General features: G+C 45.0%; 4 protein-coding genes across 12 annotated transcripts in view; 1 reads left to right on the top strand and 3 right to left on the bottom strand.

Annotated features, from left to right (window-relative positions):
- Positions 1-32,079: 32,079 nt before the first annotated feature.
- Positions 32,080-39,469, bottom strand: LOC113577544 (carbonic anhydrase 4-like). The gene is made up of 8 exons (XM_027010256.2): positions 39,364-39,469; positions 37,775-37,822; positions 37,417-37,581; positions 35,331-35,476; positions 35,048-35,140; positions 34,586-34,652; positions 34,313-34,476; positions 32,080-34,146 (listed from the first exon to the last, which is right to left on the bottom strand). Exons 1-8 carry the CDS (start codon positions 39,422-39,424, stop codon positions 33,961-33,963), a joined length of 930 nt encoding a protein of 309 aa, XP_026866057.2. The 5' UTR covers positions 39,425-39,469; the 3' UTR covers positions 32,080-33,960.
- Positions 39,470-44,280: 4,811 nt separating this feature from the next.
- LOC113577573 (carbonic anhydrase 4-like) lies at positions 44,281-47,293 on the bottom strand. The gene is given in 5 exon segments (XM_027010299.2): positions 44,281-44,476; positions 45,275-45,342; positions 46,663-46,766; positions 46,769-46,807; positions 47,155-47,293. Coding segments are annotated over 5 exon segments (546 nt in total).
- A 3,582-nt stretch (positions 47,294-50,875) lies between these two features.
- Positions 50,876-103,655, bottom strand: mtmr4 (myotubularin related protein 4). 9 transcript variants are annotated; one of them, XM_035526855.1, is made up of 20 exons: positions 103,045-103,655; positions 90,561-90,664; positions 71,999-72,088; positions 66,569-66,724; positions 65,328-65,357; positions 64,655-64,737; positions 63,879-64,045; positions 63,601-63,697; positions 61,998-62,111; positions 61,641-61,831; positions 60,315-60,443; positions 59,962-60,073; positions 56,676-56,871; positions 56,380-56,565; positions 56,049-56,219; positions 55,440-55,594; positions 53,887-55,231; positions 53,685-53,795; positions 53,183-53,271; positions 50,876-53,010 (listed from the first exon to the last, which is right to left on the bottom strand). In XM_035526855.1, the coding sequence occupies exons 1-20, from the start codon at positions 103,268-103,270 to the stop codon at positions 52,833-52,835; spliced, it is 3,930 nt and encodes a 1,309-aa protein (XP_035382748.1). In that variant the 5' UTR covers positions 103,271-103,655; the 3' UTR covers positions 50,876-52,832. The 9 variants fall into 9 exon arrangements, with proteins under 9 accessions (XP_035382748.1, XP_035382749.1, XP_035382751.1 ...); XM_035526856.1 differs by having other exon boundaries at positions 66,608-66,724; positions 103,045-103,654; XM_035526858.1 differs by having other exon boundaries at positions 101,600-103,122.
- Positions 103,656-107,252: 3,597 nt separating this feature from the next.
- The window catches only part of hpda (4-hydroxyphenylpyruvate dioxygenase a), a 5,176-nt gene continuing 4,928 nt past the window's right edge, over positions 107,253-107,500 (top strand). The window contains exon 1 of the mRNA XM_027010306.2: positions 107,253-107,348. Within this exon, the coding sequence (XP_026866107.1) occupies positions 107,268-107,348 (81 nt within the window). The 5' untranslated portion in view covers positions 107,253-107,267. The remainder of the gene's footprint in view (positions 107,349-107,500) is intronic.

The raw sequence follows: 107,500 nt of genomic DNA, 5'->3' as shown, positions 1-107,500 counted from the left end.
GCCACAACAGAAGTCTGAGGTATTTGCTTCAGCTTTCACAGGATTGTGTCTTCTAATATCTAATTGCAATTGTTTCAGCCATATTTTCCCCAAATTCCTATATTCAGCTCACATGCACTCGCTTCTGGCACATTTTTTTGTTTAGTATTAATAAATATTTATTATTTATTGCGATTTGTTTTTGTAATTTCTGTACTGTATTTGTTGTGCTTTTAGCATTAGTCATATGTTCACCTGCCCAGGGACTGTATATGGATATTAGCTTATTAGCTATCTCTGGTGCATAGCATCTATTCTCTTAAGATTAATGCATTTTGTGCATAGTCCCTGACAACACAACAACAAAGCTGAGGGTTTACATTTTTAAACAGATCTATGAAACATTTTTGTGCTTTCTTGTGGGCCTAGTATTTCATGTCCAACAAGAATTTTAGGTGAAATGTCTGTAATAAAGGGAATACTTCAATGAGTTCTGATTTTGAGCAATAAAATTTAGGAGAAGACTTAATAAAGAGACTCCAGTTTCTTTTCATCACAGTACCAGAGATATTAAGGACATCTTTACTGGGTTTCCTTTCCTATGGATTTGCATGAGCACTTGATATTTTAATTGCATTAGCAATCTTTGCATAATATGTAAACCACCCAATCATTTTACTGTCTAATGCTTTACCTTGGCAACACATTCTTCCCATTATAATTCAAAATGTTGACCATTGTACAGATCCAGAAGAAAACTATGCCCAGGTTCTGATGTGACTCTTCTGAGATGGAAGATGCTGTTAGTGGCACACCGGGGCATTGCAAGCACAGTGTACTGAATACTGGATTCTGAGCTTCCTCCAGTTTCCAAAGAACAAGCACTTCATATTTGTGAATTAATCATTTATAAAAACAAAATGCTCACTTTATTGATCATCTGCTTTAACTTTTAAAGTTTACTTAGGATATTAAGCAACATTTCTGCCCTTCTGCTCATTGTGATTAAACTTGAATCTTAGGAAAAAAGATTTTGAAAAGTCTTGCTTTTTCGCTGAGAGCATTTGTCTTTTAATATGGACTTTAAAGTGCAAGCCTAAAAAAAGCTTACTCAATCAGGCAAATACAAAACATTGACAAAAATGTTTTACTGATGCAGAGAGATGATGCATTAAATTCTGTTAATCTTGTGGTTGAGCAAGAGAGTTCTGGGGGATGTCTGCATGCTTGCCAAGCTTTCATGTAACTTACCGTTGTAGCAGGGTTTCTTGTTTCATAAAACACTTTCTCAAGAGTTTCCTTCTTTGGTGGGTTGGGGAAGCTTATATGGTTCTCCTTAAGCATATGAGGTTGAGCTTCATGAAGGATATTCTGACTAAGTGGCTCCACTGATCTTGCAAGGACATTGGAGTTATGCCTCTTCGAGTCTCCTAGATGCCACAGCCCCAATCAGCTGCGCAAATACCCATCATTTCCATTCCCATGGTCCCTGTTCCTATGGCAGTACAGTCACCTCCCCACTGCAAACCCTGCTAGTCTGGAAGCTAGCTGCCGATACTACAAAACATGTCTAATCTGTGCATCTTTTAAGCCATTTATTTAATTTAGCTAAATGCTAGATGTCCCAAGAAGATATGAGATGGGCGCAGGTCCATGTAACTGCCATCCTCTTTTCCTTTCATCTTTGCCAGTTGTTTTTCTCGGTTATCGCAGTAAGTCTGACTGCCTCCTTCCCGTCCTTTTTATGCCATTAGTCATGTAGCAAGGCCCAGTCACAACACAAGTCGACAAGGCCTAGCCACCGCAGGTTGACAAGGTCCAGTCACAGCACGGGTCGACAAGGTCCAGTCACAGCACGGGTCAACAGGAGGTTTCGTGAAGCTTGGGAACTTCCTACAGACTTCCCCCTGGAGCCTGTGTGAGCGTTCCGTGCTCCTGCAAAGTTTCCGTGCACTCCTGCTCCTGCACTGCTTTAGTGATGATGGAATGTGATAGGCTGCCAACAGGAGTATGAAACAATGTGTATGAGGCTCCCAAATGACACTGAATGCTTCCACGTGCACAAAAATCAGATTTTGTTAATAACCCGATCAATCTGTTTACATGCACTTGAGTAAACGGATTTTGGGAAAACTCTGGGTCTAGTACACAGACACCCTGGCCAACAGAAGATATGTGTTTCCAGCCCTGTAGTGATACCATGGAGCTGCTCAACACTGTGCCCTCATTCATGGTATCCAAGTCACATCTGATGCCTTGCGAATTGCCACTGGCTATTATCATATCTGTCTCGCGTAGCTGAATTTCAGGCCTCACTGCAGACAAGCAACTACAATAGCAAGAGGCACGAAGCCTGCGGTGTAGGGTTCCAGCAGCACCAAAACATTAAGGCATCAGGCATGCGGGGTTAGATCTCGGCCGTCAATCACAATACGGGAGTTCTGGTCCATGGAAAACGGGCAAGCTGCAAGCGGAAATTGCGTACGTCGTCAGATGGCGCCGTCACTGAAGGTGTGTGCTAACACTTGTACTGCCACATTGCACGTACAACAATGTGATCCAGTGATGTTTGTGTCATCTGAGACCACTGGTGAACTTGACTGTGAATTAACCAGCACCTCTGAGCTTTGGAGCAGTGCCAGGAGCTGCTGGATGTCGTGAGTGGGCTAGGTGCAGCTCCTCACTCCGAAACCTTGGCCCTGGCTTCATGAACAGAACATCTGCTTGCGGAATTTTCTGGTGTTTGGAGCTGGCAAAGGAGCACAGATGTAGCCTAGGAAGAATTACTGTCTGGCTGATTTATTCTGTTTCCACTAAACTACTTGCCATGAAGTTGCATTTTTGCTCACTGATTCCCATTATTGAAACTTGCATGAGTGTGGGATCTCAGAGCCTCTGTGCACTAAGTTAGCAATAGACACAAAGTGGTTAACAGTGAAGACAACAATAAACATCTAGTTGCCTGTGAAGCCTGATTGTTCTCCCATTAATTACATAATTAGCTACACAGGTGGAACGATTTACATTAGGGTATCTTAGCTTAACTTTCGGCTTTGTTGGAGATAGTTTAGCTTGACATTGCTGGCTTGAAACATAGGACGTTCATGACAGTGTTAATGGGGATGAAGACAATTGTAATCATTATTAATTTCGCATGTTCCATTTTGCACAATGTGAAAAAAATACTTTTCCTGACTTCTGCTGCTAAGGCAAACACAAGCCATTATTAGCACGTCAACAGTATTTATTAGCTAGCTAGCATGAAAGATCTCATTTTAATGAGATCAGTCTCATTTTAATATATCAACAATATCTCAGACACTACAGTCAAATTATGAATATCTTATTTTTTCGAGGGTTTCATTAGCGTCTTTTATATGAGTAAGTGGCTAGCTTCCTATTGCTAAAATGTGCATAAACAAGAACACCATGGGATGACATTTGTAACCCTCATTCTTAACTGTGGCTATAACTGAAATGATGAAGTACAAAGTAGACTAATTTGTAGGCACTCTACCTGCAGCAGAGCAGGTCTCATAGGAGCCAAAGCATTCGTCTTATCAGTAAAACACAAATGCCTCCTTTCCAAGATTTCCAGAGTCGCACTATTGATGGCTGGCTGCTGACAGAAGAATGCTCAGCTGTGGCAGGTGGTCAGCTGCAACTAGGCTTGCCTAACCATTGTTTTCTTTCTTCTTTTTTTGGCAGACAGCCCAGCCTGCTATAAACCTACAGCTGTGGGGTTGAGAACAGTCCTGCTAACTGTTACTGTTGTTTTAAATCTTTTTTCTTTGCTAAACTCTTACCTGCACCTTTAACCTATTAACCATATAGTGAGTCTAAGCCTTGGTTTGACCTTATAATTAAAAAAAAAAGAGATTAAAGATGGGAAAGTGCAGTCAAATCACCTGGTTGTGAATCACATGCAGACAGTGCTGCTTTTGATGGGGTGCAGTTATTTACCATTTCAAAAGTACATTTGCGCACATTGCAGCATGGCTGTCTGTGGGTTTTAGTGTATATAATGTATACAAGACTGGCTTTCAGTGTCCAGGTCCTGATAATCAGAATCTTAACCTGTAATACGCGCATCAGGCAGTATGTGGAAGGAACCTTTCTGTGCACGTGACCATGATGGCATGCGTTTAAGAGGCAATGGTCAGAGTCCCTGTCCATGGTGCTGATTCATTCCATGCCACCCCAATACCCCAGTGTTGGAGTGTAGTTTATATATTATAATAATAATACTAACATATAATAATATGATGAGAAGGAGGATTGTTTGGGAAATTTGTCTCATATTTGTACATCAAAAGAATATTGTCAGTCTGTGCTGACACCCCGAGTCATTTTTACCAAATAAATTACTTTTTGTACATGTTGTTTACATTGCTCTCACAATAGCCACTTCACAACAATCGAAGGACAGACTCTGATGTTGGATATACCTTGTGTTTATAGACATGGACCTTACACAAAGACATGAAAGACCAAACCCCAGGCCAAGACCAAACACGTGTCATGTTCAGTTGGAGTTTTTGATGAATTATTACTGTATGAAGTTTTACCTTTTTCCCATACATGTGGGTTAGTGATATTGGAAAGCAAAGCCAAGCCTCTCCACAAACAATAGAGAGGAAGAGCGGTAGTGTGCACACAGGATATTGCAGTCCAACCCTCATTCAACAATATACGATCACAGAGCATGCTGTACACAAGACTTCACTCCACAGATAACATCTCACCTGCTTTGTAATGATTTCAATGGGCAGTTACATTACTGTATGAACTAGTTTCAGTGCTCTTTGTTCTACAGCAAGGGAGGAGCACAGCATGTGTTTAAAATATCTGGACTACCTGCACGTCAGAGTGAATCAGTAGGAGCAATAATACCCTTCAGGTATTTAAAACTGAAACTTGGCTTTGCGGGTCTGCATGTCTGTGGTTTACACCATAGCTTCTAATGACTACAAATGAATGGCAGTTTTCACTAACCACAGAATTTAATAGCCACTGCTTTTCATAGTTATAAAATCCAGTGAAATAATTTTCACACAAAATGCTTACAAATTACTCATCACTTTGACTTATGGGCTGAATCGCTGGAAGGCAGACTCGAAGTGTTTAATTGATCACTTCTTTTACACGCACAACGCACTCGATGTTGGCCTCCATCACCCTCAGATGGAGCCTACACGGCTCTGCTGTTCTTAGTCCTTGAAAAATGAACAAAGCCAAGGCCCCGACTCACCCTTGAATTTATGGCCAAGGCCCCGGTTCAGTTCAAGGCTGAGCAGCTTGCCCACAGCTGTGAGCTCCACGGGAAGCCGCCAACGTGTCTGAATGTGCGCATGATCTTGTAATTAACCCCGCCAATTTGGAGCCAAATGCTCGAATTGTTTTTGTTTTGATGGTCCCCTTTCTTCAGTCACTCCCCCAGACACGCACCCTCTCCAGTCATGTGGGCACCTTTCACGGCAACATTTCCACCAGGGTCTCTGTTAGCGGCCATTTCCCAAAGGACGATGAAGCACCCCGCAGCAAGACAACGGCTATTGTTGGGAATGGGGATTGAGCTTCTCCTTCCTGTCCCCCCCAGTGTTGGTACTTTAGTAGCGGTGCGTGAATATGCGTGTGTGAATGTGTGCTGGATAGCATGTGAATGTCTGGGTATGTGAATGCGTATGTGAATGTGAATGTCATGTTTCTAAATGGCTTATAAAAAAGGGAAAGTGGCCACAGCATAAAGGGCCCTCATAAAGTCCTCCTGCTGCCCTTTCTCTCTACATATGTAAACAGGTAGAGAGACAGCCTGGCAGGCAGAGAGACAGCCTGGCAGGCAGAGAGACAGCCTGGCAGGCAGAGAGATGGTCGGAGCACATCACCTTTTGAGGTCAACGTAAGCCTTTTATATCAGTTTGTAGAGTGTCACAAAAGCTCTCCATGATGATGATTCAGACATTTGTGGAAGGAAACTCACTCAAATCAATATCTGATTGAAATAACATTACAAAAGCCAGTAATTTTTTCAAAACAAAAGTTTACTTACATAAAAAAGATGAAATGAGCAAAGGTAGACAAGTCACTGCACATAAAATTGATTCCAATAAGCAATTATCAATTAACATTTTCCAAAATGGAATGGTTATTTTTTTATGGATCTGGGAGCAGCTCATTTTAATACACCTTTTAAGACCCCAGGGAGTGTACAAAGCACATACAATAAAATACAACATATACATATACAAATACACTTATACACGTACAGTGAAGGAGGAGAAAGTGTGAGAGGTTTAAATAAAATGAAAGCAAATTTGAGGAAAATATATACAAGATATACGTTAAGAGAAACTGACCACGTCGATCATGTCCTGATCATGGAGCTGCTTGGTGTCTGAGTAGCGAGCAGCAGCACATGAGCTGGTTACAACTACTTTAGTGTTACCGTCTTTTGTGTTGTGTGTACATGACCTGGAGTGAGTAACTGATGTTTGTCTAATTAATATATGCCAGTTAAACACTGTATATCACTAGTTAAACGTTTATTAGCCTATGATGCGTGATCTGGTATTAAAAGTTTGATACTAGTATCAGTGTTTCCAGTAGTATTTCTATGTATAATCTAGTTTAGTATTAATCTGCTCATAATTGAAACAATCCATAAATGTGAATTTATGTTTGCTGGTATTAGTTTTTAAGCTAAGTGATATGCTACTAATACTAAGCTAAGGTAATGATGTTCTTTCCTGTATTATTTCAGACCACAACACGATTCAGTTGTCACTAGCTTGTCTGAGAATCATATGGTGCTTCAAGCCTAGTAAATTTCCAAGTTTACTCTGAAACATCTGCATTAGTTAATGGGGCTGGTTTATTTATAAAATTATCGAATATGTTTTATTAACGCGATATCAGTATTTTATTTTTGTGAATATCGTGGTGACTGTCAGTACCACTATATTGCAACACATTCCAAAATATTAAGAAAGTGGCAACGTCAAGAAAGAAAGAAACTGCATCACAAACACCACCAAATAGAAGCTGTTTAGACAACACCACACTCCAAACACCACCACATAGAAGCTATCTAGACAACACCACACTCCAAACACCACCACATAGAAGCTATCTAGACAACACCACACTCCAAACACCACCACATAGAAGCTATCTAGACAACACCACACTCCAAACACCACCACATAGAAACTGTTTAGGCAACACCACACTCCAAACACCACCAAATAGAAGTTATCTAGACAACACCACACTCCAAACACCACCACATAGGAGCCCTAAGTAGAGCACCATCAACATACATCTAAACTCACTAACAGTATTAGGACACTAAATAAAGGGCTCTCCATTCTGCAGCAGTCATTTGTAGATTTTAAACAGCATTACACATTAACAAACAGCAAGCAACAACCAGCCAGCCGATGAACTCTTTACTATGTCAAAAATAGACGAGACTGAAGAACTCTATCAGACCATGAGAGAGTTTGAAAGGAACAACTGGTTAAGGGAGATAGTCCTTGACACTATCACCCTTGGATTGCTCACTGGAGGCTTGGGCTCGGACATTTGTGAAGCTGCTTTGTGACAACAACTGTTGCAAATCAATTTGACTTTGACTTTGACTCTTTGTGGATGTCATTTACATTTATCTTTAGTGGATGCTCTTATCCAAAGAGGCAAAAATGCTTTAGTTGTCTAATTAAAGAAGAGTTTTGATGCTTGTCTTCCATAAATCACAACGGCTTGTGGGTCAAGTCTGGCTGTAGTTGAAACTCAAAGGGATCAAGGCATAGATTGGGTTTTTGACCTTTGCCTTCAAGTAGGAGAGAGCAGGTCCATTTTTGGCATTGTAGGCCCATCAGAGTTTTAAATCTGATACGAGAAGCTACAGGAAGCCACCAAAGTGAACGCAAAAGTGTAGTGACATGGTCGCAGTATTCTTGATCAGTTATCTAACACCATGGGAAGACAAGGCAACAGTGAGTAGCAGTAATCAACCTGGGGCAGGAGTGGAGAAACCTCCTTGGTACCTGGCTGTGTTGCTATGCAGTATCTGGGATGAGTTGCAGCTGTGCATTTGTTTGTTTAGACTGAGTGAGTCCTTTAAGTCCTGTTATGATGTAAAACTGTATACTTAAGGTTTTTTGCTATTACCTTTGCTCTGGCATAGGTGGACGTTTGTCATACAGGTGTTTGTGGAAGATTTGTCCACTGACACAAAACTACCGTTTTTTTATGTGTGTTCTTTAACAAAAGACAACTGCCCCTTAGTACTTTATTTTTACAGGCAACTTTAGTTTGGGAGAGGCATTATAAAACTTGTTATTGATGCTTTATATGCACATGATTTAATATTTGCACTCTACTGTGTCCTACAGAACAAGGCATTCATTAAGATATGAATGTTACGGTTGGTTGCCCGGCTAGCAGGAGGGACACGCGCACCCCTGCTAGGGATCAAACCTCTTACCTGCCCAGCTCACAGTCTCCAGAATACTGATTAGGTTCACCTGTTCCCTACTTGCTTTCCCCTTTATTTGAACCCACAGATTCCAGGAGAAGGGGCTGCACATTAGTGGTCCTACGACTCTTCAGTTAAGAGGTCTCCGTGTTCCCATTAAAGGAAGATTGTTGTTTTTGTTAAGTGCATCCATCACTGAAAGTCCAATGGAGAATAAAGAGCATTACTTTGCAACCCTGCCTCTCGCTAACTCTGAGCTGCCAATGTCACAGTCGTTACAGAATGTGCAGCCGCCTGGACACGAGGCGAGTAGCCCGATTGGGCTCACCTGCTGGCTGCCCAGATGGCGGCTATGGAGCAGCAGAAGCAGGAGATAGGGGAAATACGTTCGCTGGTTATGAACCTCGGGCAGTATGTTAATCGCCTGACCACGAGGCCGGAGCAGCGAGCAACCCCACCCACTACCCCACCTGTACCAGAAGGAATAAAGTGCTTAATCGCTACTACTGAGACGTACGGAGGAGAACCAGAGGAGTGTGAGGGCTTCGTCGTTCAGTTTGACCTTTTTTTTGGATACCAACCCCAACTGCCTGATCATGCCAAAGTGTCTTTCGTGATCACCAGGCTGACTGGGAAAGCCCGTACCTGGGGAGCTGCACTCGTGACCAATGCCTCCCAGCTACTGGATGATTACGCAGGTTTTATTCAGGAGCTTAAGGCGGTATTTTACCATACACGTCAGGGAAGGCTATGCGGACAATTCTTGCTACGCCTAAGACAAGGACTCAGATCCGCGGCGGATTATGCCATGGAGTTCTGGACATTAGCTGTGGGAACCTGCTGGAATGAGCCTGCCTTAGTCGACGCATTTATTCATGGTCTGAGAGCGGATCTGCAGGCGGAATTAATGTGCAAACCAGAGGTTTGCTCGGTGAACGAGGTGGTACCCTTAGCTATCACATATGACTGCCTCTTGCAGGAGCGACACAGGCAGGGCTGCCACAGTGGGAGGAAGTACCCGCGATCGGGCAAGTGGAAGCCTTGGTGGAGCCAAAGCAGCTAGGTGTAGCAGGGATGCGAGGCAAACCAGGAAACCGAGGGAGGCGCCATAATTTGGTGACTCATTTCCCGACCCTTTCTATGTGTAGACTATCTGTTAAGGTTATACATCAGGGTCGTTGGCGCTAGTTGACTCAGGTGCAGCGGGTAACTTAATGGACTGGGGCTTCGCAAGGAGGTTAGGGATAAGAGCCATCCCCCTCCCCGCTCCGTGAAGTGTGTGGGCGCTCGACAGAGGACCCGTGGGGTCGGGGTTCGTAACTCCTGTTACTCCCTCTGTGTTCTTCTCAAGGCTGGAGGGGAGCGTGTGGAGCAGGTTGCCTTTTACCTCCCTTTCTCATTCAGTCACACTAGGACTCCCATGGCTAAGGGCACATAACCCCCATTTGCAATGGACAGAGAACTGTATCCTCGAATGGGCATCCACCTGCAGAGGACAGTGCTCACCTCCGGACGATGCCTCTTCAGTCCACGTCCATCAAAAGCCCAGAAGCAGGGGACGAACTCGCCGCGCCCCAAGAGTATAGCGACCTAGCGCAGGTTTTTAGCCCCACGAAAGTCGCACAGCTTCCTTCACATCGTGACTGGGATGTCATCACTCTTAACGAAGGTGCTGTTCCACCCAGGTGTAGGGTTTACCCTCTCTCCCAGGAGGAGGAATGCACGATGGGGCAGTACATCAAAGAGGCTCTACAACAAGGTTACATTCGACCCTCTACATATCCGGCGTCCGCAAGTGTCTTTTTCGTGAAGAAAAATGGATGGAGACTATAGGGGGCTCAATGAGTTGTTGGTGCAGTACCTATACCCACTCCCCCTAGCCCCAGCAGCGCTCGAGCAGCTAAGGGGAGCCCGGTTGTTCACTAAGTTAGACCTACGCAGCGCGAATAACCTCACAGGGATCAGGGAGGGCGATGAATGGAAAACTGCTTTTAACACATCCTCTGGACATTGAGTATCCAGTCCTGCCATATGGCCTAGCCACTGGCCCTTCCATCTTTCAGGCCTACGTCAATGACGTCCTGCGAGAGTTCTTGGGTAGATCGCTCGTCGCATATATCAATGACATCCTGATCTGTTCCTCCTCCCTGGACCAACATGTGCGTGACGTACGGGCTGTCCTCCGCACCCTCCTGCAGAACCACCTCTACTGCAAACTAGAGAAGTGTAAGTTTCATCGCAAAGAGGTGAGCTTCTTGGGATATGTCATCTGCGAAGGCAGTGTGCGTATGCAACCATGCAAGGTGGAGGCAGTGACAGGCTGGCCTAGACCACAAACTCGCATCAGACGTGGGCGTAGGTGCGGTGTTGTCCCAACACAAAGGAGAAGCGGGACAGCTAAAGCCCATTGCCTACTTCTCAAAAAAAACTAAGCCCAGCAGAGAAGAATTATGGCATGGGGGATTGCGAACTCCTCGGGAAGAAACTAGCATTTGAGGAGTGGAGGCACTGGTTGGAAGCAGCGCGATGCCCCTTTCTGGTCATTACAGACCATAAAAATTTGGAATATCTCCGAGCTGCAAAGAGGCTTAACTCCCGACAAGCTCATTGGTCGCTATTCTTTACAAGGTTTCATTTCCGTGTTACCTATAGACCAGGAGGGAAAAACAGGAGGGCGGACATGCTCTCCCGGCAACACCATGCAGAGGCCCGGTCAACCAGCCAGGAGCCAATTCTTCCACCTACCCATTTCCTGGCCACACTAAGATGGAACCTAGACCGGGAGATAGAGGCAGCGAACCCACACCTGCACTGCCCACCAATCCGTCCCTTTTGCCGATCTGCCACCGTCAAGCTCTTATCGCGTGGGCGCACACCTCCGTGGGGACAGGCCACCCCGGATCTACCCGCACGGCGCAGCTACTGAGTGCTCGCTATTGGTGGCCTGCCGTGAACAAGGAGGTCGTCAGGTACGTTGCGTCTTGCGCCGAGTGTGACCGCAGCAAAACTCCATGCACGCCCCCTGCAGGTAAGCGGCTTCCATTACCCACACCCTCCAATGTCACAGTCGTTACAATGAGCCTATGAACAGAATACTGTAACTGTACTTGGACCTTAGACATTAACAAACATGAATATTTACAATAATCAATCCAAAATTAGGATTTTTTTGAAAAAACACTACAGAAAAAATTCCACTTTTGTGAGGTTTGGGGTGGGGGCACACTACAACATACAGTAAAATGGAAATCAGTTCTCCAGGACTTCCTGAGGCCATACCGTTAAACACTGAACGTGTTTAGCCTGCAAATCAAACAATGTTTAACTCTGTAATAAAGCCCACCCTGTTAAAAGACAATGAGGTAGGAGGCCCAATAATTACTCAAGAAGACACGGCATGAGACACAAATCCCATAGAAAAATTTCACCTTGAATTTTAGAAGCTGAGATACTTGATGAATTCTGATCTGCAGACCAAGATCAACCCTTTTTTCCTATGAAGACCATATAAAGCAACAGCTCTATGTCACGGGACGCCCCCCCCCGAGTCACGTGGTAGGGCCTGCTGCATGCAGGGGGTTCACCCTCGTTTGACACACACCTGCATGGGGTTTAACGAGTGTTTGTCAGTGTGTGTTAGTGCACGCCTCATTGTTGGTCATTGTTGATGTTAGTGTCGATGTCGTGTGCTTACGTCTCTGTTAGTGTTAGCTGTGAATGCCACTGCCACTGTTAGCGTTTAAACTGTTTGTGTGTTCATGCTCACCGTTGTTACTGTGTGTGAGTGCCGCTGTTGTAGTTCATGTTTTATGTCATTAAATGTTTTACTACGCCAAGGGAGTCTGTGCGTCCTGCTCTGAGCCCCGCTGCGCTCGGCCGTTACACACTAGTAGTTTACTTGCACTGAACGCAAGCAGGTCATGAGTAGTAGCATCACAAAGAAACAAATCCACCCTCTGAAAGACGTAAAAGAACCATTTAACGTTGACAATACCACAAATTTCACCCTTATAAAACTAGTACTTAAGGTGTTTGACATCAGCATTATGTATAACAGACAGAACACACTAGCAAATATGAAAAGCAAAGAAAGACAAATGGTTTTTAACAGTTTATATGCCCATAACCCTGAGGCTGAGAAGGGCTGACATTAGAAACACCAGAGAAGAGAGAACATGTAGTTGCTGCAGGCTTTTATCTTGTTCTAAATAATAATACAGGCGAAATGTTTTTAATCCACTAAATATGTATCTCCCACTACCTGAAGAAATGTTTAGAAAATGAGGACAGGTAGTACATGTGTTGTGGAGAAATTACAAAGGATGTAAAGCCATCAGTATATAATTGCTGCACCCTATGGTACAGCATAAAAAAAACAACAAACAAAACAAAAGCACAAACCAATCCTGTAACAAATATGTGTGAGTGTATGCAAATGGTTGTTGTCTCCGTAATCGCATTACCGCTAATCATAGAGGTATCGTCTTCAGTGATTTGACAACAGCTGTGATCCACAATTCATGCCAAAAAAAGCTTAGCTTGGTAAATTATTTCCTCATATCTGCAATTGGGATTGCAGTGAGCTAGAAATGAAAATGATCATTCCTCCCTGAGCGAGCACTTTGATGTGCCTTCCTGTATGATGGCGCACGTAGACATGTTTTGTTTCCAGATGTGACTGCCGAAACTTTTGAAGTAGATCAAAAGACTTCCGGAGGGAAAGGTGGCCAATTTCAGCACAGAAGTGTTACGGATCGAAAGACTGCACACACAGCAGTCTCATGCACACCTACATCAGATAAGACGCTCCACTCCTTAAAAACATAAACTAAACCTGTAGGACTGACATAATGAGGGCAGGTTATTAACATCACTGTAGCAACAGGAGGTGGGGATTCTTGTTGAAGTTATATTTATAAAGTGCCTTTCAAGGAACCCCATTTCACTTTACAATTAACACACACTCAGCTTGTACATCCACTTACACACCAGTGAGAAGCAGCAGCCAACTGCACACAGCGTACTCTCAACTAGAAACCTCAGGTGCAGGGAGGACACAGGATGACACCCAGGACAGAGCACCATCCACCACTGGGCATGCCCATGCACAAGAGTAATATATTTGGGATAGTCAGTTCACCTAACCTCCTTGTTTTTTGACTGTGGGAGAAAACCTCAGAGGATACCCACACAGACACAGGGAAACTCCACCCAGATAGAGACATGAACCCAAGACCCTGGTGCTGAGGCAAAAACACGAACGACCAAGCCACTGTGCCATCCTCACAGTTCTTCCTGAGCTGACACCAGAATCTGTTAAACACGACACGCTTGATAAACCATTTCAACATTACACAGGAACGTTCTGTGTAAACAGTGCAGATCAGGCCATACTAGGTTAAGTGAGGCTCACCCTGCCTGCCTTCTCTGTAGGCTGGATCCAAACAACCTGGCCACTATAGAGTCTTATGTTGTGATTTGGAAGTCAAACAAAGCCCGGCAGTTCCCGGCAAGGGAATCTTGACCTGTTTGACTACTGGATGAGAGCATGTTGAAGAACCTGTTAATGTACTTGAGTACAATCAACAATTCAAGTACAATCAGACAAAATCTGTGGTTGGTGTGGCTGCACCAGTGATTGTTGGTGTGCTGGTGTGTTTTGCTCCTGACCTGAGACCAGTTTTCCAAGGTCATCTTAATGGTTAGGATCACGAGAAGCTATAGCTACACACCCCTAGTGGACAGAGTGGTTCAGATCCTGAAGACAGCAGTGACTCTGAGGTTAACACCACTGGCAGTTAGTGTGACGCTACCTGCTCCCTGCAAACTTAACTTAAAAGTTCAATTCAAACTTAATTTACTGTTTTACAGTTTTTTTTTTGCAGTGTCTCTCGAGCAAAGGCAAATTCACCTGCACAGGACACAGGGGATATGGCTGGTCGTGGGCCCCAGGTATAACACAACACAACACAACACAACCCAACACAACACAGTGCAATGCAATGCAACTCAACACTCAAGGTTACTCGAAATGTCACTCTTGATATGCATCTGAGAGACTCTTCCTTGATGGATAGCAGATCACAGTTTATTTTTAACTAATGAGAGTTAGTTACTCACGGTACTGATGTTTGACACAGGCTGAGTGGGGCACAGACATAGCACAGTGGCAAAACTGGGGGAAAGCAAATGAAGGTTCCTACACTCTGAGGAGATGATTTCCAGGAGCATTCATGCCATACACACAGACAAATTCTCTGAATCGTATGAAGCTTTGCCATAAACAATAATGTTGACAAAAAGCAGATGCAATCCAGGGGCCCCAACAGCCAGTCAGTGCATCAAACTGCTCCTGCCCTTGGGTGCCCGAGGTGCTTGCCTCTCAGCACCTCAGGTGAAAGAGGTTTGTCTGCATCTCCAGGATTGTTCTTTACATGCTGCCTTCAGATCACCTGCCCATCTTCCTCAGTGCCTTTTCTTGTCTTTGTAGTGCCTTTTTGCCTCTTTCTGGTTGAGCTTTGAAACTGGAAAATGGGATATGTAACTCACACACAGTACATATATGGTGGCATTTTTAATACCGGTTGAAATGGCTTAACTCTGACCTCAAAGGCTTGAGTGCTACATGAATTCCGAAAAAAAAAGACATGGCATTCAATGGCGTGACATTCAGTGACATGACATACAATGATGTTAAGTTTGAAAAATACAAACCAACAAAAAACTAAACCCTGACATTTCACAAGCAAGAGGAGTGGGATAGCAAAATAAAGGAGGTAAGCTGTATGAAAACTCCAGCGCAATTTGAACTTCAGCCAGTGAAACAAAAATAGCTCAACGGAAAGACCTAGAAACAATTAGCTATTTATATTTATGGGTGAGCAGCTGGGCAGCCTGCCCTCACCCCTGTATGTTAGGTACTGATCCAGGACCAGCCTCTCCCTCCCAGAGCCTAACTTCTAGCATTAAGGGCCGTCTTTGTCACACTGATTTGAGGGCAGTCTAAAATAGCAAATTTTACTGCTACTGCTACTTGTCTTTTGGAATGCAGTGGTGCGCCAGATCATTCATGCACACACACACACACACACACACACACACACACACACACACACACACACACACACACTCACGCACACATTCATGCACACACACACACACTCACGCACACATTCATGCACTCTCACACACACACACACACACACACACACACACACTCACACTCACGCACACATTCATGCACACACACACACACACACACACACACACACACTCACGCACACATTCATGCACACACACACACACACACACACACACTCACACTCACGCACACATTCATGCACACACACACACACACACACACACACACGGTCACACTCACGCACACATTTATGCACACACACACACACACACACACACACTCACGCACACATTCATGCACACACACACACACTCACGCACACATTCATGCACTCTCTCACACACACACACACACACACACCCACTCACACTCACGCACACATTCATGCACACACACACACACACACACACACACACACACACACACACACACACACACATTCATGCACACACACACACACACACACACACACACACACACACTCACGCACACATTCATGCACTCTCACACACACACACACACACACTCACACTCATGCACACACACACACACACACACACACACACACTCACGCACACATTCATGCACACACACACACACACACACACACACACACACGCACATGCTCCCACAGTGCTATACTGCAAGGCTAGAGGTGAACCTGATAAATATTGATGGACTGAATGATTTAAGGATTCAGACTGCGTGAAGATTTTATTTTATTGTCACTTCTCACTGCAATTGGAAGTGCCGAGTTTTTAGTGACTTACACGTTACATCATTAGATCTGTTAATTATTTAACTCTATTTATCTATGAACTCTGTTGTAATTCGGTTGCAGGGTGAAGACTTGGGATAATTGACACTAATTATCTGGGGTTAATTAGTTCATTATTGGGGTTATTTATGGACATTGGGGACAGGTCAAGGACATTTAGCTGTGATTCAGGAGGCTGCTTTGTACATAACACATTTATTTTGAAAAGTCCTTGCACCAAATGTCTTTATTTGGTGCAAGGGCATCAGCATAGATTAGACTTTCAGTTCAACAGGCAAAGTGGCCCCCTTTTAAAAGTTTCATAACCTCAGTGCAGCATGGTAGGGAGAATGGTACCATGGTACCATTCTTGTAGGTCACAATTACACCCAGTCTGCATCAGACAGATCAGCTGAGTGGAATTTGGAACAGTTGGAGAACCTGAAACTAATGCAACACCCCAGTGATGGCTAATGCTGTTGTTGTCTCAAGGAAAATCTTCAGGCAAATCTTGAACAAACTAATTAAATTAGTTTGGATGCCACATGTTTGAGCCCTTTGATTGGATTGAGGTCCACAAGAATTCCTGACTACTAATGTGAGGAATTTTGTTTTTTCCCCTCTGTTTCTGGCAATGCTGTAGGGCTGGGTTCAAATGTTTTCATAACTAAAGCTCTTATGTAAGTTTCTTCAGGATATAAACCTTTTTTTTCAGGCTTTTCTGGGCCGTAGCTTAAAACCCTTCCGGGCTTTGTGTGATCAGCACATGACCCAGGGCTAATGTGTAGGTTCTTTAGGCTGCTCATTATATATTGAGGCATGTGAAATCAAAGGAGTCCTGGAGAAAGACAGCCGATGCAGCGTGGAGATGAGGTGGGGAGTTTAGGCACTTGATGCTGGAACTCATTCTTCACACCCATCCTTCTGCACCACCCTCCCCCCACCCTTCTCACTCCCCCCGTTTGGGTATAGCACGACGCAACTGTTAACACACTCCTGTGTTGCCCTTCTCAGTAGGGTGATCAGTTATCCTAACGGCTCGTGCTGGGAAGGAGAGAGCCAAAGATGTAGGCCAGCCAGCAGACTTAAGCAACAAGTGTTTGTAGGCAGAGAACAAAAAAACACTGGAGACAGTGGAAAGAGCTACTGTTTGGGATCCGCCCAGTCTAGTCTTAACTAAACTTGCAAGGCTATCCATTCAATCTGGGTCAGTGTGAAGGACTCCTGTCTGGAAAACAGCGTCACTAGAGGTGGCGGATATGATAAGGTCCTGTATCAGTGCTGTTCCAGTCACTGGTCACTGTGGGGTCAGTACAAAAGGAAAATTAATCTTGCCCTGCTAGAAATATCTTAAAGAAGACTTTTAATAAATTGTGATGGGATCAAATTACCATGTGATGCCAATGTTCAAATAGCTGATTTATCTGTCTCCATGGGACACAGCAGTTTAGCCATTGCAACGATGCCAAAACGCATCTGTGATTGATTGTGTTTTGATTACAGTTCCTCTTAAGCATATTTATGTGTAAGTTATGTGTTTGGACATTGGTGCTTAGAGGTGTGTTTGAGTTCATGAGAGCATCTATTTTTGATTTGCCACTTCAGACGATTAGCCTCGTGTTCCCTTTGAAACTTGACAGCTGCTCTAATTCAGTGCTAAATTTATTTAGTTGGACTAGATACCAGATGTGCTTACAGGAGAGAAGGACCGCCTCGTCTCAACAACCACAGCGCAACACACACACACACACACACACACGGGTTCTGTCGCTTTATCCTACGTATGGAGCAGTCCTCAATGGATACTGCGTGTGTCATCTGATCTCTGCTGCTTGTTTAAAATCAAAAATTCTGTACAACTTATAATTACTGTATACATTTGTTGTGTTTGTAATCTTAGTTAAACTTTATTCAAAGGATTTATATGAACCTAGCAGAGGGTTATTGTTGTTTTCTAAGTATAAGTGTAAAGCCTGACATATTTTAGACTACCCCTGGTCTGGGAGCTATGGTAGGATATTTCAACACAATAAAACAAATGGAAATAACACCGTCACACATAGCTCAATCCAACCACCGTCAGCAGGATGAGACTCATTTCCGGATGGACAGAACAGTACAAGAATCATTTCTGTTGTCAATTCTTTATTATGGAAATAAGCACGGACAAACACTACAATAGTACAAATGACTATTTGTAGAAGATTTCCTACTTATGGCATTCTATACATGGCGTTTATATTATCTGCTGCTGTCTTTTTTTGCTTTCCTATCGCCGTACATGGCAAACACTTTCTGCTATGTTTTATCGCTGTTATTGTGCCCCCTTCTACCGTTCATTAAACCTCCTGACGTGCATTCTTGGTACCACCTGGGGTAAGCTATCATAGCTTCCCTGGGGAGGCCCGTGACTGATTGGTCATCACTGCAAAACAAACCAATGAGGTTAAAGTTTCCCTGTTACGCTTAATAGTCCCACAACTAGCCCCCAAACCACCAGCGCTAATTATAATGTTAATAAGAAGAACTGCAAAACTGATCTCAGTTCATCATAGATGTGCGATCTTTGCATCAAAGAAAATCGAGGTGAATGATCGTATAAGAGATGATCCACTTTGGCTTCCTTTTTCCTGTAATCAAAATGTTAACCTCTGTGTGCATGGACTCTCTCTAGAAGAATGTTTAGATACAATTATATTCTGCTAGATTTCAGGCGGGACCCAGTGCCGGTGAATGATATGTGCAATGTGCATGTTTAAATGCCACTTGCCACTGAGTTTTCTCTACATACTCTTTGTGTTCAGGTAAGAGGAAGTAAATCTGAAGGTAGTCTGATGCGCAGTCTGTAGTCTGATATACAGTCTGTAGTCTGATGCGCAGTCTGTAGTCTGATATACAGTCTGTAGTCTGATATACTGTTATGTCTTCATTTTGGTTTTTAGGTAATTTACTCCCGCTCCCCACCAAAGCTAAATATGAGTGAAAGATGTTTTCTGTGTTGTGAGCTGATGTGATGGAACAGAATGGTGAGCGGTCACTCAGGGGACTGTTGTGGATAAAGCGCTCTCTGTCAGTATGCGTTCAGGATCTGTCTCTCCGCGGTGTAAGGAACTTACACGGAACTGGATAAAGCATTTTAAAGTTTTTTTTTTTTTTCTCCACTGTGTATGTCATTAATAATATATATATATGTTTATGCCCAATACCAAATACAGAAGACAGAAACTCTCCAAAAGTCTTAAGACTGACAGAAGACTTTCCAAAGTCACTTATAAATTGTTAGTCATGCATAGAAAACAGCCACGTGATTTATGATTTCTCACTTTGTTATACTCAAATTGTAAAAGCAATTTGAACATACACCCTTCAAGTAGAAAAACGACCATGTTATTTGTGCTATTCAAGAAAAAAGAACAATAACAACCTGTCAAGGTTTATTGATGCATTCTTGACAATATGAACAATTCAGCTACATTTAACATCCCATGTCTGTTCATTTACTCCAAGTTATGTCCTTCCATTTATTCCTTACAGGCCTTTATTTCTTTATTCCTTTTTTGACACCTAATAGTTTGAGAAGCTTTTTTGGTAGCGTGAGTTACAGAGACAGTTGCTATGTTACAGTATCACATTGTGTGTTATAGCTACACTGCACTGAAATATCCGCTCACTCATACAATTAGACTCAATGTTTTTATCAGACCAGGAACAAGCTGATTTTTTCAGTACCTAATGACGGGGAAATACAATGTGTTTAACAATGATGTATAGATTTGCCTGGGAGACTGAAGGGCGGACGCAAATGCTGAGAAGAGCAGTCCAAGGTTGAAATGCCAGCAGAGTCAGTAAGGGAAACAACACAGGAGTATATTTTGCACATGTAATACCAAGAAACCACGAAAACTAAACACGGGAATCCAGAGTAAAACTAAACAGACAAGCAAGGCAGCGCATATAACACAGAGGCAAAACATGGCATGATACATTTAAAAATCAATGACCAGTAACGCAACATGGGAAACACAGGGTTTAAGTAATAAAACTAATGAGGTCGAACCAAGAAAAAGATGAAAGTGAAGATAGGCGGTGACTGGAGCCGAAAATAGCAAAACTGGAAGCAAAGAAAAACAAAGCCACGAGACAGGTAACCAAAGGGACCGCGAGGCTCTGCTCGAAATAGCCTGCAACATACTGTATACTGCATACTGCACTCAGTATATACTATACACTGGAAACTATATTCTATGGGTAAATGACAAAGCACTTTTGTAAGTCGCTCTGGATAAGAGCGTCTGCTAAATGCTGTAAATGTTCATTTTGGTCGCACACAGCATACTGATTTGGGGCCCATTCAGTATGCGAGTAGTATACAGCAGTCTATTTCGAACATGACCAGAGTGTGCGCTGCTGCCGTTTAGCCATGGCTTTTAGTAAGAGTTCATAAGTGAACTTTAAAAACTGCTCGGATCCTTCCTCAAGAGCATTGCCACTTGTTCCTTCAAAAGTCGCATGTTCAGGTTTCTTGGGAGAGACTGGATAGGAGAAATAAATATTACTAATATTACTGCTAAAAGATAAGAAACCATCACTATTCTTCCATATTGTTATGTTTCTGGACTGCGACAAGATGCTTCTGCTAACTTCCCCACTAAACATGTTGGGAAGAAAAAATGCCTACAATGGGGTGTGCTGTGGACTCACACCAGGAGGACGTGTATGTCCTGTGTGTGGATTGTCTGTGGCGTTTGTGGTGTTTTTTGGCATTTTTCATCCTTTCAGTAGTGCCTATGTATGGTTGCACACTTATTTTTGTATGCGCATACAAATGTGCATGTGTGTGTTTGTGTGTGTACAAGAGAAAGACGGCATACAGTATGCATCCAAATGCTTGCTTGTCTGAGATCTCTCTGGGTCATGGCCAGTCACACATAGTGGCAGCACAAAATCATTGTTATCTGCATGTCATCCTTTGGCCCAATAATTCACATGGTAAGATTAGCAAAGAATGAAGAATGAGTGCCCTTCTTCTTCCTTAACCGCTCTTGTGTCTAAAAACACAATCCCATACTGAGAGTGAGAGAGACTAGGAATGTGAGAATCTGGTCTGGGAATGTTAAGCCGCAGGTGGAGCATGTGTTAGATTGGCTCAGAAAGAAAAGAGCATGTGTTAGATTGGCTCAGCAAGACACCATTTCAGAATAGAAAACTTGTGTCCGCCAATGCACCTCTCTTGATAAATGTGTACATGGGATATGCTCCTTCCTGACCAAATGTTAATAGTATTGAGCCACTAATACACTTTAAACGTCTTGCATTTGACAATGAGTTGATAAGATTTGTGTAACCCTGTGCTTTTAACTACTAGAAGCACAGGGTAAATCTAGATCTAGTTTATGTAGATTGGTTCTTTAAGGATTTTGGCTTTAAAGATTCTATAATCTTAATTAATCTAATCCAATGTACTATAGCATAATACATACAATATATCAATACGTCATACATTTTTGTAAAATAGTAACAATATTAGTGATGTCTAACACACTATTATCACTATTAGGTTTTTCTTGTAAGACAGTTGAGTGGTTTGTGTTACCTTGTAAAAGCTTTCAACTAAATGCCATTAATACCCAGCAAGACCAAGAAAACACTAGAGCAGTTGCTTCAGTGGATGACTGTCTTGAAGGATGTTTCATCTCTTTGTCGTCAGTTGTCATTAGTCATTTCAGGTATAGACTCTTGGCCAGAGAGAGTGAATTCAGGTATCAAAGAGACATCTAACACAAGTGACTCAACATGAGCGGGAGGTTCTGACAGCTCAAGTCCACCTAAGAGAGGTAAGTGATGCAGCATATAGCAGCATCTTCCATTCAGCAAGCACCCTTTAAGATAATCAGCTCTCTTTCTCTCCCTCAAGAAATCGTCATCTTCCTGAGGAGGTTCTTGAGGCTATCACAGCCCATCTGTGCCTTCGTTGGCTTGTCCAGCTCTATACTTGTTGGGGAGCTGGTATGTTGACAGAGCTACTAGACAATGGTGTCCAGCTGCATCTAGCTTTGCAGAAGTCAGCACATATGTAATATAGCTAATTGTAATGCCAAACATACCTATTTGTGAGCAGGATAATTGCTCTCACTCTTAGATAATCCCATGCTGGCGTAGGATATTAATCTATTTCTGGCTTGCTCTTGGTAAGGTGCTGCACCTCGCCACTTTTGATGGACATCACGCCAAATGATACTGAGCTGATGTAATTTCTCAATGAGAGTTCTGAAAGCAGTCTCATACGTAGGGGTCCACTCCTTACAAAATAGCAAGATAGAGGTCATGGGGCCCTTTAGATATTAATTCTTATAGGTTTTCCCAGTAAGGTAGAACAGTGGTTTACTTATCTTTGAATAGCCTTCAACAAAATAGCAATAATACCCAACAAAGCCAAGAATACATGTGAGCTCCTTTTGTTTGGTGGGGCAAGGCCAATATATCTCCTATGCGTTAGTGTGGACTCCACTAGCATAAACAATATGCCCTATGTATTTAGCTGATGTTTTGAAGAAATGAAACTTATCTGATGGCAAATTCAACCTATATTCCTTTAGTCAATTCAGTCTCTGAATATCTCTCTAATGTCTCTGAAAAAATCAGAAGAAATCAAGAAATACAAGAACTTCATTTAAGTGCAACTCTCCAGTGCATTTCTCCATTAGGTGCCGGAATGTCCGTGTCTTGTGTTTGTCCTCATCATCTTCCTCTGCTTGATAACTCAAAGACCTCAGATCCATGACAGAACTATTTTGTGCCACTGAGACATAAGGATGTCTTTTGTTTGTTAAGACGCATATCCATCTTTGAAGGTATGTATATTCAGCATCCTATAACCAACACGCAGCCTAAATTTCCTCGGTCTTTCATTCTGTATTCTAATTTGAGGCTTCTCTGCAGTGGTCTGACCAAATGACTATTTACCAACTTCAGGTATGGAATTTAGATGACTAATGACAAGCCTTGTCCGCTCCTCAAGAATTACTGAATCAACAAGCTCAAAGGTACGATTCTTCTGTAGATCAGAGACAAAACCTGATGAGTACTGTCTGCCTAATGGCATGCCACAAAGAGCAAAAAACATCTCAGCAATCACTGAGAACAACTGGGATCTTACGTGAAGCTTTATGTAGAATATTTTTGAGAGCTGCTTCAAGAAAGTCTACCAGACAGTGGAAAAGATTCAGATGAATTGATAACGAAACATGTGGAAGGGCTAATCTTATTTGCTCTAATTTGACCAAAACACAGGTCATCTGCTGGGATGTGATCTGCATGGAATCAGACTTGCATGTAGTCTGACATGACAAGTCTGGTCATTGAACCCACGAGCGACATCCTGAAAGAGTAGCATGTACCCAATGCAGACATCGTCTATTAAGAACTTTGGTTCTCACATTCGACACCAGGCTGTTAGAATCTGTTTGAGATGTTTGTCCCTATTAAAAATGGAATTTGCCTGCTGAAGTGACAGAAATGTCTAGTGCTATTAATGCTGACTTTATGCTAGTGGCTAAGGAATCTAGGGATTTAAATGAGGATTTGGATGTATCCAAAGCAAGGAACATATCATTCCCCACCACCTTCTACTTCAAACAAAACATTTATATGTTGTATGGGGAGAGAAGACACAGTATTAGAGAAGCTATCTGCAATGTGTCCATCCTCACCACACTCGAAGCAGAACCATGGTCTGATGGACTGTGAAACAGATAGCATTCCAGATGTTATTACATTGACATCTTGGCAGCTGGTTTTCACACTAGCACCCTGAGGAGTTTCACTGGTCTTTCATCAGTGACAGAAAAGTGACTTATCTCTGCAGCCCAGTAACGTCTTTTATAAGATTTCATCAGTTTTCTTCTTTGATTCAGAGACTGTTGTGTTCACAAGTTTAAGTGGAGTGCCATATACCATGTGTACAGAAACAGAAGCACTGGAGCTTCCCAAGTGTTTTTCTATCCTGTCCATTTTAACAGATCGCCAATCCTCTTCTGGTCTAATTAACAACAAATGTTCAGCAAATTATGGTGGACCACTCTCATCTCCAACTGCAGGCCCATAAGTAATACCCGATGGCAGCAGAAATTGTCTCAAGGATTCTGTGCAAGGACTCTGCTGCTAGAAATGACTTTAGTAAGAGTTTGAGTCTCCGAAAACATACAGAAGTTTTTTGACATGCATTTTGGTTGGGGGTAAGAAATGTAGCAAAGAGTTCTTCCCCCAACTTCTGCCATGCCAAGTGCAGACTCGAGCTGGGCAAGGTAAGAAGTATGGCCTGGTAGACTGCTTACACTGGTGGGGTTTAGTCTTGAAATCAATCTCCCAGATTCGTAGTTTATCAGCACTCTACCTTGTGGCTGATATGGCTCACCAGGAACCCAGATTATTTTTGAAATATCTCCTTTAACCGAAAAGGTTTGCATGATGGACTTTAAAGTGGCGGCAGTGGTCCATTTTGAGTTCAGTTTATAAAGGGAAATATTAAAATGTACTGAAAAATATTAAACGCAGTAATTAATAACAGTGCTGTTATGAGTATTTCAGTAGTAAAAGCAGTAGTTTAGTAGTGCAACTCTGTATATAACAGTTTCAATAAGTCATACAATATGCTATTATTTTGTAATGAAAAAAAAAACTATTTGGGGTGAAGAAAATGGTTTATAGAAGCACAGGATAAATTGAAAACTTCTTTATCTAGTTAGGATATTTAAGGAGAGTGGCTGACACAAAAAATATCCCCTTCACCCTAAGGATGACTCAAGATCTTGAAAATTTGATAGCTGTGTATTTGTTGTGTGTGTGTGTTTATCTGTAATTAACTCTAAAATCTAAACTCTAATCTAATAATTTAATGTGATAATCAAATCTAATTTAATATTGCACAATACATATAGTATATCAATGTATCATAAATCTTTGTAGAATACTAACAATATTAGTGATGTGTAATAATAAGATCATATTATTGATCTGTACTAGCCATCTTATATTTATGAAAATAACAGTAGTAAGAACGTGACATTGTGTGAATTCAGGGGAGCGAGACACAAGTAGAGGAGGATTTGGCTTTATTTAAGCAAAACAAGCTGAAGGTAAATCAGGAATGAAAGGCTAAGTGAACAGAAACAAAATTACAGCTGAACACAGAATGAAGCATAGCAGGAATAGTGTAGAGTAACAGCATTGTAGGGAAGGACCTATGATTTAAAATAGGCAGAGGTCAATTAGAGACGGGTGCGTGAGGTTAGTGATAATATTCTTGTGAAGGGGAACGGTGACATGAAGGGAGTAAATGGGTGGTGTGTCATGACGTGGTGATTAGTGTTCGTAAGGGTGTGTGTGTGTGTGTGTGTTGACACTGCTTTGTGTTTGGGTGCCAGGTGGTATATGACAAAAATATCTAAAATCATTAATAATGCAATTGTTTTTGCTCCTGTTGTTAGTTAGACACAACAACAAAAAAACAATCAAACAAAAAATCAGCCAAATACAACTCTCAAAGTATAAATTATTATTGCTTATCAAAATTCTATCAAAATAAGCTTTAGTATTGTTGTTCTGCTTCACAAAGGCCAGTCGTACACACACACACACACACACACACACACACACACACACACACACACACACACACACACACACACACACACACACACACACACACACACACACACACACATACATGCACACACGCACGCAGACTGTTTGAGACTCAGGTAAGTATAGGTACTGCTGCACTGCTCTGCATGTTCAGTGGAAGGTCATTTGGGAGTACTTTTTGAGAATACATATTCAATATACTGCACTGTATGAAATGTACTGGCTCAGATAAATAATGGAATCACTCTGTGGTGTAATACTCCTTAATTAAGGAATCACTCTCATTGAAGTAAAAATCTTTAATTAAGGGAATCATTCTCTGTGGAGTAATACTCTTTAATTAAGGGAATCATTCTCTGTGGAGTAATACTCTTTAATTAAGGGAATCATTCTCTGTGGAGTAATACTCTTTAATTAAGGGAATCATTCTCTGTGGAGTAATACTCTTTAATTAAGGGAATCATTCTCTGTGGAGTAATACTCCTTAATTAAGGGAATCATTCTCTGTGAAGTAATACTCTTTAATTAAGGGAATCATTCTCTGTGGAGTAATACTCTATTTAAGGGACTCATTCTCTGTGGAGTAATATTCTTTAATTAAGGGAATCATTCTCTGTGGAGTAATACTCCTTAATTAAGGGTAATACTCTAGATGCAGTCCTTTAAAGCTTTAAAGACATGACACATTGAGATCTGGAAAAGTGGAGATAAGTGGAGATACACAAGGAGATAAATGTATCTAACCTATATGTTTATCCAGCAGCAGTGGAAATGTTGAAAATAAATTTAATAGCAATTTGTTGTCAATTGCTAGATAAATGCATTTTCCCACAAACATTGCTCAATTCAATTTACTCCTGTGAAATCTGAAATCGCTTGAGCATGGAAGGGTGGGACTGAATGATGTTTGCAGGGTAGTGGAGGTGTGGGATACTGGTAGCGCGAAGCAGTTCCTGGAATTTGGAGGAGCTGGCCCTCCAAGAACCATCCTCACAGAGCTCTATAATGAGGCATCAGCTTTACTTATTGAACTACACTGACCACAATGACTGAGGAACCTGTGCATATGTCAGTGTCTAGAGTATTTATCCTTACACCCTGCAGGATTAGCGTTTGTTTAAATACGTTTGGAAGAAATGGATCATTTCTTGGCATTTGAAGATAGTGAGGGACAGTCAGGAGTGGTTTATTTCACCATCTGGGTGCAAGGACAGAGCAGCTTTATGCTTGTCTTCTATGAATGGGTCAAGCCACTGCATCGGGATTTGACCTCAGATAGGGAAGGGTCTGGTCCACTTTTGGTATTGCAGGCAAACATCAGGGTACTGAATCTAATGTGGGCAGCTACAGGAAGCCAGTGAAGGGAATGCAGCAGTGAGTGAACTTTGAAAGACGAGTCGTCCTGCTGAGTTCTGGATCAGTAGCAAGGGCATGATTGTATACATAACAAGACCAGTCAAGAGTTTCAGTAGTCCAGTCTCAACATGCATCTGGGTGACCTCTATAAAGAAGTCAAATCCCCTGAATTTTTGCAGGAACAATATGCATGACCAAGTCAGATTGGCAACATCAACCCATAATGATAACTGGTCATCCCCAATTACACAGAGGCCTTGTGTATCCTCAGAAAGGGTGATCATGACATTCTCAAAGGGAAGATGACAACAAGTACCTGTAGTTTATATGTATGTATACGAGCTGCATCTTGCTGGGCTTGACCTTTATTTGGTGGGCCGCCCTAATGAGATGCTGGAAGACATGCTGAGATTAGACTGGAATCAAGAGTGTCTGAAGTTGAGCGAGAATTAATTGTGTGGCATCAGCAAAGCAATGGTAGAGGAAGCCATTACCAAGAGAATGAATATAAGCAAAGAAGAGTAAAGGGCCCCAGACTGAGCCTTGAGGGATGCCAGTAGAGATTCTGCATGAAAGGCATGAGGATGAACAAGCTATTACAAGATTGAGGGAGTGGACCAAGGTTGTGGTTAACTTTGTCAAAGACAGCAGATATGTCATGGCAATAATGAAACTATCCAAAATAGGATGAGGATCCTGAGAAACCTGTGCTTGTTAATGTCCAGTACAATTTCCCATGACCTTCCCATGTCTTTGTGACATCGTGCTCCTTGAGTGCGCTTTTGTTCTGGTGAAAGTGGGCCATCGTTCAGACCTCAGAGACTGTTGGTGGGGCTCCAAGGGTCATTCATGGAGCTCATATTCCTTAGTTTACTTCTGAATCTGCATTGCTCACATTCATGTAGAACTGGCTTGACCTTAGTCATGCAGCATCCACAGCCATGATTTCTAAAGTACAAGCCTGGTCTCAGAACAGTAGAAAAGACAATTGGTTGGTACTCTCTACTGTATAAACTCAGATTCAGGTCTCTTTCTGTTTATTTAAGTATCATTAGGTCACCATGGCAATTGGACACATATTGCCAACACACAGCGGTGTGTTGCAGGTCACCTTTAATGCACGGGTGTGCGCATGCTTGTGTTCAGCATGGCAGTATCAGTGTGTCCGGTGTGGACGTGACACATGAGACGTGAGTGGGAGGCAAGATCACACAAATGATTCTGGCCTGAAGTCCAGTGGCTATAACAGTCAGCCTTGCAGCTTCAGATCCCTAAGGGTTTTGCTCCTTACTTTTCACTCTCTTTCTACACATCTTGTCTTTTCTTATTCTTGTGCCTTATTATTTGTTTCATTCTTTTACTCTATTGTGATCCCACTTTCTCTCTCTCTCTCTCTCTCTCTCTCTCTCTCTCTCTCTCTCTCTCTCTCTCACACACAAACTTTCTCAGGTCCTGGCTCCACCTCCTTATTTCACTTTGCTTTGTGGCATCTCTGCTCAAATTTCATCATTATTACAGAGCTGAAGAAACCCCAACTGAAGTCTTCTTTCCTTACTAGCCCAAGAATGTGTGCTGGATCAATTTCATTCTCAATTTCAGCTCCGTCTGTGTGTCACTACAGAAAAGCAGCTCCTTTCTAATTTCAGCTGATCTGAGAAGAGGTTCTTCCACTTAAAGCTTGTCTATTACCCTATAAGCGGGGTCACAATGGTGACCGTGGTTCACCAGACACGGGTCACCTCAACCAACAACTTTTAATCTGGATCGCTTTACCTGAATCTGCACTTTCTTCTGGGATTAAAGTTGTTATTTTTGTTGTTTTAATTGACTTGGAGCAACTTCAATTCACTTCAAGACCATCAACTTCTCTGCTTTGCAAGAGGAGGGATAGGTGGAATGCCATATTTATGTAAACAAGGAAAAATGAAGCAATCTTTTTGTTTGTTTTTACAGTAGTCTATGAGACTGTTATTCTGTATTTCCTCATAAGTGTAAACTAAAGTCATTTACTGGGAGTAGTCACCTACCTTATCTCTCTCACTATCTCTTCAGTATCAAACTATGATTTATTATACTGGCATCCCTGTGATTAAGACCAGAATTTGTCTGCGAATCAGCTGAATGATCTGTAAACCACATGTAGGGAAAGCATTCATTTAATGAAGGAAGACTGTGTTGACATTTGGATCTCTTCCCCTGTGTTGTGTACAGATCTTATACTTTGTTCTTGACCTCACAGTGTTCGGTAAAAGTGAGTTAAAGTCACTGATTTTGAACACTGTGCCTTATCACGTTGGCTGACCTTGCAGCCCTTGGAAAAGTACTCCTATCACCTTACTCTTACACCTGTGAATCCACATGGTGCTGGTAATAACTGTGTGCGTGTGTGTGCACGTGTGTGTATGTGCGCGTGCATGCATGCGTGCATGCATGCGTGTGTGTATGTGTGTGTGAATGTTGAGGCCACAGCATTTAACAGGTTTATAAATATCTCAGAGTTCAGAGAAGGGTTAGAAAGCTCTTCTGAATTTGTTTCTCAAATCTCAGTTGCAGGTCAAAGATCATAGGTCAGTGCCCTGACTTTTGCACACTATGCCTTGTGGTAATTCCTTTCCTACTGTTTTTCATTTAAGACTTTTTCCATTTTTCTGTTTTCCATTTTCTGTCCATTTTAGTTGGATAGGCTGTAATGCCCAGTATTCCTAAAGCTGTAAAAAAAAATAAAAAAAATAAAAAATAAAAAAAATCTAATAATACTGTATTGTCTCTTTTACTTGTGTTCTTAAAAATAATACATATTACTCTTTTGCTGCTGATCTCAGACTGGTTTTGCCATTTCTATTATGATGGGCAATGGCAGGGATTTGTGGGGTGGAAAGTTAGATCGGGACAGAATGAAAGCCTTTAAGGGCAACTTGTTTTGAATAAACACAAAGAAAAAACCTTGGCATTTTCAAAGCTCCAAGTAGACCAGACATTTGTTGTGCCTCCCCGCCAAAAAAAAACAACCAAAAAACAAAAAACAAACTCTTTTATCTGATTGGCATGTCTCACTAACGACAGAAAAGGGACAGAACGGCATGACAGTGGAGAGAACTGAGCTGAGTGGGAGGCTGGAGCAGAATATGACGCTGGGAATGCGACACGTGTTTCTGGGATCAGAATGACAGTCAAAGCAGCACACAACCTTTATGTGGTTCAAGCAAATGCTGACCCTCCACATGCACTCCAGCTTACTATTACAAGCAGGACCCACGCAGACAGACAGACTGCAGCTGAGAGAGAGAGAGAGAGAGAGAGAGAGAGAGAGAGGAGAGAGAGAGAGAGAGAGAGAGTGGAGAGAGAGAGAGAGAGAGAGAGAGGAGAGGAGAGAGAGAGAGAGAGAGAGAGAGAGGAGAGGAGAGAGAGAGAGAGAGGAGAGGAGAGCGAGAGAGAGAGGAGAGGAGAGAGAGAGAGGAGAGGAGAGCGAGAGAGAGAGAGAGAGAGAGAGAGGAGAGAGAGAGAGAGAGAGAGAGGAGAGGAGAGAGAGAGAGAGAGAGAGAGAGAGAGAGAGGAGAGGAGAGCGAGAGAGAGAGGAGAGAGAGAGAGAGAGAGAGGAGAGGAGAGAGAGAGAGAGAGGAGAGGAGAGAGAGAGAGAGGAGAGGAGAGAGAGAGAGAGAGAGAGAGAGAGAGGAGAGAGAGAGAGAGAGAGGAGAGGAGAGAGAGAGAGAGAGAGAGAGGAGAGGAGAGCGAGAGAGAGAGGAGAGAGAGAGAGAGAGAGAGAGGAGAGGAGAGAGAGAGAGAGAGAGAGAGAGAGAGAGAGAGAGAGAGAGAGAGAGATATCTCGGTTTCACCATCCGCCCTTTTACCCCTCTCTTTGAGAGAGCTCTTGCTTTTTCTGCTGTTTTCTCTGCACAAAAAAGGCTTTTGATACCAGTACAACTTCTGCTGGAAGAAGGAAGAAAAGAGGATTGTCTCCAGGGGCATGGATGGGCTTTCCTGTGTTTCAAAGTCCAGGAAAGTTCCAGGTGCATTAGACCTCTGAGAGACCCATGAAAGGCAGAGGCTTCTGTTCACTTGGTGTGCATGAGAGCTGAAGTGCAGCACCAGAGACGCTGTTGTTGTCTTGCACCACTACTCTTAAAATGCAGAATAAGGCATATGAGGCCTTTCTAAATGCAAATCATAAATCATAGATTATAAAACAAATAGCTATTATTTAAGATTCCCGTGTAAAGAATTATTTAACTCCGAATTATAGCAATGGCTGCTTCTCAGTAAAAGCATCAGTAAAAGCATCTTCTGGGGTATTAAGAAGATGTATTGAACAAGCTGAACATGCGTCTGAAGTGTTAAGTGTTACGAGTTAAATGCTGCCCATTGTTTAGGGCCCACAGCACTCAGTAAGAGTCAATTAGAAAAGGATCGGTGCATGATCCGTGTCACTGAGCATCAGACGTAATGGAGATTTGTGCAGAAATGTGAGACGCACGTGCATGTGCGTAAGAATATCCGAACGAATATATCCACTACGCTAAATACAATCACTATTCCTAGTTAACTAGTTTCATTAATTTGAAAGGATACATCAATTAATCAGTTCTAAAAAGGCGGTTCGGTATTTTAATACTGTATTCAAGGCATTCTCTATATCTCTTTTTGCAGTGATTTGGAATCATCTGCACAAACAGCATAAAAATTCTGTTGATAAAGAAAAAATATAAACGCAAATAATTCTTCCATCAATACTTTTGGCTTTTATTTATTTTCATGCAATCCAGTTTCTAATATAATACTTAGAATTTCATTTAAAATGTTCAAGCATCTGTACAAATAACAAGACATAATAGTGTCATATATAAACTTAACACAGGCATAAATACATTCAGTGTGTACAAAGGACACAATATGGGTTTTAAAAAAATAGACAATAACGTGTGCCGTACATTCTTAATTTCTGATTTGGTCTGATTTGTACTATTTCCACCAACACCAACCCCCACAGCCAGATTAAAATACAGGTCATAGATACACAATAAAATCACATTCAGTGCTTCCGAGACCCATAGTGACCCATAGAGACCTACAGAGTAAATTAGAGACTAATAGATCACCATAGAGTTCCTTAGAGATCCAAGGATGCCCAGAGACCCATAAGAGCTCCATCGAGACCTATAGAGGTCCATAGAGACACCAAGTTTGTTAGGGAGCTATAGAGGCCTGTAAAACCAACCATTTATGCAGAATATCAAAGCAGGTTAAGTGTTTCTGTCATCACCCCTAAACAGATGGACCAGTTGTTACATGTTTTTGCTAGCCTAGACTGATGGGGAGTTGTAGAACCATGTGAATAAGTGTTCCTCAATCCAATTCTCAGAACCCACCAGATGGTCTTCATTTTTTCTCTGTCCCAGCTCCCGACACACCTAAATCAGGCCAAGAAGCATCGTTCGGCGACTTTCCTGCTGTGCTGGACTCCAGCCTGCCCCTGCAATAGGAAGACTAAATACTTGGGACAAGTGTAGTGGGATTTGGGTTAGACACGTGGGCCTTGTGGTGTGCCCTGAGGACTGGCTTGACAAGGCCCACTACGAGAGAATGGAAGGTGGAGGTCTGCTTTGATCTTGTGTGAAATGTGGATTATTTTACAGTTTCTTCACACCATTAAAGGTCTTTACAGCTAACAGTGCATTTCAGTAAGTAATACATCTATTTGCGTTGAATCTGATCATATGTGCTTTTGCTTCTTGAGGTTTCACAGAAAGGAGTGTGTGTGTGTGTGTGTGTGTGTGTGTGTGTGTGTGTGTGTGTGTGTGTGTGTGTGTGTGTGAATGATTGTAAAATGATCTGTTCTCAGCAGCAGGAGTAGAAAGACCTCATGCTTGACCTTTATTTCTGCATCATTGTCTGCAATATTTGAGTGATGACAATAAAACATCCCAGTAAGGTGTGTGCAGTGAAGGAAATTGCAGTAAGGGGTGTGCACAAGGACTTTGTTGTTTGTGTGTCTCTTTGTAAATGCATCAAACACTAAAATGCCTCTACCCTATAAACAGGACATAGAAGAGTGACAACAGAAGAGAGATCACATGCCTGATCCTTCTGTGTGTGCGCACGTGTGTGTGTGTGTGTGTGTGTGTGTGTGTGTGTGTGTGTGTGTGTGTGTGTGTGTGAGGTCCCTGACTTGGTTATACCTCAGACAGATAAAGGCCATGCATTTATAACCTCCCTGGCTCTCCATGGGGGCTTAGTCCTGTAGCTATTGATAGCTTAGAGACCAATTCCTATTTCTGTCAAACCTTGTAAAATACTGCCATATCATGAGCTATTCCCTTATGTAAAACCAAAGGCTCATCTGCAAGACAGTGACCAAGAACAACCAAAAAAACCCAAAAAACCCCTCAAACAAACGAAAAAGAAACAAAGAAGAGAAAAGGGGATTTGCTGTGATGTCTACAGGAATCTGTGAAAGGACCTGCTTCACTTGATTCCTCCATTTGGCCTTTGTTTGTTGGCTTCTTGATTGGATCGGAAATCGTCTTCGTGTGTTGTGGTGGAGGTAGGCGTGGCTCGTTGCGTTCATGCACGGTGGAGGTGGGCGGGGCTTGGAGCGGGACATGGCCTGCCCTAGTTGAGCTGAGACAAGCCCAGAGCTGCACTAACAGACACCAGGAGGGGAGCCAAGCTGCCGACAGCTACGGAGCTGCTGGAACAGGAGCGGTATACGGGGCGCCCTCTACGTGGCTGCACTGGCCTGAATGTTTTCACCATGGGCATGCCATCAGAGTACTTTAAGGACGAGAATGCTAAGAGCTATACAAGGAGACAGACATAAATGGCAGAGTTAGAATGAATCCCCAAACTGTTTAATAGCTTATTACCATTAATCGCATGCTCTTAGAGTAAGACTATTGCAGAAGTGCAGTTGTCAGTAGGCAGTTGTCATGTTCACAAGCATCCTCTGGGTAGTCAGTCTCACCTGGTCTCTGCCAAGGGGTATAGGATGTTCAAACACAGTCCATATCACTGCCTCGGAGCAGGTGGGTGTGGTGAGAGACCCGTCGTAACGGAAATACTGGGTCATATTCGCCTCAGACAGTATGAGATTGTGCAAGGAGATTTCACTGTTGGTTGTAGCTGTCCCTAGGAAAAATAAAGATTTGGGTACATTCACACATAACACAAATATATAAATAGTACATTGAAACAATTCAAATAGTAATGACGATGCTAGAAAATACACATTACTCACTATCATTTTCCATAGCCTTCAGAGCGTGTATGAACGCATCGTACTTTCGGTTAGGACTTTTTGATTCCTGTCACGAGACATTTAAAAAGCTCATTTCGTGGGGAAAAACAACAGAACTTCATTAAACAGAACATACAGGCTTATTTGTATGACCGGTACTGTAATACTGGCTTTACTTTTTGAAGACAATATACTCATGGAAGACAATGTACTTATTCATCATCTGAAAATATGTTGAAATATTATGCTATTGGTCGAAGATGTGAATTTGATGCAAAGTTTCGCTTGTGAAAGTCTACAGCACAAAATTGCTCACTGTGGCAAATTCCACTTAATATGAAATTAATATGATTTCGCCCAACGTGACATGACATGACTTGATGAAATTCCGTGGCAGCTCCTGAAATGTAGTTCAATTTCCTCATCCTTCATAAGGTTATAATAAAAACCGAAGAGCGCTACCTCATAGAAGAACCCCAGAACAGCCACTCCACTTGGGTCCTTTATTGCTTCATCCAAAGAGGAGAAATCATTTCGCATGTGCACAATATGCAACTGGAGAAAAAGAAAAAGAAAGTAAGAATATCACCATTTTTGTTATTTTAGCAAAGATAATCCAGTATCATTAGTGTAAACAACACTTCGTCGTATCTTCTTTGAATTCTAAAGTCTTTAGAGGAGTTGACATGAACGGAAGCAGTGTGCAGAGCCAGGGAGCTTGTTTTGGAGTGGAAGCTCATTTCACCTCCATGGGGTACTGCTCCCCGTCAAGTGTGTGCTCAGAGCCTGGGCCACCTTTTTCTCCCCAGTGGAAGTGGAACTGCACAGCATTGTAAATGCCTTGGAGATTCCCCCCGCTCACCGAGGACCCATGGGGCAAAGTTACCTTTACTGTGGAAGAGAAGAAAAGGGGTGGGGCTGAAACAGGGTCCGCCTCTGGGTGGAGCATGCATTCCTATGTACTCAAGCATTCTAAGCAGCTCACTTGGAGGGTTGAACTGTGATTTACTGGAATCTGGGCTTGATCGGGTCATTTGCAGGTAAGGGGGGGGGGGGGGCGAATGCACAGTGCAGAGGATCAAAACTCACTTATGTAGGAGTTTTCCAGATTAATTGTCTCACACACACAAGAAAATATGTATACTCGCAAGAAAAGGTTAAAAACAAAGCTGTAAATGACCACAGTAGTAATCCAGTAGTGATTTTTAAAATTTGGACTAAAGATATACAAGTGTAGTTGAGCCTAGGTCTGCGAAACCGCTTGGACCACTCTCAGTCTAAGAATGAGTAAACTGCTAATGAATTTAAAATGGTAGCCCTTCCCACACAGATCTGCGTCATACCATGAAATCAACATAGGGTGACAAACACAAATAATAAACATATGGTTATCACAACAATACATGCGCAGTCCTCATCAATATCATGGCCATTTCCAATGACATAAGCATGCACACTTGTCTCACATAAACATATGTCTAATATAATAATAAATGAAAAGCCAGCATGATGTCTTTTCTCTTTTACAGGTATTTTACAATGTTCCTCCCCTTAGATCACAATAGACCCTTCTGGACCTGGAAATGAATGGGATCAACAATGCCGCCTTTCCTCCCACACGGCAAGTAAAAGTCTCTTTATTTTCTTTGAGTGTTTTTAAATAATAAGAGTCTCTTTGAGGCGTGAGGTGCTACAACAATGCTGATAACATGTTAGGCGGTCCTAAAATCATCGCAGGGCTTAGGCCCACAGCAGCCTGCCAAACCGTGGACGGTTCCTCCTTCCCCTTGCCTTGTGAAGGCCATGTGGCTTTGCCTTTTCTCTGGAGACGGTTAGCCTACATCTCCAGTGTTACCCTCTGGGTGCTATTCTAAGGTTGTCTGTCATCTACACAGCTGCTAGTTGACCCCCTGCCTCACGCAAATGTGAGTTGCTGGGGGTTGGGGTGGGGTGGGGCGGCTGAGGGGTCTGTAGTGCAATAAATACTGCAGGAGGGAGCCTGTGGAAGAAAGATTTTGCTCTCGTTCCCATGGGTGCTGGGTTCATCTTCCATCCATCATTCCAAATGAAGACTAACTTTGGTGTTGGGACAGGTGCTGCATGGTGGGGGGTGAGTTGGTCCAGCAGGACTGATAAACTCTGCTATAAGAAGATTCTGACTATGCCATTAATGGCCCTTCATGAGCTTTAAAAAAACTGCGTACCACGGGGTTCAATACAACAGGCTGAAATTAACGTCCACTATACTGATATCATTCTTTAAAAACATCTTCTAAAACTGTATATAAAATGGGTACATCATTTGACATATGGTGGAATGTCATATATCCTTAGCTGGGTGCTAAGCTACGGCACTTGATCAGACAAAGAAGGAAGCTGGTCTGTGCGCTCATTCTCATCTTACCCTTCCATGTGTGCTGAAGCTAACGCAGCCACCGTGACCCTGTCTCCAGCAAATTTCAACGGTGCTTTTAAGAGGTCAAGGGAGAGCCAAGAAGATCTGATCATGTCATGGAAACAAGGAAACCTAACTTTTGTAACTTGCTCTGGATAAGCGCATCTGCTTCTAGAACACTCCAACCCAGCATGCACGGGGAAGGTGGTCCTGCCATAACCACAAAGAACATAAGCATCTGAAGCCTAGATACTCTCCCATAGGACTCAACATGTTCGTGCATTATGTTAAAATCTGCTGTCACATTGCTGTACAGACAGAGGCCTTTCATGTTGTGGTTTAAGATAAAATGCACCACAAGCATTTTGTCACGAGACTATTGCAGAAACAGTATCTGTCAATGGTGTTTACTGATGCTTCCCTGTTGCAATCTTACCAGAGTGGCCGTCGTTTCTGAGCACGGCTCTGAAGGCTTTCTGGTAGCCGGTGAATACGAGTGGTGTGAGCCGGGTGTCCGGCCTTGAGCTCTTGGTCACGATGTTGATGGGAGACTGCCGGTGGCTGTTGCAGTCCTTATGCACTTTGTACCAGATGTCTGGCCCTGCACACAGCGCGCGCAGAGTTAGTGAAGAATGCAAAGACCGGCACATTTAGCTGGCTGGGTTCTAGTAGCACGTGAGTGTGTTCACAAAACGAATGTCCTTGTTTTGAAAAACCCCTTTATCTCTTCATTCTCCCTAAACGTCTTACAAGCGTGTGTGCACACATGTAAAAAGCTCAAACATTGTCCTTACCTTTGCACGTTGAATTGCAATTCACCTGGGCCTGGTAGCACCAATCACCTGGAAGAGTGAGATTAATCATATCAGAGTACAGGTTATAGGAGACTATTATTCTGATATTTTTGGGTCATGAAAGCATGTCTAAACCATTGTAACCATATTCATTTTTAACTTGTCACATTGGATTCTGTTTCTTTATATACAGCATGTCTCCAACCTGCTGTGTCACTTAGGCAATATTTCAATACACATCGTGAAGAAAGAATTAGTGTAGCGTCAGTTACTCAATTCGTGATGCGGTCCTATTTCCCGCCAAGTAGCTTCCTGCCCTGTTAGGTAACCGCTAGTACAAAAGCCATCTCCTCGCTGCTCTAGATGTGCTGAGACTGTCAAAGACAAGGTGACTGCCGTTGTCGAGCGAAACACGGATAATTCGCATCTATAGTTTAGGAATTAACCAGATACTTCAATCAGCACGAAAACTAAAATATATATCTTGCAGGGCTTTTTTTCCCCCCATATTAATGACATTTATCAACTATTAAAGAATGCATTCAGTGTCAAAATGATATGGGCTTAAGTTCTATTACAAGCACAGGTAGTTATCACTGATGATGATTATCATGATTACAAAAGTCTGTGACACGTCGGTCAGTCTGTCATCCGCGTTACATCATCCATTTTATTTGAGCGTTAAGCGCAAATGCCGTAATCGCAAAGAAATGAGCGTAGCATTTTGTGAAATCCAGGGCTGGATTCGGATGAATGACAGGACACTTTCAAGTAGCTCGATGAATGTGCCCTGCTGGAGAGCTGTTGGCTGTGAGCGGCACTGGCTTATATTAGAGGCAGCTACGCACGCATCTTCACACGACCTACAACCGTAAAGCTCCCCTATTGGATCCTATAGGGAGGTGTGAAGGATCGCCGAAGTGCATGGATACGGTGTATAACATTTCGGTGGCTCTTTTCTTACTGCGCTGTTTTTCGGTGGGGCTGCGTAATGCAGACCGTTGTATCTCTCTTTTTTTTGCACTTTTCAAATGGCTGAGAAAAGTTTTCAGTACAGTTTCGCTGAAACGAAAACCCGTTATATAGGGATCCTTAGCAGAGGAGTCTCGGATATGTATGTCCTAAGAATGAGCAGGGGGAAATTTGCTAGATAGACGGTCGCAGGTGTCTCAAGCTTTACGCATATACAATGATGCATATACAATGCATTATAATAATGATGTAGAAGTCGCACATGGAAGTGAGAGGTTTGACTTCGTACAAAAGTTATTACTCTCATACTATAGCGTACTGTGCCCCACTGATCAATAAATCAATGGCGATATCAGTTTGCTGAATTCCTTTAAATGATAAATTAATCTGTGTGGTTTGAGAAAGCCAAGTAACGCATGCACTGAACTAGTGAACCGCCAACATCTAAGGAAAGTAAAACACTGAACTGGTTCACTTGTATCTGGACAATTAAGCGGTATTGATATAAAGTGCGGCTTGATATTTTGGGACATTCGTCAAACAAACGTTGTAAAATAAACCCAGACTATTATAACAGCCTGAAATAGATTGCTACATAACAGGGGAAAAACACTCACCTACACCGGTGCATATTTTCAAAATCGATGCCAGGAGAAATGACGAAACGAGACACAGCATTCTTGAGCTTATCCGATTCGCAGCGACACCCGACTCACTTGGACCGTTTTGAATGTGACCGTCTTCTTTGAGTGGTCTCACACTTATTTAGCACCCGTTGGTGTGATATCAGTGGCGCCTCCCTTTTGGGCTTACCTCAGTTACAACTGCTAATAGCATCACCTCGAACCATGTACATGCACAGCTCTGATCGCATTTTGTTTGCGATTAAGACCGACAGAAGAAGGAAAGCAGACTATATATAACAATGTGAAGGCACGCATTAAAGTATAAACTATACCTTCCCTATCCAAACAGACGCAACCTGTTCACTTTAGGATAACCTCCTTCAAGAAAGTAGTCCCCCCCCCCCCCTCTCTCTGGCGCAAGAGTGTAACAATATTAATTATTTGTCTCCTAATGAGATAAACGGGTGGGTGGGTTTAACTGACTTACAGCTAAACACTACTCTACTCGTTTATCCAATGAAAACCCATAACTATTTCTACATATATGCTATGGTATCCTGTTTCTGGGAACCCTTTTTGGGGGGAAAATGTTAGGACGTTTGTAATATGTGATCTCCAAAGCTTTCATATTTTAGTGAGATGTCAGATCACGCTGAATTACGTGATTTGGACATCAGATGCAGATATTCTAAAGTCCTTAGAAAAAACCCGATTTGATTTGGTTGAAATGTGTGGATTTTTGTTAGGTACTGTGATAAAATAAAACAATTATAATGGGTAAAACAGTAAAACTACATGTAGACCTTTCAGCTGTATCTGTTAATTCTCATGGAGTCTGCATCATCTTTCAATATAATATGCAGTCTGAAATATAATGAAAACAATTTAATTACCAAATATAAAAATGTATATTGTATACTGTGCTGTTTCCTCCTTTAACATTTCACATTTTTTGGTTTAATGTGATTCTTACCTCTGCTCATTCATAGCAGTTTAAAGGCAGAATACACATTTGGTAAGCATGTGGTATTTTTTGATAATTAGGGTAATACTGTGTACAGTAAAAAGACTTCCGCTTATTTTTCACAGCCACATAAATATATTCATTGCACCAAGTAACTATATTTCATGTACTATTACAATTTACATTTACTATTGCTAAGCATTCACAAATCATTTCGCACAAAAAGCGGAGGTTCCCTTAATTCCGTTCTTCCACACTTTTTTTTATTTAAAGGGAAAAAAAACAAGGGTATTTAAAGTTTCTGTATTTTTGTTCCTTGAGGGGATATACGTTCTTAAAATTCTCAAAACCACTCCGTTTAAATCAGCTTTACAGTCATATAATACATATTACGCAGTGGGGGTGTATTGAATAAAAAATGTCTGAACTATATAAAAGTTGTGACCACAGCTTTTAATAAGGTCACAACTTTGCCACTTGCATGAGTAAGGCTTTGCGCTCCTGTTGTTACTCTTTGTTCACTCCTGCAACTTTGTGTACTGCAGTGATGCCTCCTTGCTCAGCACTTCACTCCAGTTTAAATGTGTGGCCTTCAGTTACGACTCCAGACTAACCAATAACGCTCGAGAAACCATTACACTCTCAGTCCACAAACTCTCAGTCCACAAACTCTTAGTTAAATAGCCTATAGACTCCCTGTACACGTGCTTTGCATCACGTCTCTGCGACTCCCCCTTCGATCTGTATTCAATTGTATGCCTTGTCACTTCCTGGAAAGTTGTCCTTTTGAGAATGTACAATCTCTTTAGCAACTAGCATTGCTGCCATCTACGGTCCGACCATAGACATTGCCGCTGTTGTGGAGTGAAATCTAACTACTGACGATTGTCAATTACCACTGACCATAGGAAATAAATGTTTGTGTTGTTGTTGTTTTTCATTTTTAATTTTATTCAATAGACTGGTAGTTGCGTGAATTCGCCTAGGTCTTTAGCATTTAGCCCCGCAAAAAAACCAAAACCGTCTTGATTGTTTTATACCGATACTCTTATGTAAGCTAAGCCGTTTTACGGATAAAGTGCTCTATCAGGCAGACAACGGAGGCACGCGCACCATTCTTATCGTGGTTAAATATTTGGTGAAAGCATGTGACCCACTGGCATTTAAAGAAATGTTACAAACACGTTTTCAGTTTTGTGTAACACTCTATCGCGTCATCCATAGATCACCGGCTTCAGCAGTCAATACTGTAATGGACTGTCTTGTGGAACTAAATGTAACAAATGGAAGCACTTGGGATCTCAACATGATTGTCGTCCTAGAGGAACTTCTGATTACTGCCAGCTTTATATCGCTGATCCTCAACGCGTTTGTGATCATTATTCTGATTTACGCGCGACAGTATCGCCGGCCCTTCACAGTACTTCTCTGCAGTCTTGCAGTCTCCGATCTGATTACAAGCTCCACTTCTGTCTTCGTCAGTATCCAAACCACGCTGCATCCAAGTAACTCCGTCGTCACCACCGACGTCCCGCTTCCAGTCTATGCGCTTCTCACAACAGGTATTTTGTCGGGTACATACGACATGTTGACAATCGGCGTAGAGCGATACCTGACGGTCTGCGATATACGAAAGCGGCGGATTCAACTTAAGAAACGGATTTTGAAGATCTTAGGGGTCAGTTGGACACTGGCCTTCGTTTTGGGTAGCCTGCCTCTGTTTGGCTGGAATTGCGCGGACAGTGGAGAGACTTCAACGTTATATGGTCCCCTGTGTATGAACTACCTACTGTTTGTGGTGGTTCCCAATACTGCAATTATATTTTCTGTTCTCCTAATAACGTACACAGCAATGATTTTGAAGCTGCGTGAACTGAATTCAGCCACGTCATTACATGCCATTTCATACGCACAGACCGAGTCTCGCGTAACCAGGACAGCGTTAACAATTTGGGTTTTAGCGTTAGCGTCGTACACTCCTTTTTTGGCCGGAGTCCTCTGGGATGCGTCTCACCGTTCCTGCCCAGAGAAACTTAAAACAAGTTTGATTGTCTACAAAAATGTGGCGTATGCTTTTCTAGTTTTAAACTCTATTGGAAACCCAGTGGTGTACACATTTAACATTCCAAACGTCTGGCGTTTAATAAGGCTAATCCGCAGAAAAAGGACGAACAGGGTGAATATCGGTATTAACACCGTGACAGAACGTCGCATGTTTTAGAGACTTTGACATAAAGTCGTGAGACTACTCATGATTTAATTGGAAATGATTTGCACATGCCCCAGTTTTCATCTTGGCTATGTAAAGTACAGAGCGAGAAAGTTTTAGCAGGTTGTGTGTGTATTTCAGCACCTTGGCCAGGGACCATGGGAGCTTCGTGCACGCGCAGTATTTCTTTTTTTCAGTTACGTACCAGAGTTGTCTCAGTTTTAATCCACATCTCTGTCTGAAGAGCGTGACTGTAAATCTGAGATTTTAATAAGAGGTGCACATATGTAACCATATTACAATGTTCATTTCTGCAGTTACTATCAGTATTTTCTGTGCTTTCTAGATCGTACGTGGTGTACAGATTCATTTCTCACACTAAACTCTTTCCACTACAACATGAAAGAAAAAAATAAATAAAACAACAGAAGACAGTTTGCTTTAGTATTTGAACATAATAAATATTAATTCACAACAGGCCTCACACCTATGCATCGCCTGAGAACACAACACCTAGTCTGATAGCACATCAGAAGAATTGCTTTAATGTAACGGTGAGCGGTAAGGAGGCGGACGCATGTACGGAGAAGAGCAAGATTTATTAAGGGCAAATCCAGAGTCGTAGTAGGGTCATTTTACCAATATGGAGATTATGGGAATACATGATGAACCAAAAACACAAGTACACGAAGGCAAACAGAGGAAGCAGGCAACAACAGAAACTAGGAAACAGCACACGGGCTAACAAACGCAGGCTCCGAAAAACAGACGGGCTTTCTAACACATCCAAACACAAATACACCCATTCAAATAATGAACAGCAAAACTCAAAGGGCACCAGACAGGGTTAAAATACTTGAACTAATGAACACTAAAAAACAATTCTGCTTTTCTTTTCTGTATTCATGTATCATAAGCAACAGTTTATAAACTCAACGCGCATCCAAAAATTTTAAAGGTGGTATAAATCCAGACCATGTGGTATAATTTACATATACTAATGAATTAACTTTGTTAAGAAACATATGTTGCAAATATGCCCAGCTTTATTAAAATAATTTAATGCGTGTAGTAATAATTGGATGCGTGTAGACTTTTATCAGTTATCTAATTGTCACAGATTAGGAGTCACCAGTACTTGTTTAATTTTTTGACTTGCAAATATCATTACAACAAATTGGTCAATTGCTTATTCTATTTAGCTTCTGTTTGGCTCAGAATTCATTGTGTTTGTGTCTGGGCGAGGCTGATTGTGTTCATGCGTGGTGGAGGTGGGCGGAGCTTCCTGTGTTCATGCATGGTGGAGGTGGGCGGGGTTTGGAATAGGCTGGGGCCTGCTCTAGTTAGATTGGGACAGGACCAGAGCTGCACAAACAGACACCAGGAGGGGAGCCAAGCTGCCGACGGCCACGGCGCTGCTGGAACAGGAGCGGTATACGGGGCGCCCTCTACGTGGCTGCACTAGCCTGAATGTTTTCACGATGGGGACACCAGCCCTGAACTTTAGACTGGAGAATGCTGCAAGCTATACAAGTCAATAGTAACAGAGAGATGACTGGATAGATGTCTGGCTGCCCTAAAATACTGAAACATATTGCCAACAGCTGCAGCTAAAATGTGGTATGGGCTATGTTTTTAAAAGAGCTCTGAATAAACATTTGGCCTTTGAGTCTCTCGTCTCACTTGCTTTTCACTGAGTGGAATGTAGTGCTTGATCACAGTCCAAATGACTGCCTCAGAGCAGTCTGGAGTCTTTATAATAGTAATAGCTCACCAGGTCACTCTCAGACAGAATGAGATTGATGAGGAAGGTACCAGATACCTTTGTCTTAGTATATGGATCAGGGGGAAAGAATTCAGTGACATCCGAGTCCTGTTTTGTCAGGGGCAAGTCAAGTCTCAGTTCACCAATGAGTGACTCCAAGTCTACACTACCACAGAGACAGCATGGGATGTAAAATGGAAACACTTAAAGAGCTTAGACGCCAGAGAACATGTCCAAGTCATGGAAATTGTATTTTAATTACTCTAACATTGGCAAAACCCATCTGTGTGTGTGCATGCATGTGATAGATAGAAAAACAATTCTCAGAAATATACATGCACAGAGGAAGAGAAAATAAAGCACACATCAGTGGAACTCTCGCTTTGGTTTGGAATGCACATAATCACAAAGTAAATACTGAAGCATGAACTGAGCTTGCCAGCATCTTGCACATTTGCCAGAGCCTCAATTTATGCATTATGCTTTCTGTTTTTACTGCCTGACACTTGGCATCGAACATTAAAGCACATTTCACAGGTGAAAAATCACATTTATGCACAGTGGAGCCAAACATTATTATCCAAGATAATTCAATTAAGATTTATATAAGCATGTAAATCCAAGGCCAACTTTAACCATAGGGTACTTGTTCCATGTTTCACACCATTTATTTTTATTCGTGAGCTAAAACAAATCCTGGGAAGACAGTTTCAAACTGTGTTTTAAACATGTGAGCCTCAGATTTATAAGATTTTTTAAAATGACTGGAAAAGCATACCGTGTGATTTGTTGGTCATTGAGACCCCACCACGGTTACTCCATAACGCCATGACATACTTCATCGCATACCACTGGCACCGATTTGACTGTTCAGCTCAGGATCAAGGCACACTAGCTTAAACTTCCTTATCTGCTCCTAATTAGAACAAGAAGTTGAGCAAAGTGTGAAGAAGAAAGCTGGCACAGCCAATCTGCTCGGGTCAGGAAGGGCCTCATCTTGACGTATTCTTTCTTCATATGGATTATGTGCATCTAACACACACAGAGAGAGACAGAGAGAGAGCGAGAGAGACAAACTTACTTCTGACAAACCATTTGTGATATCGTGGCTCAACCACTCTGTTCTGATTGAGCAAATCTTGGAGCGGTTCAGCGGTTCTACACATACCGCCCGTCCTGGAGTCTTCAGACAAACCCTTTTCTCGTGAGCAACATTTGAAATGTCACAAATGTTAGAAATCAGGTGTGTTTGGAATGTTGAAATGTGATTTCTAAGCTCTCCAGGTGGGCAGAGCTCAGCATAAGGTCTGTGTAAAAAATACTGTGGTCATTAGTAACTTAACTAGCCAGTTAGTAGAAGCCTACAGTAGATTGCTACTGTAACATTACAGCTTGTGATGATAAATCCACCTCCACCATTGAACACTATTTGACGACATCTAGTGGTCGAGAAACACCTCCATGTTTCCACCAAATGTTAGTTAAAAGTGGGCCTGCAGCTGCTTTCCAAACCCACTGTAACACAATAAGATTACAAAAATGAAACATCACAAATCCTCAAATAATAATAATACTTGCTTACAGGTTGTGTGCCTGAATCTAATGTTCGGCCAAACAAAGTCGGAAGTAAGATACCCAGCAGCAAACTGCGCAAGTGTGTTTGGTCTTCTGTGAAGTGCCGGAGGGAACCACCACCAACTTCTTTATGGTTCTACCTTTGGCAGAACATACAAAAAAAGATTTCACCACACAATGCAGGATACAGTGTTTTTTTGACAAGAGTACAAAACTGAGCAAACTCTTCCCAGCCTCCAGTATTTGCTGTTCGCTGTGGGAGGGTGCGGTAAGCTTGTCCTTAAGACAGACTGTGTACAGAAAGCTGTATATCACTAAAAGAAAGGAAAACAACATAAAAGCATAAATAGGTCCCCTTTCTAAAAATCTAAAAAAGTCTAAAGACTAAAAAAGTCTAAAAATCATGTTATTCGCCCTTTCCTTTGGCACATATTTTGTGCTTGAATAACAATGAATGCTCGGGTTCGCGACCAAACATGACTGCTTAACAAATCTGTGGCAAACTTTAATTTCTAACAGAACTGGATAACTAGGATCTATAAGATCTTGAATTTAGCTAGACAAGTAGGTAACAGCGTGAGGCGTAGGGGCCAGATATAACCCTCAGGCGAACTTCATTTGGTACTGCATGGGTTCCCTCTGTTCTGCTCTATTTTTGTGGTTATTACAAAAAAAGGCGATAATTCGAGCTGCTGCTGGCGTCCAGGTTCCTCTCCTTTTCCATCCTGGATAATTTGTGATTCTCGTGATCAACACCATTTCAGCGTGAGATCAGACCTCTGTGGGGTACTGCTCTCTTTCCACCGTGTGCTCAGACCCAGGGCCTCCGTTGTTGCCCCAGCGGAAGTGCAGCTGGACCGCCTTGTAGACATGTGGGAGATTCCACCACTCAGCATGGCCCTGCGAGGCATCTCTACCGTAACTGCCGGGAAAGAAGAGACCAAGAATAAGACGGACCAGCCCCTTCCTGTGTCCTGTCAATACCTGGCATTCACACGCGGCACAGGGCAGGTACCTTTCTAGAGTGAAGCGGAGATGAGAAAGGAGCCAGACGGCCAGGAATAGTAAGCGCTCACGTTTTCACACTCTAATGGTGTGGAAACACCAGAGCACTTAAACTTTTAAAGGCAATGTCAAGCACTTAGCGACTAGAGTTTGAGAAGAACAAACTCATCTCATTATATCTTCGATACTCCCAAATGTACAGCCAAATGCGGATGTAAAAAATAAAATAAAATTCTCATAGTTTCTCATAGTCCACAGACTTACCAGTGTGACTGTTACTCTTTAAGGTGCTGGTGAAGGCCTTCCTGTAGCCGGTGAACCTGACTAGGGGGAGTGTGCACTCTGGCTTTGCTTTCTTAGTCAAGATGTTAATGGGAGACTGTCTGTTACTGCCACATGTCATTCACCTCACTGCAGCTCCCTGGAATTAGCAGGAATTGCATTACTGAATGTAGGCATGCATGTACATATATGTCCTTGTACTTGCAAAACCAACATATATAAATGGGCTTAGGACAGTCCTATATTACGAGGTCTTATGCATATAGTTTTCCACCAGATAATGTTCATGGTTTCATATATAGGTCTTTGAGTAGACAATATAAAAGGGAAAAAAAATTAATCTATAATCTTAATCTATTGCCTTCATAGACATGTTTAAATAATTATGGTTATCACTAAAATGTTCAGATCCAGAATCTGAATCAAATTATTGGCTTGCTTGCATGTAGAAGGACTTTGATTACAAAATAGCTCACGAAACACAACAGAATTTGCAGTCACAAACATCAATCTCAAGAATTCATACATAGGAGTCACACAGGCATGCAGATAAACTTTTGTACTCGTTCACACAGACATGCATTCAAATATATGAAAAACAATATAAAGATTTGTAAGTATAAAAAATGTGGGCGTGCAAATAATGTTGTATAAAGTGCAACAATGATTCTTGGTCCACTTCCCAGCTTTGCAAGTGAACAGGTCATGAAGACTGGGCAGGATAGCAGACGTTTTTGATGCTGACCTGATGATGTATTGTAGATGGGGAAGGTCATGTTTGGTCAGAGCTACACCAGATTGTTGGAGGTGGTAATGAATGACCCTATGTTCACTACATAGCAGCTCAAGGTTCTCAATTGTATTTCTTTATGAGACAGCAAGTAAATCTGTATGAATACAACTTTTTCCATAATGATGTCGCTTTTTCCCTATAATGTCCCGAGCAGTTCTGAAATGCTTTTGAGTAATAACAATGTCCCTACTACAATGTGCATAGAACCATGTTCTGCAGTAGTATAGGGTGGAACATCAATTGCAATCTACAAAAATACAGGTAGATTTGAAAAAATGCTTTGAGTGTGCAAGGCGGCCTTGGAACAAACCCTAGAATTGGCTGAAACTCTACACCATTAACTGCTTTCATCATTTCACCCCTATTAAAATCATCACATACTTGATGTGAAAAACTTCTCAAATAGAAAATCTGAACCCCCTAAAGTTCAAATTTATTGTGTACCGGCTGTTATAGACACTGTTATATACACTTATGATTTGTAATATCACTAACAATAAATCACTGGTAAGAAAATGAACAATTAAAAAAACACTCAAAAAGCGCCACCATTTACTTGTTGCTGCGCTGAACCATTGGGTGGAAACGGTCAAGAACACTTACACTTGTACACAAAGATAACGTCACGGTGCGTCAGGCACTCAGCCAGAGGGACAGCCCATTTACACACACACGCCTAAACAATTACTGTCCCACTCCCACTGAGCATGCATTTAAGTGGGACAGTAGCAGTGCATGTTGGAGAACACCTTCTTTGGCGCTTGATGGAAATGTGACTTTATATGGCTAGCTAGAACTGGTCTGATTTGAGGCAAAATGTTTATGGACTTTTATATTTTCAATATCATTTGTTAAGAGACTGGAATGAATGTATTTCATACCATTTGCAATCAGAGTAACTGTTCAGGATGAACAAGGCAGCTTCTTTTTCTCAGGCAAAATGGTCCAAAAAGAGATTTAACTGATTCTGAAAAGACAAAAATTGTAACAAGTCTTTCTGAGGAATGCAGCAGTCTTAAAATTGTTAAGATATTAGGGTGTGATCACAGGACCATCAAACCTTTGGTGGTAAACAGTGAACAGGGTGGCAAGAAACGTGTTGAGAGAAAAAGATGCAAATTAACTGACAGATTTGAGAACAATTTGAGTGACTTTTGGTGGATGGGCCTGTGGCTGGATCAGAGCTCCACTTCGACTCAAACGCCAGCAAGGTGTAGGTGGGGTACTGCTATGGGCTGGTATTATTAAAGATGAGCTAGTTGGAACTTTTTGGGTTGAAGATGGACTCAATCAACTCCCAAACCTACTGCCAGTTTTCAGAATACACTTTCTTCAAGTAGTTTTACAGAAAAAGGTCTGCATCTTTCAAGAAGACCATGTTTATGCAGGACAATGCTCCATCGCATACATCGAAGTACTCCACTGTGTGGATAGCCAGTAAAGGCCTTAAAAATGAAAGAATAATAACATGGCCTCCTTCCTCACCTGACCTACACCCAATTGAGAATTCGTGGGCCCTTCTTAAATGGGAGATTTACGGTGAAGCTCTCTAAACGGTATCTGGGAGGCTGTGGTTGCTGCTGCACAAACAGTTGATCGTCAACAGATTAAGAAACTGACAGACTACATGAATGGAAGGCTTAAGACATATTGGGTCACTGATTTTTTTTGTTGTTGTTGAAATGTCAAATGTTTATTTGTAAATTGAGTTGTTTTATTATTCTCACTTTACTAGATGAAAAAACAGTGATCTGGGTAAAATTTCAGTTTCTCATTTAGTTGCATAATTCTGTGCACCAATATTTGCATAATAACTGCACACATGAATATTCTCCTAAGAAAGCCAAAACCTCACTTTTTTAAACATTAAGGGTTGTGGTTTATTAATATTTTTGGAATGAACGAGAGCACTGTAGTTGTTCAAGAATCAAATGAATCCTTAAGAATACAACTTATATAATTGTGCACACAGCATATCTGATGAACAGTAACTAGCTGTGTTTATTAAAAACTATATTCAAATGTTACCCCATTTGCTTATGAGAACTCAGAAAAGCACAAGACACACAGCATTTACAAGTGTTCCCTTGTGCATCTGCGAAAGATATACCACTTTCTTCTGTTGAGATCTTTGAGTCATAATTCACATTTGCATTCCCCGTGATAAGGGGTCAATTTCAGAATGCTATCAAGAAAACAAAATGGTACTCAAGCCACCTTTAAAATCATTTTTTTTTTTACAGCTAAAACTATGTAGCTCTCCAGATTCTAAACCTGATAGGAATGTTTCTGCCAAATGAAGTACTTTGAAAAAGCACCTTTAAAAAACAAAACAAAACTGCTCACCCCTAAAGAAACTGTTCTGCTGTATACTGCATAGCAATATATCCATCACCAAAACATTAATAAGTAAGCTACAGCTAAGTACATCATAAAATAAGGTTGAAACGATCCTGCAAATGAAAACAGAACTTAACAGCTGTACCTTTATAAACAGAGCAATTAAAATGATCATCACCACAACCTTTACGTGGGATATTGGCATAAACAGCTTGGGCCCTACAGGCCTGGACACTTTAACCTGCCGAGTCCTTGTGAAAGCTCTGTGCAAATGGCACAGATGTGTTTAGTCATGTAGCCTAGACAACACAAACACAAGGCCCATTCCTTTTAGTAGAGTTAAATATTTGTTCAAAGCACAAGAGCGCGGGGTGAGAATGTTAGGCGTGTACAGGCTCGTCTACCGTCGCCGGTCTCAGGCCAGCTGGCTGGCGCATCTCTGACAGACTGCCTCAGGAGCCTGTGGGCTCTCGAACATACCCATCAGAACTGTAACGGCGCGAGACAGGAACTAGCCACATCTGTGTCAGGCCAAGGACATCGCACGGGACATGAACAGGATCAGAATGCTTGTGTTTCACTTCAGGGGTTTATTCATTTAAGTATTAAATAAAATACCTAATTTAAATAAAGTATTAAAAAGCCACGTTTAAAAAAGTGGCTTTTTAATACTTTCAGGGAAATACCCAGGGGAAAAAAGTTTACATAGATCTCGTAGACATATCTTTATTTAACCCATGGGATTTGACATGAACAGTGTATTCCTTTACAACAATTGTTTACTAAGTGACAAATTTTAGCCACCATTACAGATAACTATATATTACACTTCTGGATTAATTTTTTAATGTTCTAAATCAAAAAATGTTCCTTCATTTTGCCAGACCTTTTGAAAGAGCTAAGCCCCAGCGGAACCTAAAAAAATATTAATTAGCTAGCTGACTATTTGTACCATTAAACATGTTGTCATTAACATGATGTCTTTCATGAGAAAAGGTGAGCCAAGACGAGGGGGAGATGGCACTGTTTTTGAGGAACACCATTAAACAATACATACAACAATCTCAAGGGACCATTTCTGACAGAAAATAAGGAAAATAAAGTTGAGTGTATAATGCTACTGCGCAATGTTCAGATTGAGAGAGACATGCATCATTAAAATGAAACAAAACAAAATAAAAAAATAAAAATCCATTATACATGTCCATACAAGGCATTGGCTCTGGTTTTAACCTGCAACCTTTAAGTTCTGTCTGAATCTTTCCTTGCCCAGGAGGAACAGTACAGCATTGCTACAGTTTCACTTAGTGTGTGGAGCGCTGCGTGGTTCCGGATTCCGGCCGCTCTTCCGCATAGTTCAGGAGGACACAGAGCACCGAGGGACAAGCACGCGACCCACGTGGAGGACGAAGTCAGTCAGTCTCTCCCTCTTGTGTGTACAGGCTCCTTTACACTGACCCAAGATAAGCGTTCCTTTCTCAAGGCCCTTAATTCAACCAGTCAGAGAGAATGCATTAAACTGGCCTTAGATCAGCATCAAACATGTGCCAACACAACTTTTCAGTACCTTCCAGCACTGCACGGACGGACAGACGGAGACAGACACACACGCGCACACACGCGCGCGCGCACACACACACACACACACACACACACACGCACGCACGACATTCAAGCTTAGCACAGGCACAGCGCACCAGTACGGACCACAGCAAGTAAACAAAACGGCAGGTTCTCTCCCTTTTGCTTGTGTTTGGTCTCAATTTCCCTCAAATTTACAACAGTTTATAGTGCATAAAATAATGATACAAAATTAGAATTCTTTTAAATACTGTAGCAGCAACATTTTGTTTCTTTTAAACCAGAAGCCTCCATCTGAATGTATACTAGGCTTGGGAATCACCGGCTTTGAAGGCAGGCGACAGATTGTCCTCTAAAGTGTAGGTGTGTGTGTGTGTGTGTGTGTGTGTGTGTGTGTATACGTACATGAAAGAGGGTTAAATTTTTGTGACCATGATGCACATGTTTGTATGGAGTTGTATGAGTATAGTGAGGTGACTCATTTTTGAGATGAAACAGACCCACAGTGTCACGCTGGGGGGAATTTAATTGCCCCCCGGTGGACTGGTGGCATTAGCCAGCAGGTTTACTGGTAGGCTACACCCAATAGCTTTCCTCAACCATACTGGGTATTAATTAACCTCCTCCATAGGATTAAACAAACAAACAAACCACAAAAAACAAACAAACAAAAAAAACCAACACAACCCAGCACTCATCACCTTCTCTTGCTTTCTCTTCTGGACTCCGTTTACGTGTCCATATATCTGACTCGTCCCTCTCCCCAGTCCAGTGTACCCCTTTCATCCCAGCACAGCAGCCCGCGACGGCCCCCCAAGAGTGCTCCTCGCCAACCAGTGTGAGCGAGGGCACCACTGCCAAAAACATCAGGCACGTCTAAGGGCACCCACGCAGGTGGCCTGGGCAGCCCACAGGGCGGGAATCCCGGCGGCCGGCACGACGGCTCTCAGCTGGAGGCTGTGGCAATGGGCTTCTTCAGCTGCTGGGAGCGGAGCTCACGCGTGCGGCTCTCCTGCAGCAGGTCATAGCAGGAATTGCACACCAGCACAGGGTCATACAGCTGCTGGTCAGGAATGGGCAGCTTCAGGTGGCAGCAGTCTTTACAGAATATGTTTCCACAGTTCCTTCAGGACACACAGACACGCATACACGCAGACACACAGTGTCATTGCTGTTTGAACACAGGACTGAGTAGCAATATGATTTGCATAATCATCTGCATGATGTATTCTCGTGAATGATTCATCACTATAACCAAATCAGATGAAATGTCATTCGTGGTTTGTGGGCCCTCACCTGCAGTGATGGCGTCTCTTGGCAATCCAGAACTCGCTGTCACAGTTGAAGCAGTGGGAGGCCATGTGGTCTGGCACCCATCTGGTAACCTGGGGGACAGAGAGAAGCCCTTAACATTTCACGATCAGCGCTGGAACGTGAAAATGTAAGAGGTAGCACTGACTGGAAGAGATTAAGGAAAAATCAGAAGTTGATCTTTTGCTGCTGATCTGAAGTCAGTGTTGTGTCATGACGGTTTAGACTAGAGGTTTTCAGCACAGTTCTTGGCAACCTACAGCCAGTCCAGGCTTTCGATCTGTTCCAGCTCCTCATATGTCCGAGGCAGTTAATCACAGCTACAGAGCTCTGGATTACGTGGCCAAGGTGTGCTGAGATCTGGAACAGAGCAAATATGTGGCCTGGCTGGTGGTCCACAAAGTGGTTTTAGCGAGCTGGTCTTAGATCAGCGGTGTGAGAGAAGCAGAGGGGCAGAAACCTGTTGTAGGTTAAGAGGGAGGCTGACCTCGGTATCCTTCCTCTCTACATGATCCCAGCTGCCCTCGCTCAGGCGGTCCTCACTGTGGTCGGACAGGGAGTCTTCCTCCTCGCCGTCGTCTGACTCCCGTAGGCACGTCTGCAAGGAGAGAGAGAGGTGACGTTGAGGTCGGCTCTCAAGTCGGCGCGGAAGGAGAAAAAAAACAAAACAAAATGCTCGCGGCACTCACGATGTCATCCTCGTAGTCAATGTCGGGCTCGGAGGGCGGCGAGCAGTACTGCCTGCGCTCCAGCTTCATCTGCAGCTGCTTCACCTGCCGCCGCAACACCTCCACTTCCTGCTTGTAGCCGGCCTCGATCTGGCGCAGGCGCTGCTGCACGGCGTCCACCGCCACCGGCAGGCCGTCGTCGTCCAGGTAGGCAGGGCTGGTGGCCGCCGGCGGGCCCGGGGGGATGCCCGCGGGAGGCGAGGCGTAAGCCGCCGGCAGGATCTGCCGGAAGGAGGGCCCGAGGGGCGAGGCCGAGGAGGAGGCGCAGAGCGCTGCACTACGGACAGCCGAGATCCAGCCGGAGGCCGTGGGGCCGACGGGGTTGCGAGGCGGCTCGTGGTGGCAACAGTGCCCGCCGGCGGGGCTCGCGCCGTGGGCGCGGAGGAGCCGGCCGGCTAGCCGGCGACCCTGGTAGGCGCCGTGCTGGAGGGTGCCTCCGCAGGCGGACTGGACCAGGCCCTGCACGCTGTCCCAGTGCGAGCCCAGCAGGGAGAGGTCCGTGAGCTGGCTCTGCGAGATCAGTCGCCTTGCCACTTGCGTGCACTCACCCGTGGGCACCATGGCCATGGCGATCGCCCGCTCCTTCAGCGGAACGAGCTCCGCCCCCCTCACGACGGGAGTCCTCTTGTCGTTTGGGGCGGGAGCCTGGGTCTCGCCCGTGCTGGCTTTGGGGACCGGGGATGGCTCGGGCGGGGTGGGGCTCTGCTCCGTTAGCGTGTCGGTGGAGTCCTCCAGCGGGGTGAAAGAAGAAAGCTGTTTGATGGCTAGAAGCTCAACAGCAGTGGACGAGGGCGAGACGAGGGGCTCACTCGTGCCCTCTGGGTTCGCCGTCTGGTCACGGACAGGAGAACCGAGCGGCTCCACGGCAGCAGCAAACGAGGAAGTGACTTTAGCGGTCCTAGGATGCACTTCCTGTGGTATGGGTGGGAGGGGAAGGTTGATCATTTGAGGCAGGGCTTTGGGCAGGGATGGAGCTTGCTCTAACGATAATGGGTGGGGCAACGATGGCAAAGGTTGAGTGGTTAAACAAGGCTCCACCCTCGCATCCACGCAGCCATCCTCACTAGGCTCGAGAGACGCACAAGGTGGCGTCTCCTCACGCTTCTCTGCCTCTTGGTCCTCGCTGCCCAGTCTGGGGTCGGAGGGGCTCTCCGTCAACCCGCCTCCCTGGGCTGTCATTGGCTCCAGAGGTGGCCGCTCCTCCTGGCAGTGCTTGTTGAGGTTTGGGTCACTGGAGGTGCGGGTAAGGGCCATGCCATTTTCAAAAGCAGACACCAAATTGTCCATGGACCGTGTTTTAGGGAGCCTGTGTGGGAGAAAGGAAGACAAAAAACAAAACAAAACAAAAAAAAAACCCCAAAAGCTTTAAACTTGTGTGTCGTGTTTACTTTTTGGGTTGTTGTACATAGGCTGTCCACAAGAAGGCAACATTTGCTAACAATTGGCTTCCAAAAACAAGGCAAGCCCTCAAAACTTTTCAAAATGAGGAAAATGGGAGTGGAAGATCCACTGACCTGTCGAGCGAGCGTGACGTGAGCTCCTCCCCCTGGGAGGAGGGGCTTAGATAGATTTCCATGGCATCCTCAGCTGCGGTGCATGGGGACGAAGTGGGCAGGTAAACAGCTGTCCACAACTGCAGTGCTCGCGTGTGACACACTGGCTGCAGAACCTGTCACAGGGGTCAAGTGTCAAGTCACAACAAAAGGTCATCATGCTTAAAAAAAATTAAAAAATAAATACTTTTTTTTTTTTTTTTTAAAGGGTCTACTTTCTTCTTCTGCCAGGCAACTGTCAAGTAAAAATATGGGGCATTATTAGACTACACAAACTGAAGGCTGTTCAGAAGGCGCTGCCATCATGGGTTCTTCCAGGTCAATTCAACCCTGAAGGGTTTTACTAACATTCCAAACAGTGCCTGGCTTGTAAGAAAGATTCACTGTAATATTTAAAGGCAAAAAAAGGGTCTCTGATGTGCAGCAACATGTGAATCAAAAGCTGAAATGGAAAGAAAAACAAAAAAACAAAAAAAAGCAAACCAAAACTATCAAAACTGTTTCGCTGGGGACCGCAGACTGATGGATCCCTGCAGATGGCCTGTGGTTGGGTAAGCAGGAGAAACTTACCATGTCATGGCAGGGGATGTAGAGAAAGTTCTGAAAGTTCTTGTTGCCAGCACGAAGAAGGGACCAGACGGAGCAGGTGCGTTTGTAGATGTTCCGGACCTCACGCTCGCGAGCATTGTTGCACAGGAATGTGCCATACAGGCAGGAGTAAGTGTGCTGCGCCAGCTTCACCTGATGGTGAAACAGCCAATAAAGCAGAACCGCAGAACACGTGAACAAGCAAACTCGCAGGCAGTCGACAAACTACATGTAGCGGAGTTAAAAGACACACGACTCAGAAGAGTGGACGGACTGAACGAATTATATCTAATATTGTGGGTGGCCCACGCACCAAGAAGGCCTCGGTGAACTCAAACAGGCAGGGGAACTGCTTGAGGAGCTGGTGCACGCAGTCCAGCCACTGCAGGAAGACGGGACACTGCTCGCTCACGTCCTCCGCGTTCTCGCCGTGGCCGCAGCGGTCGGCGAACTTGTGGCCGAAATCCAGCCACTCCGTCTCCACCAGCACCTGGAAGCCCTGCGGAGAGGTAGGGACCAGGGAGCAGGAACGGTGTGACCAACTCGTACACCTTGGGAAACTGACTGAGGAACAGGATTTCTGCCCCGTCCGGCTCGGCGATCCACTACCTCGATGGTTCTGTAGTAGGGGTCCAGCAGAACCTTGGCGAGAGCCACGATCTGAGGCGTGCGGTCCCAGCCGTCGGAGCAGTGCACCAGCACTGGACGCCCTTCCCTCTCCACCGCAGAACACACCAGAGTGGCTGCCTTCAGCATGACGGACAGGTGCTGCAGCCAACGAGTGCTCTCCAGAGCAGATAGCCAGCTGGGTGCAGGAAGAGGAGCGCAGAGTTTTAGGACTGGGAAGAAATCCCTTGGACACAGCAGAATGCTGCAACGGGGCTGTAGTAGAAATTCCAGGATCCATGATTTGTGTTGTGTTGCTAGGACTTCATTAGGGTTGATTACTTCCCACTTCCCACTGGGACTGCGGGAGATGGATGGAGAATGGTCTACTGAGTCGCAAGTCAAACAAACTTTTATTGATGCTGTCGCCTCTGACCTAACGGTGTATACTACATCCTGTGTAACCTCCAACACCTCAGCTGCTGTTACTGCTGCTGCTCAGCACCAAAATAAAAATGTAAAATTATTAATACAAATTAGCCTCCCCTAAAATTATGGAAGGCTAATAATACTCCATCTGGCTTTAGTTTGTAAACTGTTTACCTAAGGTGTCCCAGATCTCCTGGGCATATTTTCCCAACAACCTTATCATAGCACTGCCCCCACAGTCTTGTACGCTAGGGCACTAGGCATGTGGGGGGCAAAACCTCAGCCGCCTCTCTTACCCTGATGAGTCCAGATTTACCCTGTTCCAGAGTGATGGGCGCATCAGACCTTCCATTGCTCCAGAGTCCAATCATAAGGCTCCGTAGCAAATTAAAGCCATTTTGCCAGTTAGCCTCACTGACGAGTGGTTTTCTTAAGGCTACGCAGCCGTTTAGTCCCAATCCCTTGAGTTCCCGTCGCATTGTGCCTGTGGAAATGCTCTTACTTTCACTATTAAACATCCCTGAGTTCTACTGTTTTTCCACGATTTGATTTACCCACACGTTTAAGTGATCGCCGATCACGATCATTCAAGATTTTTTTCCAACCACATTCCTTCCTCGAAGATGATGTTTCCCCATGTCCTTCCACTATTTAATAATGCGTTGGACAGTTCTTAACCAGATTTTAGTAGTTTCAGCAATCTCCTTAGATGTTTTCTCTGCTTGATGCATGCCAATAATTTGACCCTTCTGAAACAGATCAACATCTTTTCCACGACCACAGGATGCATCTTTCGACATGGTTGTTTAACAAATGAGAAGCTACTCACTGCATCAGTTAGGGTTAAATAACTTGTTGCCAGATGAAACAATCACCCGTGCAGTAATTATTCAATGGTAGGCTTTTACCTATTTGCTTAGTTAAATCCAGGTGGTGACCTTTTTTTTTTTGGCCAGGCAGTGTATTTATGATAAAAAAAATTACATCAACTCGCCACATTTTTACCATTGTGGTGTGTTTCATAATGACCTTGGTGATCATTTTATTGCTTGCATTCGCAAAAGCGACACTGTAAAACTGCCTGGACAGTTTAGTTTGAACAAGATCTCAATTTTCTCAAATTTTTGCTTTTTTACCTGGCTGAGGTAAAAAAATATATAAAAAGCCCCCATAAAGAGTCCTTGGTTGTCTCATGATTTGGCAGTTCTGCTTGTATCTAAAGTGCACCACCCCGGATCACTTTTAGACAGACTTGTAGTTCATTGGGTTTGGAACAAGGCAACACGAGTCGTGCAACAGTCAATATCCCAACTACTTCACTGAGAAATCTATACGTAGTTTATAAGTAGTTACTCCAATGCGCAGCCATTAAAAACCAAAACCATGAGACAATTAGGAAATAAATCTTCAGGCAAGCCAGTCAAAACAATATTCTGGTTACAGATAGGAATCATACAGCTTATCTTTTCAATCAATCATTTTAGAAGCCATGTCTGATTCTTCCAGCTCTAGCCAGCTAAAGAAATGCTGCTTGCAAGCCCAACTCGTACCCTCCTCTCGATCAATACCTTTCCCTCACCTAGAGCGCAGTGTGGGTTTCATCCAGGTTGTAAATGCGTTACAGCTACTTTGAAACTTTCAAAAATGATGCAACATCTACACTGGATGCCAGAGACTGCAGCGATATTTACTGACCGAGCAAAAGCTTTTGATTCTGTGGATCAGGCCATCTTATTAAAACAGTCAAGGCAGCATGGGGGTGTCTGGTCACGCTCTGTCATGGTTCCCCCCCCCAACTACCTCTCCAGTATTGTGCAGCGAATAAATTCAGACCTCTAGACATGTGCCTAAAGTTGTTGCCCAGGGTTCAATACCTGGTCCCACCCTCTCCTCAGTACTTAATGATATTCTTCATGTTAATGACTCTCGTATTTACTTATATGCTGATGCGAGCTTGCATCTCCTGATGCAGTATAAAAATCACTTCAGGATAGCGTCCTCGAAGTTCGGCAGAGATTTACAGCCTTTGCCGCTAAAGGCTGCCAAGATTGAAATTGCGGTTTGGTCAGAAGGTCACTGTGCTCCCTTCCACTACTGGCATTACTACTAGTGATGGAACCGTTATAGAGCAGCTTACAAATACCTAGGTGTACAAATACCTAGGAGTTTGGTTAGACAGCACCTCGTCCTTGTCGAGCTACATCACATTGCCATCAAAAGGTTAAAGCACTAAAACTGGATACATCTCTCTCTCAGATGCTGCTGATCGACATTAACATTACCATGTTTTACTTCGTTGTGATTAGACTTTGTCTTTTGTTGTCACGTTTGTTCACATTCCTGCTCCCCTTTCCACGCAAGTATCACTGCAAATAATTTGATCTTGCCTGTTTAAAATAAAAAGGCGGGTCTATAGCCCAATAATGAAACAAAATGAGTTTACAGAACGATACATAGGATGCCAGTGTAGGTCTATTTTAGCAACAGCACCAGGGCTCGGAGTCAAAGCTAAATATCCTCCATTGCTAGAATGCGATGTTGGCTTATTCTTGTTTAAAACATTGAAAACCGCCTTTGTTCTTGTGAGCGCGTTTCAGAGCATGCATGAGCGAGTGTGTGTGTGTTGTGTGTAAAACTGGTGACTACACCTTGAACTCAAATGAGCAAAACCATCTCAACTACTTTGTGTTATGCTTTCTTAAAGAGGAACTGAGAAATAGAAAGATCACAAGACGAGTCTAGTAAGACAACAGAGAAAGGCATTAAAGGAGATAAAAACCTGAAATAAAACAGAAAAATGTGTGAGGTACAAGTGGAAGGTGAAAGTGAAAAGGTCAAAAGGCCATCAGAGCATACTTACTTGCTAGGATCAGGGATCTGACTGCATACAGCTCTCAGAGACTGGAAACTGTTCCGAATGGAGTGAATGTTGGCCATACCCATGAACATCACCTCACAGTTTGGGTAGTACTCTAAGGATCACACATACACACACACACACACACCTCAGATCAGCCAAAGGCATGTAAATGTCATCAGCTGCCATCTACCTAGACATACTACCCACACTAAAATTAGACAAGCCAAAGGGAATTCGTTCACTAGCGTCACCAGCAGGACTAATGATTGATGAATCACAGGGGCCCTGGGAGGACGTCCGCGGCACGCCTGCTCCCGGCACGCCTGCTCACCACGCCTGAGCCGCGGGGTTACCTTCGCACTCACAGCCACCGCCCTTGGCGCGGTTGGCCACTGCGGCTGTGTAGGAGCGTGCGTCCAAGATGAGAAGCTTCTGAGGAGCAGAGCCTGTATCTGGACCGACGCCCCCTGTGAGGGAGGAGTCTGAGAGTGGGTGGCCAGGAACCAAGAGAGAGATGGGGAGAGAGAGAGAGAGAGAGAGATACCAAAAGAAGTTTGTTTAGAAAAGAATCAATAGTGTTTCCCAATTTAATCACTGCAGAGAAGCCACCTGGCGCCATGACAACACAGGCGCATCACTACGGCGGGCAATTTACTCACTGCCATTATCTCAAGAAGGATTTTAGAGGATCTGGCAGATCCTAGCCAAAAGAGCTTTAACTCAGCAAAAACTACTGCATCACAAGCACAGGAACAAGCTAAAATGACAAATAAACCGAAGCTCAACAAACCTGATTTAATTCTACGGTTGAGACACCACAGAGGCAGTGAATGTCTATAGTTACATTTTTCATTCGCTGTATTTTATTTGTGGATGTTTTTGGATCAAAATTTCCATCCAAGCCAAATCTCCTAAACCAGCGTGGATGGAATAATTTCCTCATTCCCACCAATGACAGACTGTGTAAGGGGAAGAGACTGTGTGTCTCTATCAGAGCTACATGTGGGGTTCCCATAAACACAGCCTACAGTTTTAGGCCACTTAGGCTGAAAGTGTGGGGTTAGGAACAAAAAAGAACTTTCTACCCCATATCTTCCCCAAAGAGTGAGGGAATGAATGCGTGTAGGGGCACGCCTTTCTGTGCGTGTGTCTGTCGCCATGCAAAAGTGAAAGATCGAGACTAACTTCCAACTGGTCCTCGCTACATGGTTATATTCGCCTATATGCTGTGAGAATCTGAGGGACCTGAAGCGGTTCTGTAGTTTGGTGGAGCGTGGATTGGACAGTTGGGAGTTAAAAAGGAGGGACGCGGCAGATTCAGGGCTCATGCCTCCTGCTGTTCATTCACTGTCACTGGAAGGACAGTCTGAACAACCAAAAGGAAAAACAGGGCAGAGCACCAAACTCCTGACTAAATGCAGCATTTCTGCAGACATAAATTATTCAATAAAACAGAACGAACACGAGCAACTAACTGCCCACGGTTAGCAAAGCACAAAAAGTGATCGTGTTCCAAGGTACATTTTGGGGGGCGATTTGAATATTCAAAAAGGATTGACCCATAGTGCTGAATATGCATACTGTTCCGTTTCCCTTTACCCAGGCCTCACTGTGACGATGTTGCCTTTGGATTTCAGCCCCCTCTGGTTACTGTAGCCACACCCTTATGGGCGTCTTACCGAAGTCGCTGTCGCTAGAGTCGGGGGCGTCGACACGGTGCCGGCAGGCTCCGCCCCCCCGCGGCCCCGGGTTCAGCAGGCAGGCTTTAGCGATGGAGGTGACCAGGTACTCGTCCTCGGTGTTACGCCAACCCCACCAGCTGATCTCAGGCTGACTACAGCGTGCTATCACGGCACCGTTCCTTACATGCCTGAGAGAGACCAGGAGGGAGAGGAACAGAGCGCACAAACCACTTCTCTGAGCCAAGATGAAAAAATGTAGGAGTCCAGGGAACACCTACACACTTATGTTTTACAATGAAGTATGCACACAATTGACCGTTTCACCTGTGTAGAAGGGGTGTGTGTGAGACTTACCTGTAGACCACTACAGGGATTCTCTTCCAGGACCTGAAAGAGGCCACGCTTTCTAGCTCTTTATCGGTGATCCACACTGGGACCAGCAGCTTCTGGGGATAACTGGAGCAGAGTCTAGAGAGAGAGAGAGAGAGAGAGAGAGAGAGAGAGAGAGAGAGAGAGAGAGAGAGAGAGAGAGAGAGAGAGAGAGAGAGAGAGAGAGAGAGAGAGAGAGAGAGAGAGAGAGAGAGAGAGAGAGAGAGAGAGAGAGAGAGAGAACATGGGTGGGGTTAAGGTTACACATGTTGAGAGAGAGAGAACATGGGTGGGGTTAAGGTTACACATGTTGAGAGAGAGAACATGGGTGGGGTTAAGGTTACACATGTTGAGAATATGAAGTGGAAGATGTGCGTTATTGTTTGTGATTGCACTTATCGTTGTCAGAGATGGTGCTTGTAAGCGTTTTGCACTTCTAGGTTTCAGCACCGATACCAGTCTTTCAACAGTACTCTAGTTTATTGGCATCTTGGACACTAACCTGCTGTTCTGGCTAGGACGTTTTCTATGAGTAAATGACAAAGCACTTTTATAAGTGGCTTTGGATAAGAGCGCCTGCCAAATGCTGTAAACGTACGACGCGGAACTCTCACCTGTCCTCTCCTACCTGAAACAAAGTCGATGACAAAACGCCAAGCTCGCAGGAGTTACGCATTCTGCACCCATTTCCTTAAACTTTGTTTCCAACTTCGTTTCTATTTTGTTTTTCCATGTTTCACTGACGAAGCGTATCTCGCAAACCAATCACTCTCACTCTCGCTGACTTTGAAAACTTCATCTGTTTCCTTCTCTCCCATCAACAACCTTTTTCTAGAATCTCCTTTACGGCTCCATCCCCTCGGGGGTTGCTCCAGGCACAGATAGGTGGAAACAAATGCGCACACAAGAATATGCACAACTGCACACACAAACAAGCAAATTAAAAAAAATGCAGGACCACAACCTGTAAATGCACATGTGCGCGCACACACGCACACACACACACACACACACACACACACACCAGTCTGTGCAGGCAAAGGTGTACTGCTGACTCATAGATCACAGCAGGTCCTGGCCTGTTTAATTAGCCACCTCCAAGGTGCCTCAGAACCGCGTGAGCGTGCACACAATCTTCCTTACTAAATGACTACCTCCATGTCCACAGGCTAAACTTCGCTCTCTGTGGCAACGCCCCCGGCTGATGTGATGCGTGCGTGCATCAGGCAGACGGTTGAATTAGAAGAACCACGCAGCAGTGTCCTTCAAAAAAATATCACGAACTTCATCCCAGTTCCAAAGACCTGCTCTATTCCCCTGCGTGTGCACACACCATCTGTTGCTCCAAGTTCTCTTCTCACAGCAATAGCAAATGCAAATAAAACAAACAAAACCCCACCAAGACGACACAGATGTGTTCAGAGGCTGATCCGAACTGTCAGATCCACTCGTGCAACAAGCACGCTCCCTCAAGAAGAGCGTGAGGGACAGGCCGAGAGTCTGAGACGTTAAGAGGAAAAGTGGTTTGGAATAAGACGGCGCCAGTTCAGACATAACGCGGGTGGGGGCGCTGTGGTTTGCTGCATACTTGTAGTTGCTGTTGATGTCAGACGCTCTCCAGGCGTCCTGCATGTCGAAGCCCATCCTCTTCACCTCCATCTCCATCCTGTGACGAACGTGATCGCCTGAGGTGCGGTGGTTAAGAGACACTGCGTTACACTCGACTGAATTCATCAGCATTAAAAATATCCATTTACCTTGCAACCGGGCAAACTTTGGCAGCAACGACGTGGATGCAAATAAAAGAAAATCTGCTGACGAACTTTGAGGTCCGACGGGCCGGGGCTTTGTCGCGTGCGTGCGTACCTGGCCGGCACAAGTGCAGATGCTGGTCCTCGTCGTCGGCACAGGCCCCTAGGCACCAGGCGTGGTATGCCAGGGCAAACAGGTCTTCCAGCCGTGTAGGGGGTGCTGTGGCCCAGTTGAGCCTCTTCAGCCACTCCTGACATTGTTTAAACGTGGAGAAGTGGCACCTGGCAGGGCCAATATTATGGCATCAGCAATCGCAACATTAGGAACAGATGAATTCTGGAAGTTAACATCAGTTAAAAGGAAATTCATCATTTCAAATAACTTGTAACGTAAAGATTCTAGCATACTGGTATGGAAGTATGCAAATGGTGGTGTTCCCACCATCCCACCAGGATAAAACATTCACCTGGGTTACATAATGGAAAACCCATAACATGAAAGTACCTAGCATAACCAGTTTCAGTGTTTCAAGTACTTTTAGATGTGTGCGTGTAACAGAGCATTCAAACAGAGCATTCTGTGTGTGTGTGTGTCTCAGCGTGGAGCTGTTCCAATTTGTTTTCTGTTCAGACATACTCCACCTAAGACACACCCCCAACTCCTCCCACTTCCCCAAGTCACAGAGGTGATGAACAGCACATCTTAAGAGTTTCTACAGGCCCAAAACCGTGTTTCATCTATGCAGTAGTGTGAACAGGGGCGTTAAATTAGAGGGCAGCATGGGACAGAAGGCTGGGGTGGGGGGGGGGGGAGAGAGAGAAACATGGATGACCATATTTTTGAGGGTCTCCGCACCACACTGCGTTAGAGGCGTGCATGCGTGTGTGTACCTCACGACTTTGGAGTCCTTGCAGACGATGTGCAATTGAAACATCTCTCTGCTCTCCACGCTTTCAATCAGCCTCAAAGGCACCTGCGACAGAGCGTAGCCAGCGATCACATGACTGACAGGAGTCAACAGGAAAACCCTCACACACAAACCAAAGTGACTGATCATACACAGAGGAAGTGAACAGCTGCACACTGATTAAACTCCAGCTCGGCTGGGGACAGGAGCTGCAGGCACGGTCCTAGACTTTAACACCACCAGGTCTCAGCATCGGCAGGAAGCGTTACGAGACACGGCTGGACGAGTCTTGGCCACGCCTCTTTTCCAGCGTCCAGGGCGAAACGCAGGACTCCTGATCTTACTGTGGATCTCGACTGGATCTAGGACACAGAGTCCAATCTAAGAGGAAGGATCTCTGCTAACTAAACAGACTGGGATTTTCTTTAGGTTAAAACCTAAAAAGCACTGATCTAGTGTTGAGGACTGAGCACCAACACACAGGATGGGATAACTGATCTGCCCCCTTATTCAAGGAATTCTGTACTGGCCCTGGGGGGGGGGGGGAAGGGGGGGGTGTTGTGAGAAAGCAAGGTAGGTAGAGAGAGAGGAGAGAGAGAGAGGAGAGAGAGAGAGATGTAAGGATGGGTGCAGTGGAAGAGTGAAGGTGTACTCACAGAGATCTCCGTGTCCACACCCGGGTACATCTACCACACACCAGGGCACAGACACAGAGGGGGGTGAATGGGGGAAGAGAAGTAAGGGGGTCAGTGAGAATAAAGGCAGGAAGACAAGCAGGGGGCAGGCAAGGGAACAAAAACTACTAAGCAAAACAGGACAAAATGGAAGGACAATGCAAAAATGTGGACATGTCAGGTGCAAGCTATACATGGCATGGAAGTCACTGGCAGTGAGAGGAGTTCACACACACACACACACACACACACACACACACACACACACACACACACACACACACACACACACACACACAACGGCAGGACGAGGTTCACGGGAGCAGATCCATCTCCGGAATTAAAAACGTGAGGGTGTTTTTTTCGGCCAGTCACCTGGCTGCAGAATGAAAGGGGGAATGACCGGCTGTTTGGATAACCAACAGAAGCACCACAGATGAATCACACACACCAGGAGCTCAACTGGTTACGTCAAAAACCCGGTCATTATGCTGGGAGATTTGAGACAATAGATATGGAACACTAACGTCACTGCGTCATCTTGGTCAGTTACCAGGAGCGGAACAATTTGACTGTCAGGGAAGGAATATTAGAGAATTCACCCAGCCAGTATGGCCGGTTTTTTCCTTCATATCAAACAAAAGGGCTCATACACAAAAGGGCGCGTGCTCATAAAGGCATTACGTCAGTCCAGACACAGGTGAAGCCAGAGGAGTCGTGCATTAACAGGGACAGGCTCTCAGCAGGACCGTATGGTCCGGGGGGAGCACAACGGGACCACCGGGCTTTGAAAAGAAGGTTCCGTGTCGCCGGGCAAGGAGAATCAAGGAGGTCTCACCGGCCCCCTCGGGGTGGGGTTTGGGAACCCAGCTCATGCCCGTGACTCTGGCTGGCCATGGGGTTAGAGTTACCGCTGTGGGTGGTCTAGCATACTTCCAAACAAACTGTGGACAAAGTGCATGGAAGACTGTTCCGGTCTGTCCCACTTGGGCAAACTAATTTCAGCCGCTGACTTGACTCTGCTGCTGTGCAGCAGAGAGCCTGACGCGGCCTTGTGGTTGTGGAAATCTCGTGGCGTTTGCCTTCTTTGGGTTTTTCTTTCATTTACAGATGGACGGTGCATACGGCGTGGTGCGTGTTAGTGTGTTAGTGTTTTAAGGTCCAATATTACTTCATCAGCTAATGTCAGTGGCGCGTTGAGGGGCAGACTCAGTCCGGCACACCATTGCTTCGTGACCCAAGCGTGCGTGTGGGGCTCGTACGTTGATGATGGAGTCTTTGAACTTGATGTGAAGTCTGTAGTTGGAGATTGCGATGATGGCGTCATCGGCGCGGCCCAGAAACTCGACCCCCTCCCCCTGAAGGACTGGGAAAGGTACCTGGACACAAACACGCACACAGTGCCACATGAATGAAACTTGATATTTGATCGTTTGCATTTAAGGAGAAACCAGGATTTTGTTAAGCATTATGCATCAAGGTGAAATTTCAAATTACTACAACAGGAAAAACAGCTGCTTCTGTAAAATTCTTCTGAAATAAACCAGCATGCCCATTCCAAAAACACAAAGTAATACTCTAAACAACCCTGAGTGTTAAACACCTAGCTTTACAGAAGGAAACATAAAATCAATCATTGATGAATCAAAAGTAAAGTGAAGCCGGTAATCCACTTCCAACACGTCAGTACTGAAGCCGGTAAACCACCCCTAACATCAGTACTGAAGCCAGTACACCGCCTACAACATCAGTTCTGAAGCCAGTACTCCACCTACGCCAGTTCTGGGTAAACCCAGTGCACGAAGACTTTTTCCACACTACACACTCCCTGTAGCTCCGGAATATTCCGTTCAGACAGTCCCTGAGAAGCAACAGGACAAATGTGGCTTTAATTTAGTCCACGCATGATGCCGTCCTTACCTGTGTTTTATTTTTTTTTTACGGTTACCTGACTGTACGTTGCCATCAGGGAACCACTCATGGGCTATGGGTAAACGAGGCCTCTTGTGTAATGCCCCAGCGCCCTGTTTGCATGAACTGGTGCCAATAAACAAGTTGTCCCGAGAGGAGGTCAGTCTTTAAAGCTCTCGGATTGAAGCAGCAGTGGGGTGGCTGGGGTAAGACTAAACAAAAGGCGTGTTTGTGCGTGGCGGCCGGCTCTGGGCACAAGGATTTTAAACATTTGGGTTTGGTGGGAACGAATTACGGTTGGACAGGGGCAGCTCTGATACATTTCTGCCAGTGTGGGACAAATTTAACCCGAGTGGCTGCAGAGTGGAAACTTTCAGTGTGTGGATGGGAGCTGACCCTCAACCCTGCAGTACAAATTAGGGATGATGGCAGAGATCTTTACCATGGTTTAACCATGCTTTACAAGCAACACTCTGGCTAATTAGGCAAAAAATATATAGAACATAATTCAAATAAAGAGAAAATATTCGAGACACACACACACACCATTGTCAAAAACTAAGTTAAGTCACGTTCAGTTTCTATGAGTCAACAGAGAACAGCAATACATTAACATGTCAAGTCAGCTGGCTCGAGAGCACCAATAATATTAGCTAAATACATCTCCTCCGTTAGTTAATCAAATTCTAAAGCACTTTAAGAATCTAGCCTAACGGTGACAAAAAAAAACAAAAAAACAAACAAAATACAATCGCCCCGTAGATCTGGGTCTTCACTCGGAGTGCGTGTGCAGAGATGCTGCAATTATGATTTCCGTGTTCATATTAGACAGTGGCATGAGCTCACGATAATCGAACCGCCAGACTGTGATTGTAGGGGAACTTCAGTGCACATGCTAGGTGTTTTCCTTTAATATCCGCATGCTAATGGACTATAGGTACCAAGCATCAAGTCTCAGCTTCCAGACACGGATCCCTTACGTCTGCCGATGAGAAAAAGGACAGGAAGACGCAGGGTTGGACGCCGTGTTCCTGACGGACAAGGAAGGACAGGCGCGCTCACGCACGGGATTTAAAATAAATAAATGCAACCGTAGAGAGAGCGAGCGAAAGAACAGCAGAGATGGAGAGGAAGAGAGCACGCACACACACACACACACGCGCGCGCGCTAGGGAGCGAGTGAGAGCCCTTACAGTTAATCCACTTATCTTCCCACTTCTCTCATTCAGTCTCAGTAGGATTCCCCATGAATCAGCACGGACCTGCTTAAGTGTTCCAGACCCAAAAATATCAGAGTAACATCCATGTTGAAAGGACACAACCGGAGTACATTTACACATTCCTGAAGCTAAAAAGACAAACGGGGTGCTCGGATGCGTTACAGTGTAAGGGTGTGCATGAGAGGGAGTCCGGAAGGCGCGCAAGAGATGGACGCAAGCATGCGTGAGTGCGGCCTGCCAAAAGGGCCTTGGGCTGGGATGCTCAGATATTTCAAAAGAGCAAACGATGACTAAATCACCAGAAACCTTCAGCAGAAGGATCCATCGAGCTGATAAAAGATTGGTGTTTCTCCCATGTCTCTTCCAACATGTCCCTCACACATACACAGAACAAACATAAAACGACATTTGCCAATCACCTTGGCACGACCCCAGTAAAATAAATGCAACCAATCAGTCAAAAAGAGCTTTGAAAGCGCTACAGCAGGCAGAGCTGTGATTGGCTGTCTGGAAGGTCATTGGGCAACAGAGCTGAGTGGGTGGGCACAGGGCTCAAGGCCCACCGCGCGCACTGCAACATGACAAGCATTCTGTACTGTTGCTCCCACCATCATGTTTTTACTTAAAATCTGAACAAAAATACAAGCCGTTTGCTGAAATGGTTCCTTAGGATTCAAGACAGTCCTGAATCTCTTCTCTCGCTCACGTGTCCACCCAGGACACGTTACTGCCTCTGTTCCAGACGCAGGCCTGCTGCTGCTGGTATCGCTAGCGGATTTAGGCTTCAGACTCTTCACGGAACCCGAAGCCGGAACGTTCCCGGCGAAGTCTCTCCGAGACTTCGGCGCTGCGGGATGTCGTGAGCTTCCGCGATGTCCCGCGCTCCTGCCCATCGCTCTTTTCTCGACCGTGTCCGCTTCGTCCCTCCGTCGTTCTCTGCGCGAGCATGAGTCTCCCACCCTTTACCTCTCGCTCATGGGCGTCCGGGGTGAAGAAACGCTGGGCTGGCGTGCGGTACACCGATGCAGGGAGGTGAGCACGATGTACAGCTCGGGTCCCTTCCACAAACACCCATAGCGCACGTATACGAGCGTGCACAACCATTTAGCTGTGCAAGGCTGCAGCTTTTATATACAGCAGAATAAAATGACAGTTCTAGTAATCATCTGTATAGACAAAAGGGGGGGAAAAAAAGCCTCTCAAATGTTACCAATAGAGAACTAAAAAGACTTAAAATAAGCCAAAAAGCTTGTGGTGTGTGCATGTGTCGGGGGGAGAGAAGGGGATGAACAGCAAGAGATGAGCCAATAGCTCTCCTGAACCAAGTCAAAGGACTGATTTATCTCATGATCTCCCTCTGCACACCAGTCCAATTTCCTGCCTGTTACTGACCTGGGGCCTGCGATTTATAGTGGGTCTGGAACAGGACTGCTGTACACACACACACACACACACACACACACACACACACACACACACACCTGCCTGTCCACGTGAGATAAGATCGACAGCTTCCGTGCGACAGCGTGGCGGGCGCACTGGCCGTTAATGGCACGCGTCAGTAATGAGTAACGAGAGACGCGCGGTCCAGTAGAAAGGCGTGTACAGCCCCTTCCACGCCACGTAGGACATCTACGGTGGACGGACAAGGTGATCCCGGGATGAGCTGCAGTATGAAAGGGGAGAACACTAGTGTCACCAGGAGAGAGGCTTCCAAGACCTCTCGGAGAGAGACACGCAGACGAAAGACCGAAGGAACAAGAGTTGGCTCGCGGAAAACCAGAGGAAACCGCCCCCTAAAAAAAAACAAACACGTGACGGCTATCTGCAAGCTATAGTATGAGAGAATGACGGTGCGCATGAGATGGAGACAGATGGAGAGAGAGGGAGGGAGGGGGCACACAAACCTGTGGGGGGGGGGGGTGGGGGGGATCCAAACGGCAGCAGGTGAGCAGAGCGAAGCGCGAGAATGACAGTTATCTGCTCCTAATTAGAAGTCTGGAACTACTGTGAGAGCAGGCTGCTGCTGCCGTGAAAACCTAGACATGGATACGCGGGGGGGGGGGGGTAGTCATTCGGCTGATTTCAAAAGACGATTCCTTCATTCCAAAATAACCTCACAATGTGATGTGCTGCTTGGTGTCTGGCACACGCCGAACCCCTTCCCTGATCTGTTACAGGAGCAATATGCATGCAGCGAGACCTTGCAGTAAAGGACTTGAAGTCTTAGCTAAAATCTAAAAATAGTAACGCGTGCTTGCAAGTACTCCAAGAGGAACCGCAAGCAGTAGCAATGGTGGAACTGGATAAATCAGTCACTAAAGGAAAACGAAGAAAAATGACTAAAGCAATACTCAAATTATAGTCTAGCAAACATGAGCATCTGTAAGTTACTGAAAACTGGCTTGAAAGATTCGTCCGGGTCTTTGAGCACTAAAAAGTGCATGCAAATACCCTTGAACTGCGCTCCCCAAAACATGTTTCGTTAGACCCCACGTCAAAGCCATCAGCGGTTGTGCCGCGTCGCAACTGGTCCGTTGGAGCGTGGCTCGCCAGAGGTGTTCGTTAAGAAGCGAGTGAGGAAAGCTGAGAGAATGTACGGCAGAGCGCGGGTGAGGGTTCGGCAGGGCCCCCAAACTCTTCTGGTGCAGGAGGCATGCGGGCGAAAACACTACTGGCGCTTCAGACTCGCTCGGAAACCAGTGTGAGGCACAGGTCGCTCTTCCTGAGGGTCACCAACGATTCTTGCTGGCAGTGCCGGGAGCACTTCTGAAATAGTGATGCGGAGTTCTTGTGTGAACATGTACGTATACATGGTGTGTGTGTGTGTGTGAGACTGTCAGAGAAAGGGGGGAGACTGAGACCGTGTTCCCTGCTACTGCATTCGTTGTTCTAAATGAGCCCTGCATGAGATCACTGCTTGGATGAACTCCAGTGCTGGACCTGCACTTCTCTTCCTAATGATCAACCCCCCTCTCTCTCGCTCCCTCAGCCCTTCTGTTACCCACACACCCCGCTACCTCTGCGCTCTCCACTTCAGTCTCAGTTGTTCTCCAGCTCTCTCTTCCTCCACGGGGCCAGCTAATTCACTCCACGTAATTGGCCGAGCCGGACGAGGCTTCACTAGTGTCTCGGCTACGGGCAGAGGTCGCATACAAGCACAGACGGCCGTTGAGGTTGTAATACACTGGGTTCTGGGTCGAGACTAATGAATCCCCCCCCTCCAACTTGAGCGCAACGTGAAAAGATTCAGCTGAACACCTACAGGAGACGTTTCAACACGTTTTATCCCCCACTTTGCTTCTTCCATTTCTCCCCAATTCACCACTTCTTTCTATCATTTTTTCTGCTGGCAAACCTCCTCCTTGGTTCACGCAGGAAGACTACAGCACATCCAACACTATTAACCGAAGAACACGCACACAGCACTGCTCCCTCTATGCGTGTGTATGCGTTACTGGTTTCGGTCTATTGCTGGGAGAACCGGAGCACTTTTTGGGGGGGCCCCGCCCCGACACTCACCTGCAGACCATCCTCCTCCTTAATCAGCTCTTTCTGGGGGAACAGGTCTTTGGCCTGGATGTACTCCAGACTAGGTGGTCCTTCCTCACCCTGCAAAACAGCAGCACACTGGATTAGGACGACACGCGGATTACAGTTTTCCTTTTAGACATGCACATCTGAGCACGTGCGCGCATGGGCGTGTGTATGACAGGATATCTGAACTTCAGAGCAGATGTGTTGCAGAAAACTCTGCACCACACTGCGTTGCGCTTAATTATTTAAGCACCCCTTCATGCTGCTTCTGCGCCGTCTCTTTCCCTCACACACACACACACACACACACACAGGGGCAGAATGATCTCTCTCGATGAACACGTGCTAAATGTGCCTGTCTAGAGCTTCTCAAAGTGACCCAATACAGGGCTGCAGCACAAGAGTAATATCGCAACAGGCAGGCGACAGATGCTGAGTGTACTGCAGGCAGATGTGATCAGACCACGTGACTAAACCCAGAGGAGGAATTTGAATGCTGCAGTTTGAATCCTGCGAGGCAGGCGAGAGGCGGACACGCGCAAAACGACCTGGTGGCTATGACGGTAGCGGATTCCGAGGACGTTCACGAGGCGTACCGTCCGTTGACGGACTACGCTTTAAGCCGGGCGGCAATCTGCCATCGCGGGGCGACTCCGCCGCGGTAGTCACGTAGCAGATCACGTAGCGGCAATCTGCCATCGCGGGGCGACTCCGCCGCGGTAGTCACGTAGCAGATCACGTAGCGGCAATCTGCCATCGCAGGGCGACTCCGTCGCGGTAGTCACGTAGCAGATTAAACATTGACCAGGGTGGACCTTGGGCAGCCGTCCACGCCGTCGCGGGAGGAGGTCAAAGGCCTCCCCTTCGCACAGGAGACCACCACAGCACAGGAGGGGTCAGCAGTGTGAAGTGGAGCCGTTGCTTGTAGGGGCACTCATAGCCAACTCTAAACAGGGCCTCAGGGCAACCTGACGACATTCATGCGCTGTGAACATGATGAATCTGAAAACCGCTTGCGTAAAAGCCTTGGTGAGAGAAGTGAACGGGCCCAGCGGCGAGCCCAGAGGCCCCTCCGCATTCTCTGAGAGAGTTGTATGCCAAAAGGCCACGGAATTGGTCCAAAAACAACCACTCCTGCATGCACCCCCCAGCTACTCAGGGCTTGCAGAGACAACCCCATTTGTGAAGATTTAATTAGTTTGCCTTTTCACAATCATTTTCAATGCCTTAAAAACTGACCTGAATGCAGCTTATTGGGTCTGTTAGCAGGTTAATTAGAAGAAAACTTTTAGTTCTGCACCATTTAGAGTTGAGCACTGATAATCAAATCAATCAATCATCGATACTGCTGTTTGATTCTAGACTGCAGAGCTTCTAGTGAACTTCTAGGAACCTGTCGGAAGGGCCCCGCAACTCCTTATCCAATAGCCTTTCATGCTAACTGGGAAAAGCATATCCGCTAAAATGATTATGGTAAAAAAAAAAAAAAAAAAAATTTATGGTTTTCACAGCGCAGAACATGAGCATTTCGTCTTCCCGACCCAACTACAGACCGAGCGTGCATACAAACTTCCAAAAGGCCGCTTCAACCTGTGCACGATGCCTGTTCCAAATCACATTAGAAGAGAGAGACTTTGTGCGGACATGTCAGTAGTACAACACACAGATGCAAACTTCAAGCCAAGTACAAAACGGGTCAGCTAGCCAAAACTCTGGTCTGGCGTAGTAGCCCTGATGGTCTCTGGCATTTAAATGACCAGCTGCAGAAGTCATACAGCGCACATCAGTCAAGGCTCACTGTGAAGCAGCTCAGGCATTCCAGTCCAGAAGATCAAAAAAGTAAGGCAGGACACCAGCAGGTGCTTTACAGGCAATAATCAGGAGCAATGAAGCAATTGGGTAACGGACACCCCCCCCCCCCACCCCACCAAAGTCCAAACAAACAGGGCATTTCAACTTGTACAGAAACCCAAGTAGACTGCTGCAGTCAGCTGGAGGTCAGTGCCAAAAAGAGTGGAATTAAATGGTTAACGAAACTATATTGAAATTATATTACTATATTGCAATTGAATATTACAACATTTGCATATTGCAATTGGGTCAGGATGCTCATGGCGTAGAGAGAAACGTTGCACTCCATATCGGGGCCTTTGCGAATTGCAGCGTTGTCAGTACTGCAGAGGGCTATTGATCAACAAATGACATATTGTGCAGTCCATGTGCCAAAGTATCAAAGCCTAGAAAGAGTGATGGGACCCTCCATGGGGCAGCTTGAGTATTTGCCTCGCTGCGGTTTGTTTTATTAGTAAGAGAGCGAGCAGCGTACACACACACACACACACACACACACACACACACGGCTGGCCACACTCGAACCTCTCATCCTTAGATTCCCCTTAGAGCCAGATGTGAGAGTTCTTATAAAAAACAAAAGGTCAGCAGCACACCGCGATGGGACACAAACACACCTACCTTCATAACACACCACCACACCCAAACAACAGATGTTAGGAGGAGAGACAGACAGACGGCAGAGGTGGAGGCAGCCAGACGGGAGGGGAGAAATGGAGGGGGGTGCAGGACTTTACAAGTACCTCTCCAAACCGGCACTAATTAGACCCAGAACCCTGGAGACACTGCCCCAGTCCTGCCCAGCTTTTCTGAAACCCTTTCAGCTACACGGTAAAAGGGGTGGTCAACAGGTTTTAATATCACCACGATACTCTCACTAGACGCCATCACGGTATCGCTAATACTTCTTGAACAAGGACAATTTTAAAAAGGGGATTTAGAGCAAATACAGAAAGCCTGTAAAGCAATTGTATCAATGTTAAATGAATTGCAAATAGCTGATGGGATGTTAGCCTGTTATACCATGAAATTTTCTGTCAATGTTTCTTTTAAATTCAACATTAATTTAGATGAAAGCAATTTCATTTTGGAACTGCTAAATAAAAATGGGTCTTTATTTTAAAACATGGCACTACTACGTGCCGATGCAACTTAAAACAAACCTAAATGACGAATAATCCTAAACACATGTACAGTGAAAATGTCTTTAGGAATCATGATTTTATATTTACTATTTCATCCACCCCTCTCATTAAGCCCCTCACTCAGATTTTGCACAAAATCAACCTCCTGTCATTGATGTTCAGCCAGCACTTAAGTGGTTTAGTGGGCCCTACTTCAAAAAGGCGTAGAGGTCAGTCTGAGAAACAATGACTCAGCATTCCAGCATTATCTAACCGCTGGTCTCAAGGCTGCTCCAAGTTAACCTGCTTTCAACCACCCCACCCCCTGAATCTTATTCTTTCCAAATATCACAACTAACTTAGCACTTCTAATCTTTGTATAAACTCAGAAATCTGGAAGTGTACGGCTGCTCCTCCAATTTCCACTCGACACGGCTCTCCCCTCGTTCCTCTGTCCTTGGGGGAGGTGCTTCACTCCCAGCATTCATCAGTGCCGGGAGACGGCACGGCACGGCGACAGCCATAGCCAGACACCACCTGCGGAGCGCAGAGAAACGGATCGGTGGAGCTCTGGGCGCCGCCAGACACGCGTTAGCTGTCGGGTTCAAAGGAACAGGCGGGACCAACAGGGAGCCAACCTAGCCAGACACGCCAGCTGTGCATGCGGACCAGCAAGGACCTTTCAGTTCAACGAGGCGCTGGGGCCAGCTGTACTAAATGGATTCAACTTGTGATCATCAGTCAATTAAGCAATTATTTGATCGACATGATACCATGTCATAATGCTAAATTAATTGGATACACTAAATTAAATTAATCCCTTTCATTTAAGACTCAGGAGACGCACACACCTTCAGACTCAGGAGACGCGCACACACACCTGGGCCAACGTGCGATGAAATTCTCATCTGCTTCTTGGCGCACAAAAAACAACAACAAAAAAAAAAAAACGTTAGCCAGGAAATAAATAGGAGGTCGGGGGAAAAAACAAAACAAAAAAAAAAACCTGGAACAACCCTTCATAAGCCGTAGCCCAAACAACTTCATCCAAATTAGCCTCCTGAAGCTAAGTGTAGATGCACTTCAGACCGAGTTAGTCGAGTACATTAAGAGAGATGTTAAACTCCAAAATGTTAGCATTTCACCAGTGTTGAGGTGCCCAAAGCAGCTGTCCCTCCTTAACTCAACACCACACTTGTGGTAAGGACCTCCACTGTGGCTCAAAGTCTCAAGTGTGGCACTAAGGCCCCTGGCCGTTTGGCAGGGGGGTGTACTGTCGCCAAGGTGGACAGCTCTTGTTTGGGTGTTCGATGCAGGTGTCTGCATCAGGTGTCTGCATATGGGTACACAGAAAGCCACCAAATGACCACGCATCACCTTGCTTACACAAGAGTGGCCAAAAGACAGCCTGCATCGATATCCCGGCAACTGCTAACATCCCATAATATTTCCACCACATTTCATCTCCGCAGGATATCAAATACGAAGAGATGCCCCGGTGCCACTTTGTTTTGTCCTGATCAAGCGAGTGAGGAGTGGTCAGAGGGCTGGATGGGGTGTGTGTGGAATGGGGGCGTTGCAGACTGGCAGCTCCTCCGTGGCTTTGGCATGGGTGTTCCATCTGTACGTTCCAGGATAGCCAAGACATAAGCCTGCCTAGGATTCATCTGGGATAGACGCCACATGAACCGCAGTCACAAAGACTGTCCGAATGAATTTGCCAACGGGCTACACACAAAGAACAGAACAGAAGAGGAAGCTGGGACTGCTTTCGCCTGATGATCGCGTGGACGGTCGGGAGGGAGAGATCTCAAGGCGGCACGTCTATGTGGCCAAACCTTTTAGTTCTGCATCATCGAACCTCGAGCCGCCAAATACATGCGACGGCACCAGAGAGCACCGTGGGCTAGCGTCTGCCACCAACATGATTAGCGTCAGCGTCGGGAGCAGTCCGTGTGCCCGTTTTAAACTAGAAATCCTAGCTAGACAGGTGTGGATGTAGAAGCGAAAGACAGATGACTCGAGTGAGACGCAGGGAAGCCAGACGGCGCTAATAAAGCACACGGGCACGGCCAATTAAGTTTGCCAAACGCGGCCTTCACTTCCACGAAGCACAAGAGGGGAAACGAAAAAACTCAGACGCTCAGCCGTTGCTCCGACATCCACCGACGCTCAGCCGTTGCGCCGACATCCACCGACGCTCAGCCGTTGCTCCGACATCCACTGACGCTCAGCCGTTGCTCCGACATCCACCGCAAAGCCTTCGGCATCCACACGCTGAAGCGCTAAACTGGCATAAATCAGCCAGAGGGAGTTGGCAAATGACGCTGAATCTCTGAAATTTAATGAATATTGATTGTTTTTTCAAAACTTTCCCGTTCACATATTTCCAAAGGCTCCATTAAGCCGATGAATGGAATTCCAGGCTTTCCATTTATTCTTGGCATGATGCCATAGTGAGTGGGAGATGATGGTGTCTCAAAGGCTTCCAGCAATTGTTCGATCAGCAAATGGATCGCCGCGAGAGCCTCTCTTGTCCGAACAGTTCGATTCCTCCTCAACTGCCCTCCCCCGCTGGGATTAAATTGCATCTAAAATAGTCATGGGCTCTATTTAAACTCATCTGAAATGCATGAGAAAGACTGAGAAGATGAAAAGGTGAAGAGCTCAGAATAATCATAAAATCTCATTTATCACGCAAAAAAAAAGAAAGCAGTCAGCAAGCTTAGTTGTAAAAGCAGAAAAAGGACATGCAACATCCAACAGGTGACCTCCTGTTGTCATGAATGAATTGTGAGGAACCAAACTAAAACGCTTCAGCACACCAGAAGTGTACGGCAGTGCGATATATTCTTAGTCGTCACAATACTGACCTAGAATAATGATATACCAGAGAGCTACAACATGCAAATGAGCCTTTCAATAAAATACACAAACAAATAAAAAATTTGGGCAAGCAGACCACATTTTGCTCAAAATAATGCAGGGCGGTATTTACCAGGTCACGTCAAGAGTTCAAAGTGTATACTGCAAAGCATATGCCCAAATTGTTCATCCCGTTATAAATGTGTTTCTAAATTAAATCCTAGAATCAGTATTACTGTTGAGTGAGTGAAGCATGTACCCTTTAATAGGGGCACAACAAATAATCATCAACATGGTTCATTAAAATTGATGACCAACTTACTTGCCAAATGGTTTAATTGTTGAATAGTTGGTGACATCACTTGTGTTAGTCGAGTTAGTTAACTAATGGTAAAACTAGCCATCTTACTTCAAAGAGAAAATGAAAACCGATCAATTAATTGTTGATGGCGCTGAACACACTAGAGTGGTGTGGAGATGGTGGCAACACCACAGAATTCGGCTGGAGACAAACACACTACTCCGAGAACGGGGATAAACTTTGGGGTATTCCGGTGGGAACGGTAATAAAGTGTTGGTTATCGCCACGGTAGCGGCATGAGTGTGGTCTGCCACGCGGCTTAATCCAAAAACATCCTCGGCTTCAGTGCCAAGTTGAGTCCTTCCTTTGCGCAGTGGATAAAGTAGCGCTGGAGCACGTGCTGCCGCCGAGTGCACAAATTCAGAGAGCGATGGAGAATGACACTTTCTAAATCATGAATTCTGTCTATACATAGGTGCCCAATGTGGGATGCATGCCAGTTAATTCAAACAATTTATGGGTTTGTATAATTGCATTCAAGCTTGATTTTTGGGGGGTGGAAATACAGCTCTAATAATTCACAGCTCCATTTATCGTGAAACTGGACAGATAGGCAACATTTATAACTCATTCTAGAATCAATACCCAAATGTCTTTTAAACGTAGTCTGAAGAGGAGCTGTGCTTGTAACGCTAACATGGATGGCTTTCTTCCAAAGAAGACACAGACACACACACACACACACACACACACACACACACACCTTCCCTCACTGAGCTCAGCAACAATCATGGTCAAAGACATTAAAACATTGTTTCAAGAAATGATTAAGCAGTTGATTAAGCAGGAAGGATGAATACATCCTTCCATCCAGAACTCACTTCACTCATTTGATGTTAAAGAAATACGAAATTTTCTGAAGATACAAAATGTGTCTCATTTTCTCACGCACATACATACACACAGAATAGTGTGCATTTGATATTACAAGATTGTTGAAGAAATACAGGTTTCTGTCATTTGATTAAAGCATTAAATGTCTAGAGATTAAACCCCTGGGGTCTTTGCACTTCAAGATGTTGACCAAAATCTCCTGAGATCAATAAAGGTAAATCAAAAATAATAAATCAAAAGCTCCCCTCACGCGGACGGTTGATATCTGGACCAGTTGTACACGGACTGTTCTGCCATTTCATCAGTGAAGTTTGGCGAACTTTGGACCTTGCCATCATGCCTCTTGAGAAGAGGCATTCTGGAGAATCCTCCTCTGGAGGAAGCGGTGGCAAGAATCCTTAGATTTTGCCTACCAGAACAAGCGCGGTAGTTCATGTGGCGGCAACGGTGTGCATGCTGGAACAGAAAAGCCTGCTGAGCCTGTCCGGGGCACTGGGCGCACACTCCAGCTCATGGAGAGCAACGCCCTTGGAGGACCCAACAGGGGCTGGAGGAAACTTGGGAGTGCCTCAGGAAGAGCGAGCTGGCCAATACCAGAATGAAGTTGAAACAGCAGCAAATGAGCACACCACGACATGCCCCGACATCCTGGATCAGCCAAAGATGGAACTATATATACTAGAGAGACTCCTGGCACAGCCCGCTACTGCCACTCTATCCGATCCTGAGGTAACTCCGAGCCGAAGTACTGTCGGTCCCTTGAAGCCAGACCGATGAGTGCTGCCTGAAGAGCTGACAAGCATTTCAGCTTCTTGACTGAGCTACCCATTACCTGAGTGGACATGAGAATTGCAACGTTTGTCTTCTGCAGCCGGTCAAAAGGGTTGCAACGGTTCATGTAAACCCAGGATAAGCACCGTTGGCTAGTGCAGAAAAAGGGATAACGGAGATTAGACTCAGGAGTCCTTGCTATCAGCGAAGTAAGTGTTACATGGTTGGGAGCATTGGCAAAAGGGTCAACGTTCCAAACAGGGAGGGAAGTTCGGCACTGGATAACCTGTCCGACTCAGACAGTGCTGGCGAAGATCCACCCCAGGAGGACCACAGGATCCAAATGGTGAGAAAGTAAGTTCAGATGTACTTCCGTGAGGCAGGAATACCCCAAAAATGCAGATGGTGGGGGGGAAAATGAGGGGCATTTTTCCATACCATCAAGATCACCTGGTCAAAGCACATCTTCAGTGCAGAGGGAACATATTCAGTCAGGGAGCCTGACATATAGCCTAATGTACGGGCATAGGATGCTTGTTTGTTTATCTACTGTATCAGCATGAAGGTTCATGTATTTCTTGTACAAAGAATTCATGTCAGACATCCTCGAGCTATATTTAAAGCCGCCAACTAAAGATCCATTGAGTAATTGCGCAAGTCGTAATCTGAGTAGTTGATTGTGTTTCAATAATTGATAAAAAAAATAAAATAAAAAAAATCTAATCAAAAAGAGCTGTTAGTTGCAGCCTTTCCTTTTAACCCTGACCACACCTACCCTTAAAACCCCAACAAATCATGGCTCTCTCCAACCAATCATTAGCCACCACTGCGTGTTTGTCTTTCCCTCTTTCACAGTGTTTATTGTGAAGAGTAGGGTAGCCCCCTGTGCCTGGACACAGTGCTATTTTGATGAAACTGTTATTTGGGGCTTGTGGAGGGAAAATGCAGCGAGAGGGGAGTTGTGGAAAGAAGGATGCTAACGCACCTGCCTGCCTCCTGTCTGGGGCCCCGCCCTCTATTCATCTGACATTCTAGAAGATTCTTTCGCCGGCATGTCCCAGGCAGGGGTGATGAATCGGAGCTGGGAACCGCGAGCAAGACTGCGGGGATGACTCACGTGATTTAATACCAGCCTCTCGGAGGTCCGGAATGGATCCCCGGAATGAAACCTCTGTCCAATAACCGATCCATCAGTGTTTGCGCCCATCCTCCCTCTCTCTGCCCCCGGACAACCACCCCCCGCTTTGCTACCCACTCCAGGCTCTTAGTCTACGACTAGCCGATCCGTGCTGCGCTCGCCGACCTTAGGCGGAGACCTGCGCGTGGTAATGCCTCTGATGGAGCAGGCTTCTGACAGACAAGGGGTTAAAACACTGAAAGATTATTAAAAACCATAATCACCACCAGCAACCAAAAAAAAAGCCCCTTTGTGTGTCAGCAAGTCTGAGAGGGGCCGTAACATCAGAATTATGAGTAGCAATCAGGTCTGGTGGGGGGGAAGAAGAGGAATAAAAAAAATTAAAAATAAAAAAAATTAAAAAAAAAGCATGGCGAGGGAGCAAAAGCTTAAAACAAAGTGCCACACTCGCACCCACCCACCCACCCCAACCTTCAAGGGATGCGCATGAACACTGAGAATTATCACAAAGAGAAAGTAATGAGGGAGATAAGAGCTACTAATCCCTGGCAGGGCTCACAGACAAGAGCAGACAGTCTCCAGCCATAGTGCGATATGGGATCATTCCACTTGGCACAAATACTTGGGAAATAATAATAATTATTAAAAAAAAAATTAATTAAACCTTTTTTTTATCCAAGTGGAACAAGACTGTGTGCGAGCTTGTGCAATGAACATTTAAAAAAATGAACACAGTGTAAAATTAGAGGCCAAGTGGTTAGACCACACCCCCCCCACCCCCACATGCACGTGCGTGCACACACACAGACACACACAAAAGGTCATTGTGAAGGTCATGTGGGCTTCTTCTGCCCCGCACCACACCACCTTGCTAGAAACGTACTACCCGTGCGGCAGCAGCTCCCGTCTGCAGACGTGTGGAGCATTCCATCCTCCCCGAGAGGGCGAGGGCCCTCAGCCGGGAACCCACCCAACGTCTGCTTCGCTGATCTAAGCTCCAACAGCACGGCGTCCAGCGGCCGACTCTCATCTGGAGGGGGAATGTTTACCGCGGCCGTACCTCGGAGATGACTGAACGAGGAGAGCCAGCGGTCACGGCACCAGGGACGCATGCGCGCTACGGTTAGCTACCGGTCCGTCGGCAGAGGCGCAGGCTTCCGACGGTCGGAGTGGAGTGGCAGACAGGTTCGTCCTGTCGCAACGCAGACTGCAGAAAGCAACGAAAACGACTGCTGTGGCTCTCTTCTCAGCTTACTCTCTCGCTCCCTCTCTTGCACTTATCTGCGATTCTGCACACGCTCCTCTGGGCTTCCTTTCCTAGTCCTCCTGAGAGGAGCGGCCGTCCGTTTTGGTTTTGCTTCGTCACTCTCCTTCCTCCCTCTTAACTCTCTGTTCTTCTTGAACAGTCACTCCCTCCCATTTCGTAGAGCAACTTTTGCACACAGTGCATTGGGGGGGTGTGTGTGTGTGTGTGTGTGTGTGTGTGTGTGTGCGCACGTGTGAGTGTATGTAAGGGGGCGGGGGGCTTGAGGCATGCACAGTAGCCACACCACTGGTTTACATTGCTAAAGGGGAAAAAAAAAAAAAAAAAAAAAAAAAAAGCCCTTTTAATCCTGCAGGAACAAAAGCAGGACTCTGTTTATTTCCGGAGATCATTACTTTTCCTCGGGGGGGGGGGGGGGGGGGGGGGGGCGCAGAGAGGGGAAAACAAATGATGTCTGAGGACATTCGGCCCAGCAGGAGAGCGGACACACGTTTGCACACGCAGCGAGTGCAGAGTCCTGTTGCTATAGAAACAGCCCTAGGTTTTCCTGGAGCCCTTTGCATTCACGGTCAGCGTGGAGTTTGGTGTTCCTCCACGGCTCCTCCGCGTGTCCTCATCCACTTCCCCGCAGCGCAAGACGACACCGCGGTGGCCAACGCCCCAAAAGCCCTCTCCAGTAGCATCGCCACTAAACTGGAGGAGGACCTCACTCTGGGTCAGCAAGGCTGGGGGTGAAGCCCGTCAGAGGCAAGTGAGCGGTGGAGAGGGAGCACCAAAAAAAAAAAAAAAAGCACATAGCCCACTCCCACGGTACCGCCCACTCCCACGGTAGCTCAGTACTGGACAGATTCCTCATCACCTCACACTTCTCCCGCCCTTCAGTGGGTTAATATTTCAGGAAGCTGCCTAGATTTCAGAATGGAGGGCCTGGACACCCGTTTGTGTAACATTTGAAAATAGCATGCCACACCAGCACGTCATACACGTACACACCAAGATCAGGGTGTAGTTCCAGAAAGCTAGTTCAGGGTTGCTTGCTGCCCCACTTAAAGCTCCCCTTCAATGGATCAGTAATTGAATGGCAGTGTGTGCCGATCAATAAATCAGTTACCCCAGTGCTCTCCCTCCCCATGCCAAGGTCCGCGCAGCATCGTTACCCAGTTTTCATTGACTTTCCCTTTCACTTCCTAATTTAGTCTTGATCAATTTCTGGCATGAACAACCGGCAAACTAACAGTGAACGCAACACATGTTTGTGACCGTTGGCTAGTGGTGGCCAATGGCTACACTCCTGTTTGGAAAACCAGCAGAGTGGATTAATTAGCTTGCTATTTCTGAGCGATTCCCGGCGTGATGCCATCGGCCTGCCACGACAAGGTATGCAAGTCTGTCCGCGCGTAACGGATGCACGTACATATGGGCAACTCTGGGATAAAGCCTTTTCCACAGAGACGAACAGCACCATGGAAGAGTCTTAAGACACTGTAGAAAAATGTGTTTGAGTTTATGAGCCCAGTGAAAATTCCTTTAGCAAACACACAAAGTTGTGAAAAGCGTTTCACAGGTTTACGGGGAAAACGAGTGATGTGCCTTAACATTATAGCAATGTCAGTGTGTAGCTGGGGGTTGGCATGGTTTTAGTGCACCTCAACCTCAGCGTTGCAGCAGGCACTGCGCCAGCTCATATCAAAACACAAAACAGGTGCCAACACGGCACAAAGAGCACAGAAGTATCCATCCACTACTGATACGGGGGTGGGGGGTGGGGCGCAGCACGTGCACACACACACGCGCGCACACACACACACACACACACACCCTTCCTTACTACTCTGACTGGGTTAAGCGAGTGCAAGGTAGTGTAGGAACTTTCCAGAGCCTTTATTGCGCTTGCTTGATTCACCTGCCATTGTAGCACCAAGCCTCTGTAACAGTCCTCTACTTCCACAGCAAAGTCAGACATTGCCAACACACACATATACACACACACACACACACATACACACACACATATACACACACCCTTCCTTACTACTCTGACTGGGTTAAGCGAGTGCAAGGTAGTGTAGGAACTTTCCAGAGCCTTTATTGCGCTTGCTTGATTCACCTGCCATTGTAGCACCAAGCCTCTGTAACAGTCCTCTACTTCCACAGCAAAGTCAGACATTGCCAACACACACATATATACACACACACATATATACACACACACACATATATACACACACACACACACATATATACACACACATCCAGGAAAGCTTGCAACAGCATGCAGCCGAACCGCAAAAGCATGTCACTGCCCTGGACACGCCACCTGACAAACAGTTACCTGACCTTCTCTCTCTCTCTCTCTGCCCCTTTTTATATAACCAGTGAAATCTGATCACAATCGTTCTGAATAAGCCCACTCTTTGGCTTCCATTTCAACAATCGATCACTGGTGGCTTTGGCCGAATGTGCAGATCTGATCAGTTTAAAGATCCACTGGAATACAGAATCTGATCTCAAGCATTGCAGCCTGAGGTCTAAACCGTAAAAGGCAGTCTGATCTGGGGAAGGTGGCACTAAGTGAAGGAGAGAGTCAGTCTGCAATGAAGTCACGTTTCGCAACGAACTAAACTTTCAACATAACGAACAAAAGCACGACTAGCCTTACTTTCATCTCTGCCTTTGCTTCGCTTCTCATATTAAATCAGTCCATTTGAGAGAGATCTCGTCTCCATGGCAATGGGGGAGGGGCGATCATCTCTTGCTTTGTCAAATACCCTCATCATAAGAGAACGCTTGTCGACCAATTGGAGCATGGCGGCGCTGATGGATTAAGGGGTCACCTGTGGATACTGAACTGGACCACTGGCTGGATGCTTGAAAGATGGTTAGTCAGTTACCTTCACCCTCAGTCAAATTAAATCTCACCTCCAAATGCCATCCTCCCTGGGAGCTCAAAGTGAAAGCTGACTTAGGAGTCACGAACAGAGTGAACACTCGGTGGGGGGGGCTCCCAAACAAAAAGGAGGAAGTGAGGAAAAACAAGAGCAAACGCAAAAGGAAGTGAGAATAGTATGCTTTGACACACAAGGTAGATGCATTTACTCAACTTAACTGGCTATGGTGGAACTGAGTGTGTAACCGCACCCACACCAGCTGACCTGGGCTAGTGGAGGTGTTCTGACCTCACATCTCTACTCCGGTCACCTACAGACACAGCACGGGAGCAGAACAAAAGAACAAGCAGGACACACTCTCCTCCCCTCGGAGCTGGGTGTTATCCGCAATTCCCGTTAGAGCGCCGTCCCCGTTAGAGAAGAACGAAGAGCCGCCTCTCGCTTCCTCCTTCTTTCTCTCCCTCATCCGCGATTCTCTCCTCTCGCCCACCGCTCCAACTTGCCCGTCACAGTTGCACACCGAGTTAAGGCTGCGGCGACCGCGTGCGCCTCCCTCAAACGCTTGCATATGCACACACGCACACACACACACACACACATACGGGACTTACGAAGCAGTTGAGCATAGAGCAGGAGATGCGGGCTGCCAGACTCATGGCGAGAGGGGGCAGGGCTCGGTCGCCTTGGAGATACGCACTCGGAGGAGCAGCACAACCGCGGCGACTACGGCGACAGCAGCCGGTAAAACCATCCTTCCCCCGGCGCAGGCTCCGGCCGCTCTGACCCTTCTACTGGCTCTCTGCGCGCGCGCAAGCCTTCCAGACACACCCCGACCCCCTCCTCTGACTCGGCACACGAGGAGGGGTCAGAGCGCCGTCGGTTGCTCGGACGACCGGTGGCAAGGAGCAAGCCGGTTCTCCTCGAGAGAGAGGCAGAAACCTAACGTGGAGGAGGAGGGTGACGACAGGAGGCGAGGCACGTGAAGCAGATTCGCCGTGAACACAGATCAGAGAGAGGGGAGAGAGAGAGAGAGAGAGAGAGAGAGAGAGAGAGAGAGAGAGAGAGAGAGAGAGAGAGAGAGAGAGGGAGGGAGAGAAACAAGGAAAAAAAGAAAGGAGGAAAAAAAAACGAAAAAAACCCCCAAAAAAACAGGGTATTGCCTGGCGCTAAGCTCCACCCACAGCGATTGCATCGACGACTCCGCTCACATGCATCCTCTCACACTTTCTCTCCTCCACCCCCCATCCCCCGTTCACCCTTCACCGACACCAGGCTGCCAGCTCAGCAACAGCTCTGGGCAGGTTCGAGAACGCTGCAGCCAGAGCCAGGTCGCCTAGCACAAGCCCTTGGAAGGACAAATCTTCCCTCAGCTTAAATGTGAGGTTCACTTTCAACAATGGAGAACGTTTGTCCGTTACAAAGACTCCCCACTGGAATCTCTCCCTGTCTGTCTCTCTCCCTCTCCCACACACACACACACACACACACACACACACACACACACACACACACACACACACACACACACACACACACACCTTGCAGTAGCAAGAAAGATGCGCTCTCCTCTGTACCGCACGGCTGGGCAGGAGGGGAGGGGGAATGCATCAGCGTACAGTCACGATGGTCGAGAGAGGCAGGCAACGAGAGAGGGGAGGGAGAGCACGCGAGAGCACAGTGCACCAATGACACAGCAATCTCAGCCCCTCCCTCCTCGCGGCTCTCGCCTTTTTCTCTCGGCAGGAGCGTCGCGCTCCGCAGCCTCCCCGAACACGCCGTTCAGCCCCGTCTGGTCGCTCTGTGAGAACTTAGCCATCCTGCCCCCAGCCTCAAATATCAGCCCCCCCCCCCCAACTCTAAATTTAACTCATCCTGAACTGCACGTAGATGCTGCCTGTAGTAACGGGCATTTAAACTCGAGTCAATAAATGCAAAAAAAAACCAACCAAACAAACAAACAAACAAAAAACATCGAAGGGGTTTGGCAGTTTTCCCCTCCCCTGCGCAGCACGTTAGGTGCAGCCTCACAGTGTGTGTGAGAGAGTGTGTATATATTGCCATTACCCATCAAACGCGTGGTGAACTGCATACTGACATACCGCTGCACTGATCTCCGACGGACAATAACTCATCTTCCGTTTGGGGCGTGTTACCAGTCAGCCGGTCACGTGCTCGTGCAAGCACAGGGAAGTGAACTGACTAGCCGTGGTTATTCAACCACACACTACCGACGTGATCCATCGAGACTGGACGAAGCATCCCACAAAGACGCCAGCGGATGGCTTTAAACAGGGGAGACCTTCGCTGACGCGGTGAACATGAATAACTAAGAACGGCGAGCGAGGGGGGCGCTGGAGGATGCGTGCGTGACCGGGGGGCCGAGCTGCTCCCGATATCGGCCCTGTGCCTTAGTATCCGTTTTCACAAAGGAGGACGGTGCGATTCCACCCCACTGTGGAGAAACCTCTGCCACGCCCACCACATACACAGGATAGAGGCACCTCGAGGATGGGCCAAGACACTCACCATCCGCCCCCTACACTCGCATGCAGCCTTATGCGACATTCCACCCGGCATCCTCGACACGCTCGTGTGAAGCTCACTTCCGCTCTCTGACGCACACGCTCGCGTTCTTGCGTGTTGACGTCCCACGACGACGCAGTTCTCTACATGCAGGTGGCGTGAGGCCAGACAGTCGCATGCTCTGGGGTGACCCCCACGCCCGGCCCCTGCCGCTCCGAAGCCGACACCCAGCACCGCGGGGCCAGTGAGCCGTGTCCTCTTTTCTACACACAATGTTCCTGAGATGGGCTCGGTCTACAGCGCAGGAGTGAGCGGTTAAAAGAAGCCCAATTGTTTTAGTCCACAGGACTAAATGAGAGGGGGAGATTAAAAAGAGTGAGAGTGTGAGTGTGAGAAAGCCAAAGCAAAATTGCGTTGCCTGCAGTGTGCATCTATACGTGCCCGTCCCCTTGCCCACCCTTGCCCACCCCGAGCGTCTGAATTATGTTCCTGGAAAAGGTGTGCAAGAGGACGGGAAGGCATACACGCACACTGCAGGTGACACAGTTTTGCTTTTACACACACCCGCTTCCAAAAGCATTTGAGAGCATTTCACAGATTCGCATTACATTTTTGGCGTGCAGCCAAACCTCACCTGTCGCATATGAAATCACGCTGAGGGATTTGGAAACGCACCCTGAGCAGCAGCACGCGCTCGATGACCGCGTGCGCTTTGAAGAACCGCGGGACGGAGGTGCGAGCAGCCTCCCAACCTTTCAGTGGAACAAGGCTATAATTTGCAGAGTACATCATTTACAGGAAAAAATAAACACGCATGTAATATTACAACACTAGCTTCACATTTGCTCTGCATTTCCCAATACTCACAGGATTTGGCTAAAACACGGTACTACTACTACAATTATTTAAAATTGTGTTTGGGCCAGTTTAGTCCAACTGTATAGGGCCAACATGCCTCAAGAGCGATAAATGTTGGGATTGAAGTTAACCCTAGCTAGCACCAAGGCAGAGGACAAACGGATCTGCATTTGCAGTGCACTAAACTTTACTGGGAATATTTTATTCATGCTAGATCTCGAGACGGATCCATCAAGCAGGTTTACACAGAGAGGTGAAGTTGTCTAAAAGGCTTAGCGGTCCGATTTGCACTCGGCTGTAAATCGCAGCGTGCGTTTACTCCAAGGCCACGTTTTCGGAAGCTTGTCTTGTTGTCTTATGACCACAAGAGGGCACTGCATTGCGCTACATCTCAAGTTGCAGCAGCCCCGATCCGGCACAGTTTTTTCCCCCCGGCTTAACCCTTGCCAGAAAACACAGATCTGACCTCAGATCAGTGCGAGATGATGGAACTATGAAAAATAGCCGCAGAAAACTTTGACCTGCTAGCTAATAGCAGATTCACTGAAGGCTGCCTCCCTTTCCACACACCCACACATCAAAGGCTTTCCAACACTTGCTCACTACTTTACAGCAGTTTTACGAGCGGGCCCACTCCGGCCAAAAACGCCCCCGTAGGAGGGCCGTGCATCACGTGTGGGGCCGGCACGACTGCACGTGAGTCGACATCGGGCTACTCCGGCGCACACAGTAAAACCCCACATGCACAAAACCTATAAACCCCCCTGTTCAGATCAGACCAGGAAACGCTCAGTAAATACTCAGGTAATCCACCATGCAGGGGCTGTGTTGAATAGACCCTCTGAGTAATGTCACAAGAAACACAGAGCTTGTTTTCATCGTGTTTTGCTTTCCATTTGTTGCTTAGCTGACCGTCATGGCGGGCTCTCGTTCCCTGAGGGGTACCACTAGGCCCAGGCACGCTGCCTGGTCATGCCGCCACTGCCAACTCAAACTCCACGTAGGCCACAGGTGGGGCTGACGAGTACAGGGGTGAAACAGAGCGCGCCCAGACACACCTGCAGGAAGAGACTCGCGGCCCAAGATACATCACCTGGATAAAATAAACATGCTTTGTTCAGAGGACCAGGGAGATGCAGGTTTCACCTTCATCACCATTCCACTCTTTGATTGTGTGAGAAAATAGGAAAGGGAGAAGGGTGTGGAATAAGACTTCCCGTTTGGGGTTTTTTTTTGGGTTTTTTTGGTGTTATACAATTTGTGTTTCTGTTTTGTGTGTGAGATTATTTATTATACTAAACAAGCTTCAAAGAATGAACCATGTTTTAATTAATTTTGAAAAGACTAGAGCTTCTAGGTTTAAGTGTGAAGAAGCAACTGGTCCCAGTATTAGCCAATAGCAGAATACATTAGATATAGGCAGGAAGCTGAGAAGCGGCTCAGTTCTGATTAAACCGCTGCGCGGCCCACTAAGCATCCCTGTTTTCAATAACCGTTCCCGAGCAGACACCTTGGCTAGTGTAATTTTTCATGTGTCCAACAACTATAATGATGTTAGATCTAAAACAGCGAGCAACACAATCTCGGCGGTGAGAAGGCAGTAGTGCGGTTGTCCACACAACAGTCCGCGTCAAAGATCACACTACAGCCCGTGTGACTGTGCGAAGACTTGGAGCATCACATTTTTAAAAGACGCTCAAGTTCTGAACCACTGACCAAGTGGCAGAGGCAGTGCTGTTTGTAGTCTGGGTTCAAACACGGTGGTTATGCTAAATCAGAGTGAGAATTTCGTGCCGAAGACAACATCGTTAAATGGGGCGTGATCCATCTAAACCATGTGTAAACTCTGCACACACTTCCCAGCAAAAGCAACGCGACAGCAGATGTAATAATAAGACGCCCTTTGATCGCGGCATGCGCACACGATAGGCTTGCATGCCCACAACCTCATCACAAACCCCAAACAAATGTCCCCAACTGCATACTTTCACTTCAGACACAACAATGCCTTGTGGGAACGAGTACCACGCCCACATGGAACACAAAGCGGACACAACCAGGCTCTCCTACCATGTTGGCGGCAGACGTCGTGTGGGTTGGGTCTCGGTGCAAGCTCCTCCCTGTTCCTCCTGACTCCGCTGCCTCCTCCTCTGTCCCAGGCTCTGCTGCGACGCCTGCAAACACAGCGGTCAGTGAGCATGGAACCCCCCTAGCAGGTCTTACGCCCTGCGTACAGCCTTATGCCCAACATCAAGACCATCACAGGAGAGGCAAATTCCTACCGCACAGTCCACAATTTGAGCCGCAGGTTATGCACTTTAACAGGAAGTCCTGTCTTGTAAAACTCCCACCTGCTCTGGAACATGCACATGCAAACAATTCTCTCTTTATACCCGGTTTGCTTCTACAGAATGCGTAAAACGATAACCAAAACCAGCAGAATTAGAGGTTTGTGCCAAATAGACAAAGACATACTGGAATCATGTGACAATTATTTTCCCTGCTTATTTCCCTTAATGGGAATCCCACTTCCAAAGCAATGATAAGCCAAGCCTGAAAGCTCAGTGTCCTGGACCTGGAACCATTTTCCGCTGCAAACATTGTTAATATGAATCCAGCATGTTCAAACCACTGCGTAACAAACAAAAGCCACAAACCAGCACTAAAGAGACCACTTCTACCAACATACTCCATTACTTTGCCTTCTCCGAGACTCAGGGCCACTGTAGAAGCCACACATGTTCTGAATCCAGCATGTTCAAACCACTGCGTAACAAACAAAAGCCACAAACCAGCACTAAAGAGACCACTTCTACCAACATACTCCATTACTTTGCCTTCTCCGAGACTCAGGGCCACTGTAGAAGCCACACGTGTTCAAGACCTTGATTCTCTAGAGCCCACACTGCCAGGAATGCGTGGCATTTAGTAATTTATCTGCTTCCAGAAGACCTCGCCTGTAAAGAGTAGGGAAATGAAATGTTTAAGCTTCCCCAGCCTGCTCATTGGAAGTGTTATGAAAATCACACATGCCCCCCACTCGGAGACACGGTGTCATTCAATGCCAGGAGACACGGTGTCATTCAATGCCAAAAGACACCCGAGTACGTATAAAAGGATTTGTCGATATAAAAGGCTGTTACTAATCGTAAGAGAGAAAGTTCGCATCCGTTGAGCATAGGGAGCAGACACGACGCTAGACCCCCAGGCATGTAGACATGCATTTTCGGCAATGCGCTCCTTATTCGTGCCGATACACAGAGCTCAGTTTTACAAGAAAGGGAAACCAAACTGAAACCCCAGTCCTCATGAGGCACTGACGAAATGTGGAAGAATGTCCCCGTTGGTGTTTCCCGCTCTAAAGAAAGTTATGAAACAACCCCCGCAACTGGTCTGGAGTCAGTGCGCAAAGACCTCAGACACGGACCGCCAAAACAACAGAAATGTCTCCGATTTCCCCTGCTGCTGCGTCTCTTCCTCAAAAGCACAACCTTTGCAGTAATGCTTTTCTTTCAACGTCAATTCCTGAGCGATTTTATAGGACACGCAACTGTTTCTTTTAGCTGATTAAATAAGTAACATCGCACTTAAGACAAAGCTTCGTTTTAAGAGGAAACAAAATCAAATGCTTCGTTAACTATACAGATTTAATTACAAACTCCGTTAGTACAAACGAATAAGTAAGGGTAACTACAAGACATGAGCTGGAGAAAGGCGGAAATGCACTTCGCAAACCTAAAATATCTTCGGCGTTGGACCTGACACTTGAGTAAATATCCGGTCCTCACTTTGTGAATCCGTGTATTTTGCAGGCCTGCGTGAAGGCTGAACACATGCATCCCTCGCAGTGGTGGCAGTGAAAGCGTTTGGGCAGCGTCGGGGTTCGGGTTCAGGTACAACCGAACCGAGCCTGCTCACAGAGCGGGTCTCAATACGAGCCCCCGCCCAAACAACTAAAGCCATTAATTTCGCACTTTCTGTAGGACGCTTAGGAATTGGCAGCAACTTCAACAGCAGTTAAAAGAGGGGGGGGGGGGGGGGGGGGGGCGCGACGCGGCGTTGAAATAACTCACTGAACGAGTTCATTCATTGGTACGGGTACCTACCCGAGGCGACTTATCCACTTACAGACGACGGTACAGCCCCAAAACCCGCCAAGCTCAATAGTAAACCACGCCGAGACCTTTAAAGGAAAAGGGAAACTTCGCGCTCCGACATCGCAAACGTCAGTAGCCTTTAAAACAATGCGAAAGGAAGTGGTAGCGCGTGACAGTTTCCTCACATGGCCCTGTAATTCCTGACCATATCGGCGCACCGGACACCGCCAAGCCTGCCATGCACAGGAGGGACCAGAAGGAGACCACCTGTAAAGGGTACGAGACAAGTCGCTCTGGACAAAAACGTTAACTAAATGCCATTAATGTATATACAAAATAAATGCATTTAACGTGTTACGTAAACGTATATGCATTTGTCTTAAATACCATCAAGGAAGTCCTAAAATGCTCGTTTTTCACGTCAGCCGTTTAATCCCCGAACACAGATACACGAAGCGCTTCGTAAAAGTTTAACATAACATTCAGACCATACATTTACGCAAAAATAAGCAAAACCGCACTGTGGTGTACACCCCTACAAGTCACTCGGCAAACATATGCACACACAAAACATCAACCAAGAGCTGAATTGCTAAAATACCAATAAAATGAACAACTAAGTGAACATGGCCCCTGGGCCTAGTATACTGAAAACTAAAGCCAAACATTACATCTTGGATACATAATTTTAAAGTGGAAGCACACGCACAACCCAAAAGGACGAAAGGGGATCAGAAGAAGCAGAAGTACTGACTACAGCCGGTTTGGAGTCAAAACAGTCAAGTTTCCAAATAAGATTTTCACTAAAGTGACTAATCAATAACTAGAAACGATTGAAAACATGATGATTAAGTTGATTCCCACACGGACTTGGAGTAGATTCTGCCAATAATGTGAACTGTATTTTGAAAGACCTTATTAAATCTAAATGTTTTACGACTCCATTACACAAAGCGGAGCCACAGGGACATCATAGATTGGTTAAAACTCAAGTCAGGAGCGACATGATGGGACCCTGATAACATCGACGTTTGTGTTCCGCATTTTTATCAGGTAGGTCGTACGGTTGGCGTTAGCTATCTACGAATGTGTCATTTTAAAAATTGGTTGCTTATCCAACTCCGAGATGCGTTATCGTAGCCAACTTAGCCACCGTTGCCTCGTTTTAGGTTAGTTCGGTAGTAGAAATGTTGAGACTAAATGGTTTGTGAGTCTAAGATCGGCATAGTCACTTAATAAAGCCTACTAGAAAGATCATGTGGAGAATAACCTTGTAAAGCAGGACTCGACATTATCAGGTGGCTACAGTTTATTTACTAGTTCGTACATATTAGATTCCGATTGATACAGAACAAAGAATACTGATAATGGTAGGTCTGTTATACAGCCAGTGCTTAATTTGTAAAACATGCAGTATCAGAACACCAAGGGTGAGGTGATCCAGTGAGTGGAAAGATCTAGGATTAGTATGATGACCATAGTGCAATGAGGGGACTAGAAGGTGGCAAAAGAACAAGTGTCAAGCTGCACATGTTCCAACCTCAAACACAGTGCCCTACAAAACCTCATTAGGCTTTTAAACAAACAAACAAAAAAAAATTACCACTTCTTTTTCACCACATCCAAACCTCACCGACAGCTAGCCCTTCTGATGCGTGATCACAACGTGACGGATAACCCGATTACAGGGAAGGTGAGCCAGTTGGGTTTTTTTGAAAGGTTACACACAAACAAGTATCAGTTTATAAAAAGCTATAATATTAATATCACTTCCTTTTCATGTAATTTAAGATCAAGGAAAACGCCACACAAGTTACGGAACGCAGGCGTTCAAATACGAGAGGTACGGTCTCAGGGTCCTTCTGCATACGGCCTGTTTACACGTCTATATAACCGACAGTATGGTGCAGCCTAATAGAAGGATCTAGATTCAACATTTCGCATGTTAGCCGACATTGGCTCTCTGGACAATACTAACTAGCCTAGCGTGTCTGGTGAGTCCAATCGGAGATTGTTTTTCTGTATACCTGCTCTTTCTTTAGGCGGAAGGGTATTGAAATAGGCAAGTGTTGATATTTTCTGTTCAGACCGTTTCAAGACAAATGTCCCCCAATTTCCCCACTCACTCAGTGGGCTCATATACTGTACTATACTCGTCTGCAGTAAGGCCGTCTGTACCTCTATACATCTGCCTTACAGGCAAGACTACCCGTTACAGTTTCTGCCTGCATTTGGTTAAGGTTGTTAACCAGGTCAAAGCTTCTAAAAGACCGTAGCAGAGTTATCAAATTAAGCCATGTTATTCCTCTCTGCATGTAAAACTATGGAAGCCGTTTTAGCTTTTATTCCTTGATAAAAAAAAATTCTGAACATCAGAAATACATTTCTTGACAACACAAAATGAATTTGACATCAAGATTTATTTCTGAACCCAATATCAAGAATGACATTTTTACAAGAAGTTTTTTTTTTTTTTTTTAACTAATTGCATGTTAATTTATGCAAATTAATATGTAAAGTGCCTGGTTAAACATAGCCCATTAGTGCCTTACTCTCATTCTCCATATCTTCAATGCTCCAGGGACACCAAGTCTCAAAATTAATGTATGGGATTAATTAATGTTTTGATTTTAATGTATTTATTTCTTGATTGTTTCTGATTCTTGGTTCTGAAAGAACCTAGCACTAACTGAATGGCAGCACCTATAAAGCCAGCATCATGTCAGGTGTAGCCCTCACCATAGAGGCTCAATTTATTCTACCATTTTAGATTCCTACATGCATATCACCATATGACAGGTGGTGGTGCTGGTGGTTTATACAAGTGCTACCACACTGGGCTGAGAGCAAAGTACCTGGTACCTTACCAATGATCAGTGAAGACTAATACATTCAGAATCAAACAACTCTTCCATTCTCAAGTAACGCTTGATATATACAAATTGCCAATGAGAAATAAACAACAACAACGTGCGGAACTCTATCGAAATCTTGTTAGAAGTGTCTGTTTTGACACTCTCCATAATGTGCACAAGAACCAAGTCCACCACCGTCAGGGCTTTTTGGTTAAGTTTTATTAGGTTGCGATTCACATCTCCTACAATATGCCCAGATAGAGCCAAATTGATCGTTTTCTGCACAACTGGTTACAACAGAGGACATTCACAGAACTTGTCTCTTTCCTTAACGTCCAATGCATAGAATCCCCACGTTTGTCACTATAAAACTCAAATTAGCTAAATAGTATAGTTCCCTTAAACATAACCGTTATAATAAAACAGGCAGTCTAGATCATACCTTGGCTTCTGTAATGGTGTATAAATCACACGGACGCAGATACAGAGAGACACACGGACACACACACACACCCCCTTCAACGCCACTGCAAACTAATACCATGAAAATCCATTTTAGCAAGTCACCACAAACAGAGGCAACCAACAGTGAGAAGCCTTCTGAAAACATCACTACTTTTCTGAGCACTTTCCTACCTGATCAGAGTGTGTAGGAGCTGCTAAATGCTAGGGAGGAGTTGACAAGGAAAGTGTGAGCAGATTTTCCACACTTGGTTCAAAATTGTGTAATCTGCCTCTGGAGTGCTAGTAATCTCACGCCTCCTTCAGCCACTCCCACTATAACAGTGCTGGTGACCACCCCAAAACTTTCTCTGTTTATGTATTATTACGATTTCCACCATCCTCTCTTACAAACCTTTCAACCACGTGTGACAGAGGAAAATGGGCTTGAAAGGTTTCTTTTTCATCCAAGCAAAGAGTTCCAGCAAAACCACTTTTTGCAAGTCACAGGAACAAATATATTTGAGTCAAAATATCAGAATACCAAACCAGCCTCCTTCCGTGGCCACGTAAATGGGACATGCTGGCCTTTGACGAACGTTTTCGCTGTGAGCACGCCCTCTCCCCGCAGGGCGCAGCTCGCATTCCCTCGGTCACACCCACCACCGCACATGGCAATCCTCGGTCACGCGCACCGCGGCGCATGGCATGCTCGGACTGGCCCAGCCCTCAGACGAGCACCCTGTATTGTACCAACAAGCAGGCCAACCGCAGCTGATCGCAAACGCAGAATCGTGTGCACCCTCGCCTTGGCTTAGCGACTACCCCCTCCCAACCCAATGGGGTCATATAGCACATGCTCGTGGCTGGGACACTCCACCTTGAGCGCCACAAGCCTGAGATGCCCAGGAGGCTGGGGGCAATGCAGCCCACAGCAGATTCACCGTGTGGGCGTCACTTGGCAGGTTACTGAGGCTCAATTCCCCTTTAAGCTACCTCGTCCAAGCTTTAGAGGCCAAATGCTTAAAGAACTGGGATGAGTTAGGGATGCATTCAGAGCTACTGAGCAACGGAGGGAGGCGCTTCAACAGCCTACATGAGCCATGCCGGCTCTTACGTAAACGTGTAAAAAAAATAAAAATAAAAAATTGCTGTACAAGCTTGTGCTTGGAGGTCCCTTAATTCATACATACTTGGGCATTTTTTAAGCACCAACAGGAACATGTCAAGGACACAGGAGTATACCATTAGGAACAGTTTCACAAATTTGGAACTACATCAGATGTTCTTACTGGAATACATGCAATGGCTCTGGAAAAAAATAATAAAGGATTTTGGCTTCTGGGTTATTCTCGACTCACAGTGCGGGTGTGGTCTCACTCCTGTTTATAAGTAGCTCTGGTGCTAGCAAATACAGGCGGGAGTTCAGTAGTCTCACTAACACATACCTTGAGTTCCACTTAGGAACTGAATATAGTATTTGACTGTTTACCAGAAGGAAGTTCAATGTAATGTTTATGGCCATCGAGCTAGGCATCAAGTGTTTAGCAGTCACAATAAAGATCAATAGATGCTAATGGAGGAATATTCTACTGATTCCGAGTTGGCCGTTTGTGTCAGATTCAGCGTCTATGTTTAGGGCTGCTGATTTATACATTTAATTTCCCAAAGCTCATTAATGTTATGACCATACATTATGCAAGTGTCCATGGGGGAGCCCTTCACCAGACACTGAGGTGTCCCTTCATCGTTTTTCCAAGCCAGATCTGTATGGCTATCAAAGAGGACAGTAAAAGCTACCACTGCCACCACCAAGTAGTACAGCTCATTCTGCAGAAATGGTTGTGAGATATATTGCCTCACCTACACGTAGGAGGCTGACTGTAGGATGCTTGAAATTTAGTAATGCACACACTTTTGAAATTCTGTCACAGATTAACCCATAGTTGGATGGGGGGGGGGTCACTTTAGACAAATAGTCATCATAAGAAGGAAGAAAAGATTAGACATTAAACAACTCCCAGATCAAATGATATGATTTATCTATGGCTCAGCCATCTGACACTGATCTTCCAATAGGCCTCCAGCACATGGGTAAAGGAGGAATGCTCTTCAGGCTTTGGCAGCATGCTTTTTAATAGCAAACCGCAGGTGTACTTGGCGATCTGTCCTCAGATGACTACGAGGCTTTCCCGCACATGTGCCCTGTGGTTCGGTATGGTCTCAAGTCCCTGCAAACACGGTCACTTTCACTTCCCCATGCTGAGAAAGGGGAATTCCTCTTCTGAAGGCTCTGAACCCACACACTAGTACAAAAGCAGAGTCAAAGCACAGGCACAAGTGGCTGTTCTGTGCTCCTCAGCACAGGTGTGCGCCGGGTGTCAAAGGTCACGGCGCCTTGGAATGCCTGCAGTCTCGCGCTGCCGTTAGGACAAGAGCCAAGAATTTTTTTTTTTGTGTTGTTTTTTAGAGCCAGGTGATATCCTGCATCAGGTATGCAGTTCCTCTGGACGCACGTGACGGAGCAAATGGGAGAACGTGTGAAGGAGGTACGTTTCTGCTTTTTGATTTCCACAGAAATCTGACAAGGACTGTAGTGTCTCAGAATGAGCTGGCTTGTACTGACTCGTCACTCACTCCTTAAATAACTGTACATCTGAATCTAGGTGAAGGGTGCACGGCCGTCTGATAACGGTGGTGTTCCAGTGCTGTAATGTTACCATCTTCCTTTGCAGGGAGCACTACTGAGCAACGTGTTCCACAGCAAAATCCCATCACCCTTCAAGGTTCCATCGGGGGCCACACCCACAAAAGTGGTGGGAAACACGAGCAATAACACTCTGGATTTCAGCAGGGTCAAATGACTTGAGAACAGCCAAACCGGGGTCTGTTTCACTATTGGAAGGACAACACCTTCCATGCAACTCTATACGCAAAATAGCACAGAGCTACTGCTACAGCTCACAGAAGTAACCCCACAGTTTGGGCAGCCAGCCTCCTCTGACCGGTTTCCAGCAGCCACTGAGGTGGACACAAGGTACTCGGCCGCTACGTGAAATCAGACGTTTTCCTTCAGAGCTGCCTGGTAAATATCACTGTGTAAATCAATTTTCCCTGGAACAGACAAGCCATCAAGATTTCAAGAGAATGACACATAGGCTGAAGATTTATATTCGTAGCCCTCTCCCCCATTCAGTACTTATCCTGACAATATCAGAACAGGGTGCAAGCAGACCATGTGATTTGGAGCACATTTGTATCGTTGCGGCCACTCTGATGCCTGATCGGATCCGCACCTAAACCCACAAGCCAGATCAGATGAATGAGACAACAAACCTCACCTGAACAATTTGCCCTGGTTCCTAAACATGGCCAAAGAACACAGACAAGACCAAGCATTCTCTTGTCCACATGCACACACATGTCCTATTTTACCCCAACAGATCATTTTCATAATCACAGCTTTCAGTGTTTCATAAACCACACAGATTCACAGATGTTACTGCCCAACAAGGGCTTACCCTGACCAATAGGGTCTTGGAAGCTATTAACTAAAGAACAGTTCATACCAATCCCGATACCAGAACCCTTGCTCACATTGGTGTGGGATAAGAGTTAGTGAGAGGCTACGTCATTACTATGGAGATGCATAAACATAAGGCTGTAGGCTGTAGTGACCCATTTTCAGTGCTTTTGGAGAGCAAGTCATGAGGCTATTTAAAGTGGAGCCTGACCTGTAACATGATCACTACGCAATTAGGCATTTCAACTGAGGCAGTGGGGCTTGGCAAGTTACCTGGCCCTAACAGAGTCAATGGGAGAAGAGAATAGTTGCAGGTAGAAACTGGTCTTCTTAAATCTGAATTGATTCAATATTAGTCAGAATATTTGTTCTCCTACAGGCTGAAGGTTAATCTAGTCCTCTGTAGCTCCAGGTATTTCCACATTTCACTCTACTCCCATTACAAACTTTCTTTAGCCAGGTAATCAAGGATTAGGATCATCACGTTCAGGTGAGGTAGGAAATGGAAGACAAGCAATATGGACTAGCTGGATGGTCTAAGGACTGGACAGCTCAAACTGCTTGAATAGAAACAGGCTGCTAAAATGTGACTCTGCTTGGAGTGAACTATTAATAAACAGGTTAAATGATGATGCAAAAAAAAATGTAGATGATACACAAATCTCAAATATGAGTCAAGTTTAAGAAGCAAGAAGTGAAGAGAAATTACAAACCTCAACTGCTATCAACTTAAAAATAAACGTTAACCAGTAGTTACATACATAGCTTTATCAAGTTAATAACATTTAATGCTAGGAACTAGTGCAGTTCAGATAAAACTGCCAACTAGATTATTTTTCTTTATGGCCACAAGACACTTGCACTTTCTCCTGATGATTTATAAGCTTGTTTATGTTTTACAGCTCATGCTTAAACACCTTGCTATTTTCTTGACTTTCTGGCAATAGAAAATTGGTGCCAACTTAAAAGGAACAATAAGTCATCATTACTACCAAAAGTTAGCAAAGTATTTATTATTTTTACATTTTTTTCCATAAAGCTGCAACTCACATGAGACAAAAAAACTGCCATGTAGCCCTCAAACAAACCAATTTACACTCCATTGAGCAGGTCCCCCACAAGGAGGCAGCCATGTTTAAAATAGCTTTAGTACAGAATTTCTGAAACATCCAGGCCACTAGGTGTAGGTATAATGGCTGTTTAATACATTGAAGAATCATTGCGAAACTTACTTATTGCTACTTTAAGGTACCGGTGAAAATTGCTGTACAGCACTAGCAGTTATGTGCTTTGTGCTAAAAAGCATACCATGAAAGCAAACCTCAAATCAGGAGAGTTTGTCCTGCTATTTGGGGTCTTGGAAGCTACTTGAAATGGGCCACAGCAAAAACATCACTCAAACTTATGGAAGTAATTCAACGAACGCTTTGCCGCGAGTGTTCATGTACATTATAGATCCAACTAGCTTCATTGACATTATTAAACGCAAATTACATTCTTCTTCAGACAGGCGAAGATAGTTCCGTTTTCCCGACCAGCTGTGTAAAACCTCACTAGAGAGGACGTATTTAGGATCCAATACATTAAAAGGGTCTTACATACGAATGGAATATTGACTACTCCCGAAATGGCATACGACAAGCACCCCTTTTTTTGACACTTGAGAAAATAGGCATTAAAATGTTTGGGGTTTTTTTATCCAACCCACAACCTGCCCCAATTAGATCATCAAACTCAAATTCATTAACTTTGCGCGCACCCGCAAAGACGGAAAAATCTGGAACTCGTGGGGGGGAAAAAAAAAAAAGGTTACAAGCCGTTTCCCCAACACTAGTGAACTAGTGACTGTCGGCTGTTTGCTGTTTGCTGTTATGCGCAACAGCGGTTTGTGGAATCGTGATGACGAAACTGAACCTTTCGCAAGGTGCAACTGAGTGAACCTGCACTGGGGTGGCGATCGAAAGCCGGTTCACATGAAGCTGACACCGTTACGGGGTTACTGCAACTGCATCGCTGGGCTAACGTGTACCCGCAGCATTGCTTTCAGAGGCAAACACATGCTCGAGAAAACCAAACGCCACGTTCAACTTTGTCTGTCGGTCTACCAAAAAGAGGAAAGTCTGCATTAAAAGGAACATGAACGAATGCTACTGCTGAAATATGCAGAAAATAAAATTTAATCGAGTTACTCACTCAGAAAGAATCAGCTGATACAACGGTGACTCAGTAGACAACACGACTTCCGCATTCACTCGCTATGACCTATGCGACAACCAATCTCGGCAACCCGAACCTCTGCGCTCGACCAATAGTTAGGAGGGATGCGCTTGCCTGACGTCATCTGCCCGAGCAGCACAGCCAATGGGCGTCTACAACAGGTAGCGACACAGGCGCGGCGACGCCGAAATGGCGCGAACACACCCACACAGGCGCCAATCACAGCGAGCGGCGGTGAAGACGAGGCCCGTATGGACGGACTGAGCTATTGGCAAGAAGCTGGCCAATAGAAAATCACAGCGCGGCACTGTCGGATCACATGTCACATGTGTAGATTACGCAAGTCCTCACAAAAAATTAGGACTGCATCGACTTGGTTTTTGTTATTAAAACACGAACTGGTTAGGGGTGGTAGTTTATCAGTAGGCTTACACATTGGTTTTGTATGCGGACATCATAATATTCGTAAATCGGTTTGCGTAGTTTATACTAATCTAATAATTTAGCCACTGTTAGTGGAATACAACTGCTCTTGCCTAAATTATTAAATTAAAATTGTTAGTGAGAAATACAATAAGGTATGTCTGTTCTCATCTTTCATCACTAATGGACACTTCAAACCCACTTCTACCAAAAGCAATTACACTTGATCTTATAGTGTGCATATATGTTCTTCATTATGGAACAACATTCAAGCTTCCAAATATCTAATTTTATTGTAGTTATATGGAAGCACCATTTCATTAGGACACTCACGTGACTGCAATTCTTAAGCAACACAGTTCTATCTAAGATAATTATTAACACTAGACAAACATGCTCTCAAGCGGATCAGTCATTAAGTGGTAATATGTGTTCAAACTGGGTTTAGGCTCTGCACGAGATAATAATAATGTATATCCAGTCAGTTTTTTTTCCTGCAAAAACCTCTGCATCGGTGCGAAAGCCAAACTAAAGACCCCCAGTTCTCCCTTAATAGGCACCACATTTGTGGCAGCCCGCATCTGGCAGAAGCGTCAAATGTGTCCTTTAACTTGACGGACTTCGTGTGTGTGTGCGCGCGCGCGCATTCGTGCACGTATATGTACATGTGTATTTACAGCTCAGCAGTTAGGGCTTGAGGCTATTTTTACTGCTTGCCCCTTGCCTGTAGTTGCAGCCTAGCAGTGTCCCCCCAGATGACCTGGACGCACAATGCCAGGGAGCCCCAGGGAGCACAGTCCAGTCCGCACGCACTGGTGGCCGCAGGCAACACAGTCCAGTCCGCACGCACTGGTGGCCGCAGGGAGCACAGTCCAGTCCACACGCACTGGTGGCCGCAGGGAGCACAGTCCAGTCCACACGCACTGGTGGCCGCAGGCAACACAGTCCAGTCCACACGCACCTGTGGCCGCAGGGAGCACAGTCCAGTCCACACGCACCTGTGGCCGCAGGGAGCACAGTCCAGTCCACACGCGCTGGTGGCCGCAGGGAGCACAGTCCAGTCCACACGCGCTGGTGGCCGCAGGGAGCGCAGTCCAGTCCACACGCGCTGGTACTGTGCTTCCCCCCGTTCAACAAATGCGTCTTCTGGCCCATGTGACAGTGTTTGGAGACCTTATTTGTGTCCCTGGGGCCAAAGATAGAACGACCCTGAGCCATTTTCATGTCCACAACCTACAATCATTCCTTCCAGGCATGCATACAGCATCATGTTCGAAAACCGGTGCCAACAGAAATTTGGGACCTCTGTCCTCAGTTATGTGACAGTAAAACAAAGCAACTTGACAGGGTAAACGATTCAACCAAAAATCAAAGACAGAGCAAAGGGCTTTCACAAGAGCAAAAACATATCTGCATCTTAAGCTACAGCACCCCGAGCCTTTCGGAGTTATCGCTACAACACCATTGTCTATGGCCAGCTCCTTGTATTCATGTTGTCCCCAGAATACGGGCTACGCCTGAGTCACTTGTTGAGTGCGGATAATCGCGTTGCCGCTCTTTGGGAACGGGTGTGGTGTGTGGACAGTGGACGGCGCTCTTTGTTAATTCCCTTTATCCTGCGCCTCTCTGCTGATCCTCGGTCACACACCAAGCTTAATGCGCTTAGCCGCTCCCGGACCAGGTGGGACGGAGATCCTAGACACACACGCTTTCAGAGTAAACGAAAGTAGAAGGCGGGAATGAGACCTTTTTTTTTTTTAAACAGTTTTGTTACTAGAAAAACCTATGCAAGAAATATAGTCACAGTACAGCAGAGAGAGAATATCCCTGCAAGACTACCCGCTTCTTAAATGTAGTACATGACCAGGTTCTGGTAATATAGCTCCCTCTACTGACCAATTCCTGTGTCGACTGTGATTTAGAGCAAAGATCCTCAAGCCAGTCCTTGCGACTTATCTGCTTATCTAGCCCAGCTCCCAACGCTCTCAATCAATTCATTAGATACATCGAGTACCAGGTACCACCTGGTACCAGCGCACTAGGAGACGGGTTAAAGAAGGGAATGTGGACCATCTTCTCGGTCCTGGGAACTTGGTAGAGAAACCAAGTTTAAAAGGAAAGGTTTGCTGTTTTGCAGATTTTTACATTTAAAACACGGAGAAACGTGTCCTTCCTCTGTAGCTTCTCACTGGATTTAATAGAGTACCAAAACAGTGATGTCATGTCATTAGAACCCTTCCCATATTTCCATTCAGAAGCACATCTTGGTGAATAATGGGTATTTATGTCACCTTGAATAACATTATCTCATTTAAATTTTCAAACAACTGTAAATGAGATACTATTTGTTCAAATTTAGAAATTCCTGCATTCCAACTGTTAGTAAACTTCCATACATGATAGCTGAAGTTACTTCCTGTGCAAACAACCTCTCGGGAAGAAATAAACATATTCTCTGGCACAGATGTAGCCAAGAGTACTGATCTGTGAAAATGTAACTTGTTTGACAGTTAGTAAAACCTATTATAAAGCATACTTTGCAAGTTTTTGTTTCCCCGGTAGAACATTAAAGACAAGCTTAACTACACAGTACTTATACTGTGAGTCATTAAAAAGAGATTTATCTGGGTTTTTTGAATGCTTTAAATCGTTTTGCTGGCTTGTATTTAGATCCCAAATGATGCTACAGAGTAGTGTTAAATTGCTCATTACTAAAGCTATCACTGATGTTGTGCTATGTACATTTACAAATGACAGGGAAATAAATCCATATTAATAAGGTCCAAATTCAAAAACAGGCAACCCGTTTTAACAGTCTGTATAAGCACTGTGCAGTCACCACTGCCTGAAAAGGGTCTCTGCTGAAGGAAAACAGTCGATCAATACAGAAGTGGAAAGTTGACAGCAGCATAAGTGGGATAAGGGTGGAAGTCCCCTGTTTAATCTGATCAGAGATCAGCTTCACCTTTGGTCCTGGAATGGTTAAGATTAAGATCCGGATGGGGAGAGCTGGTCCCCGGTCAGCACCTGAGAGGGAGGAGGGTGAAGGGGTGCTGACCTAAAGTCCAATCACCACAGGATCTGAGGCCACTGCTTATCAGCAGATAAGTGGGCGCAGTAACCGTTTTTGATCATCTGTCCTGGTGAGTAGAACTCAGTGAGAGCAGCAGAATGGTGAGTAGGACTGTTACGTTCATGCATCAGCTTCTTTGGGTTTTTGTTTTGGCTTTTGTTTTTTTGTACAGCAGATGGGATGATAAGTATAGTTTTGCTATATGCCAAAATCCCAAAACTAAAATCTAAAATCAGACTATTAGGGCTGTCAGTTAAACTGACAGCTGGAATGTACAGCACTATATGAAATCATTTAGGTACAGTCTTTTGTTGTATGGTATGCTAAAACGGCATGGCTTTACTCATTTTTACAATAAATATGAAATATAATCTATATTCATAAAATATTGAATTAAGGTAACATTCATGTGTTTCCATCTTTAGACCAGCTACACTGACAAAGGAGAAAAGGTAAAACATTGTTTTTTAAAAATGTGTCAGTTTCTATAGTAACCCATACGCAGGTGCTATAGACATATTGATCCTTTTTTCAAAGATATATCGTGAATGTCACACTGTCACCCATAATACAGCAGTGCTAGAGCACATTCTGTTCAGTTTGGTTGCAGAATTAGCTTTTCCAGAACAAACACATTACACATTATACATTAGAAACATACATTTCTCACACTGAATTAATCATTAACATTCTACAATATCTGGTGATATACTTTTTTTAGCCAGAGAGAGGCAAATTCCTGAGGTTTCACCATGTGAAGTTTTGGGTGGGCAATGCTAAACAGGTAAGTCTTATGAAGTGTGCAGTATGTATGAAGAGATCTAAGCAATACGCCTTACATAAGCAGTGGCCATTTTCTGATGCCCAACTCTTATACATGGGTGTTTTTCCATTTGACTTTTAGACAGATCCCTGTGTGAAAGTGTAGATCAAATAGAAGAACTCACAGAGTAGATCAAATAGAGTAACTCACAGAGTAGATCAAATAGAGTAACTCACATAGAGTAGATCAATGAGAGTAACTCACATAGAGTAGATCAATGAGAGTAACTCACATAGAGTAGATCAATGAGAGTAACTCACATAGAGTAGATCAATGAGAGTAACTCACAGAGTAGATCAATGAGAGTAACTCACAGAGTAGATCAATGAGAGTAACTCACAGAGTAGATCAATGAGAGTAACTCACATAGAGTAGATCAATGAGAGTAACTCAGAGTAGATCAAATAGATTAACTCACATAGAGTAGATCAATGAGAGTAAGTCACATAGAGTAGATCAATGAGTAACTCACAGAGTAGATCAATGAGAGTAAGTCACATAGAGTAGATCAATGAGTAACTCACAGAGTAGATCAATGAGAGTAAGTCAGATAGAGTAGATCAATGAGAGTAACTCACATAGAGTAGATTAAATAGAGTAACTCACAGAGTAGCTCATATAGAGTAACTCACATAGAATAGATCAAAGAGAGTAACTCACATAAAGAGCCACTTTATTCTAAGGATAAGAACAAAGAACAAAGAAAAACCCGCTACAGTACTCTGAGTTGCCTCATAGTGATGCAAGGCCAGTTGTGAACAGAATAAATAAGATACTTTTTTACTCTTTTGCTTTTTTTGATTGCTTGTTTTGTTTTTAATCTTTTACACCATGGAACATGGGACTTTATGAATACTGTGTGTTTTTGGCAGAGATGAGAACACAGTTAGTGAGAATAGGGGATGTATCTGGACACGTCAGAAAGACTTCCACCTTGTCCACTTTGTCATCTTTCTGAAATAAAATGGAAAAGAAATCATTTTATACCCAAACTTGTTTGGAGTTTCAGTAGTTCATTACACAAAAATGACAATTTTTGCAAATATGAATGTTATTCAAGTACCAGTAAGCTACTGTTATTAAACTACTAGTTTAATTAGATGTAGTTCACTACTCTCCAACACTGGTAGGCCTGTCCACCTCACTGATCCTGTCCACCTCACTGATCCTGTCCACTTCACTGATCCTGTCCACCTCACTGATCCTGTCCACCTCACTGGTCCGGTCCAGCTCACTGGTCCGGTCCAGCTCACTGGTCCGGTCCACCCTGCAGCTCACTCTTTCACTGGGTCCTCTTGTAGGCTGCAGCCTTCTACTGCGACAAGATGGGTTTTGAGCCTGTGGCATACAAAGGCCTGGAGACTGGTAGCAGAGAGTTGGTGTCTCATGTCATCAAGCAAGATAAGGTATGTGTATTGACCACACACACACACACACACACACACACACACACACACACACACACATACACACACACACACACACACGCCCACGCACACGCACACGCACGCACGCACGCACGCACGCACGCACGCACACACACACACACACACATACA

The sequence above is a fragment of the Electrophorus electricus genome, chromosome 6, assembly GCF_013358815.1.
Source record: "Electrophorus electricus isolate fEleEle1 chromosome 6, fEleEle1.pri, whole genome shotgun sequence".
In the NCBI taxonomy this organism is placed as follows: domain Eukaryota; kingdom Metazoa; phylum Chordata; class Actinopteri; order Gymnotiformes; family Gymnotidae; genus Electrophorus; species Electrophorus electricus.
The sequence above is the reverse complement of the archived record's forward strand: the minus strand, read 5'-3'. Positions and strand labels throughout refer to the sequence as shown.

What these genes read in the sequence shown, in the direction of transcription:
- LOC113577544 (XM_027010256.2), bottom strand. Translation starts at nt 39,424, where the DNA reads ATGCTGTGTCTCGTTTCGTCATTTCTCCTGGCATCGATTTTGAAAATA. An exon ending in GAAAATATGCACCGGTGTAG is followed by an intron (nt 37,823 to 39,363) that starts GTGAGTGTTTTT and finishes TCACTCTTCCAG; the next exon opens with GTGATTGGTGCTACCAGGCC. An exon ending in TTGCAATTCAACGTGCAAAG is followed by an intron (nt 37,582 to 37,774) that starts GTAAGGACAATG and finishes CGCTGTGTGCAG; the next exon opens with GGCCAGACATCTGGTACAAA.
- mtmr4 (XM_035526855.1), bottom strand. Translation starts at nt 103,270, where the DNA reads ATGAAAATGGCTCAGGGTCGTTCTATCTTTGGCCCCAGGGACACAAAT. An exon ending in TGTGCTCCCTGCGGCCACAG is followed by an intron (nt 90,665 to 103,044) that starts GTGCGTGTGGAC and finishes CTGTGTTTGCAG; the next exon opens with GCGTCGCAGCAGAGCCTGGG. An exon ending in AAGAGACGCCATCACTGCAG is followed by an intron (nt 53,011 to 53,182) that starts GTGAGGGCCCAC and finishes TGTGTCCTGAAG; the next exon opens with GAACTGTGGAAACATATTCT.